This window comes from Mytilus edulis, chromosome 3 (genome assembly GCF_963676685.1).
Source record: "Mytilus edulis chromosome 3, xbMytEdul2.2, whole genome shotgun sequence".
Taxonomy (NCBI): domain Eukaryota; kingdom Metazoa; phylum Mollusca; class Bivalvia; order Mytilida; family Mytilidae; genus Mytilus; species Mytilus edulis.
Window position 1 is genome coordinate 44,349,112 of NC_092346.1, and position 117,194 is coordinate 44,466,305.

Consider the following 117,194-nt stretch of genomic DNA (forward strand, 5'->3'; position numbering starts at 1 on the left):
GGGACATCTCCAATCGACACCACCCTTCCCGAGCCCAGTTTATGGAAGAGTTTGTGTTGCTTCGTCTTTAGATTTTCATGATACTGTTATGTTATTTCTTTCGATTGCCGAGTAGTCTAAGTATTCAAATTACTTTATCACTAGACTATAAACACTGAGGTTGTGAGATATAATCCCACGGGATAGATATGCGTTGTACTCCAATCTTAATGGACTTGTCAGTTTATCCTACCGAAGTTCGGTGGTTTTCTCAATGGCATTGCAGCTACCTCCTCCAGTGAAAATTAACCTCAACAAAATAGCACAATACTGCTGAAAGTGGAGATTACACTAATCTATCAATAAATCAATCGATTAAGGAGTTTGAATAACCTTTCAGTATCTTCCGCCTCTTTTTAATTCCGTCTTTTCCATCTTCTAACAATTCACCGTTTCAGAATCTAATGCATTCTGGGTAATGTTCTTTTAAGTGACACCAAAACGTTGTGATTAGTCTAGAATATTCTAAACGATGGAAATTCTACAAATAGCGTAACGTTATGTTCATTTTAGTGACCGAACAATGAGATAACCTAAAGTCCATAAGATTCTGAAAAGGCTAATTATATTATTAATAAATTATTATAATCGTATTCTTACGTTAATATGGATTCCGATACAATATGATTTTCTGAAATTGAAAAGTTTTTCAAAGAACCGTTTATTGTTATTGTCATGCATGTTGATTTTCAAATGTCTTAATTTTAATTCGTTGAACACATTAAATTTAAAAAAAAACAAAAAAACAAGATACATCAGTCAGTCTTTAAGGATGATACAAATGATTTCACTGTGGGTTGACCATTTACACTACAGAGGAATACTTGGTGTAAGAGATGTATCAAAGAAAAGAACATTGTTTGAACAAAATATAATTGAAAAAAAAACTTTGATGAGGGTGGTTATAAATGACCTTGCCTATCAATGAGGGTCTTGCACGGTCGGTTTTTCTATTGCACTCTCTACAGATTATAAACCTCCCGCTAATGACTTCAAAGAGATCTTTGAATGTTTGAAGTATTTGTTTGGCTGATTTTTCTGTAACACTAGAAAAACTTTAATTTTGTGATCAACCGTATGATGGTTATCAACAATGAACCTATTCTATTACATATTATATAACATTTTAATAAAAGTATTGACACAAATTTGAGGTGTTGTCTTAGACAATATTTTAGCAGAATAAAACAATGGTAAATTGCAATGAATAATGAAGTTTCGAATAAATGTTGAAATGGTTTTCTTTTGTGTCGTTCACAAAAATGAAATAAATATCCTGACTACAAAGGCTAAGATGACATTTAAACTAACGTTGACCAAATCTTTTTGAAAGTAAAATTTATGTAAAATTTAAATATCAAACTTTTTCCAAGAAAAGTTTTGATACAATACATTCAATGTCTATTGTTATGTTTAACAACATCTGTGTGTAGTGTTTAAATAGGAATTATATGCAATGTGACATGTGAGTATGGTATGCATATAAACACAGAGTAAGAGTATCAAGTCTAATTGAAACGAGCAATTGGCAGTTATCCTTATATTAAGATGAGGTGAGGCTAAATTCCGAAAATTTATTAGGGAGCCAGCTGTGTCAATAGATCAGTAGTGAATACTTCTGTTGCATTTAAAATTTATTGTAACAAAACTTTGAATTTTTCAAAACACATACGATTTTCTTCTCCATGAATGGATTCATTTTGTAAAAATCTTTTGGAATGTTTATCTTTAAAGCTCCCCATCTTCGTACTTTATTTGGTATTTAATTTTTTTCTTATTCGAGCGTAACTGATAAGTCTTTTACAGACAATCTGGCGCGCAAAATTATAAGCCTGGTATCGTTGATTAGTTTATAATTCTACTTTTGAAGAAGTGTAATAGAAAGTCTACCACAAGCAACAATTACACTTTGAAATATCATCAGATGAACTTGTCTTTAACGTTCGACTAGACTGACACAACATAAAAAACATCGAAAACAGTCATTATATTGCTCTATGAATACAAGCAAAAAGAAATTAACAATTCGATTTACTGAATTATTTGTTGATAAATTGGGCTAAATCACCAGAAGAAAAACCGTTCATTAATTTGGATAAAGAAAAGCGACATTTCTATCCTTCACATACGTAATTATTTAAAGGTTAATTAACTGGATCATCATCAGAAGAAGAATTAATAGATACGTCAATCAAAACAACTTATTTGTCAGAAAAAAAACCACCTCCATCTATATTTGTGTTTAACAAAATCAATCGCTAGATCAATGATCAATGTGTTCTAGACATTCATCTTCGATCAAAAATGTATCTTGATACCTAGACAATACGCCTTGTAACGTAATTCAATCAGCTGATTTACTAGTGTTTACGTTATTTTTCGTCTAGGTTCAGACTTCTTGTTTTAAGCACTCGTTCATAATCATCTATTATAAAAATGCATTCATTTTTTAATGTTCTTTATATATGAATATCTACCAACAATTAATTACATTTTGGTTGAATAATGTATTTATATATGTAATTCATTATTTTAATCTACTAAATTAAATTCTGTTTCTCTTTATTTTAATGTTAGCAGAGTTATGTAAGTATTATCTCTACGAAAATCTTCACCCGAATATTCGTCGAGACAATAATTTACCCCAACCTTCTGGGTGTGAAAATAAGCACTAATCTGAAATATAGAATAACTAATTTAATGAAGGTTATTATTGGTTATTATGAAACATTAAGGATGTAAGAAGATATGGAATAATAGGCAATGAGTTCCTCATTAACACAAGGTCATTTGGAAAAAGATAAACATCCAAGGTCGTTGTTTACCATCGGCAATTTGAATTGGTTAAAAACGTATGAAGTCCAAAAAGTCTTCAAATGACTAGGATATATGTTATTGCTTACATGTAGACTTTGATGCACATGTTTTATTTGAGACAGGTATTACCATGGATAAAAGGCTTAATGACGTATCTGATACACGACAAAGAAGTATACAGCATGTATTACTCAAGTTATTTCACTTGACTGGGCGGAGTCTAGCCGGTTCGCTCATAATAAACCAGTCCATCTTAACATAAGTGTTTTAGGATAAACTCATCAATAAAGTGTGCAATCATTGTTTTGTAAATTCATTTGATGACACTGATAGGTGATTAGAAATCATTAATAATTATAATGGCAATCATCCTTATCACACACATCTTCAAATAGACTGTCCTTATGCAAATTAAAACATAAACTCCGCCCGATCAGTTGAAATAACATTGGTAATAGAACATAACAAACTACAATAAACTAAATGTAAATGGTACAACTTTATCAAAGCTTCTATTTAGAAACTAAAGCTCGAAAAAGAAAAAAAAAAGAAAATACAACGCTCTAAAAATAGAATCGAGTTCAAAGTTCAAGCTAGATTACGAAATTTTAAGTTCACAAAGACAAATGAAAATTATCTAAAGAAATCACCAAAAAGAAATAAAACATACACAGTACGAATAATTGTAACATCATATTGTCGAAACAATACGACATAACGTTAATACATTTCGATGTCTATATGTGAAAAATGCACATGCGCTTGCACCAATAAATCCTTTTATACTGCAACTAGTTGTGTTTATTTCCTAAATATAGTAATATTACTATATTTTGTATAATGTCAATTTCATTATGGAACACTTTCTCCAGAAACAGAGGTTTATTTAGGGATGCAAATAAATTTGACAATTGTGTTATGTTTAAATGACCTATCAATGTATTAATTTAAGTTGCAGTATACAAACAATATAAGGTCAATGTCATAAAAATATAAACGTTTTTGTACTCGGCGCAAAACTGTGGAAGGGCTCGGTAGAACCTCGCCCTTCCTCAGTTTCTCAGCCTCATACAAAAAAGTTTATATTTTCCTTTCATTGAGCTTATATTGTATATATAGAAGGAGTTAATTCAAACATGATCAAGAACATTGAAAGGAAGAAAAATATCAGCATACAGAATTTTATCATTGTGACTCAGTCATCATTATGAAAAAAAGAAATTTAAATAAAACTGAGTAACTTTTTTAATTGAAGAGTAAAACAATTTTATTATAACATAACTGTTTATCACTCTATAATAACACGGTAATAAATCCATAGAAGAATCCGAAGATTATATTATTAGACGAGAATATGAATTATTTAGACCATTAAGTCTTATCTTTGCACGTTATCGTTGTTAAAGTAATCTTATATCTTTCCAAATTTTCCGGGAAAGTGAGATTCATGCATTGTCTAATGGCTTGGCGAAACATTAGAATGTAGCTTATGCATTAAATTGGCTTTAATTTTATATATTTGTCCTTATTATAAACACAAATTATTTTATTACAAAACAAATTACAATTGACAATCTTGATGAATGTACGCTTTCTTCCAATGTGACTTCATTTTGTAAATTCATTCTAAAACCAAAACAAAATAACGAATCAACAAAAGTATTATCGCATTCTTATAAAACCTAAGTAATGGATTGAACTCTTAAGATTTGATGGAAGTTATTTCCCTTGCGAGGAAGTAATGCTTGTAAGATTCTTGAAGAGCAAATGGATGGGTGCTTTGAACTAGCATAAAGATGCACGGACTTTCTAATTGAAATCAACATTTGAAAAGTATCTCTTTGTAATAAAACATACATGTATTTTATCTGGTATCAATTATTAAAGTTGAATTGTTGGTTTATCATTTGTAAGTTGAACATATACATTAAACCTGCTGAAACAAGAATGATTCAAAAAATAACACTGTAATTTTGTTTTCTTGCTGTTTAAAAGAGGGACGAAAGATACTAGAGGGATAGTTAAACTCATAGATTAAAAATAATTCATCAAAGCCATGGCTAAAAAGAAAAAGACAAACAGACAAATAATAGTCCATAAAACACGGCTAAATGCAAGGGGAATTCACAGGTGTCAAAAATCCAAAACAGCACTGTTACACTGAATATTTCCCAACAAGATTGCTATAGAAAGTTTAGAATTCGGTGTTCGAGATATTTATTTTCTAATTGATACATTTATGATTATGCTATACCAATGCTTGGCTTTAATTAAATGGGAAAAATTAAACTTAAACTTGCTTTGAAATTTCGGTCAGTATATTTGAAATTATCTTCTTGTTAAGAAAATGAAAACTTTTTTTATAAGTTGCATGCGTCAGAATCGATTTTCTGGATGTTCCTTCATCCAGAACGCTCAAAGTAGAATACTTGAAAAAACCAATGGTGTATAAAACCGAAACAATTGAAAAGCTATATGAAAAAGGGACTTAAAACAAAACTCATCGTAGATACTCAGATGAATAGCCAAATAAAGTTCAAAATTTAAGTTCAATGAAAAGCTCCCAAACGATTTTGCCAACCTAAGGTCATATATTCATTTAATACTAGTAAAATTTGAATTGCGCTAAAAAACTTTTATTTTTTTTGAAATATCAAAATATCTGTTAATTTCATCTCTTTAGAAACTAATTGTTGGTCATCCCTTTACTTTTAAATTTTTAGATTTAAGTGTTCCTGTAAACATTCAAATCGAGAAAAAAAGCTGCGGACTGACGAAATTGGATGAGTCTTATTTTAATTAACGCTGTTCATTTAACGAAAAAAAGTTTAATCCTTAATATAACAAAGATGAGAATAACTTATCCCCTAGAGATGCAACTTGTAGTATTGTCTTAAAACATGAACAACTTAGAAATTGCTGGTGCTACGCAATTTCTATTTTCTCAGCATGTGGTATTAATAACACAAATTTTCCAAATTAGTTTACATTGTTAACAAATCGTTTGCATGCATACAGTAATTTCATTATTTCATTTCTAATTGATTTACAATTTTCGTGTTATTAATGGTACAGGTTGCTCGCTGGTGTGTTCCTGTTACATAATATTGTTTGATATAATGCTCTTACAATATATAAACCACAGATGATTACGTAAAAGCATTAATATATAAGGAAAAGTTGTGATTATATTCAGATCAGTTCACTCATGTATGTATTGATGAGCAGTATTAGTAAAAATACCAAATACATTATACTAAAACTGACAGCGTGTAAATATAAAGCTTGCACAGCATTAAACTTGACGACTGTTCGTTGTGGATATATCCTATTTTAATTGAGGTCTGGAGCTGGCATGTCAGTTAACTGCTAGTAGTCTGTTGTTATTTATGTATTATTGTCATTTTATTTATTTTCTTTTGTTACATCTTTTGACATCAGACTCGGACTTCTCTTGAACTGAATTTTAATGTGCGTATTGTTATTCTTTTACTTTTCTACATTGGCTAGAGGTATAGGGGGAGGGTTGAGATCTCATAAACATGTTTAACCCCGCCGCAATTTTGCGCCTGTCCCAAGTCAGGAGCCTCTGGCCTTTGTTAGTCTTGTATGATTTTAAATTTTAGTTTCTTGTGTATAATTCGGAGTTTAGTATGACGTCCATTATCACTGTACTATTATGCATATTTTAGGGGCCAGCTGAAGGACACCTACGGGTGCGGGAATTCTCGCTACATTGAAGACCCATTGGTTGCCTTCGGCTGTTGTTTGCTCTATGGTCGGGTGGTTGTCGCTTTGACATATTCACCATTTCCTTTCTCAATTTTATTTTATACATTAACGATCGCTGTTAATCTCAATATCTAATAACAACAACAACAATTTCATTGATACACCCAAGCACACATTGTGTGCAACAAAAGCAACATGATTATTTACACGTACATAAGTATACTTCAGACTATAGTACATTGGTAAAAAAAAATGGAGTACGTTTTTCGTATTAAGACTCAGTTATCTGTACCAAGTCAGGAAAATGGCCATTGTTATATTATAGTTTGTTGTGTGTGTGTAATATTTTAAAGTTATATTTGATGTGTTTCCCTCAGTTTTAGTTTGTAACCCGGATTGTTTTTTTCTCTTAATCGATTGATGAATTTCGAACAGCGGTATACTACTGTTGCTTTTATTTATCCATTAATCACAATAATGAATTTGGTATTTCGTTCACACTCAGTAAAGTTTAATGATCGAAATACCAGATCTGATATACTTTGTTATGAACGACATTTTTTGCACTATTTACATTAATAGATATATAGTTTTGTAGCTCATACATGAACACTTTTATTTAGCTTAACTGATTAGAAGAATATTTAGTTGTAAGAAATTGGAAATTCGTACTATTTCTCTGCAACAAATGGAGACATATCAGTAAGACTTTGCCTAAAATATCATTTAAATATGTATTCAGATATAATTTCTTATTGAGGTTATATTTTTCAGCAACAAATCATGCATACGTTTGTTTCAGGATGATAAAGTTTCAAATATAATTATACCTTATTTTTAATACCCGATTGACACTTTGACTCAAAAATGTCCCATGACTGGAGGAGAAACAGAAATATTTTGATGAAAAGTCTTTGGTTTACAAGTCTGGCGATCATAGCCAATATCTCTTATTTTCGATAATTAAAAAAAAGCATACCGTTGAAGTCACGAACCTACTGCATTCGAGGCAAGACTATTATAGCCAATATTTCCGCCTTCAAGATGAGCATACTGTCATTAGACCATCCTTCAGGTTTTACAACAGTCAAGAATGAAAATTAGAAACTTTTTAAAATTCTATACAGTAAAAATGACATTCTTTATTCAGTTTGGAATGAGAAAAAAAACCTGAGCGACACCGAGAGGTACTCATCTATAAGCTGTTCAAATTTTTTTTATATTTTCATGTTTTTCACATATTTTACCTCCTACAGATACAAAATGTACTTCGCTGTTTCAACAGATAGTTATCATTCTGACATTTTTCTCTTAGGAATACTCCAAAGCTATTAATTTTTGTCAAAATGTATTAAATAACAAATGATTCTTGTAAATAATTATACACAATATCCCCACAATGTAGTAATGTGAAAGTTTATGTGTCTACAAATCAAACGATAACGTTGACGCAAGCAAAATCTTAATTATGTTTCAGCTAAACTTGCCATAGCGTAATTCCCTTTTCGACAATACATAAGTAAAAGATAATCTTTTTTTCTAACTTATTATATTTTGTTTAACTTCTACGGATTTATGTTGATGTAATTTGACTTAAATCGAAGATACATTAGGAATTTACCATTTTATTTCGCTTTCAGATATATTAAAGATCTTGACACTCGATAGTCTTCTTGAAAATAACAACCAAATGAAGCGAACAAATCATCGCTATATTTGATTATTTTGTTTTTAAATCCAGAACATCAAGAATATTTTGCGTATCTTTCAGTATTGTCAGAGGGTCAAAGAATGATACACCACATATGCCTACTATCCCTTCATTTGAACTCGTTAAACTTTTTATAATGTTAAGGCTATAGTTATCTAAAATAATATAACTGCTGTAGTCAGCTTTTTCCAATTTTTATCTATTATGACTATTTTTACGACAATACTTCATAAGATAGACGATCAGATAAGGAAATCAGCCGAGAAAGGAAGTGTGATCAGTGCTATTATATAGCCACTGGAAATTCAAAATAAAAGTTATGTTTAGCCGGACTCAAGATATGTTTACTTTATTGACATAACCAGTGTAGTGTTACCCTGGACACTTGAGTGCAAAGAGTTAACATATGGTTCAACATGGCGCGATAAACATGTTAAAATTGATATATGTGACCAACAACGTCCAATTATGGCTTTTGCAACTAAATTAAGGACGGTTAAATCCGTAATTGAACTATGTAAAAGAAAGTATACACACTAATATTTGTCAGCTTTTTTGTCTTATGAACATTTGAACGGTTTAGTTTGTTTGCTTAAAAAAAGTATGCTTGTTGACCAATGGTTTACCGCTGTTGCATTCAAAAAACGTTTTAATTTTCGAATCAAAGAGAACAAACATTTTGACTTCATCGTACCTACTCCTTTGTCACAATTGACATTGAGGTGTCGATAGAAATTTCTCTCTTTACCGTTCGTACAAACTGATTTGCGTTTCCTTTGCCAATTTTCAGTGACATGTGTCAAGTTCACTATCGATTCTATGTTATGATCTTTGTTTTTTTTATTATTTTTTTTATTATTTTTTATTAGATATGCGCATGTCAAGTTTAATATCTTCTAGGTAGTCTCGGTCTACTTTTTGTATTGTCTTGTGAACATTATAATATGGGCACTTGGGTACTGCTGTACAATATAGCTCAATATGTTTAGCAACATTCCTATCGAATGATCGTGTTTTATGTCATCGTGTTATATGAGATTATCTGTTGTTTTAGGAATGCATGTTAAGCTTTTAATCGTATTCGCTCACACTCAGAACTTTTTATAATGTGGGTTTCGCTGAGTAAAATAAATGAAAGAAGGACTTTTAATCCTTTAACAAGAAAAGGAAGACCATTTGCGTAATACCTGAGGGTATCTCAACTACTATGGTATCTCAACTACTATACTACTATTATTCCATTTTGTTTTGTTTTAAATAAATGGTTCATGAAGACAACTAATTAATAAAATGTTTAAGTTGAAACGGATCGTGTGTAACAAAATAAATGCACATTAGGCTCAGCAAAATGGGAGAAGATATATATTTTTTTAACATTAATGATTTCAGTTTAAAAACAATTTAAAATGATTCACAATCAAGATCCTCATGAAACTCTGTAGTTCACTGCATCTACATGCATGTTAACAGAAATAATGTTCAAACATTACGTAAAATTGGAATAATTATGATCAAATATTAACACTTGACAGGAAATGTCAATTCTTCATTTCAAGATATGCATTTTACTGTGTAGTTTAGTGTTCAGAATTTAAGATTAATTATTGAATATAAAGATTGAGCGATAAAACAATCAATCGTCACTCCCCGGTATGACGTAATGATTGATTTAACACCGTCACATGGTGATCCCTATCCTATGAATCCGTATGGAGTCAGTTGATTTCCTTTGGGGGGGGGGGGGGTTCATGACGTCACATTTACTTTAAATGCTGACATTTATTTGTATTGCTTTGCTTATTTGTATACATCACGTAGCAGAAAAAGATATAAACAGCCTTTCTTGACAAAGCGAAATTAAGGAAAGCAACTGAAATTTGTACATTTATATCGAGCAAATATTAAAAAAAGAAGAATACTGATAGAGAGATTAATGGGGGCTTTCTTTAATTTATGTCTAATGTTTTTCATAAAATTATGAACGAAAATAATTATCAAAGGTTTTAAAAAAAAATTAAAACAACACGTTGAATAATTTCAGAATAAGAGTCCAAATGGTGAAGTTGAAATCATCACTTTGTAAATTTTACGGACGCCATCACGAGTTGGTTGACCGTTATGGAATATCAGTTTCACAGATGAGATCGGATATGTTCCTTATGTCGTAAATACAATCCCGTTCCCTTTTCGCGAATGTGACCTACCGAATTAGACTATTTATCCCTATTTGTGACATTTTTACCTAGTATTCTTTTTTTTGTTTTGTTTACACAACGTTTTGTCAATAAAATGGAATTATATGCGACTGTCATACAAGTGAGAGGTTAAGCTAGCTTTAAAACCAGGTTCAATCCACCATTTTCTACATAAGAAAATGCCTGTACCAAGTCAGGAATATGACAGTTGTTATCCATTCGTTTGATGTGTTTGGACTTTTAATTTTGCCATTTGATTTTGGACTTTCCTTTTTGAATTTTCCTCGGAGTTCAGTATTTTTGTGTTTTTACTTTTTTCATACGTCCGAGGCGCTTTTCTTGATTTACTTTCATCGCGAATCTCAAAACCGAGAGTATATTAAACTCGAAACTATCTAAAAGAAATATTACAAAAAATTACTAGAAAAATAACCAAATCTATCTATGGTCACCTTTGCCTTATGGAGTTGAAATCATAGTTTCTTTACAATTTCAAAATTTACCAACCAAAGAACTGACTACTTAGCTGTTAATATCATTGTGGACTGATAATCCACCAGCAGAGGTGACGTCCGAATGATATTGGGAAAATAACATATGATCCTCATAGATATAAGTCTGAAGAACAACCCATAACATGTATTTAATAGACATTTTAAAAGAGTGTCTTCTATAGAGGCGCCTTTGAATTACAATAGTAAGTAGGTATGTAATTTGTTTTAATAGAACTATCCAATTACATGCTAAAGAATTGAGAGGCACTTCACTTAAACCTGGAAATAAACATTGTTTACATAATGTCATCATCAAAGAAATGCAAGCTGAATTGTACGTACATACTTTGATCTGAGAATCATCCTTATTAACATTTGACACTTATCTGTTGTTTAAATAACATTATAACAATAACATAGTTGAGAGGCAAAGGCACCGCTATTCTGCTCGAAAAAAGTCAGACACAGAAATAAAAACATCAATGATTGAAAAGAAAGACACGAATGCTTAATAATTGACACATCGTGGTTCTTTACCAAAATTGATGATAAGTAAGACATGCTGAATAAATAAAGTTCATCAAAGATTACAAAAAAGTTTTATTGGACAAATATATATGTCTGAACTGTCTACGATATGCATTTCATGTGTTCTTTACTGAAAGAGATCAAACTTGTCTGAAAGATTGAAAAAATCTATAAAAAGCCTTTGTATCTACTGCTTTTTTATTATGATCAGATGCTTTTCGTTTTGAATTTCAGAACTGTTTTTATGAGTTCTCCTTTGGTATAACTACAAAAACAAGACGTCCAGGAGAGCTGCACAACTCGTAAACATTCTGGTAAATCATTTGATGAAGTTGTTCGCACTGTGTTAAATGAATAATATCGACAATATAAAACAGTAGTATACCGCTGTTCAATATTCAGAATTCAATTAAGCAAAAACAAATTCGGGTTACAAAATAACCGCTGGAAACACATCAACTATTACAGGAAATCAACAGAACAACAGAAACGCTGAAATGTACAAATTTATCTACGAACCCTGCATGCTATTTTTGTTTAACAAAAATGAATTAAGTGATGTCTTTCAATCCTATATATCTAGATATGATGTTCATCATAAGCCTGTTCGCAGTGTTTTTGATGTATTTGCCTTTTCATAAATATAAAACGTCTTTTATTTATCAATTTTCCGTATTTATATCTTTTCTGCTGGTTGGTCGAGTGGTATAGGCGCTGGACACAGTGCAGATGGTGTTGCCACTTCGTCTCTGATGCAGGGGTAGAATCTTGCTGAGAATTAACAAAAAATTTCAAACGCATACATTGTGTCATTTAAATTTGGAAATATTTTGTTTAGAAATCTGTATTTCTCATTTTAACATTTTTTATTTGGTATGGTTTTGGGTTAGAGAATGTACATGTAGTGATGGTTTGTTAAGTCTTTTATATCTTAGAATAAAACGAAAAACAGTTATCAGTCTGAGATAGTTTGCTGTTTATCACCAGTCATGCGTAAGTAACGTTAATAAGAATAATACAGCGAAAGTCATTAGTCAAGTAGAGGAACAGTTTAATATTCTGAAGCACACCAATTCATGCTTTGGTTTGGGAGGTGTTGCTAAATATATCGTTTCCAAGTATGTTTTTATTTTTTAATTTCGGTCATGGTGCTGTCTGTTGTTTTTCTTTGACAATGTAGTTTTTCAAATCTTGTTATTATTTTTTATGCCATAAAAACTGGTTACTTTGGTATTCGGTTATATATTCACAATTATTTATAATATATCATTTTCTGAAGTATAAGAGAAAATATGACATGTGTATATAATTATTACATAAGCAGCAATGAGTCTTTGGAAACGTGAAATTGTATGTTGTGAGTATATTATCAACTTGTAAGTTTTGATGTCCCTTAGGTATATTTCGCTTCTCTTACACTCTTTGCGTAAATAAATGTGAATTTATTGAATATACATTATATTGCACTTTGGTTTATAGCTAAACAAAAGTATAAATTGTGGTTATAAGTTTTTGTGCCTTTGTAAGCAATTTCAATGAGGTTCTCATTGTGATATACAATATTAGTAGAAAGAAAATAGAGAAATTCTCGTATAATTTGTACGATAATGGAAGCAGTTTTTAAATCACAATAGAATGTTGATATGTGTCTAGTAATTCATCACTGCCAACAGCTACGAATTAACTAAACTGTAAACATTGATGAATGCTTGCTGCTAAAATGTAAACTTTTCAAAACTGAAATCAATACAAAATATATCATGTCTGTTGAGGTTTATGTGGGAGCATTCAACCTTAAAAATAAGAAGAAAAGGAAAGAGCGCTCATCAAGTATTGATTCAATGCATTACAACGAATTTTATGTTATTGTTTCCTTTGTTGTTTTCTGCAGGAAAATGAAAACATGTCTTAAACTTTGTGGGAGACTAAATTTTTCAGATTATAGATCTACATGATTTTGATTTTTTATTCGCTTTTGATTACTCACTATAGCATAAAACTACCTATGCTTCTTCGTTACATTTCCCGTATAGAGAATTTAATAGCAAATTCACAACAAAGTAAGAAAACATTCCTTGATTATTCGAAACGATTACGTAGAAGTTTATTTCTTGCATTTTTAATCAGGCAACCTTGTCATTGTGTATTGCATCGTAATCACTGGCCTTCTTTGTCCTATCTGCTATGCTATCTTTTCAAATTCTGTAACAGAAATAATTTGATTATAAGTGTGTCAATGATACATGCGTATTTTGTTTTGTCTACATAAATAAAAGATCTGAGAACACATTTTCTCAATAACACAAAATATTTCAATTCAGATTATCATTGTGAAATATAACTTTTTTTTAGTAAGTAAGACAACAACAACTCAACGATTCAATAAAAGCGGCTTCTTGAAAGGTGTGGTTATCAGTTTGTTATTAACAAGGAACCACTTAAAGGGGCACTACATATTTAAAAAAGAAATAACTATAATTTTTTTGTTAATCACTTATGAAAGTGAAATAGTGAAATAAATAGTGAAATAATAATTCGCGTTTATCAGTTAGTATGGTTCAGTTTTGTCAAAATAAGCTAAAAATATCGATGATGAATTACTCACTTACAAGTGAATAATTCGACCTCAATGAATCCGTATTCATATGACCTTCAATTTAATCGTATAGCTAGAGATATATAACGCATATTTTATGCGTGATCAGTTATTAAAAGGAAAAGCATGTGTAAAATGAAAGTGAAACAAATTAAAGTAAACTTTTGATTGACAGATTCAATCTACAGAATCTCCTTCGTATATTCGTATGCTGTCTATTTAATCTATATTTATGTTTATATCGCTTATATGTCCGTCGGCAAGTCTTCGGATGTCAACTCGATTGTTAATTAGATGGCATTAAGACTAAAATACACAAAAAAACTATGATACATATTATCGAGCCTATGTCTTGTAAATTGTTTATTTGATACTTTTATATAATTTGGATACAAGTATATCATAAATCAAATATGAGAATTTAGGTCAAATCGGTGAACCTGAATTTGACAGAAAATGCGTCTTTAATGAAAAAAATTTGAAAATTGGAATAACTCTATGGCATTTTATATACTATTTATAACTATTTGCATTATAAATGTTTCTGTGCATCTTTCCGAATGGTTTGTAAATTGTATTACAGTTTATATAACCATCAACAGTCTTCAATTAGGTTTGTTGAATGATAAGTTCATAAATGAAATATATGATACGTTTGTACTGTGGTAGATCTTCGTGCAGTTTTACCAAGAATTACAAGTCGCTTTTTTCGAACTTGTTAACTATTACAATATCTCATTAAAATCCAACTCTAATATAAATCCAGAAATACTCATCTCACATTTTTATCGATTTCGTCATGTTCGAAGCTTTCGAACGGGATACGAATATGACGAGTTATGCATGTAAAACTAACGACAGACCTTTTCGACAAACCTTGTGTTACTTTCATTAGATGCCAATTTGTTATACTTTCGTGTTATAAATTGATTTGGACTATTCTTACTTATCTATGATACATGTACCCTTAATATTTGAAAATTGTAAATCATAGACTTCAGATAAAAATCAACACACATATTTAAGTTAAACACCAGCGCGGAATAATAATGTTACAGGTATTGTTTTTAATTGCGTAACGTCCTTTTATGCTTACATAACGAATAAAACTGGGCCAGATTAGAACAGGAAATCTTTTTTTTAAATCCCATGAAAAGTTAATAATGTAAATTGTTTTGATTTTCTTGCATGATATTTTATAGCCTCTTGCCAAATGTGTCGAGCAACATTCTTGTATAAAGTTACTGACATCTGACATACAAATTATGCCGCTTTTTGGATTTTGTATTTACACAATATATATCTAGTGGGTTTCGAATGCATATGACTGAAACACTTGACTATCAGTTCTCATGCTTGCTCACCTTGAATGTTACATCACTCAGATTATAGATCAAATATCATATCAGCCTCGAACAAATAAATGATATAGCTTTGATTATCTGTAAATTGACCTGAAACATACTGTTTTTTTCTTTGGAGTATTATTAAAAAAAATCTTGATTTTGTTAGCCACCTCATTTCATCGATTACAATATTTTCTTAAGGATAACACTAGCTAATCAAGAAAAAATATTATGAAGTATAAATAAATTGCATATGATAAATGAAGTCAAATGTGAATTTAAACCGATATAACTTATCAATCAATTATGATATTTGCATTTTATTTAAATAGAGAGACTTACATGGAGATTGAACTTAATATCAAATCACGAAGCATAATCAACGATTGAACTGTGAACTCGAAAGTCTGTCTTTTTAATCTCGGAAATACTGATCACTTTGTGACGAGACATATTAGCAATCACATTCAAGCAACATTGTAATTATACATTTGTAATGGATTGCCCCAATTGAGATTTCAATCAGTTTGCATTAGCAGTAATACGAACTTTTGTTCCATCATTCAGCCCTAGTGTTATATTCATTTGGTCACACTCTACTAAAGAACCAGAAAAGAACAATAAAGAGGATAATCGAACTCAGAAGTCGAAAAGGAACTGACAATACCATGACATAGAACGAAAAACAATCAAAGACAAAGTCCAAAAAACAAAGCATAGAAAACCCAAAGATTGAGTAACACTAACCAACCGAAAACCTGGGGTCATATTAGGTGCTCTTAAAGGGTAAGCAGATCGTACTAACACAGTTCAAAGAAAGCATTTGAGGTAATATCTGATAGTGTTGTCAATACAAGAAATTAAACAATCAAACTTTAGGGGAACATCCCAAAAACTAAAGATGCATGGATGATATTCATTTTGTTTATTTCTGAATATTTGTATAATCAGAAATAATAGCATATCCTATAATTATGATATTAATCTCAATAAAAGTACTCGTTTATAGAATAAGTACAAGAACCTTATTCATCAAAAGCTAATTGGCCGTTTCAGAATCTAAAGGACTATGGTTAATTTCATTGTTCGTACTCTAAAGTGAAAATAACGTCACTTCATTGGATGAATTTCCATTGTTTATGACTTTTTAACCAATCACGACGTGTTGGTGTACACTTTTGAAAATATTACCCAGAATCCTTTAGATTCTGAAAAGCGAATTAACAGATGCGCTACAGGAAGCAATAAGAAACTGTTATTCGCAATGAGAAAGATATCTTGAGACAGAAACAATACTGCATTGAACTTTGAAAAAATAATCTTCATGAACTAAAACATTAAAAAAAATTATCTAGGTGATATTAGATGCCTTTATAATGAAAAGTCAATGTATATCGAGAGGAGGGGTAAATTGGTTCAAATTGCGAATGGACATGCAAAGGACATGCGGAGAAATTGAAACACACTATCTTTTCATAAAAAAAAATCACAATCGCACGCATCCCAAACAGATTTACCAAGATGTGATGCCTAGAGAAGCATATCCTGCTATGAATGCATTGCTAGTTGAACCTAATCCATGTCATATACAAGAGAGGTGAAAGATAAAAAATAAATGTTCGAAACCAAATTGACAGATCTATACAATCTTTAGTATCATTTAAAGATGACTAAACTGACAATAAAGTCAGAAAGGGAACAACCAGATCAACCGCAGAATGCATTAGGGCAGAGTAAATATGTCTTATGAATAGAAGATCGGCGATATGCATGGTGATAACAGACCATATGGTTAATAACAAGCTTTCAATTTAATTGAAGTATTGAAAAAATAAATGTCTTAGCGGTAAAGTATGACTACGACAGAATCTCTCAGACATGTTTGCTTAATTCCGACGTTTGGAATTAATATTATATAAAAATGTTGCATCGAATGATTAATCTAATTATGTCCTTTGTAAACATAGTGTCAATTTAGCTTCAAAAGCTTCTGTCTTCCTCTTCCTTTTTATTTGTTCTTTTCAAATCCAGCTGGGAAGAATTTGATTACTTTCAGATCAAATGATCAACAAATTGCTATCTCATTGACGGACACCACTTTTCTAATTATAGGATCCTTAATCTGTCTTTGTCACCATTTCATCTCCTGTTACTTGCTACGGAACATTATGAGTAATACACAGTCTAATACCAATTAATCCAATTCTAATGACGAGTCCTCAAGTCAATATGTCAATTTGTTAGAAAGAGAAAGAGATTTTACCGTATAATGCGGAAAAAGTCTATGGGTTAGCTGAACAAATCTGACAAATATTACGACATAAAATATTTTTCCCCTAATTTTGTGTGCTTAGATGTTTGTTAACTTCCTTTTTATAAACAGTTCTTTAATTGCTTGTTTTCGACCTTAATGAACTTAATGAACTTATACCGTACTAAAAAACAAGACATCTTTGATTTACATTTTAATTTCAGATCCAGATGTATGCTTTATTTACTTACCGATAAATGATACAGCACCATGAACTGTGATCCGTGGTGGTTGTGACACAAAAAATAGATCAACACTTTTTGTTAGTATATAGAATAGCTTTAGAATATAATTTGCGCTACCATATTTTGTTATGTTACTGTCTATTGTGTGTATGTTTTCAGACACGAATTGTGTGGAAAATCAAGTTTGTTTTACAATTATATGCTGGTAAAATTTAACCAGTGGTAATAACGTCTCATAAGCAATAACGACCTGAACAATAATTTATAAATTGCATGAGTCCGAAGCGCTTTTCTGGATTGACCTTCATCAGGATAGCTCAAAAACCGAAATAGTTGAAGGGTTATATCACCAAAACGCACATAAAAATAATATCTTGTTTTTTTGATAATTTAATAAAAAAATTAACGAACAATATCTGAAATATTTGACATATATCATGTTAGCATCGCAGTACAGACTACTGATCTGATAAAACCCTCGGGGACAGACAGTCCACTATCAGTGGAACCGACCAAGTGCTGTAAGAAATGAAATTAACTCTTTACAAATGTCATGTTTCCGAAGCTTTTTCTTGATATACTTCCTTGAGAAACGGTCTGAAAATATCATGTCAGTACCAAAGATGTTACGATACTTATACATTTTTTTTTACATTTTACCAAAAGCCTTTACGAAAATTACTTAGGTAATACTGAAGCTAACCTTGGAAGTAATCAAAATTGTAGAGAGTGTCTAATACATCGTCATCAAATTTTTGTTGCCAAATTGAAACGTTTTCTGACATCATTTTCTTTTCCTTCGACTACAGGTTTTGGCTATCTGTTGTATCATTTCTAGCTTTTAAAGCATTATGAGTCAGACAAATAATAAGTACATTTAAAGAATCTTCAAGAGCTAATTATCCAAACGAGAGTGACTATATATATTTACAAAAGTTATAATTCTAGTCTCCGTCATAAGAAATTAAATTGTTATCATATTTACTCCGCTGTAGAATTCATAAAACTAGAAATTTGATAACATCATTATGAGGCGCGTTAAATAATCAAGATACAGTGTATAACAATCAATGCCCATTTAACAAACTAGTTTATGGAAAATCTCTTCAAACATCCCCCATTGAAACAATAGATAGTTGTCATAATTTGTCATATAACGGACGTGAAGCAGGTAATCACGATTGAAAACATTGGGTAGAAACAAATTTCAGTCAGTTTGATATCAACTGTATCATGGAGTACATCAATCTCCGGCGCAGAGTTCATATCCGTTCCATACATGTTTTGCAATACTGCACTGAAGGGAAAACGGTACTGTTTATTTTGCCATAGGCGACAATATTAACATTTTCTAAATTTACCAGTTTTTATAATAAAAACCTGGATAAAACAGTTATGTGTGGTGTTAGTACTTTATTACTGTATTCTAAAAATTGAAGCCAAATAGTATCATGACCAGTTTCCAACGAGCTTGTTTATGTTATCCATGCCCACCGTCATTTTGCACCAAATTTGTAAAATTTTGGAAGCCTTTTCGAATAATTCTCTAGAAAATATTTCAATAGGTTTTAAAATTTATATTGTAAATTTACACACTGCAGTTATTCATAGATAAATGTACTCTTACATCCAGTCACAGCGCTCCTAAGTTGACTTTCTTCACCTGTGTTGGGTACACAAAAGGGGTACACAAAAGGCCAACCTAATGCTGGGAAAATGTAATACTACCGTTTTCCCTTAATATGAGTGAAGTGTTACAAAGTATTGAACGGAACGGATATGTGATCTTTGCGCCGGAGATTGGGAGTACATGTCACTAAAGGGTTAAATCTGGGTTTTTTTGTGTAGCCAAACATATACTTTGTGTATTTATACGTTCCACTAAGTGCTGTGTGGGTTAAACATTTGACTTGATGTATTCAATTTAAAGCCCATTAGTCAGTACTTGGTTGCGTATTTTTGCAAAGTAAAAAGGGGCAAGGCATAATTAAGTTTTATTTTTTAAACTATCGAACATTTTATTATTTTTATAAAATCTGAAATATTGATCACACGGAGTCTTAATAAATATTGCAAGACATACACAAATTAAAAAATTAAAACATTAAGACTTTGTTCAACATGTAGGAAAAACAAACTATTTTTTACGCAACGTAATACTCTAGTTCAGGGAAACAATGCGCATGTGCAAGATCGATCGTATCGACTAATTAGATACGAGATTTGATAAACTGGGGGCATTATCAGTTTATTGATTTATCAGATATTTATAGATTATCGTTGGTCATCTCAACGAGATTGATTTTCTCGCTTGAGCTGGTACAGCGAAAGTGAGAAAAGCAATCGAGTTGAGATGACCAATGATAATCTGTTTATCGCTAATTTACCTATGAGGACGTTGTCAATTTCATGTCAATTTCGTTAGCAACGCCACGTGGCCTCCTTAGTTTCTAGCGATAATTTTTCCATCTCAAGCGAGAAGCATGATATGAAAATTATCACAAAAAAAGATCAAAAGAAAAATGCACAAAATAGCGATAAGCATCGTTATTACTGTAGTCAGATTAATGCATACTTTTTTTTCACATGCTATGGCAAACGAAAATATATACAACATATGACAAACAAAAGGCAGCAGAGAACAGAAGTTACAGAGTATACAATAATATTATGACATTATATGTGATCTAATTTTCCAAGCGGCTGCATTTGAATAAATGCCAGTTTTACTGTCAGAGATTTAGAATAAATTATCTAACTTGTGCCGATTTGGCCAAGAATAGTAGAATAAATTTTAAATTATATACGCACAGATCTATACGTTGGACATGATAAAACAAAATGATATTCGTCCTTCAAAACAGTCATATTGCAACATGTAAACACATTCTATTTTCTCTTTGAGTATTCAGATTACGACCAACTTCAACATTTAATCTAAGTGTGCCGCTACGCAATTTTGTTAATATAGATACATTACAATGAAAATATAAGTATCTTTCAAAACCAAATACTACTTTATATCGTTTATAAATACAAAGTTTGTTACATTCTTCTGACGTATTAAAACAGACTATTTTGACCGTTATGTTAATTAATCTTAATTACAAAAGGAACGGTTTGATATATGTCACCTGACTTTGAGTGTTACCTTCACGCAAAAATGGACAGATTCATGCTGTGATGTTCACTTAGCAGATCGTCTGTATATTCAAGAAAGTACGGGTGCTATTTCATTACCATATCTGAGGAACTGGTCTTAGGTCATAAAAATAAAAGTCAATCAACACCTAGGCCATATGGTATCATAAAGTTTTACCTTAAACTATTAATCTCACCAGGCGACAGTTATAAACAATTAATATACCCTTAATAATCGTAATCATGTTCTGACAGTTAGGTACCATTAACATATATGGTCAAAATGCTAGCCCTGATTGCATGCGTGTATTTACATAATTTTTTTGTGTTTAATTCAAATGCATCGGATATTGACAATTTTTGAAAGGAGGGGGATCTGGGTCGTTCAGCATTTTATTTTGATATATTGTGAAGCATACATAATATTGTATACAGAATATCTAGTTAATTTCAATGAGATTTATTAAGATCTTAAACAGAAAAAAAAATCTTTATATTTTTTTGTTGTATCTTCAGAAAGTAAATTTTCACACATATATATAACTTGGCATTTGATTACATACTTTTAATGAACAGTTCTGTCGTATATTTATTTTTGTGTCAGAAAATTCACGTTAGTAGGTAGAAAAATTATACTAAATGCGATTTTTTTTTGTTATACTACAATTACTATAGAAAAAAGACCCCCCCCCCCCCGACAAAAAGAAAACAATTATTGTCGTCTTGTCGAAAGCAAGGAGGTCTTTAAGATTTATGAGTGAAATAGCTGCCTACTTGGATCTTTTGACATACATCCTTCTTTTTGACAAGTTTCGCGAAAGCAATGCAATACTTAGCGATGCTAGGTTCCGTCGTCTGCATTTACACCGACTAATTCAGCATGTAGGTTCAGTCTGTGGTTAAAGTTTTGTTTTACATCAAAATCATTGTCAAACATAATGGAATTTCGGGAAATTGGGAGCTTCTTTATGTCCAAAATACAGTATCCAGGGCAAAATTTTGCAAATATTTATTTTCATTTTTCCGTATTTTACTACTAGATGGACTTCGTTTTTCCTGAACAGTTAACTTCATGTTTTGTCTGAGGTTAAAGATTTTCGTGCAGTCATCAATAACCGGTTTTTTTAATCGTCCAGTTGCAAGTTAAATGTATATCCATGCAGGTCAAGTATTGATAATGATATATGAATGTTGAAACTATTTTGTTCTACATTGCGCTGGACTTTCACTCGTTTGTTCAAAATGCAACAGTCAGAGTAAAGACATTGTATTTATTTTATAAGTGGGTGCGGCTTTTTTGCTAAGATTTTAATTCCATTTGACGATCAGTAGCTGTTTGATTTTATTGGAACTTATTTTACTAAGGTTTGAACAAGGAACGTATATATACTGTACCAAGGTTTAACGGTCAGATTATTTATACAATATTGAAAACATAACATTTATGAAGCCATGATGTTCATTTTTTTATTAAATACATCGCATAATATCATTCATTACGAATTTGTGTTTTGCCCAGCAACAACTTTTCAAAAAGATCGTCTTACATGACAATCATAAGGTTTAGGTTGTTTATCTATATTCACCCGAAAAAAAGCTAAAGAGAATAAAGTATGTAGTGTCACCATTGTATGATATACTGTTTTGGCAATAAATGCCATTACGCCAGCATGTTTCTGGAAATTATTCTCAATCGACAAAAAATTATATTTCTGCACTCTTCAAAGTTTTTAACAGCTTCCAGGGACTTGAAGGACCTCGTTCCTTCTTTATCAAACATTTCGTTTTGACTATTTGCAAGCAGTAATTTCAAATTTCTTTTCCAATTTTCTCCCGTAATTTTTAAACACCATGTCCCGAAATTTTTCAAAATATTATTTATTTTATTTTATTACACATAAACATAAACAAACAAAAACAGATGACACTCAACGACTTCACAGGTAAACGGGAAAGCGGCAGGCGTCCTAATAAACGCCTATTAAACACCGAATATTGATGTGTACCATATATGACTATGCCCCCAGTTTATCCAAATCTCGCATATTCTCGCATGAATTTTAATTAAACTCTTGACCCACTCAGAATTCTAGGTCGCAAACAAGCTTTTCCTGAACAAGTGTATTGAAAAAATATAAAACTATGATAAAAGAAACAACATGGGAAACAACAAAAAAAATTAATACAAATGGAATTCAACTTGCATATAAAAATCATAAAATGTTGTCATAAAAGTTTTGTTTTCAATCATCAATTGCTATAAATGGTCATGTACACAAATGTATAGGGAATAACCTGGTTTGCAGTTATCAAGGATAGTTATCTCCAAGTGTTGCAAGATAAGATGCGTGTAATAGCTGTATTAATAATCGAACAAAAGTCACTTGGTTCTACTGCTTAATCCAAACTAGAGAGATAATCTCCACACCATGTAAGAATTTATATTATAAATGTGAAAAAGCGATTTATTACGTCATCAGGACATATTCCTTTTTCCAAACATTTGAGATTTGGAATTGGTTTAAATCAAATCTTTGGTATCAACTGTAACATGAAATGTCCTTTAAGTAATACAAATTTAAGGTCAATACGTCAAGTTTCTGATATATTTAGGTCTTGACTACATGAAGATAAAACAAAGTAGAAACTTTTGTCAATTGGTAAGAACTTATTTTTGCTATCTAATGTCTTTTTAATTTGTAATTGTTGTTCCGGCACACATAGTCAAAAAAAATCTAAGAATCAATAATGTTATTGTTTATTTATTAATTAACAGTAAAGATTCGTTCAGAATTCGAGTAAACATGTAAATAAGCCAAATGAACGACATTTCATTAATTATTTTAAATAAATTATTAGTAGGTGAAAGATGAAACCATTGCCACCCATCGTTTGCATTTGCTGTATGGCTCTATTGACTTTTGTGCCCATTGGAACATCAGAAACAACAACAACTGGACACCCTCACAATAATGGTATTATTTTGTGATAAACATCTTTTATCTAAAATTTCACATTGACTTCTCTCATTCATCATTAATTTTTGCTGAGGGTTTTGACTATCACTTGGAATTTTAGGAAGTATATATACGAAATAACGTTCTGTCGAAATGATGACGTTTAATCCAATAACTAGGTAAGGTATTTTGTTATTGTTTCTATACGTAGAATAATTCTAACAATTCTTTGAGAGACCGTTTGCAGGGTTAAGGTTATACTTGCTTTTTAAATTATCGATTTTGGTAATAAATTATTTCGGAATTGGAATATTAAATTCCGATTCCTAATCTAGAATGAGTGTTTTTTTCCTCGTGTTAATGAACTCTATGGCCGCAACATTCTGTAAGGGGTGTTTATGCTAAAACAATAGGCGAAAAAAATATGTTGGATAAAAAGTAAAACAACAAAAAAAACTGAACTCCGAGGAATATTCAAAACGGAAAGTTTCTTATCAAATGGCAAAATCAAATCATGAAACATATCTAACAAATGGACAACAACTGTCATATTCCTGACTTTATGCATGCATTCTCAAATGTAGGAAATGATGAATAAAACCTGGGATTTGTTTTGTTTTGTTTTATGTTGTTATTTAGGTCTAGTTTATATCATTATGTGTTATTGACTCATTTGAAAAAAAATATCTTTACTGTATCTTACTTTAGGCAGAATCTTGAGAAAAATGTTTAAAAGACTGGTTTTTTTTCTTTTCAGATTGTTTGTTACCAACTGTAGTAGGACCTTGTGATGCGTATTTTCCACGTTTTTCTTATGATCACAAGACAAATTTATGCAAACAGTTTGTTTATGGTGGCTGTCGTGGAAATGCCAATAACTTTCTTACAAAGGGGGAGTGTGAAAAAACCTGTGTAACCGCTTAATAGAGATATGAATAAGTTACATTTACGAACACTCGTTATCTTTTGATTACTTCATCTTAATAAAATATAAACAATCTTTACATTTATGTTAAAAATTGAATTCTGTCACTTATACCACAAGAACAGATTCATCTATGGAATTTTTCTTCCCGCAATGCAGAAGTTCGTTTATGATAATAAGATTTTCTCTCGCACGCATAATTATATATTCTGATTATGAATTACATGACATCAACATCAAAACGTTGTGACGACATCATACTTTCCATTATCCACCAACTGACTCAATTATACATGAAGTCACCGTATGGCCTATAAAATGAGTAAACCCAATACTGCATACTCAGATACAAAAGGCCACCAAAAGACAAATGTAAAACAATTCAAACGAGAAATCTAACGGTCTGATTTATGTACAAAATATTGAACGAAAAACAAATATGATATAAAGGAACAAACGACATCCACCGAATTACAGGCTTCTGACTCGGTATAGACACATACATAATGTGTCGGGTTTGAACATGTTATTGGGCGCCAAACCCTCTCCTAACCTTTGACAGAGGAGTAACGATACAACATATGAACAAACTATAAAAATCAGTTGAAAAGGGTTTAATTCATCAGATCGATACAAAGCACAAAACCTAGTAACAACAAAAATGCGCCCATAGTAAAGGGTTGCCCCACTCGCACTATAATTGTATATGTTCAGTGGACCCTGAAATTGGGGTAAAAACTCTAATTTGGCATTACAATTAAAAAATCATGGCATAAGGAACAAATGACTAAGTTTCAAGTTGGTTGGACTTCAACTTCATCAAAAACTTACTTTACAAAAAACTTTAACCTGAAGCCTCTTTCTCTTTATGAATAGTTAGTAAAATAAAAATACTTCCCTTTCGATCAAATGGCAAATAAACAACCGTAAAGAGCACTTTAACCAGTTTAACTGTTTATACTGAAAATGTTTTACGTGTTGGGTTGCCGTTTTATCAACGTATTCCCATGTTTCAAATGATGTATTGTGTATCTTCCACTCCCATTGTCGTCATTCATTTGTTATTTGTGTCGACGATTTTTTTTTCAATTCTATCACTCAAGAAGCTGTTGTTGATCAACTGCCATGCTAGAAAAAGAAATGATAGAATTAGAGAATTGTTTTATATTTTATGTATTTACAAACGAAATCCCATGAAAGAAGAATTATCTTTGAAAATCATATCACTATGTGCATCCGAATTGACTTTGGTCCATATCTTATCACCTACCTTTGAATAGACTATCGCTGAGGTAGAACCAGATCCAAATACATTGGGTCCTCCACTTACTCCCTTGGAGTATCCTTTACACAACCAGTTAGCATTATGAGTAATTTGAAATTCAACCCTAACTCCAGGATAGGTCAGTATAGTTGCAAAGACTGCATAATAACCTGCAACAGGGACAGTAAATATTCCTGTGTCTCCGTTGAATGCATTATGTGTATCAACATCAACCGTTTTGAACAGAATGTATTGATGGTCTCCCACATTTTGTAAAGTATCCGATACTTTTGCAGAAAATGCAACTTCTCCTGAAACAAAATTTTAACAAAGTAAACTGTTTAATTTCACAGTCTCAAAGAATAGAAAAGCCTCATTTATGTTACAGTGAATTTGTATAATCAGTGATCATGCAGAATTCCTTGTTGTTCAGGTATAATGCATAATCAAGACATTAATTAATTATTATATATTATCCCTGAAAATTACTGGAAATTTTAATTACCCGCTAAAAATGTAATAATTATTTCACCCATTCACTGATATTATTTCAGGGTTTATCAACTATACATATATCATGTGTTAAAGCTAAATAAGGTGGGACAATAATTTAACAGATGAGGAATATTGTGCTGGACATTTTGATATTGTGTTTGTAATGATTTTATTATTTGAAATTTGGTTGGTTGTCTAAACATGGGATATGAACCGATAACCCCCGTAAAGGAAATGAAATCCCCAATAAACCATCGCGGGAGTTTGCATTTTTTCATAGGATATTTGCGCTTTTCTTAATGGACATAGAAAGTACACATCTTTTTGCAGATCATTCGAAAAGTAGGAATACGTTTGTCTGCATATTGTTTGAAAATCATTAGAGAAACAGATTCTACCACCAAATCTCGTGTAATTCGATATTTATCCACTCTCGACAGTTAAAATTTTAAATATTTAAAACGCTCGGCGAACCTCGGGTTTTAAATTTTTAAACGTTACTTCTAAAATATGGAAGGCCAGTAAACCTGACAAATGCAAACAAGACACATGTTAAAAAAGCATAATAAAACCAGGCTCAAAATTTTGAACGCCAGGCGATCTTTTTGTCTACAAAAAACTGTTCAATGACGCTCGAATCAAAAATGCATAAACGTCAAATAAAGGACGAAGTAGGAGAGTATTGAGGACCCTAACTATATTTTTTCATAAATACAGGGAAAATAATCAATTTCTGAAAAAGGAAATCCTTGATATTTCGAAAAATTTAAAGTTTGAGTACAGTTAATTTATGCTGATTTTCCCATTTAACCGATAATTTATATCAACTCAGAAATGTTAATTGCTAGGCTGATGAGACACTCGCATTGACCCAGTGCAGTGGTTGTAAATAAATTCATCATAGATGCCAGGATTAAAACAGTTACAGACACAAACAATACGTATGTATTATACTTTTCTACATTGGCTAGAGGTATAGGGGAAGGGTTGAGATCTCATAAACATGTTTAACATCGCCGCATGTTTGCGCCTGTCCCACATGTCCCAAGTCAGGAGCCTCTGGCTTTTGTTAGTCTTGTATTATTTTAATTTTAGTTTCTTGTGTACAATTTGGAAATTAGTATGGCGTTCATTATCACTGAACTAGTATATATTTGTTTAGGGGCCAGTTGAAGGACGACTCCGGGTGCGAGAATTTCTCGCTACATTGAAGACCTGTTGGTGACCTTCTGCTGTTGTTTTTTTCTATGGTCGGGTTGTTGTCTCTTTGGCACATTCCCCATTTCCATTCTCAATTTTATGTTTATGACATTAAAGCAAAACTTTTGGTTGACAAATTTTTATTTATTCTTGCAAAAAAATTAATTTTGAATATCTTACATTTTCTCCCTACCCGTTTTACCCCTATTACTTATTATAATGTGGACCGGTCATTGTTATTGAATATTACGCAATTTGATTGGGTTAAGTTATTATTTGTTTACCTTCAAACTGTTTATGCTTTTCATACATGACTATTGATTAAATCAGAACGTGCATGAATGTGACAGTAACTAAAATTACTTTCAAATTGGACACTGGGTGAGTCCATGTAATGTTTTATCAATGAAAGTATAGGTATGAAAGGTAAGAATCGCCAATTCCCCTATTTTCACAAAATTTTCCAAATACACAGTAGATAGATTATTTTTTAATAGTCAATTGCGGAGAAAAACAGAAGAAGTGTGCAATTAAGACGTTTTATTCCAATCAAAAAGTAATTTTTCGGCATTTCTCTCCGAAACACACTTTACACACGGCTACTCCAGATAAAATTATCATTTATCTTACAAAAAAACAACATTTTTCAGTCTCATAGGAACATGCTAATTACAATTAATCCCAAACTAAGGAAGTCATGAAATAAAGTCATAATATGTCCGATCTACCTATTTTTGGAGGAAAAAGGTCAATACGATCGTATTAAAGTCAATTTCGTCTACCTCACAAAATCTTGTTAGGCACTATAAATACAAGTGTTCCACCAATTCTTTATCTTTTTTGCATTTTTTATTTGATCTTTCTTATTAAATTTATCAATGTATGTACTTATGCCTAGATATGTTGAAACCGTCTGTTCAAGCGCTGTAAAAACATTTATTTTATTGTAGGGGCATAAATACCTTTACAACGCATTTTGTATGCCCCGCCGCTAGGCGATGGGGGTTTAACGTGAAAATTTTGACCATTCTACCGACGGTCCGTCTTTCTGTCACTTATTCTGTTCCACCGTCGCGAAAGAATTTTCACATATTGCAAGATAAGTTGTTGCTACTTAGATTTCTGTGTCATTGATAAATTGCATACAATAATTATACGGTCATAGACTTATTTTTTTGTGTATACATTGTTGGTTTATGTGTTAACAGAAAGGAATGTATGTAAAATCTATCGAAAACTTTGTTAACTATTGCACTGTGCTGACATGAATTATCATTGACATGGTCATATTCATAAAATAACTGTTTACAAAATTTTAAATTTTTGAAATACTAATGCTTTTCTACCTCAACAATAGATAACCTTAGATGTATTTGGCCTTTTCAACTTTTTTAGATTCGAGCGTCACTGATGAGTCTTTTGTAGCGCGCGTCGACGTAAATACAAAATTTAATCCTGGTATCTAAGATAAGTTCATTTGCTACATTCAGTTCATACAATTTGATTGAAGATCGATATGTTGTTGCCTGATATATTTTCCTTTTCGTGATGTAAAATTTAGGGTTTACCTAGGTCAAAGCAGTGTTCTTAATGAAAGGTACCACAAAACGTCGGCTGAAATTTAACATTGTTGTTGTGTCTGGAACCTCTTGAAGGTTTTTTACTCAATCGTATTTTATCGAATACAACAGATCATTAAATTGTTTTCCAGTCTTAGCTATTCGTTCAATGGCCTAGTTATAAGTTGTGTCCAAATAGTTATCAAAGGTACACGGATTATAGCGCATTTCGTCTACATAAGACTCATCAGTGACGTTCATATCAAAATATTTGTAAAGCCAAAAGTACAAAGTTTAAGAGCATTTAAGATCCAATATTCCAAAAAGTTGTGCCAAATACGGGTAAGGTAATTGATGCCTTGGATGAGAAAATCCTTAGTTTTTCCATAATTCAATGTATTGTAGACAGGAAATTTATAAAAATGACCACATTATTGATATTCATGTCAACACCGAAGTGTTGCCTACTGGGCTGGTGATACCCTCGGGGACGAAACGTCCACCAGTAGTGGCATCGACTCAGTGGTGTAAATAGTTATCAAAGGTATCAGGATTATAATTTAGTACGCCAGACGCGTGTTTCGTCTACATAAAACTCATCAGTGACGCTCATATCAAAATATTTATAAAGCCAACAGTACAAAGTTGAAGAGCATTGAGGATCCAAAATTTCAAAAACTTGTGACAAAATCATACAAAGCCTCAAACAAAGTCCATTTAACTATTCTTCGGCCATAAATAGCAATTAACCAAATCCTTATCTTAAATCTGTAAAATAGCTTTAATATTCATAAAAATATTACTAACCTGTTGTCTCCCTTTGAGTATGTCGTTTGTCTTTTGTATGATTTTTATCTTTCAAATTCCTTGACATTAGCATTGGATAATTCATTTTCGCGATTTCGCGATTGTCTTGGCCATACTTTTCTGTCAAGTTATCGTTTATATTTTCATGGATGTTTCTTTCGAATCCGTTCTTTGTGCTTTCGTTATTAAGAAATTGAACATTTTTCTCGATAAAATTAACTGTGCGTTCCAGTTCAATATTTTTATCAGCAAGAGTATCAATAAGATTTTTCAAGTTTTCATTTTCTTTAAGGATCTTCGAATTGATCTTAATTAAAGCATTCACATCGCGATCTAGAAACGCTGTATGTTTGCTTTCTTCCTGCCCTGATACAACGACCACAATGCTAATGACAAGAATTATATAACACATCGCTTCGTCGTCTATATCCAGTAAAAATATAAATGTTGGCGATATTTAGTGCATGTGTTTGATAAGAATGAGAAAATCACCACAAGGCGCAAAGGAGGAAGTGACATATGCACAGAAAGATCATTAAGGCCGCAAAGGGACAGTAAATGGGTCACATTGTTTTGAAATTTTGCTTTCAACTTTTAGTTACATTAGTTCGTACTTAACTCAAGATATTCGTACGATATCGAAGGGCCATTCAAACTCATAAGTCGAAAATGAAATGACAACTCAATGGCTTAAAAAGACAAACAGACAAACAACAACTAGTACATAAAACAACATTGAAAGCCAAAAACTGAGTGCCACGAACCCCAACAAAACTGGGGATGGTCTAAGATGCTCCAGAAGGGTAGACTGATCCTGCTCAATAAAATCATACGCGTATGGTCGGACCGTACGCGTATGGTCGGGGTAATTAAGAGGTACATTTATGCTTACCTCTTTATATAACCCTTCTAATTGTCACGTCATTAAAAAGACACTACCAAAGGTAATTTTTTCATTAAAAATTAGTAATAACAAGATTAACAAAATAAAATAAGCTGTTTCACACAGTTAATTTCATCACTAGTAAAAACTATAGTAAACACATTTTTTTTCATTACTGATATAATATTACGAGTGAATGGCAAAATGTCTACCTGGGAAGATGACTTCCAAAAATATCTTAATGAACTGTTACACAAGAAGTCAACTGTTTTACTATAACCTGACGTAAAGGTCGACAGGATAAATGAATGACGTCACCGGCAAAGACACCTGTTTATTTTTTTTAAGTTGTCTGGTGATATGATGTATATCAGTCATGTTACGATATTGGAGATCTATAGCTTTTTCACCGTAGACACATCGGAAGGACTTACGCATCTATGCAAGAATACAATTAGCGATGAAAACTAACTTTGGCATCAATATTTAATGTTATTTGAATTGTAAATAATACAATTTCATGTAGCAATCATTGTTATTTTATAAAGTTTTCTCATGCATATTATTGAAAAATATACCTATATGGTCCAAATACTCATATGGTCCGGCTCGTTCATAACCAAACGAGTATAAACTCATCGACTTCAGGTTTTTGCTGCCTGTGGTATGATTTCTATCTTTTATAGCATTATAAGTCAGACAAATGATAAGTAAATTTAAAGAATCTTCAAGAGGTAATTATCCAAACGAGATTGATATTGATATGATTACAAAAGATATATAATTTCAGTTTCCGTCAAACGAAACTCTTTAAATGTTTATTTATTTGACTAATGGGATGTTTGTCATATTAACTTCGCTGCAGAACTTTTAAGACTAGATATTTGATAACATCATTATGAACGTTAAATAAACTTAAAATCGGCGTATTATGTAGAATACTCAATACCCATTTATACTGCACTCGTTCTATTTGAGCAGTCAAAATGCGTTGACTATATTTCTATGTCATATACAGTCACTGACCCGATATCACTTTTTCTCATGAATATTTAAATAGAAGATGCTGAAATAATATTAAATTATTCATACGACCTCTTCAACCTGTTCTTGTTTCCAATGCAAACAACGATGCGTGGAACGACTCAACCTTGTTTCGTTCGCAATTATTGGAAAAACATATTTCATTTGTTAATATCTTTTTGTTTGCAACCTATAAATCATTATGTTTTATGCTTATGGTTGATATTTTAGTCCATACTCAAACGATTTCGTTCACCATCGAATGTGGGTTTCAACAGGTAAATGTATATTTCATTGTGTTGTCTATCTCTCCACGAGCATATGAGGCCTTTTTAAAGGGGATTGCCCCCAATCTTTGAATCAAATAAATAACCTAAACGCATAAAATAACAATTGAAAATGTTTTTAGATTGTAGTGTAAAGACTATAATAGTGCATTGACTTGACATATCAACGATATAAGGATGAGGCTTAGAAACGGGGAAATTCGAGGCTGTGCCAATCTATTTCCCCGTTTCGGGCCTCATCCGTCTATGTAAACAGGCTAGTTTGAGAAAAATCTCTTCAAATATCTCCCATTGAAGTAATATACGGTTGTCATAATCTGTCATACAACTGAATTGAAACAGGTAAGTACTATTGAAAAAAATGGGTAAGAAACAAATTCCATTCAGTTCAATTTCGACTGTATATCATAGAGTTCATGTCATTTAAGAGTTAAACTCTGTTGTTGTTGTTTTTTGTGTAGTCAAACATATATTTAAATATTTGGATAAATGTATTTAATTTAAGGTCCATAAGTCAGTACTTTGTAATGTATTTTTGCAATTCGCTCATTTTTTTAATTTTTTTTCTATTAAACTATCGGAAGTTATACTTTTTTGGGGGAAAATATCTACATATTGAACACAATGAGTCTAAATTAATATCAAAAGATATATACAAATAAAAAACACTAATTTTATGCAATGCTATTACAAAATATGATAAAAGAAAGAACATTGAAAACAACAATGAATTAATACAAAGGGAAGTAAGGTTGCGTATAAAAATCAAAGAATGTTTTTATAATAAATTTGTTTTCAATAATCATTAGCTATAAATGAACATGTACACAAAAGTATAAGGTTAACCTGGTTAGCAGTTATCAAGGATATTTACCTCAGTGGGACAAGATAAGATGCGTGTTATAGCTAAATTAATAATTGTTCACAAGTCACTTGGTTCTACTGCTTAAACTAAACTTGTTACATAATCTGTATATCTTATAAGGGTTTGTAAAAACATAGCATAAATTTTAAAATGCTATTTTTATCGTCAAATAACCATTTTCCTTTTTCCAAACCTTCTTGATTTCGACACAGAATCTTTGGTATCAACTGTGACATGAAATGTCCTTTAAATACTAGTAATACAATCTGAAGGTCAATAAGTCAATTTTCTGATATATTTAGGTCTTGACTACATGAAGATAAATTGGAACATTTGTCAATTGGTAAGAATGTATAGTTTGCTTCTCTAAATGTGTATTTGATGTTTTTGGCAAACAAAGTCAAAGAAAATTTAAGTATCAATAATTTTATTGGTTTTTGTTTATCACAGAATAAGTTTTTCATAAAGTTCGAATAAACATGTACATACGCCAAACGAACGACATTTCCTGAAATATGAATCATTTTTAGGTGAAAGATGAAAGCATTTCCAACCATCGTTTGTATTTGCTGTATGGTACTGGTGACTTTTGTGTCAAGCGTAATACCGGAAACCACAACAACTGGACATCATCACAATAATGGTATTTTTTTCCCGATATACCTCTATATTTAGAATTTCTAATGGACTTCTCCCATTCAGAATCAAATCTATGCTGTGGGTTTTGGCGTTCACTTGGATATGTTGGATCTGTAAATGCGGAACTGCGTTTTGTCGGAACGATGAGTTTACGTCAAATAATTAGTTCAAGGATATTATCAGTAAGTAAGTAAGTAAGTAAGTAAATTTTATTTAGAGTCGGCATATATATACATTATAACAGAGAAAACATGAGCTCTGGTGAGCTCTTTAACCGACTATCTCAATAAAAATCATGCAGCATCATGCAAATACTACCAAATAAAACATGCAATATAATGAAAGCAAACTTCTATTTGATTTGTGAGCCTCCAGAGTCAAAGCTCATGTGGCAAGCGCCTCTATGTGCATTGAAGCGGGGGAATCAACAAATCACTTGACGATCATAAAATATAACAAACTAAAAGCATACAAACAATAAATAAATAAAAATAAGCACTAGCATTTAATGGCAGATATATATTTAAAAAATGCATAAAAAGCAGAGCAAAAGGCCATTATAAAAAGAAAGAAAGAAATTTCAGCTTTGAGACAGCACTTGATGGAAACGACATGAACTGCAGAAGCATTTTTGACCCCCACACCAGGAATTTATGTAATTCCTAAACTGGTCAAAAGAAGTCATGAGTCTAGCCTCATTAGGAAGTGAGTTCCATACTTGTGCTGCCTCAAATCTAAAAGATCTTTTACCATAACTGGAGGTTCTAGGTCTAGGTACCTCAGCAGTGTTTACATACCTGAAATTATATGAATTGTTTTTTATTACAACTAAATCTTGAATAAATAAAGGACATTTTTTATTAATTATTTTAAAGGTCTCCAAGGCAATTGAGCGCATTCTACGAGTTTTTAATGATGGAAGGTTCGAAATCTGTAGGAGTGTTTCGTATGAGCTCAGATGGTCTTCATAAATAAATCGAAGCGCTCGTTCTTGTATTTTTTCTATTTTTCTGGTATTTTGTTCCCCACAGAAATGCCAAGTCAAAGGGCAATAACTGAAATTAGACATAATAAAAGAGTAGTAAATTGTAAGCTTACTCAGTTTGTTTAGATGTTTCCCAATTCTTTTCAAAACATTTAATTGCCTTGCAGCCTTTTTACAAATATTTGAAATGTGTAAATTAAAGTTTAATTTAAAATCAATTGTAACTCCAAGAAGTTTCACCTCATCCTCACATGATATAGAAATACCATTCAAGTCAAACACAATCTTTTTATCATGTGTTTTTTTGCCAAGAGAGATAGCTTGAAATTTCTCTGGGTTGGCCTGCATTTTATTGGAAGAAAACCACTGTATTAAATGATTGCTGTCTTCCTCAAGAGCAGAAATTACATCTTGTAAGGAATTTCCAGACTTTGACAAAGTATTGTCATCAGCATAGTTATATAAAGAACAATTTTTTACAAAAAAGAACAAATCGTTAATAAAAATATTAAATAGGATGGGTCCAAGGATAGAGCCTTGTGGTACCCCTTTAAATATGTCAAGCATACCACTTAAATTTTGGTTTACTTTCACACATTGTTTTCTTTTTGTTAAATAACTATATAACATATCAAGTGAGGATTTGGATAGACCATAAGCTTTTAGTTTCAGTAGCAGTAAGTCATGGGGTAGACAGTCAAATGCTTTGGACAAGTCCATAAGGATAGCTGCAAGGTATTTATTTTGATCTAAGGCTAATTTCCAATCTTCAATCACTCTTAATAAAGTTGACTGACATCCAAAACCAGATCTAAAAGCTGCCAAAAATGGACTGAAGATTTTATCAAAGTACTGTACTAATTGTACTTCTATGGCATTTTCAAAAATTTTAGAAATAGCCGGTAATACACTTACCGGTCTATAATTTCCTTTTTCTAAAACACTACTCTTTTTGTGAATAGGTGCAACTTGAGCTTCCTTAAGACGGTCAGAGTTGAATAATTCTTACAACTCGTTTAGGTCTATTTGCAAGATAAATTTTGATAAAGAAATAATGACACCTGGTTTTCACATATTCCGACAGCTTAATTCATACTAAAGAGGTGAATCTGATTGGTTATCCGGCATGTATGAATATGCACGTTTCTTCGGATTTGGAATTTTATAATTCCGATGCCCCACCTAGAAAGAGTGGGTGTTTTTGTCTGTTGCGCGATCACTTTCTTCCTCATGTGACAGTGTATATTTTTTTATCTTATATCTCGGTTGTTCCAATTTGTCTATCTTACCTGTTGTATTTATTCCTAACTTTTCCGGTCACGAATACACATGGAATCACTACCACTGTACGCTAATCAACAATCAGTTCTCAATTTTAGGCTAACAACTCAACCCCTTAACACAAAAACAGTTATTTGGTCTAGTGTTCAATTTATTCTGGTCCTCGGTTATTTACTTCCGCACGTTCTATACCTTTTTACGTATTTATGTATATTTTTTATATTCTTTTGAGGAAAACCAATTTTTATTTTTATTATTATTATAAAAAAATGTGTGTGCTTGCCAAAAATAAAACTATCCTCTTAAAACCAAATGGCGAGTAGATGACCCTAAGTAATGAATAAATCTCATGCCACATAGTAGGATAGAAAATGCACTTGTATGAAAAAAAGTCAAACAGAAAAAAAAAAAAAAGAAAACGACCTGAATTGTGACAAGAATTATAAAAGTCTGTGTTTATTTTTGGATGTATTTCTATTTGTATCCGTCTGATGAGTTGAGCCTTTTTCAACTGATTTCTATTGTTTCTTCTTATGCTATACTATTACACAACTGTCCCAGGTTAGGAAAAGGTTGGTATCTCTCTGATATATCTAACCCCGCCACATTCTATATGAATGTGTCTGTCCCAAATCTGGAACTTTTTATTGGTTGTTGTCGTTTGATGTTGTGTTACATACTTTGTTCATTTTCGTTGTACATTAACTGTGCCGTTCGTTTTCCCGTTTGTGTTGTTTTACATTTATCATTTCGGTTATTTCTTTTTTTTTATAGCTGACTATATGGTATTCGCTTTGTTCATTGTTAAAGGCCATTCGCTGACCTATAGTTGTGAATGTGTGTGTCATTAAGTCTTCCGTGAAGAGTTGTTTCAGTGGCAATCATGCTTACCACATCTTCTTTTTCATATGTTATTTTGTTTGGTTTAATTGTTGTATTATAAGTCTTGATTGTGTTATTAAATGTTTATGACTCATTTACCTATTTTCTTTTTACTGTACGTTCTTTCAGAAAGAACTTAGAGAAACCGGAATAAACGAATGATTGCCTTTTTCAGATTGTTTGTTGCCTACTTATTCGGGACCTTGTGATGCGTATTTTCCACGGTATTCCTACGACCACAAGACAAATTCGTGCACACAGTTTGTTTATGGTGGCTGCCGTGGAAATGGCAATAACTTCCTTTCGATGGCGGAGTGTGAAAAAAATTGTGTAACCACTAGATAGAGATCAGCAGTTAGATAGTGATGATGTTCGTTTTTCTGCTTACTATATCATAAAGAATAAACATACAATTCACTTGTAATCTTTGTCTAAATTTGAACTCTTTATAGTCACTGCTACAAGAAAAGTCTCATCTTAGGAACTTTCCACGGAAAATATTTCAGTTCTACAATGCATAACGTTGCTCTATCATGAGTCTATGTATGAATTCTCTTGCTCATTAAACTTTATTAAATATGTGCACGAATTCTTTTACATCCTCAATAAACCATTGTGACGACGAAAAAAACACATAGTTTACCTATCATTTAAAATATAGTCAACACTTTGGTATTGACATGAATGTCAATAACGTGGTCATTTTTATAAATTTCTTGCTTATAAACTACTTTGATTTTTTTTTTTTTAAAATAAGGATTTTCTTATTTCAGGTATAGATTACTTTAGCCTAATTTGGCACAACTTTTTGGAATTTTGGATCTTCAATGCTCTTTAACTTTGTACTTATTTGTCCTGGTACCTTTGTTTACTATATTAACCAACTGTCGATTTGGAAGAGGACACATTATATATTATAATTATCATATTTTGAACTCCGCTTTCTACTTTTCTACAATAAATAACAAAACAAGAGAAAACATTTTATTTTACTGTATTTACAAAAAATATCCCATGAATGAAGAATAGAGATTAAAAAACCATATCTCAAGAGCCAAAATGGTCATTTCCATTTGCTTTAATCCATATCTTATCACCTATGGCTGAATTGATTATCGCTGACGTTGAACCTGTTCCGTATACTTCGTCATCACCACTTCCATGTCCCTTAGAATATCCATAACCAATAGTTTGTCCATTTTTCACAATGAGAAAATCCAGTCCAGTTCCAGGAAGAGTCGTTATAGTGGCAAAGACTGCGTAATATCCGGGAACAGGGACGGTAAATATTCCATTGTCTCCGTGAAATGCATTGTGTGTGTCAAAATCAACGGTCTTGAAAGGAATATCTTGGTGGTCTCCAATATTTTTAAGCGTATCCTTGACTACACCAAAAAATGCAACTACTCCTGGAACAAAATTTTTAAACTGTAATAATATATTGTGACAGGACATTGGATTTTTCCTGAGAAAGCTCTTTAATTGTTGTGTACCGCACACATCCACTTATCTAAAATGTAGGTGTGCGTGATTTTTCTAAAATTATTAGACTTTCAAGCAAACAAATGCGTTCTTTACTTGTTTCAAGTTTTTTAAGCATTTTTATCCGAGCATCACTGGTGAGTCTTTTGTAGACGAAAAGCGCGTCTGGCATACACAGTTGTAATAATGAATTTATAATTTGAAAATATACAATGGAAGATAACTTGTTATTCTCCAATAATAAACTATTCCAAAACAACACCATTGTACGTAAACACTAGTTTCCAAAGGAAATCTTCCGAGTTCCCCATAAATCATATAATTTGGTGTACTGCTTCTTAATTTCAAAATAATTTAAGCAAAATTGAAGGTGTATTTTCTCAATGCTATCTTTACTTTCAACTTTCCATACCTCTGAATCATATAATGTTACAGGGCTAACCAATGAGTTAAAATGTTTTAGCTGCAAATCGACGGGAATACATATATTTTTTTTTATTTTTCGATATAGAGCACACAAAGACCTCTGTGGCTGATCAGTTGAAAATGGTAAAGGTTTGATAGCAACCTTATTTTACGTTTTAAACATCAGTAAAACATAAAAAATGAACAGGATACTTGGTGGTGTGGTTTATTGTCCGGTCAAATGTGATGGAGTGTTATAAGTGAATTTTTAAGATTAACAATGAAGAGTAACAAACACCCTTCTACAATAATGGTATAACCTTAAATATCGCATATTAGCAGACCAGTATTCAGGTCCAGTGATGACCATGTAAAGGCTTTTAAGTAAACATTTTAAAATGTAAAAAGAAAGGGAAAAAATAGACAGTATAAATAAAGGCAACAGTTGGATGGCCGTTATGGTATAACCGTTTCACCGATGATATCGGATATGTTCCTTATGTCGTTACTACATTGCACTTCCTTTTTCACCATGAATATGACATACAGAATTAGACTATTTACCGGGTTTGGAATAACATGCGTAAGATGACGGGTGCAACATATTGCAGGATCTGTTTACCATTCTGGAGCACTTGATATCACCTCCAGTTTTCAGTGGGGTTCGTGCTGCTTAGTCTTTATTTTTATATTTTGTGTTTTTTGAACTATTATTTGTCTGTTTATCTTTTTATTTGTTAGCCATGGCGTTGTCGGTTTATTTTCTATCTATGAGTTTGACTGTCTTTTTGGTATATATTGCCCCTCTTATAGTATACCGCTGTTCAAAAGTCTCGATTGAGAGAACATAAATCCGTTAAAAACTAAAACCGAGGAAAACACATCAACTATAAGACGAATGATAAAGGCATAGCAGGAACACAAAAGTGCAACAAAACAAATGCCAACATACATAGAAACGAGCTATTGGATAACTACTGCCACATTTTTGACTTGGTACAGGACATGTTAAGAAAAAATAGTTGCTAGCTTGACCTCTCGCTTATATGACAATGTTAAAAATATCACTAAAAGGACAACACAAACATACGCAATACCACTCATCCAAGAGAAACACACATAATATAATAGTCGACACAACATGCAAACCGCTGAACATATTAAGACACTTTGTATCATTTAGACTGTTTCTAAACAAAGGTAAATCGGTATCCGTTTAAAAGTGAAATGATTCCGTAGATTTGTTAAGCTGTTTAAGTATTTTCTCTCAACTAGTATATATTTATGCTTACGGACCAGCTAACATTCTCTGACATTAGCATTGGATGATTTAATTGCGCGGGTAAGGAAAAGCCTTGTTTATTTGTTTTTGTAAAAGTTTTGTACAAATTTGCATGGATGCTACTTTGACATTCTTGTTTATTTTGCTGGTTGATATATAGAAATAGGAATATTTCTCTCAATTACATATAATCTGCGTTCTAGATTTTGAATTGAATGTTTCAAATTTTTATTTTATTTTAGGATTTTTGAATTGAAGTTAAAAATTTTCTTATTTTCAAGAGATAGCTTGTGGAGCTGTTCAATCAAAGTACTCACATCGTGATCGAAAAACACCGAATTTTACTTTCTTTCTGTCCTGACACTATGACCACAATGCTAATGACAAAGAATGAATGATACATCATTTTGCAGTCTAAATCCAATAGCAATAAATATGTTGGCAATATTTAGTATGTAAAGAAAAGAATGGATAAGAATGAGAAAACCACCATACGACACATAAGAGAAAGTAACATAAAAACAGACATATCATAAAGATCATAAAGGAATTACGTATAAGCTCCACCTTTTTGCTTTATTTTGAATTGTCTGACTTGGTGCATGAGGCGTGCCAATTTAACTTATAAACATATGCATATCTACAAGTATTATATCTGTCGATATATGTTGACTTACATCTAAAAATTGACAATGATGGTCGGTTGAAAAATTAACTTTACGACAATTGTGATGATGATTTCAGCTTCCCAATTGTGAATTTTCTATTTCTATGTAGCAACATTCCAACAGTGCTCACAAGGTAGCTATTATACCAAGAGTTCCAAATGGTGAAGTTAAAATCATCCCTTCGTAAATTTTACGGACCCCATCACGAGTTGGTTGACCGTTATGTAATAATCTTTTCACAGATGATATCGGATATGTTTCTTACGTCGTAATAACTACCCCCTTCCCTTTTCATGAATGTGACCTACCGAATTAAACTTTTTCCCGGGTTTTTAATAACATGAGCAACACGACGGGTGCCACATGTGGAGCACGATGTGCTACCTTCTGGAGCACCTGAGATCAACCCTAGGTTTTGGTGTGGTTCGTGTTGCTTTGTCTTTAGTTTTCTATGTTGTTTCTTGAGTACTTTTATTTATTTGTTTGTCTTTTTTCATTTTAAGCCATGTCGTCAGTTTTGATTCGAATTATGAGTTTGACTGTTCATCTGATATCTTTCGCTCCTCTTTTATTAACGCTTCGATTCCGTTTATGTGAATGGAATGCGTCACCATTTGTTCTAATACTACTATATAAAGAAATTATCTTAAAGAATGAATGCTTACAATTTTGAGCATGTCAACGGAAATAAATACGAGTAAAATAATGTTTGGGGTATATGCCAACGGTACAGCAACACGTCGCAACAAGATCGAAAAAAATTACTAGTATTTTTTTCTTTGCCGATCTGTCTCCATGATTTTAACACATCCACATTTATCACCAGCCCAGTAGTCAGCACTTTTTGTGCTGACATAAAAAGTGCTGACAGGAATTATCATTGATATGGTTATATTGGTTATATAAACTGTTTACAAAATTTAGAATTTTTGAAATACTAAGGCATTTCTACCTCAGGCATAGAATACCTAAGCTGGATTTGGCAAAACTTTTAGGAATTTTGGTCCTCTATGCTCTTCAACTTCGTACTCTATTTGGCCTTCTTAACTTTTTTGGATTCGAGCGTCACTGATGAGTCTTTTGTAGACGAAACGCGCGTCTGGCGTATATACAAAATTTAGTCCTGGTATCTATGATGAGTTTATTTCTAACTATGAAACAAAGGTTATTTGATACTTTACTTCAAAACAAGCGCGTTGAACCAATGAGAAAATATCATTCCATGAAATTTCTGCATACCAATAATTAATTCTTTAAAACATTTTCCATTTTGATTAGATGAATAACTTTTCGCGTATTTCACCATTACGTAGTGACATATGTACCATGTTCGCGTAAGGGATATGTTTATTCTAAAATGGCACCTGCGTGGTATCATTTTATCTTTTCTACGATTCGTGAACTATTAGCATCCTTTATAAATGAATGTATAATATATTGGCAAGCAAGTTTCCTTTAAGATTAGACGATCTACTTTTTGTCAAAAAAATAAATGGTTGATGGGTTGTAGATCGGATATGGGTACATACCATTTATCGCCCAAGAGTGAATTTTCATCATTCTGATGACCAGAATTTACATTTCTCAATTGGTTTGGCATGGACTTTTTCATAAAAAAAAATACATACAGCAGAAAAATGAATATCATTAATTGGTCAGACAATTTTTTTCAATTTCACCACAATATAGATAATTTTAAATAAAGGTAATCTATCGTTGCGACAACTCCTAATGTGAAGATATGAAAATACAAATTGGTACCATTCATGGTATTACTTACACTGGATCGATATTTCTGCTGGGCCCGGTTGTTCAAAAGGCTGGATAAACTTATCCACTGGATAAGCTTGTCCATTTGATAAATGTTTATCCAGTGGATTGCTATCCAGAGGTTAAATTGTGTTGTTCAAAAACTGGTTAAGGATTGTCCAGCTATCCACTGGACAAAATGCTATCAGGAGGACAACTCCCATAACCAGAGAACTCTTAATGATATTATTCAACCTCTGTTTCAGAAAGTACATCACGATTCGCGAAAAGTCAGAAAATGGCATTTTCCATACATATACCTTTTTTTCTGAATACTAAACTATGAGCGTACCTACAGCCCACGATGATATATACCAGAAGTTCATTGAATATATATGTTGATGCAGTTCAAATATCTAAGTGTGACATAGGTACGCTCATAGTCAAACATTTTAAAAACAGTAAACAAAAATTCATCCTACTCAGATCTACTCGTAGTTTTCATTGAATCATCGAAACTTTAAACGAACTGCAGACTGGAGAGGATTTCCGGTATTCACTGGGATCCGACGACAGACTTATATGATGCTAGATAATGGCTAGTTTCTTAAGGACTAGAATTAAACATATTTGAGACAGGAAAATATATAGATATAAGAAGATGTGGTGTGAGTTCCAATGAGACAACTCTCCATCCAAATAACAATTTATAAAAGTAAACCATTATAGGTCAATGTACGGCTTTCAACACAGATCATTGGCTCACACCGAACAATAAGCTATAAAGGGCCCTAAATTAATAGTTTAAAGCCATTCAAACGGGAAAACCAACGGTATAATTTGTATCTCGTAATTACGAGATAGTTTCCTGTAATTACGCGATACTTATCTTGTAATTACGCGATACTTATCTCGTAATAACGAGATAACAAACTGCTGATCTCGTAATGACGCGGTAGTTTTCTCGTGATTACGCGATAATTATCTTGTAAATTTTAGTAATTTGAACAGTTATCCCACGAGTACTGGGTAGAAATACTACTATTTTAGATGAAAATTGCAGTTATACAAATTTAAGAACTATTTTAAATTAAGAAATATATCTCTCTTATGCATAGCTCTGATTCCTTATCCAAATTGACAATAAATTTTTGGTAAGTCTACCTTTCAGCATTTTCATTAGATTTTGAACATCCAAATATGTTGGCCTCAAGCATTACTTAAGCGACATATAGGAGCCGTTTTTGTTATACACATGCCTTAGTAATTTATATTTACCATAAGGTTTACATTTTTCTGGTAATGATTTTATTTAATTTTGTATTGCTTTTTATATTTCTCTTAAAAGGTATAAACTAACTGAAAAAAACCAATGAACAAGACTTTTTCCGATTAAATCAGTTCATATTACTGAAATTTACAAGTGCTGTCGTCAAACATCGCATTTTATTATTTGAGTGTTGATGCATATATCCTTTATATTAATCCTGATGAAATCAAACCGAACAAATGTTAATCATAATCATCTCTACCAGTTTTAATCATGTTTCTTTAATGTCATTGAATGATGACACTAATGTATTGCCATATGGTAGTCAAACGCGTGATAAAATTATTGCTCTTATATGTAGTCGGAAATTAAGGGGCTTTTCTCAAAAGACAACACGCTTTCTTCATATTTTCTACGTTTGAACTGGCAGATTCATCGAAAGATTTCTCGATCAACTGTTTAGGTAAACTTTTCAACTAATAAGTCTTGAATGAAAAAAAATCATTTTACCCAAGCACGCAAGAAAGACAAATTTTGTGTTATAAAGATCTACGTAAATAGATATAAGAAGTAAAAGCAGTATTAAGACGGTATGTATGTCAGGTTATTTTATATTCCAAATGGAAGAAATATTCTGAAATAGTATTTCCAATAGAACAAACAGTATTGGTTCCTAACAAAATAAAGAGAATCGAATACGTATTCCAATAGAAACAGATCTTATGACATTGCCTTTAACAAATATTCAATGGAACTGCTGTTAGACGGAAATTTTACCAAAGTTACCAAAATTCAAGGCAAATTCAAAAAGTCCATAAAACTGACAAATAAAAGAAACAAGTGAAAAATAACTGCCATATTCCTGACTAGGTACAGGCTCTATGAATTCTAAATTATCTTCACTTATCTAATACTGTAGTTTTAAAAGGTTTCATTGTATTCGAATGTTTTAATGAATGTTCTTTTTGTATATACCTGTTCATGTGTAAATATATATGCATAACTGATTGGTTTTAAATTAATACTGACCAACCATTTAATATCTTTCATCACAAAATATTTTTTCTCTCTGCTTTTCAGATTGATGACATAATGCTCAGGGATTTGTAAAAAAACATATTCAACTACTCTACTTGAATTTCATCATGTACTACTGCAATGAAACCGGATATCTGCTTCTGTCTTTTTACATGTAGCATACATCTTTAATGAGATGTAGCAGTTTATAACATGCAGTAAAATGGTTTAGATATTAGCTAAATATGGATTTATACTCTGACATTATTTACAGAAGTCTAGACACATTTGATCAGTTAATTGTGTTCAATATTTAGCAAATCTGCTTTGAGGATAAATATTTAGTATAAGGCCAAACACTTATTTAAATCAAATAAAATATATACAACTAGGTGAGAGGAAAAATCATAAATCTGCATGACATTTTGAAAGACATACATATGATTTTAATGGGATTTCCCAACTTAAAGGGGCACTAGCTGTCAAATTCATGTTCACCGATTTTAATCAAATTACCATATTTGATTTATAACAATGTAAAACATTTATCCAAACTGTTATAAGTCTAAAAAAACAATAAACAGGGAACTGGCAGGAAAAAACGTAGCTTCGTTTAGAGTGTATTTTAGTATTGACACCATCTAATAAAATATCGAGTTGACCCTAAAGTCATCCGATGACCATATAAGCGATGCAAACATAAATATAGATATAAATCGATTAAGTAAACTCGTGCTGTTGGATTTTCATAGGTCTATATAATTTTATATTATAGGTAAAAAATAAATGTTTATTATCGTTTTTACCATATAAGAAAGTTTTTTTTTGTGGATCGAATCAGTTAATCAAATGATTTACCTTTGTTTCATTTTCAATGTTGACACTCTTTTCCTTTAACAACTTTACACATACAATTCACGTGTTATCCATCTGAAGCTAAGGGGTTAAATTGAGTTCACATGAATACGGATTCAATGAGGTCGAATCATTCACTTGCAAGTGATTAATTCATACAAAAAAATATTTTTAGCTTATTTTGACAAATTTGAACTATACTGTCTGCTAAAATCGAATTATTATTTCACTATTTGCAATTTAAATAAATGATTGAGCCAAAAAAATAATATATTAGATTTTTCATTATCTCGTAGCTAGTGCCCCTTTAAAGTCGAAAATAAACTGACAATACCATAGCAAAAAAAGAAAAAATACCAAAGACAATTATGGAAAACTAAAGATCGAGTTACACGAACCTCTACCGATCACCGGTGGTGATTTCATGTGACCCGGAAGAAAGGAAGATCCGACTCCATGTGTAACATATGAATTTATAATTATAGCGGGTATAATTTGTATCTGTGATAAAGAAGTAAAACATCGGAGGAACTTAAAACGTGTCAACACATGGAATGGCATAAAACAGGTAGAGTCATACATAGGACCCATTGACGTATAGTGTTAATGAGAAATGTACGACAGAAATGCGTTTGTCTAATAATTTGTCACGTAGATATCTCCCAATTGACTGTAAAAAAAAACGTGCTTAAGAGAGTCATTAAAATTTTGTTTGACTTTGCAATAATTTTAAATACACAGCTTGGATATGGTCTTGTTATTATATTTATGTAGACAGTATTATCAAAATTTACGCTACCTTATTTTGATGCGCTGCTTTTGATTAATAAGGGACGAAAGTTATTCAACCGACCTTATAAATTCATCAAAAAGATACAAATAAAGGTCATCACCAGAATGTGATAGAATCGCATTCGCTCCAAAATGAGCGAAACTGTATTTGTCGTCAGCAGAAGCTTTGCCTGCTTTGCAGCAGTCAATCAAATTGGCATAACATAAACAGGAAATTAAACATTTGGTAAATTTACAGATTAGACGACTTTTCAGTTATTCAAAGATTTTTAAGACCGCTAAAACGTGTCGCTAGTGATGGTAGACACAGAGACATTATATTTGTAAAATAAAATGCTAACCTAAAGCAGGAATTGGCATACGTAATTTGTCAACAGGAAGGAATAATAAACACAATGCCAATGGGCTATGCGATACAAACTTAAAATGGTTGAAATATTCATGATGTTCTACCCGAGGATTATATTATTCTAACTGTATCTGACCAATATTTGGTCCTCGATGTTCTTCTCCTCAGTACTTCATTTTGGCTTTTAACAATTCGTTTAATTCTAGTGACACTGATGACTTTTTTGTCCGGCGTGCAAATTAAAAGTCTAGAATCTTTGATGAGGTTTTTTTCAAACGTCCGAAGCGATTTTCTGGATTTACCTTCATCATGAACCTTAAGACTAATAATAATAAATCATGGAAGATAATTACATAATCACGTCAGGAGCTTAGACCTTAGTTTCTAAATAATGTTTAACTCATCAACGGGAATGGTGAAAATAATATCAGTACCGAACCACTGACTACTGAGCTGATTATACATTTAGATAACTTTCGTCGTATAAATGAAATTGCGTAGGAAAGAGTAAATCGCAACAATACTGAACTCCGAAGAAAATTCATAAACAGAAAGTTCCTAATAAAATGGCAACATCACAAGCTCAAACACATCAAACGAATGGAAAACAACTGTCATATTCCTGACTTTGTAGAGGCATTTCCTAATGAATGAAATGGTGGATTAAACATGGTTTTATAGCTGGCAGAATCTCTCACTTGTATGACAGTTGCTTGAAATTCTATTATATTTACAACGTTGTGTGAAAAAAAACCCCAGACATAGTAGGTAAAAATATCAAATGTTCAGCCGTCAACATTGTGTTATCATCTTAATCACTATAAAGACAACAAATAATCAATCCTTTTCTATTTTATACAAAATCAATAAAGGGTCATTAATTTCAGGACCTTAATTTCTTCTAATAAATGGTGTTACAGAGAAAGTTTAGTCAGACAAATATATTACAACTTGAAATAGACTTTTAATTAAATATACCATGTTCGGTGGTCGTAAGGTAATGGATTAATGACAGGTTTATTAAATAGTTTACTTGTATATAACTTAGGTTAATTGAATGTCTGCCTTTCAAACATATTACAGTAAGTAATAACGATGTGTATTTGATGAATTCAATAGCTTAAGCTTGATATATAGTATATAATTACAGTAGTAATTGTATTATGCACCGCAATTCGTTTTACAGTTCTCAGCGCACTGTCCCGTTTTTGTAGTGGAAGGGAATGGATGGAAGATACTGCTGAGTATACATCAATAAGAAGACTTAGTTTCAAAAATATGGTTATAAGATACTTAAGGGCATACGATACAGTTTTGATCCCGTATTTACAGTTTGATAAAAATTTCCATATAGACTATTTTTTATCTGATTAAATGAAATATATAATAAAAAATATACCTTCATTTGCTACTTTTTGAGAAAATTGAGGTTCAAATTTCAGATATTTCCTCAAATTACGGATTTGTGGACGTATTTTTCCTTTCGATAGAAATACATAACTTTTTTTGATTTAAAAGATAAACACGATCTGTTTGTTTTTAAATTATTTGTAATTTATGTGTTATATAAATATTGTATAAATTTGTACATTTTCTTTTTACAAATAACTCAAATTTATCAAATGTTCATGAATGTAGGGAAAAAAAGTATTTTTTTGCTGTATATTAATCAAATTAGAAGAAATTGCACTCTTTACGTTTTCATGAAAATTGGTACACATAATCTTCTTACGTAATCCAACCAAATGTCATTTTAAAGAAGAGGGGTCCATGAACTCTATTTCAAGTTAACTGCATCTTTTCCCGATAAGTCACCGTTTGACGTCGCGAAAATAACCTCCCCTGTAACTGTATCGTATGCCCTTAATTGCATAAGATAACTATATGAACAGTCGAATGCAGAGCAGAACAATAACCTGTATTTTTACTGCACTCGTTTTAGGCATTGATGTGCATAAAATTCCACATAGGATAGATTATAATATTAATTATCTATGTAGAGTATTGATTTATTTGTTGACAAAAATTATGTATCTAACTGACTGTATCTACAAGTCGATCAAAATTCACCGCATTGTATGCGTTTTTACTCTTAAGACACTATATACGAGAAATTATCTATTACAGTTTCCAGTGAGATAGCAAACTGTCACATAGATATGTTTTATTTGTCAGTATGAAAGTTGTCAAAGTGATTAGGTCCAATCAATGGTGTAATTATACAATTCATATGTAAATCAGTTTTTTATATGATATGGGTAATTTTAGCTTTATTTATAACATTGCCACAAAAGTGGGAGGTTTAGCTAACCATGGAACCATGTTCAAACTACAAAGTCAGTAATATGACAGTTTTGATCACAATGTCCATTTGTATGTATATTTGCGTTTGTTTTTGTTGTAATTCAATGTTTCTGTTGTTCCGTTGCTTTTATCTTATATTTGATGTGTTTTCTTCGATTTTAGTTTTATGACCCGGAATTGTTTTTGCTTCAACGAACTATGACTATTGAACAGTGGTATACTGCTGATGACTTTATTTAATAATAATCAATTGCAGTATAACATAAAGAGATGTTATTGAGTAATGGAATATTGAATCATTTTAGGACGTAGAAAAAAACTAACACTACAGCAAAACCAAAATCCTCATTGAATAATTGGCGATGAATTGTTGACTCTGAACAAGCGTTTTTCTATGAGGTTTCAATCATACAACAATGTATACAGAATAATCTTTTAGAAATTAGTTTGGAACGATTGATCTTAACTACGACCCTTAATCTTATTTGCAAAGATTGTTACCATTTTGTCTCCCAAATGACTCTAATATTTCAACGACTACCAACTAATTTGAAAATTTAACAATGCAAATATCAAAGCACAAAAGTAAACAAATATAAATGATAAGGATTTGTATTTCAATAGAACAAATTAATCCTAAAGCTAAGAACAAAAACTTTAAACACAGAAACGATAAGTAAATTCCTTCAGTAGCATCAGAACGCATTTGAATCAACCAATGACGTTTCTGATTCCGTACCACAAGTTTGATCCATACAGAATATTTGTAACATTATTCAACCAATGCTTTCTTTCAAATAAAACTGCTAGTTGTAAAATAATTTGTGCTAAAAGGTATAGAACGGGTTGATAAATGAGATCTCAGATAATCCCACATACAAAAACTAATTCTTTGACAAGGATGAAATTTTGGCGAAAAGTCAAACATGGGTTCAATGAATATTACATTGAACAGCAAATCAAAGGACTGACTTTGTTTGTATTGAATACCTAAGCTGCACAATAGTCCGTACAAACAAACGGTACATTGTCGGTTTAGCTACATGTTCGACGAAAGACTTTCCAATTAGATTAACTAAAATATCTTTACTGGAGTGAAAGAGGGTCTTCAGAATTACTGTGAAACTGTTTAATCGCGAAGTGGTATTAACCAAATATAGATTGAAAAAAACTCTAAAGAACTTCGGGATAATTTTGAATCTGGAACTTTCTCTGAAATTAGTTCTATCAAAACGTTTGATTTTTCAACTCTGCATTTCACTGTTTCCCTATTGAAATTGACAATTCACCAAAATGAAATAATCCACAATGCTTTGCAACATACAAATGGTAGTATACGCTATAAAATATATTACTTTGGAATATTATCCGGCATATTTTGTTAAAATGAACAAAATGGTAAAACATTCTACATTGAAGAACAAGTGATCAGTATGCTTGAGTTTCTAATTGATAACATATTTGTTGAATTTGGAGGTAGACTTTTTTAACAAATTGTCGGTATTTCTATGGGAATGACCTGTGCGCCTCTTCTTGTCGACCTCTTTTAATATTCATATGAGTCGGAATTCCTTCAAACACCTGAACTAACTAGTTTCAGAACTATAAATTGAAGAAACAACAAATACAGCTTACTCTGGTTCATTTTTAGACTTATATCTCGAATTTGACATAAGTGGCAATCATAGTACCAGACACATTTCAATTTTGAAATTATGAATTGCCCCAACCATAGCAGCAATATACCAACTTCACCTGCAGATGGGATATACGTTTCCCAACTAATTCAGTATAAAAGAGCTTGAAGTTTCTACTCAGACTTTGTGAAAGAGGGGTGAAGGATACCAGAGGGACAGTCAAGCTCATAAATCGAAAATAAATTACCAACGCCAACGCTAAAGAAAAAGACAAACAGACAAATAATAGTACACAAGACACAACATAGAAAACTAAAAACTAAGCTTCACGAACTTCACCAAAAACTGGTGGTGGATCTTTGCAAAAGTCAACAGTGTCTGATCAGAAAGTTGATGAACCAGTGTTGTCAAAGAACATTTCGTCCTTTTTCTAAAACAAAAGATCGTCGGGAAATACCTTGCTGATAAATATTTCGTATAAACTTCACAAATCACGATGGTCTTGAAGTATAGATTCTAGGTGCTGACGTTATTTGTCATCTAAAATACGTGTTATAGTGTTCATTCATTTGCCTTGTAAATTGTTACTCTTTCTGTTTAGTCTATTTTTGGTTGAATCCATTTAACAAGGCTCAGCACTTATACAGCCTGTTGTTGTGTTGTTGTGTATTGGTAAATTATTGTAGTCTTGTCATTTGTTTTTGCGATTATGCTTTGTCTATAAGCCTTTTTGCATTTCTTTGTTGACATATTTGATCGTTTTATAGTTATTGATATTATAACTAAATGTAGACTGCCTTTACCTTAATTTTGACATTTTTACCTATTATGTTTTTGTATTTTGTTCACACATTGTTGTCAATATAATAGGATTTTATGCACAGGGTTGAAGAAGTGATAGGTTTAGCTATCTATGCAACCAGGCTTAATCCAACCTTTTCTACATAAGAAAATTCCTGTATCAAATCAGGACGATTACAGTTGTTTTCCATTTGTTTGATATCTTTGACTGTTTGTCCATGTCATTTTACTAAGAGACTTTCCGATTCGACTTTTCCTTGGAGCTCAATATTTTTTATACTTACCTTTTTTTCACTTTATATTCGTTCAAATATGTTTGAACTTCTGATTTTGCCATTTGATTAGGGACCTTCCATTTTGAATTTTTCTCAGAGTTCATTATGGTTGGTATTTTACTTTTTTCTTATTTTGAATGTAAATAACTCGTCAAAAATTCTATGAATATAGTTTGTTTCGCCAGACGTGCGTTTCGTTTACATGAGGCATATCAGTGTCGCTCGAATCAATATTTGAAAACAAATACAAAGTTGAAGACCGTTAATAACCGCAAATTCCAAAATGCTGTGTCAAATACGGCTGAAGCAATCTATTCGTGGTGGGAGAAAGCCTGAGTATTTTAAATATTTCAACATTTAACATTAAATTTACAGAAAATGACCACAACCATGGTAAACGAAGGACAACTCTAATGCAATTTACAAGAGCGCAATTTTTTTTTTACATTTTACAGGATGGTACTCAGAATAGAAGCTTTTATACCTTCTGATTAGATGATATATGATTGAAATTACTTTTCATCGAAAGCTTTATCAATTAGGTTTTTAAAATACAGAGTCAATTTCATATTTTACCGAGTATAGAAAATATATTCAATTTAAGCTCGTCGGAACCAAGACAAATTTTCATTTATCATTAATCGAAAAAAAAAGGTCAACTTTTGCCTCTTGACCATATACATTTTTTGACTGTAATGACACGCTGACATGTCTACAAACAGGAACTGATACCCAATGTTTTCTAGTTTGTGTGAAGACTCCGGGAAAGATAAGATGGAATACCACTGATGCTCTATTGAAAATGCATTATGAATAAATGAACTCCTGTAGCACTGGAGCACTGGAGAACTCGCAATGAATGGATATAAGATGCAGGTGATGTATATACTTTATGAATACATAGAAAGTGTTATTAACTACCTACTGTAAAATTGAGAAATGAAATGGGGAATGCGTCAAAGCGACAACAACCCGACCATAGAACAGACAACAGCCGAAGGCCACCAATGGGTCTTCAATATAGCGAGAAACCCCCTCACCCGGAGGCGTCCTTCAGCTGGCCCCTTAAAAAATATGTATAGTAGTTCAGTGATAATGGACGTGTATACGTTATATATGTTTATGACTTTGTATTGACAATACGATAATGTACATATAGAACTTTGTATACGATAATTTATACATAGGTTTGTGTATACGATATGTATACATAAGTTTAATTCTGAACTATTAAAAGTCATATGAAACCTCAAATAAAAAAAAATGATGCATATGTTTTTTATGACTAAATGGATGGTTTTCATTATAAAATTTATGTACATATACTTTTTTAAGAAAATTCTTTAATTTGTCCACATTTAGAAGAAGTTTATTTCTTTTAATTGCTTGCTTCCAGGAAGCAATTCTCCGACATACATTCCGTATGCAAGTAATCTAAGCGTGACACCTCTCGTAAAATCCGGTGATCGCAATACGCATGGATCTGTCTTTAAATAAATTATTATCTGATTATACATGTTATACACGTGCTCAATATCCATGCATCTTTGTTGATTGTTTACTATAAGGTGACAATCGATAAACTACGGCTTCAAAACACAGCAATTAATGAGCAGCCATATTTGTTAGATCATAACAGACTGACTCTCAAAAACAAATGACGATTATACTATATTTTGGCGTAAGAAATGAAAAAATCGTGCACAGAAGACTTAAGTTTATGATATATACATGCATTGGTTAAAAAATTGGATAAACTTTATTTTTCACCGGTCACTCGTTTCATTTGACTTTAACCCGAAATTGTCAATGATATTGTCAAAATACAAAATAGCCAGATATCAGTGTACATACTTCCCATGGTTTTTGCACACAAACTAATTTGGAATGCACTATAAAAAAAATTGAAACGTTTTCTTCAGTAGAAAATGCATATCATGATGTCGTTCATGTGGTTTTTTTTTATACTTGTAAATTGTTTTACAGAGGTTTTAATTGGTTTTGTATGCAGGTCTCATACTTGTAAAGATAATAATCAAACTCCCCTTCAGTTCCAGCTCCGATCCGCATACGGGTCCTCATACGATTCTACCCTAATCACATTGTTCGAGTAAAGGAAAATAGTTCCAGAACGGAAACGATCACTGTACGGAGTTTGGATATAATGTTACACATTTTATTAAAATTAGCAACTAACATGAAAATGACCGGATTAGTCCTGGTTTAAAAAATGGAAGCATTTTTTTCCTGAAATTTTCATCATCATATTTCACAGGCTTTATTGCCCGAAACTCAGTTGGCAGTTTGTCATCTTTTGTCATTAATACCGGAATGACCCTACCACGTTTGTTTTCATCTTCTAAAGACATGACGAGGCAGGTGTTGGCTATGTATTGAAATATTTTTGACTCGTGGTAGTATTGAGATAGTAGAACAAAAATATAATGTCTTGTGAAATACGGGTTCACATCAAGCAGCATTTCCCCTGGTTTTGATACTTCATCTTGAAGTTCTATTTTCACCTCAGGTATTGTATTATTAAATTTTTTCAAAAAGGATCCAGCTTTGTGAGAGTCTTCTGGAAACTCAGAGTGGAGGACAACAGCAGTTCCGTAGCAAATTTCATGATCTTTAAATAAAAATAAAATATTAACTAATACAATAGAAAATAATATATGTATGTCAAATTGCTGATGATTTACTAACACTCTCATACGTATATTAGAAAGAGAGTTCTTAAAATTATCGTTACTTGATCTGGAGTTTAAGTTATGTATATTGATAGCATAAAGTGATTTAATTAGTAGCTTGAAACAGTAGTATACGATTGGGGTCTTTACTTTTTTTCGTACCTCAAATGTGTAATGATTAGTCATCACAATGCACTGACTTATTCGACCAACGAAAATATCAAACGTAATTTTTTCTATTATTTTTTTTTTAATTTCTTTTAACACGAAGGTTATAAGTAATTAAATAAAAATAGAATTTAAACTAGTTTTTTCTGAATAAAGTTTTAAATGGGCAAAGATATATTTCATCTGGTAAACTCATACCAGATTTGTCGTCTGTTAACTCCTTATTCAGCTCTTTGACGTCTAACCTCCAGTCTACACCCAGCTCGCTTAAGCTATCTTTTATTTTTGTTCTCTTTTTCCTTTTCCTAAATTCATGTTAAAGAAGTTACTTTATATTAATCATAATAAGATATAATGCAAAACTGTATACTAGTATATGATTTTATAGCATTAATTATTTAAATATGCAAATTTTGAAATGATGTAGAGAAACTTTACCATTGAGAAAGCGTTAATTATCAAAGATTTTTTTTTAAAGCGTAAATGTAGTTTTATCAAGCAGATTAACTGTATTTGTGTTTAAATCAATCAAAGTTCTAACGTTCATTTTATTAAATAAATAAATGCCTTTTCGAAATTTATAGATGATGAAAAAACTTCATTACAGTGAAAAAGATCAATGATACAATAGATAAATGTAACTTGACTAAATGCACCATACCTGTTTCTCAACAATGAACAAACGAAGTCAAACAGTGTCCCTTCTTTGGATGGCAACCCTGATAATCTTCTAGCCATCAAGGTTACTTCTTTGATTACTTCACATGATTTTCGTTTAGAGTATCGTCTGTGTAGGTACTGTTTCTTTGAGTTTTTCGGAACAGCAACAGCAATATTCCAGCTTGAAAATGATTCCTTGGAAGGAAGAGAATATTCTGCATGCCGTTCTGTTTTAGAATATCTTTTTCTTTGTTTTTGGCGAAATGTTTTCTTTTGTTCTGATGCTGGTTTTTGTAAATCTACTTTATGGGTTTTAAACATATATTTCGGGTTATCCTGTCCTTCAGGTGTATGTGGTATTGCTAGTGAGTCTTGTATATGATCTTTGATCGAATTTTGAATCAGGTGTTCTTGGTCTTTGTTTATCGTTGATGACTGACTCTGTGTCTGACTTTGACAGGCCCCAATCTCGTCGACTGAAAGCTTCTTAACTGTGTCGACCAACGGACTTCGGCTACGCGAGACGCTTTTATTTCCAGTTCCAACGCAAGAGGAACATGCCTGATCCAATTTACATTTTTCGTTTCCACTTCTGAGATGAACAACCAACTGATCAGGTTTATCGAGACTTCTTCTATTGCAAAACCCAGTTTTCGTGGTCGCAAAAAGTGCTGAATGATCGAATGTTCCTATTTCACTTGGACATTTCCTGATACCTTGATCATTGCACACCTCTGATTGCTCAAGGTGAAGTTTAGATCTAAAATTATAATCGTTGGATTTGTTATTTCGTACAAATGGATGTATGAAAACTATTTTGTAATTTTATGCAGAATATATAGTCGAAATGACGGTGATGCATAGTGAAAGCTAAACAATTGTTTGTATGCTTTATGAAATCTCTTCAGCAATAGGTCTTGTCAAAAAGAAATAACAGTACTACTACAGTTTTTTAAACGTCCTTGTGTGACAATTAGCATCGTTTTAAAACCATTAAAAGATAAATATACAATACAATTAGGCTTTCAATATCGTATAACATTATGTAAATGTTTTTGTGAACTGAGTGTTTTCTTCAACTCCATAATGTTTATACTTGTTTGATTAAGAATAATTTCCCTTGGTTTTAGGATGAGGCAGCTCTTAACATTTTCCTATGTTTCTTAATCTGATACGCGTATTGTACTTTCAACAATGAGCGAGTGCCATTACTTGTGATCTAAAAAAAGTATGTTCTTTGTTGTTAATTCTGGAAAACAAAATCTCACCTAAAAGGAAGAGGATGTTTAAAAGTCTTTAGTCTCTCACAACATTCTTTTTCATCAGTTTTTCTCGCTACCTCTGTTTTGTCTAAAACAGGATCCCTTCTAGTCTATAAAAAATAAAAACCAGTAATAGAATAAGGAATTGGAAATCACCTGTTGTTTTGTTGATAATTCTACCTTTGATTGTGTATAGTTTCATGGACTTCAATCTTTTTGAATTTACTTTTCATGTGTATATACTCAGTTTTTTTTCATACTTATACACTTTGAACACTTTATATTCGGAAAATAATAGGTATTTTAATGAAAAGATTGTGTCGCTGGGAGTTTTTCTCAATGTTGTTGAAAGAGTAAAAAAATATATAAAGGAACACTTTATATTTTTATTAATCTTTTAAAGACTTGCAATGGTCATTTTCATCTTATTGCAATGCGGACTGGTGTTCTATGCACTTTTATAAGATTTCATTGGTTTGATGAAGAAATTTACCTTTATCCTTTAGGGAAGGCTGTTTGCGCTCGTGTACATTTGTCAATTTTATCCTCATTATTTAAAACAAGAAATAATTTGACGTTATTATAAGTCATTCTCTCTGTATTCATATGTATAAAGTTTTTGTAATATGGCCACTGAAAATCGAAACGTTTCTAGTTGTTTTATTTAATTATTTCAATTGTTACCAATATAACAACTGTACCACTGAATTAACCGTGAGAGAAAAAAATAGTACTTACTTTATCAGTGTGTTCTTCCACTACGTATTTAAGTGACTTAGAATTAGTACATGGTTTGTTACCTGAAATAAAATAAATCGTTAAATAAATAGTCATTATACAAGGTGAAGTATTTGTGTCTCAGCAAACTAAAATGGGAGTAAACTTAAATAATTTAAGAGTGTTTGGATTCACTTTTGCTTAAAACTTCTTTTATATAATTTGTGGGATTTGTTTATTTTGTTTATCTTCTTGGAATTTTAAATCTTTATTTTATTTGCATTTTTAAAGCAGTTTCTCGAAAAGAATAGAAGTTGAAACTATAACAAGTCATTTGGGAAAATATGTGAAGCACTTTAAAACTTGGTTAACTCAGCTTCATTCTGTTGTTTTCTGACCAAACGCAAAAGCCTGTAATTCAGTTGTTGATAGTTTGTTTCATTTTGCATGTGTAAAATGCTCATTTGTTTTACACCTTTTTGACCGTCGCGTCATATGTCAATTTTATATCTGTTCTTATGTTCTCTGTTGTAAGGTTGGGGTTGAGCGTCACTGATAAGTCTTTTGTAGTCGAAACGCGCGTCTGGCGTAAATATAAACTTCCAATCCTGGTATCTATGATGAGTTTATTGATGGTGTTGCAAAACTGAAAATATATTAAAAAACATTATATTTACATTTCCCTTAAAATATATGCAAATTTATGAAACATACGAAAAAAACCATTAAAACGAACTGTCATAAATATATATAATCCTTCGTAGCAAATGATAGCATGCCCAGAAGGTACATCTTAGGTAAACGTAACATTTTTTTTGTATTAAGCATAAAGTTACATTTACCTCTTAGAAGCCTAACTGGACACTCTGTCAAGATATTACGAAAGAATAATGGAATTTAAAAATATTTACCTCGGGCATTTAAAAACCACTTTGTTTGCTCTGGAGGTTCCAATCTGTTCTTCGCCTGTAAATATACATGTTTAAATAGTTCAAGTTTAGGACAAGAAGTTTCATGGAAAGAAAAAATGATACTAGTATACTCTAGAATATATATGATTATCATCTAACGTTCTCAAAATGCAAGTTGATACGACATTCCCGGGATAGCGTTTCCTATTATCTTCCCTTGAGACATGGTCACAGCTTGATAGAGGGTTGAAGCTCTTAAACTAAGTGTTCCGAGTGTTAAGGTTGAAAAAATCTCTTAAAAAATCAACGAACGCCATCACGAGTTGATTGACCGTTTAGTGTCACAGGTGATGACGAATATAATTCAATCGTCATAACCACTATCCCCTCCATCCTTTTCCCAGAAAGTGCTCTTCCAAATAAGACTTACCGACGTCTTTGTACTTATAAGAACAACATGAGGCGTGCCACATGTGGATCAGGATTTCATTACCTTTCTCTTTCTGTAGCGCTTGATATCAACCTCGTGTTTTCGTTGGGACATACTTTGGTTTTCTATGTTGTGTTTTGTATAGCTTTATTTGTTGTTTGCTCTTTGTTCTATTGTTCTCTTTTAATTTGCCATGGTTTTGTCAAAAAAAATTTCGACTGTTCTAGTTTGGATGTCATTTTGGCATTTTTGCTTCTTTTTTATATTTTTTTTTTTGTAATCAAAGATTTTTTACAAATTTAATAGCATACATTTATTATTTTCTAATATCAAAGATTTTATTGTTTCAGTTTGTTGTGATCAATGACACTTACTGGAAATTTGAATTCCGTCAATGAATGTTTAACTGTTTCAATTTGCAAGTCAATCCTATCTGTAAAACAAAGTAATCTATTAGATAACTCAGATTTTGGGCATCATTCGGCTGAAACAAAGTATTCTAATGAACAGACACGTAAAAACAAAAACTATACGACTTTTGACAAAAAGATTTAATAATTTAACATAAGAAAAAAAGTTGCCATAGATACTTCATTCATTGTTAACAAACAAACCAAAGCTCGTCATGTAATGTTGCCATTTTGGCGGTATATTTAACATTGCCATGAAGCGCAAGGTTTGGCTAGCCACAAAACCAGGTTCAACCCAGTGTGTTTATTTAAATGTCTTGTACCAACTTAGGAATATGGCAGTTGTTATATAATAGTTCGTTTTGGTGTATGTTGTATTTTCGGTTTTGTTTGGTTGCACTTCAGTGTTCTTTTGTTTCCTTGTTTTCCTGTTATAGTTGATGTTTTTCTCTCAATCGATTGGTGACTTTTGAACAACGATATACTACTGCTGTCTTTGTTTACATTGACTTTTGCTATTGAATAATAGTACTTTCATTGGCGATCATACCAAATATTTTGATATTGTTACTTTCAGTAAAGAACTCTATGAGGCTTGTGGAAGTTATACAATGCTCTACTTTTGAGTTATCGTGTATATACACCAAAAAATGTCTTGTTTAAAGAATATTACCTTCTTTGGAACGTGTGTTAACTTCGTATATAATTTGGAATTTCTGCTCCAAAAACTTCGGTTTCTTTAGGTATTCCTCCAAAGCATTTGCTATGTTACAGCACTGGTCAAAATAGATCTCAAACTGTGATTCTGTTATATTTGTATTTGTTAAATGACATAACTCGTTTCTAATTCTCATCAGCGTTGTTATAAGTATTTCAACATTGTTTTTCTCGTGAATATGTCGAAGAAGTACCGCTATGGTTGTTATGTCGAAAGGTCTGTATCCCGTTCTTGAAGCATTGCATATGAGTTCTTCTTCTCTTTGTGTAAATCGTTTCTTTAACTTGTTTTTAACTGCATTATAGTAGTCTTCTATTTTAGAATTGGCAATAGAATGATGTAAAAGTTCCCTGAGCAGCTCAGTCAAATCATCAAATATAATTTTGTTCAAAATAGATAAATACTTATTACACTCCAGTAGTATATAGTCCTCTGAAGACGTTATAGGAAACGGCATTTTCACATTTTCAGGATTCCTTAAGAAATCCACCAAATTCTAGAAAATATAACTACCTGAAATAAACGATGGCAAATTTTATAAACTGTGCCCAATGTAGATGGTGTTAGGTCAAACAAATTTAGCTGGAATAATAAAACAATTGTAATTAACATGCATGATGTTTTTTTTTCACTTCTTTTTGCAACAATACTTTGTCCTTAACTTGTCTGCACTGCATTTAAAACGCTTGTCTAAAAATGTCATCAAAAACAATACGGTAAAACATTTGAAAAACAAGGAGCAGAAAAAGAAAACAGTTAAAATCTCTTGGGTTAAATTGCCGAAGTTTATAACTGTTTCAACGTTTAAAGATGCTTTAAAGTTTCTTATCATGCATACATTGCGTGCCTTGAATAATTGGTACATCGTTGTTTTGCCTACCAATTGTTTTGACTTTAGTGCCACTCACTTATGAATAAGAAACGCGCCTCTGACAAACAAACATATTATTCCTGGTATCTAGGATAACATTTGTTTTCAATACTGGATCTTCCTGTCGGTAATATGCTATTAGACTAGCGTTTGTTTTCGTCAGCTTTTATATGGACTTCCCGCTTTTTCAATTAACAAGTTAAGATTTCAGTAGTGTTGTAAGAATATTTTTTTTCAATACCATTTCTGGTTAAACTTTCAGCTTTGAATGTATCACTACCGCAGTATTAAAGCAAAAATCTCCAGGGTTTGTTCATTTCTGTTAACTTACTGCTCACCGAATACTTAATTTATTCAAAAAGATACGGGTTTTTTTTCTACCCCAGGAATAGATTGACTACCTAGCCAGATTTGTCGCATTCGTTTTGCGATTTCTTGTTTTTGAAGATCTTCAGTTTCGTATTGATTTTGATTTCAAACACTTTGAAACGATTTGCGTCCCAAATGAGTCTGAATTGGATGAAAATCGCAGCTAGTGTTTAAAAGGTGTAAACCACGAATCTTTCAACTTTTTTTAAATGCTCTAGAAAAAAAGAGCGAATTGATTTCGAATTGTATTTTTTTAAATTGCAGGGCACAAGCTTAAGTATTTGTCTGAAACACCCAAAATTAAATTGTCTTTCTTATCAATCATATATCAATATAGAAAAGTGACAAGAATTGCATGCAGGCGAAAAAAATCACAATTCTAGTAGTTGTCAAAACTGTATAATAATAACATAGAAAAATAATCTATTTTAGATCATGTATATAAATATAGAAGTTTAAAAATAACCATTTCATGGAAATCATGTTATGATTAATGTAAAATATATCTTTTATATTTATTTGCTTCTCCTGTTAAATTTTTCACCAATTAATATCTCAAGTTATAAAATTGTCACATTTTATAAAAAATATCCCTATCAAAATAGTATTCTTGACATTCGAGATTTGCTATGATTACCGACAAATAAACATGACAAAGGTGACGACATCGACTAATATATAACCTCTAAATCCCTTTCCTGTGATAAATTGCCAATAAAAATGAAACTTGTACCTAATGATACTGAAATTAACATTTTTAATACACATGAAAAAACAACTTACCGACACATCTAAGATGCCTCTATTTAATTTAATTTGATAATTCCAAACATTTTGACAATGGTCCAAGAAAAGATCACGCCATAATAACATGTATAAACTTTAGGTGGGCGAAAATACCCAAAGTTATTTTAAGCTAAAGAGGCGCGAATTTCAAATTATTTGAATAATTGATAACAAATATTATAGTTTTAAAAACATGTTATAGAATGGCATACAGACATATATACATCACATGATGTGTAGTTAATTTATTAGCCAAATGTTTACGTTACTTTTAGATTCATAAAAAAGAACAGTGGCAAATATTCACATTCTTTGTATTAACCATCTTCTTTTTAGAATGTTTACTCCTTTTGCTGAATTACATCTGAGGAAAAGTTTCACGAAAGAAGAAAGAGCGACTACAACATTTCTGAACTTGAATGTATCTCCTATATTCAAATCCGACTTTTTGTTTCCTAAAATTCATTTTTAAACGTGTATCTGGCGTACAAAATTTTAATCCTGGTATCCCTGAGGAGTTTATTTGCTCAGTTAAATGTTGTATTACTTTTTTCTTGTCTATATGTCACTAGATATGTCAATGATGGAGGTAATTTAAGGGTAACTAAATAAGTCACTAACTTCAATAAAGTACTTACAACAATGATTATTATTATTAACTACATTTGTGAAGACCTTGCTAAAAGAGTGTGTTACTTTAAAGATGCATTAACTTGATAATAGTTATTACTATGAAACAATATAGATCTAGTACTTTATATTGGAACGTAGTTACAACGACTATTGCTACACTGCATATGTTTGGTCATATTTCAAACTATTTAGGTTAAACAAGTACATTTTAAATCATTAGACTGACATAAACGAACAAACAAAAATACCTCATGGAGAAAAAATCAAATGTAATGAAGATGCCACTATTTTGTTTTATCAAATCCACTTAACCGCAAAGGAAAGTAAAAAAAACGGGGATAATTCGGTGATGTCCAGGTATAAAAAGTGTCTACGACAAGGAGGAAATATATCAGTAGTTATTTGTGACACTGATTATCCACACAGCCAAATCATGATATAAAAATCTCTCTTGGAAAAAAATGTCTTTTGAATATATGCCACTTATTTTCTTTTTCACTAATCTGCTAATTCACAGAGGAAAGTAAGAAATCAGGGGATAAGTCGGTGATGTCCAGGTATGAAATGTGACATATCAGTGGCTATTTGTGATAATCCATACAGCCAAATCATAATGGTGCAATTTCAACTGTACCTTTTTTATCCTCTCTTGATAGGAGAAAAATGCGCTGGAACATGGTTCCAACTGGGGGATAAGTATATATGTTAATCACCAAAGTTACCCTGATTCGTTAAATACATAAGACATTTTTAAATAATTCCAAAATACCCCCACCGGCTTCTAAGCAGATTGCTTTATATTACACTAACCATTCATCTTCATGTAAATGGTTTAAAATTTCCGCTTTTCGAGAAACTTCATATTGTAATGATTTCGACTTAAAACCCTTTTAAATGATTTGAGTGCCACGGATGAGTCTAAATTGGACGAAACGCGCATTTGGTACACAATAATTGTGAATATGGTATCTTTGAAAACGTATTTCTATTCTTAAGAAAAATAGAGATAACCAGTTTTGAATTTTAACTCCTTAATATTCGGAGCAGAAACTTGCTTTGGTGTCAAAACCAAAAATAACCCTGCCTTTAAACAACAAAGAGGTCATTGGAAATCGTATATCAATATAGAAACCAGATGCTCCGCAGGACGCAGTTTGATACGACCGCAGAGGTCAAACCCTTAACAGTTGGGGCAAGTATGGACACAACATTCAAGCTTGATACAGCTCTGAATTTAGATTGTGATTAAATAGTTGACACAGAATGGATGTGTTCTAGGAACTTAACAAATTTAAATTGGACATTTACCTATTATGGTTATGGTCCAATATCCAAAATCTAAAGACATGCTTAGATTCAGCATATCAATGAACCCCAGGAATTTAATTTTTGATGAAATCAAATAAAGTTCAATTTCGGACCGTTTAGAACTCAATGTGTACCAATTTGATAAATGGGCCCAAATATCAAAATTCTAAATGCATGGTTAGATTCAGCATAAAAAAAGAACCCCATATATTCATTTTTTGTTGAAATCAAACAAAGATAAATTTTCAACCCTGATTTGAACCAACTTGAAAACTGGGCCTATCATCAAAAATCTAAGTACATCTTTAGATTCAGCAAATCAAAGAACCCCAAGAATTCAATTTTTGTAAAAAATCAAATTAAGTTTAATTTACCCTTTGGATATTAATTCCTAAACTGTTGGGACCAAAACTCCAAAAATCAATCCCAACCGTCCTGCTGTGGTCATAAACCCTCAAATATTTCTATTTACTTATACTAAAGTTATTGTGCGAAAACCAAGTAAAAGCTTATTTGGGATTTTTGGACCCTAATTCCTGAGCTGTTGGGACCAAAACCCCGAAAATCAATTCCAACCTTCCTTAAAACCATGTGTTAAAATTTTATTAATTTCTATTTATTTATACTAAAGTTATTATCCGAAAATCTTAGGACGACGCTGACGACGCAGATGACATGATACCAATATGTTACCAATATACAACCAAAATATTTTTAATTTTCGCGGTCGTTTAAAAGTGACAAAAAATAGAATGCATGCCTAATCATCGCAATTCTACTAGTTGTCAATGATAAAATTACCCACAAGAGAGAGACATTTTGTTTATGTTGTCTAAATATGTATATTGAAAAGTTTAAAAATAACCATTTCGTTGAAATCATATGACTTCATCATGATTCATGTAAACTTGTGACCTTTTATATGTACTTCCCCGGTATGCATCTATTTTACATCATTAATTCTCACAAATTATAATTGCCACACATGATTACAATTGCAGTGTTAATTAAAACAATATTTTTGCATTCTGATATTTACTATGATAATACTGACCTCACAAGGGTGACGAAATCAACTAATATATGACCTCTTAATCGCCTTCCTATGATATCTTGCCAATAAATATGAAACATATATCTGTATGTTATTGAAATTAACTACTAAGACCAAATAAAACTTACCGACACATCTATGATCTCCAAATAATTCAAATGGCTTGGCAATGATTCCAGGAAAAGATCATGCCATTATAAAGGTCAACGGAATTTCCTAAAGTTATTTAAAGTTCTTTTAAAGGCGCGAATTTCAAATCACTTTAATGATTGATAGTTTCAATTAGATATTACAGAATGCCATACTGAAATATACACATCATATGTGTAGTTAATTCGTTGACCAATCTTTTATGTTACTTTTAAATTCATTAAAAGATCTTAAAAAAGAACTTCGTCTGATATTTACATTCTATGCTTAATATAAATCATCTGTTTAGTATTGTTACTGTTTTACTGAAATACCCTTAAAAGAAAGAGCAAAAATAACTATTCTGCACATGCATGTTTTTCTTATATTTAAATCCGAGAACTCATTTTAAAACGTGTGTCTAGCGTACAAGATTTTAATCCTGGTATCCATTGGGTTTTAATTTATCAGTTGGATGTTGTATCATATTTTTTCACTGATCATGCCTATATATCAATCCATGGGGTATTTTTAACATTTAATAATTGACTTTCTTTCAATAAAGTTACAACAATAATTATCTTTAAGAAGACCTTGCTAAACTAAAGTGTGTTACTTTATAAATTTATTTACCAATCATTGGCCTTTGTCAAGCAAGATGCATAAACACCATAGTTCAATTATTATCATCATGAAATATATAATTTTATTTGTTTGGGGTGTAGTTACAAGGACCATTGCAGTTGTTTGGCGAAGTTTTAACAATGTATTTTGGTTAAAATGGGTATATTTTAAATCATTAGACTGGCATTAAAGGATATATAAAATCCCTCTTGGAAAAAAAAGTCTTATGTCTATATACCGGTACTACTTTTTTTTACACCACAAAGGAAAGTAAGAAAACCGGGAATAAGTCGGTGATGTTCACTTATAAAATGTGTTTTACGACTAGTGGTTATTTGTGACACTAATTATCTTCACAGCCAAATCATGATTGAGCAATTTCAACTGTACCTTTTTATATCTCCTCTTATGATCTCTTACATAAATCTTGATAGGAGAAAAGCGCACTGGAACATGGTTCCAACAGGGGGATAATGAGGAAATATGGCATTGGACATAAATAGAGCTGAGAGTGCCAGCAGCCGATGATATCTCTTATAAACGGTCCTTTAATATCAATATTTTACAAAAAGATTCTACTTTTGTTGTAAATTCAAGAAAAACAAACACAAATGATGAAATGTATTTTCAAACGTCAGTCTGTGTGTTATGTTAAAAATGTAGACTAGTAAGTGTTTGAAATGCCCTTCCATTGTTAGTTCGGCATAATAAAACAATTGTGGCCCCTTAGAATCGATGAATATCCAAAATTGTCAACCCTCAAAAGTCATTTCACTCAGGGCTGCGCCCCCAATGAAATAACCTTCTCGTGTTGACAATTTTGAATATTCACCTCTTCAACGGGCCATAATTGTATAATGTTAATCTCCCAAGTTACCCTGTTTCGTTATATACATACGACATCTTTATTTTAATTCGCTAATAACCATCGCAGACAATTAAGTACTATGCACCTTAACACTGGCTAAGCTTCTTCAACGGTCGTTTTTCAAGCATAGATTTCACCAATACAGTATTCTGATTCCTTCCTATTGTGATAAAAAATACTTTAGGTGGTTTACCGATGTTCTGTAAATCCGATAAATTATGGTATTAAGGTGGTACCCAACGCTTTCCTTAAAATTAATTTGGTTTGTTTAATTTTCATAATATTATGACTAAGTATTTACTTTGACCCTTAAACAAAAATATAAAAATTTCAAAAATTTTGAACCAACCGTTTTGTCAGAAAAATTACACTGGTTATATAGCAGTTTGACAAACACCAATTTTGATCATTGAGAAGCTTAATATTCCCTTTACAACACAACATAATTAAAACGTTTAGCTGACTTTACAGAGTTATCTCCCTGTAGAGTTAGGTACCACCTTTAAAGAACAAAATTTAGTGAAAACAACGGCAATCGCATAAATTACAAGGTTATAATAGGCAACATCAGTTTACCAATGTTCAAATACTAGTATCATAAATCCATTAAGAAGATACAGGTCAAGGTAAACGGAAAACGGAAGTAATCGCATGAACTTCAACAATGAGCGAGACATTGTGCGTCGACGTGGTTATTAAGTGTCTCCTATTATTGGTACATCGATGTCAGAATCGGAATTAGGATGTACTCGGAAAATTAACAGGTCAGACATTTATTTCTTGTATCTAAAGAAACAAGACCACAAAAACATGTTGCAAATATAAACTCATCACAGATCTCAGTATTGGCGCGCGTTGCAAGTGATTCGTACACAGACACATATCATTGGTCAACCAATTTTGCCTAATGACGGTGAAACTTGTACTAATCAATATATGTATATAATATCCAGACATTTTATAAATATATATCTGGAAGTTGACAATTGATCTATGTGAAGGTTCTATATGTATTTTGCTGCATGTAAGTGAAGAAATGTTGTCCTATGTGTATACTCACGACCTCTTTAAATATCAATTCGCTAATATCCTCTTTGATGCCCAGCATTTTATTAACATAAATGTGTATTTGTTGTTGGAATCAGTTTCACACCTTCTGTATTGACATGAATTATCATTGAAGTGGTCGTAATTATAATTTAATTGTTTACAAATCTTATATTTTTTTTATTTAAGTACTAAGGATTTCCTACCCAAGAAATAGATTACCTTAGCTAAATTTTGCAAAACATTTCGGAAAATTTTGTCCTCAATAATCTCCACCTTGGTACTATATTTGTTTTTTTCTTTTTTTTTTTTTAACTCGAGCATCACTGTCCAAAAGTAAAATAACAAATATACCAATCGCTGATGAAAATTCTTAAAATACAAAAGTTCCTAAGCAAATGGCAGAATCAAAAGTTCAAACGCATCAAACGAATGAATAACAACTTTCAAATCGCAAGTCCGACATACAAAATTCTAAGCAGAGTATTATGATGAGTTTATCTTCACAAGTACGATTTTTCGTGACCTTAAACAATTGAAGTATGTTTACTTCGATTTCAACTGTCGTCATAGAAGCCTTTGTTTTATGGGTCAATCTTACTCGTCACTTTTTCGATTTAACCTGGTTAATGGTAACCTTACTATTATACATGCTAAATTCAAAGATCGATTCCGTAGCGAAGTTGTTGCCAACATCTGTAACATTTCCAATCTTTATAAAGTTACTAGGAATCAAAAGGTACCAGGCTGATAATTTTATACGCCAGACGCGCGTTTTGTCTACAGAAGACTCATCAGCGACGCTCAGATCTAAAAAAAATAGAAAGCCAAAGCAAGTTCAAGGTTGAAGAGCATTGAGGACTAAAAATTCCAAAAAGTTGTGCCAAATACAGCTAAGGTAATCTATGCCTGGGATGAGAAAATCCTTAGTATTTCGAATAATTTATATTTTTTCAAACAGTAAATTTATAAAAATGACCATATAAGTGATATTGGCGTCAACACCGAAGTGCTGACTACTGGGCTGATGATACCCTCGGGGACGAAACGTCTACCAGCAGTTGCATCGAGCCAGTGGTGTAAAAAGTTATCAAAAGGTACCAGGCTTATAATTTTATACGCCAGACGCGCGTTTCGTCTACATAAAACTCATCAGTGACGCTCAGATCTAATAAATTAGAAAGCCAAAATAAGTACAAAGTTGAAGTGCAGTGAGGACCAAAAATTCCAAAAAGTTTTGCAAAATACAGCTAAGGTAATCTATGCCTGGGATAAGAAAATCCTTAGTATTTTGAATAATTGATATTTTTTCAAACAGTAAATTTATGAAAATGAACATATAATTGATATTAATGTCAAAACCGAAGTGCTGACTACTGGGCCGGTGATACCCTCGGGGACGAAACTTCCACCAGCATTGGCATCTACTAAATTGACATTAATAGATACATGTGGTCCATGACCGAGTTAAAAACTTAGACACTGGTACTGCCATAAAGTTCATTATAGCTACTTGTAAAGTGATAATTTTCGTTGTTCTTTATAAAACATTGCTAGAGTAGCATTTGGGTTCAGAATATATCTCTGTTAGAAGTATCACCATAATGGGAAAAAACACAGGCACAGAAAAATCAGCGTTACAAACTAAAACTGAGGTTAAAAAACATCAGCTATAAGAGGAAAACAACGAAACAACAGAAACACTGAAGTACAACAAAAAAACAGAACGACAATGCAACACACACCTGTCAGAAACGAACTATAAGATAACAACTGCCATTTTCCTGACTTGATACAGGACAAAACCTCCCGCTTTTATGACATTGTTTGATTGATTGATTGTTGGTGGCTTAAAGTCCAGTGGCAAATATGTCATGCATATTCAGGACGATATGACATTGTTAAATATAACACTAAAATGATAACATTACACGACAGGACTACAGTAAAAATATATGCAAGAACATTACGGACAGAGAAATACACAAGTAAACATTACAATAGTTCATTTCAACATGCTAATTACTATCAAAGGTACCATGCAGGCCTACAATCGAATACACCATACGCGTGCTTCGTCTACATAAGACCCACCGGCGACGCCTAGATCAAAATAGTGAAGAAAGCCAAAAAAGTACAAAGTTGAAGAGCACCGATGACCCAAAATTCTAAAAAGTGCCAAACACGGATAATTTTATCTATACCTGGAACAAGAAAATCCGTAGTATTTAAAATAATTCGTACCCTTGCAAACAGTAAATTTATAAAAAATTACTATACTATTGATGTTCATGTCAACACCGAAGTGGAGACCATGCAACCACATAATAAAAACGAACTCGTAAAAAAACTAAGACAGCACATAAAACAGCGCAAAATAAAACCTGCATTGTCACACGATGATAAAGTGGCGTCACAGGTAATTTAAAAAATGTTTGATATTGTTCAAAATCAGGTTTGTATTTTTTATTAATATAGAGACGCATAAAGGATCGTAAAATCGATTGGCGAATAGTGTTACTACTCTAGACTGGAAGATTGACTATAGAAACTCTGAAACCATCGCGTTTTTCATTGGTACTAAAAAAAAATTCATTAATTCATTTAAAAATTACAAGTAAAATATTTGGACATAAAGCCAACCATCTAGTTTCAGTAAAGTGACCTTTGGTTTCATGTTCACAAGCTTAAATGAGATTTATTTGCTCCCTGAATAAAGAGATAGTATTAACGAAAGAACATCGTCAGGATATCTGAAAGGAAAATTAGGAAGTTTAGAGGGTGTTTTTTTTTTAACTGTATAGGCTTTTAAAAGACTGCTTTAGTTGAGTACAAGAACAAGTCAGATATGCAGTTAGTATTTTTCGAAATACTTGGGTTACCTTAGCTGTATTTGGGAGAAAAAAACTTCGTAAATTTTATGCTCTTTAACTCGGTATTGTTTTGGCTTAAAGACCATTTATTCGAGTGCCACTGATAAGTCTTTTGTAGACGAAACGCTCGTTTGGCTTACAGTATTATTTGCCTAGTATCTGCAATGCGTTAATTTAGTAGCATTATAATTATACCGAATTGTCAACTTGTCTGTGGAAACAAAAAAAAATCGTTGCCTCCTCGGTATTACGTCTTTAAAATAGAGAAAACGTTAATGCTTTATCCCTTCAGATATATATGTTATGGTTAATATGTTTATTTGCTCCTCCTTTTTATTTAATCGAACATATTGTATTTTCTTAACTTAAGAAACATCTCCAATATTTGATGTAAATGTGCATCTTATATCAAATTCTTTGAATATTTTCGTTGAGAAAACAGCAATCAATCAATCATATTGTTTTGCTTTAACTGACAGAGCAAAACATGAAACATGTTTTCCTTCCTGAAATTTTACATCCACAAACAACAACTTTTCCTAAACTAGTGAGGTTTTGGAATAATTTTCAAAAAAAGTAAAATTACAAAAATACTGAACTCCAAAAAGGAAAGACCATTATCGAATGACAAAATCAATAGCTCAAACACATAAAACGAATCATGTTCTTGAATTGGTAAAGGCATTTTCTTATGCAGAAAATGGTGGATTCAACCTAGTTTATAAGCTAGCTAAACCTTTTACTAGTATGACAGTAGCATCAATGCTTTGTGTCATTTTCAGCATTTTTTGTGATTTTTTTTTTCAAATGTTTCTACATATTTTAACATTCTAGCCTTCAAAGTTCAGGAGTGAATATTCCTGATGAAATTAAATTCAGTAAAGTTCCTAGCTATGACAAAAGAAAATTATAGTGTTATTTTCAATACCTAAAAGTGTCTTTCTTGTGATAGACAATTCATGATTTTGTGTTCTGTATAATTTTATAAGAAAGTTGTTTATTGTATAATAGATACCAAAACGCATTACAAGAAAAAAAGCATATTCATTTCAACCAAATGAAGATAATTTCTATTGAAGAAGTTTCTATGTCATTAGTAATTCTAAATCATATGAATACAACGGTCATATGTTCCAATATTTTCAATACACTGTCAATAAGATGAGGTTGATGATGAACAATGAGACAACTATCCACCAGACTATGGCATTTTTTTATGTGTTGATAACTATCTTCTACTTTATCTTCATATAGGTATCTATATCTACTCACTGTTTACCATTCTAGGTCAAATGAATGCAATAGATAACATCCATGTTGTCTTCTGTACAAATATGTAATATAATTCTATGTCTCATAAATAAGATTAGTATGCATATCATCTGATTTCTATGTGTTTTAGAGAGAGCACCACTTAAAAATGAAGTTAATGCTTATATAAAATTGCATATTTACTAATTGTATATAAAAATATACATAATCATATTTTTTTTTAAATCTGTCCAATATAATTAGAATTCTATATGTAAGGGGGATAACCACAACTTTTAATATCAAAATGATTGTAAACCAATCATATTAAAATATTACCATCAAATATATCCAAAGGATAGATCAAAAGAAGATAATAATTTGTTCAATGACCATGGTGTCTTACTCTATCCCTGAATATAGTGTCTACAATAGAAGGGGGAAGTATTTGTTTGCAAAATTTCGGAAACAAACTTCTGAGCAAATTCTTAATAATTAAAAAAAAAGACAGATTTATAATACATGTACTACATATATTCCCCATTTCTCATAGTCTTCACATTTTTTATGTCTGGGACTGTTGTAGCTGAATAAATATATAGCTATAAGGTACAGGTTTTCTCATTGTTAAAGGCTGTAAAATGACCATTAATTGATTATCCACTTATGTGAACTCTAGAGGACAGTGGTCTCAATGGCAGTCATACTAAATCACCTTAATCTTAAAAAGCCATACATTATTTACTATCTCTGCAGATGCTATCTGCTTACTGATTCTTAAAACAAATCTATGGGCTATTAAATAAAAACTTAAGTACAGTCCAGACTTTTACTTCATAACAGGAGCAAAAAATGCATTTATATAATATAAATAAGTAATGTACAAATGTAAAATCGTCTTTTTAACATTTAGTATGCTGTAAAAGTAGGCATCAACTATGAAATGACATGATTTAAAAGTTTATAGCTGACACTTTCTGTTCACAACACTATTCAGTTATTTATCTGCTGTTTCTTGGCAGTTTATAAGTTTATAATTTATTTGTTATTTAATCATCTTCTTCCTCTTCTTCTTCTGCCTCTTCCATTTCTTCGGGTTCAACAGCCTCTTGTTGTGCTTTACGGATCTGTCTTTCTTCTTCAACTGATGGATCTTCGATTTCGGTGATTTCAGCACCACTTGGGAATTCTTCTTTAATTGGTGTGGTTTCTGGTGGACTGTAATTGTCTCTAGAGTATTTGTGTCCAGTGCCGATGTATACATTTTCAAATTTCCTGTAGACAGAAACAGATTGAAATTTATAAAACTGTACAAATAATTTATGGATATTTATTTCATCTTATTACTTAGTAATTAATATTATATTTTTAAAATGTGATAAAATTGGAAGTTTAACATTTCATTCTTTTTTTCTTTCATTCAAGTCACCAGCAGAAAATAGTTTTTATTAATTCTACATAAAATTCTTTGTAAAATTAAAAAGAAATGACAACTTGAAACTAAAAATTCACAAGATAATTAGATTTAAAATCTAGTGATACAAAAATCCTTCTTCAGTATAGGTCAAAATAAAACATTTAACCATGTTCCAAATACTTTCAATAAAACATTTACGGCTACAAAATCAGACTTACTTATCTGCGGCAAATGCATATGCTCCTGGCCATAGATTTGATCGCATTACAGCACAGGCATACTGTGGAATGAGATTGTAAGAAAGTTTTGGTGTCCATGGTGGCATATCTCCAACTTCAGCATCCTCAGACAGAGGAGTGAGCAGTTCTGGACCTCTTTCTGGTTCTGGTTCATCTGGTTCCTCTCTTTCCTCTTCCTCCTCCTCATCCTCAAACTCATCCTGGTCTGGTTTAGCAGGTGGGAACCAGACACATCGACCCTGAAAGTCAAATAACAATCAATTATACAATTTGTTCAAAAACATAATAATGTAGGTCTAGAGTAAAGGTTAGGAAGTTTTTAACCCAACAACATTTAAAAAATTCAAAATCTAGAGGTAGGCATTCAGTTTTATTAATGTAAAAGTTGCCATAACATATAGCAAGCTATACATTTACCACCTCGTGACAAGGTGCCAATCAATTTTTCTGAGACTACTTCAGATCTAATATGAGCAAATGATCCAAATGACAAATTTTTTTAAAGTAACAGCAATCGTTAATAAAGTTCCCATATTTCAGCCACAAAAGACAGAGTAACATTTCACTAAAAAAAATGGCAATTGTAAACCATGAAAGTGGTCAACTTTAGCAAAAAAACTACTACACAAGTTTTGCATCATTAATTTGTTGCCATTTTCCATAATCTTACAATAATGTGTCTTTTTATTATCTACCCTTTAATAATGTTTACTTTAATCACATCTTTAATTGTGTGAATTGTTTACCTGTGGTAAGATGTGCTGTACATGGTGGACCCAGTGTGATAAAGACTGATCTACCAGATCTCTCATTGGATGGGCTTCATATTCAGGGTTAATGATGAAATTCTCCCGGCCTGTAAAACAGAATATAAAAAATATATTGACAATTTAGATCTTTAATTAATTGTGTTACAGACGTTACTAATAACTGGCAAACAATGAAATATTCACTGCAGAAGAGAAAACAACAAGATGGGCTTCAGTTTACTGTACCATGTATTGCTGCTGAAAACAGTAAATTTCTACTGAATCCCTGCAGTATAAATATAAAGTTTCAATGTATAATTTGATGAATGCCAGACAACTGTAATATTCTGTGTTTTTTTCTTTTCAATGTTAGATATAAAGTCTATCAAGATAATTCAGAAAATTATTAAATGATATTATATCATATGTACATGTAAACAATATGATTTTTACTGAGTGCATTAGATATGAATATCTGTTTATTTGATTATAGTCTCAATTATGGTATACAGTTACTTTCACCAAAAAGATTCCAGGCTTCATGTTAGCAAAATATCATAACTACGGTATTTCGGCCCATGGTGTAATTAAACCATGTAATACAAAATGGTTACTTACTGCCTCCTTCTTCTTCTTCCTCCTCCTCTTCATCAAAAATGTAGAATGACAGAGGTGAAATGTGTGTTCCAGCACTGATACGTGCAATCATAGCTCTCAGGTAGTTACATTCATTTCCTGGGAATGGGGGATAACTCACAATCTACAAGAGTAAACAGACATTAATACAAGCAATCAGCCCATGTCACTGTCTTAGAATAAGATTAATTTTTATCAGACTAAAATACAATAAAAACAACATGTTTTCTTAATTAAGATTTAACCGATTAACATACTTTTTTGCCTTTTTATTAATCTGTGTAAACAATCCCTGTAAGACCCTGTTCATGTATGTACAATACGAATGTGCATGATTTACTGCATATATTCTACTTAAATTTTAACTTACTGGAGCATCTAGTCGTCCTGTAAAGTATTTTTTAATATTTCTGGCAATGTGAATCTGTGCAGGTGTTACTGGTGGGAGTTTAATCCATGGCTTACCAGCTAAAATAGAAAAGATTGATTTGTAATGCATTTTCAATGTATATTCTATATTCAATATTGTTTAATATAAAGCTATTGATAAAATGGAAAATCTAATTTATAATTATTACAGTACTTTTCAAACTTAACACTTATTAAATTGTTCTACTTCATTTTGCCAATATGGATATTTACATTTTTCTTAAAATTAAAATAATCTTAACGAACTGAAAAAGCTATTGCTATTTTCAAATGTATAGTAGCTTAATATTATTAGGTCAGGGAGAATAAGGAGCAGAAAATAAATAACTTACGGTCATTGCACACAAAATATGTCTTTTTATTTGCACCAGATCTGTTTTCTTCTTTTGGTACTTCTGCTGGTGGTTTCCAGTCTGGTTTTGGGGTATCATCTTCCTGTTGTTCCTCTGTGAAAAAAAGATTTAATTTACCAGTGTACGAATTCAAAATACTTATAGTATAACTAATCGCTGTATTTGAATATCAAAAATAAGACAACGCGTGACCGAACGACGCATGGATTAAACGAGTGCGCAGCACGAGTTTAATCCATAGCGGCGTTCGGTCACAAGTTGTCTTATTTTTGATATTCAAATACGGCGATTAGTTATTCTTTTTATTACATTGGCAAATGGCTTTTTTTTTATGAAATTAATGTAGAAAATGTAAGGAACTATATCTTTTTCCTACGCATTGACAATTTGTTTTGATCCGACGTTATCGACGTCTTGACAACGCCTATTGTTGTATGACGTCAGAGGGTGAAATAACCACGTTTATTTCACATGTGAAATTATCGGTTTTTATTTAACTGGGAAATCAATGTAATTCATTGCAACCAATGTAATAATACATTATATCCATGTTTACACACATTTTATAAATTACATGCATGTATAAAAAAAATGTACATCACATTATCACTACATGTACATTTGTAATGTAAGCCTTTCGATTGGATTTCATCAGAAAAAACTTTGAAAAATAAATTGTATCTAAAATTTGTTTTCCTATAATCAATAATAAAACTTTTTATTTCCAAATTTATTTATGGCCAAAAATCAATTATCATACATATCTTAGGTAAATGTACTTAATATTACAGTCATGTTTTCTCTCTAAGTGAAATAAGTAAAAGCCAAGATGTCATCTATCTCGTAATTAAAAGTTCTAAACGTTTAAAAAAAGGTTCTTTGTAAGCATTCAGATAGTGGATATGTAAATAATTAATACATAACATACCTTCTTCCCCATCTTCATCTCCTTCTTTTTCTGTTTCTTCCTCGGCATGAGCTTCTTCCTACAAAATTGAAAGAACTAATTGATAACTTTTATGATATTCTTCAGTTTTAAACAATCATTGGTTTATAAATCCTTACTAGAAAGTGAAGGTCTAAATCAGAAATTTCTTTCACAAAACTATTCACTTGTAGTTAAGTGTACTTCTGGTTTTCAAGTTATCCAAACTAAATGTTTTTAACTGTTGCAGTATTGAAATTGGTAGCATTTGTTAGAGGCTAGTTAAAGCAGACCATATCTAAAGTAAGAATCCTTGGTTTTTTTTCTTTTTTCTTTTCTTGTTTTACAAATTTATACAAAAGTTGATAGACCAGTTTCATACCAAGCAGTGAAGCACTTCTGGCATTCAATGCATTGGGTATATAATTAACTAACCTCTTCTTCCTCTTCATCTCCCTCGTCATTTCCTTCTCTATATTCTACCTCTGCTACATAAAAGTTCTGTTCTGTTCCAAATATTTTACCCCAGAAATGCACATGTTGTAATGGATAACGATCTACAAGGTCTTTTAATGCTAACCAAATACGCACAAGTTCTTCACGACCTAATCCAATGCCAGCTTGTTCAAAATAGAAAAAGTGATCCATCAAATTTGGTAGTGGTGTTTCAACCTCCTCATCTTGATCCTGGTCTGCATCTTCTCCTTCTCCTTTCTAAAAATCAGAAACACAAAATTAGTCTCAACTTTCATTTTTTTTTGATAGGTAACAAATAAAAATTATTCTCATTATTTGAATGCTAAAAAGACAGCTTGATAATAACTTGATTATAAAAACATCTATATATATGAAATGTGGCTGAACACATTTTTTTCTATCCTGTTTTATCAAAAATATTAAAAACAAATCAATAAAAATGAAAAGTAAAATTTAAATGAAAATATCCTCCTGTGTTTTCAAATATTAAAGTACTGTGAATCAAATGAATACCAAGTTTGGTTTGATACCTACCGAAAATAGTTTATGATGAATTTCAGCAAGAGCAACTTCTGTTGACTTGTCTACTTTGTCTTGAACTGTGTCAACTTTGGAATTAAACTTTGACCTTTTGACATCCCTACTGATGTCTTCAATAATGTCGGATGCATTTTCTGGTCTTTCATCAAGTACTTTTGCCAAGACACAACTCAAATGATCATATCTGAAAATAATAATATTTATTACAGACAGCTGTTATTTAATATAACTATATACCAAACATAGACTACTAAAACATTTATGAATGTGGTATTCGAAAAGTATATAGAAATAAGAACATGTAAAACGAGGTCACGCAAATCTTACTAAAGTATCCTAACGTGAATACAAATTTATGTGGGATATGATGCAAAATGAAAAGCCTTCATACATCTTAAATTGTATGGTATAAACAATTCAAGAAAAGTAGTCTACATAAAAAAAATATTAATCACAGTCCAAAAATCGTTCGTAATTCACTAATTGCGTCCGGTGAGGCTAACATGTACATGTATAATGTTTTGTGTAAAAACTTTCCACAAATGGTGTTATACAAAAGGTTCATAATACACAATTTGTAGCTATCTACATGTACATGTATCTCATAAAATATAATAACACATTTAAAAAAATCTTTTGTTTTCTCTTGATGTAAACATGTGCAAAAATGTACAAAATGTATAATACCATTAATTTGGTTGAAATTAAATGTAAATTTCAGGGGGATAAATATAACTTGTGTTTGTATCTTTAGAAAATAAGTATGCTTCACAACAAATACATCAACAAAAATAAATAAACCTGTGACACTCAAATGGTAAGAAGTTGATGAGAATTCCCCAAGTAATAATTGATCACAATATGCATGATATGTTTTACAAGAAATTTAATTTAAAAGATATTATTTACATGATTTACAAACAGCTAAAACATAAGAAAATGATTCAAGTCTAGTAAAAAGGTCTATAAATTCATCTCGTATTCAAAATAAAGCAAATATACACAGATAAACTTACAAATTTGTTCCCGTGTCTGTGCTTGAAGTGAGAAGATATGATTTTGCACTAATAAATTGTTGGTCCTTCGGGTTCATGTTTAGTTCCGTGTTTGCTGGTGTTGTAGTCATCTTGGAATAATGGGAGGCTTATCCTCCTTTTACAAAATGACGGTAATTTAGACCAAAAATGGTGTTGTTACGTCTCTACTTGTTGCCAAACTACCACACTACATCGACAGTGAAGTCGTCAAGGTAAATACACAAATTTGCGTAAAATTTATTAAACGTCACTTCCGGCCCAATTTCAATGACATATTACACACTACCCGGGCACTTGCAGATTTGTCAACAAACTAGGAATTGGAATTTACGAGTTCTTCCATATTTCAACTACTCAAAAACTGTCCACAATTTCAAAAATCAATACATATAATATTCATAAATGAATTGGCACAGTAAAGTGTGCCAAACATATCTTTTTAAAGTTTAATGGGGCGTTTCCATTGTGCAAAAAGTGAAATGTACTGATGAAGTTGACATTTCCTTTTTTTTTTAAGTATACACATATATACTGTTAAATGGTATTTTAATTTAATTGAGAAATTAAACGAGTTTACAGTTTCCAACCGGGAACAATGAAGGACCCTTAATATTGATATGACTAATCAAAAAAGCATGTGCATATTAGTAGTAAATACAAAATAATGAAATAGTATGCTGTCAAAGAAAAAAGAATCATCATCAGGTATCAACGATGGTATTGCAGGGAAATATGTCAAAAGAGACACACCTCCTATGCTCAGAAGTAAGTTACACAGTGTTTCTGCTAGGATTTGTAAATAGAGGGGGTATATAATAAAAACAACACTTAAGTGATGTTTGTGTATTCACCCATTAAAAGGGTCATTTACTAGAAACTTGATCTGTTCCCCTTGGTTAAGGATCACACTGGCATGGGTCTTTATGCTAAGCTTTGATTTTAATTTTATTTTATAGCCTTGTTACATAATGTTCATTATTTGAATAGATTTAAATATTTATGTTCATTATTTTCCTTTGATTTGCACTATGGTGTACATACATACAAAGGTATTCAATATGTGAAAGAGCTAAAAATCCATTTCCATATTAAAAAAAGTGGTCAAAACAAACTAGAGGTAAAAGAAGCATATATATAGCTGCAAAACAAATGCCCTCTTACTTTACTTTTAATATTAAAAAAAATACTTTTCATTACTAATTCGCTTATTAATGAAATCAAGGAAACTTTACTACACATGTAGTAATCACAATTCTTTATTACAATCAACAATCATTTAAAGTAATTCTAAATAAAAATTAAAGTATCAATGAAGTGTATTAATGCTTCAAAAATAGCCATCAATTTTTAAATATTTTCTATCATTGTCTATCTGTTTTTAAGAAATATATATTTTCTTCAACACTAACTATATTAATAAATGGATAAAGTCTTGATCTATTAAATTATAATAATTAGAATATATATATTTTTTTAAATAAAAGTAGGGCAAAACAGACTCTGTGGGTGAATGAAACCAGGGCATGGACCTGATACATCAGCACCCATTTACTACACCACCTGCACATGTTAATTTTATTATGGCCTATGAATCTACCAGCTAATACACAATAATTACTTTACAATACTAATGATGAAAAGTTCCACAATCATATGTTTCTTGAAAATTTATAACAGTGTATATCAATGTTTAGCATTTGCAGAGTAGCAAATGAATTTCCATAGGCTGAGATTATTGAAATTAAATGTTAAATATGTTTATTATGGTAATTTAATCAAATCCTGTAGTTAGCAGGTACATTTAGCTTGTCTTAATTAAATCAGGTATCTTTAATTATGTGTTAAATATTAATCATCTAGTGAATGGTTGATGATTAGGGAGAAATAGTTTATTTTCAATTTCATTGTAAGAAAATTGGATTTTTTTAAATTGTTTAAACCAGACACCTTCTTGTTAAACTACTGAAAAAAGTGAATTTGGATATTTATACAAGTTTTGAAGGGGAAAATTAATTAAATCATTGGCATATCATTTTTTTCTTCTCATATGTATATTCACCATATTTGGATTTTTTATTGCAAAAATGCTAGTGTAGATTTTTATAATTATAGCTTAATTGAAATTATTATATGTAGGACTACATCACTATTCCAAATCACAAAATGACAAAACAATTTGAAACTTATAGTATTGACTGTACATTGTATATAACCCTCTTTAATAAAACAAATATCATATATGTATGCAGATTTTGCATGTTATACCTAGGCCTCTATTTGAATTTTTTGAAAATTGAGTAGAGTTTTAAACATCAAATAGATATTGTTCATCTGTTAACACTGATTTTATATCTGCTTTGGAAAAAATTGATAGATCAGGATGACATGCATTACATTTATGTGCATTTGGGGATTAAATTTTTTACTTTTGCACAAAGCTTTTGATAAAAAAAAATCCCACATTCATTTTACAGGTTACATGTCAATAAGTTCCTTTTTTTTAATTTACAAAATGCACTTAAAAAAAAAAATCCAAAATAATATGTTAACAAATTTTTTTTAACTTTGCAGATTATCACACACCTGTACGTCAAACTGTCAGACGAAGTGTAAAAACTCCAGCGTTTTACGCACCACAACAAGCAGCGACAAATTTAATATCCTACAGACCTCCAAGTGTACATCCACCACCGACAAACCATGATCTCCGTAACTTTCCACAAACACAACGTCCATCTAGATTACCTAGTCAAACATTTGGTCATCTGTCAACAGGTATACAAAACCTAAACATATCGGAGAGGAATGCTCAAACAGGATCAAATAGTTCGTTAGAGACTGGATCAGAAAGTGGTCAGTCTTCATCATCTGGATACCAATCAGGAAACACTGGTGTCAGGAAGTTGTCTGGAAATGTTCCAAATTTGGGGACGGTCGGAGAAGGTAACTTTAAAATTATAACGCAAATTGAAAATCCTACAAACAGTTGACTTCTATATTTTTAAGAATTCAGGTCTTTTGTAGAATCTTAGTGGGTTGTTTCATTTTATATTTTTAATCAACCCTGTTAAATTAACTATCCAACTTAGCATATACATGTGTTCAAATGTAAAATGTTTTGGATCTTATTGGTGTAAATGTTTTGTAAATTTCCAAATATTAAAACAAAACAGATATTTTTAAATTATTTTCCTAAATTACAATTCATAATCATTGAAAAATCATATTTAGAAATGCGAGAAAAACAGACATACTCATGATTTAGAAAATCAATAATTTTTCCAGGGGAGATAATTTATCTGAAAATGACTACAAAGCAACCCATTCTTATATAAAAATAAGGAGATGTACAGTAGAATGATTGTCAATGAGACAACTATCCACCAGAGCTCAAATGATGTTAATATAAGCAAGTATCGGTCACCATAATGCCTTCAACAATGCAAAAAATATATGGTATACTAGTCCTCTATAAAAGACTCTGTCTGACATTAAAAATTTTAAACAAATCAAACGAGAAAATTTACAGCCTAACAAAACAATTTATGAATAACATGAACCAACAACAACCACTGAGCTACATGATCCTGACTTGGGATAAGCACATAAATACTGTAATTGTGTTAAACATGATTGTAAGTGCTCAACCCTCCCCTAACCTGGGAGATTGGTGTAACTGCACAACATAAGAACAAACTGTTAAATGAGTTGGAAAGGGCTTGATGCAACAGATTGGTATGAAGCACACAAAAAAATCTAAAACATGTATCTCAATTATGTTGTGGTTATAATGTTCATCTTAGATGAAGGTTATATATGTATAAGAATGATTCTGAACTGTATAAACAATCATCTTTTTTTCTTATTTTCTAAAATATATCAGATTTTGATGACAACTCAAATTATTATCATGGAAATTTCAACACAGAGGCTTACAGCCAGTATGATGAGAACTATCAGATACAACAGCATCACCAGGAGATCAGAAATCTGTATGCTCAGAAAAATATGTCAACTCAACAGAATTTATACACATCTGCACAGAGGGATAATCCAATTACAGTAACATCAGGTTTGTCCTTCATTGCTGTTCCTTACAGAATGAATTGAAATAGAAAAGTTTTTGTGAAGTGTCATAAATTTATTCAATGAATGGGTGATGATATGGGACATAACTTCCGCTTCAGGTTAAAGTTTTTGGTCAAGGTAGTTTTTGAAGAAGTTGAAGTCCAGTCAACTTGAAACTTAGTACACATGTTCCCCATGATTATATCTTTCTAATTTTACTACCAAATTATAGTTTTGACCCCAATTTCATGGTCAACTGAATATAGAAAACGATAGTGCGAAGTTCAGGTTAAAGTTTTTGGGCAAGGTAGTTTTTGATGAAGTTAAAGTTACATCAACTTGAAACTTAGTACACATGTTCCCTATGATATGATCTTTCTAATTTTAATTCCAAATTAAAGTTTTGACCCCAATTTCACGGTCCACTGAACATAGAAAATGATAGTGCGAGTGGGGCATTCGTGTACTATGGACACATTCTTGTTATTTTTCATTTGTACATACAAATACATAATATTCAGTCTTTCATTGTTTTGACGTTACAACCAACTGAATTTGACACTTATTGTTGATTATAAAATTAAAGTGATTAAAGTGCATATACATTTGTACTTGACAAAATGATCTTGATTGTTAAAAAATAATTGGTTCATGTATATTTTGGGGGAAAGTTAAATTAACGAATAATATTTGAATACCTAATATAAAAATATAAAGGAGACGAGGTATGATTGATAATGAGTCTATTATACATTAACGACCAAAGACAAAAATATGAACAATTTAAAATACTGGTAACCATACAACTTTCAACAATGAGCCAAACTGATATCAATTATTTTATAAAAAAAAATTGGGCATACATCAACCAACAACATTCACTGGATTACAGAATCTAGGTTTCAGACAGACACATAAAGAATATTGCAAGGATAAAAATGTATGGGAGTGCTCACCCCTTGGCTTTACATAGGACAGGGGCGTAACAACACAATATAAAAACTGTTAAAAATCAGTTAGGAAAGGCTTGATGCATCCAATCAGTTCTAAACACAAAAACAAAAAACAAATAAAGAAAAGACAAAAAAAGGCAATCACAGTTACTGAAAGCTAATTCAAAGGCCAATTTCAGCTTAAAGATGAAAAAAAAGTTGCCAGAGAGAGTACCATTTATGTAATTGGAATATCTAAATATTTTTTGAAAGAGGTCAAAATAATATGGAAAAGATGTAGGTTCACATCAATGAGATAGTAACCCAACAATACAATACAACAAGAAAAGATGTCTATAATAATGCAATGTATCATGTATTAAGTTGGAAGTATTATAAGGATCAACATATTGTGTTACCAGATAATTGATAATGATTTATATCTAAATAGCTTCAGGTGGATTTTGTGGACAAGACATGCTATTACCTCATGGATGGTCAATTGACTGGACTGTCCGAGGACGCAAATATTACATTGACCACAACACTCACACCACACACTGGAGTCATCCATTAGAGAAAGAGAGTCTCCCTACTGGTTGGGAGAGGATTGAATCAAAAGAATTTGGAGTGTATTATGTCAAGTAAATATTGATTTTTAAAACATTTCTATTGCACTAGTAAAAAAGAATATTAATAGGCTAATGGTGCATGGCTTCACATATGAATATCAACCTGCTAACCAATTTAAGATGAACTATTTTTATTTGTTGTTTTTATTGGTTTTTTTTAAATTGTACATTTTTAACTAGACATCATGGGTTATTAATATGGTGATGTACGGCAGTCGGGTAGGCAGCCATTTCCTGTGACTAAATGAAGGTCAAGTTAGATTTTCACGACTTCTGCTTTTATCTTTGTTGACTTGTAGATCTTTAAGTAGAGAAAAGTGATACTTATAGCATTGTCCATGCAACAACTTGAAAATGCCTTCATGAAATCTTACCAAATTTAGATATGTTGTTTTCTGTGACTAAATGAAGGTCAAGTTTGATTTTCCCTATTTTAACTTTTATCATTTTTCAGGTGTAGACCTTAAAGAAGCGAAAAATGATACTTAGATTAGTTTTGGCAATTCCATTTTGAACCCAACACATTATTCCATTCTTATTTTTACTTGATCCTGTTTGCGGATTTGGATTTTCAAATATCATTTTTATGACGAAAATTCAGTTTGAAAAATCTTTTTATTTGTTTCCTTTTAGTCATATAAAGAAAACAGCCCAGTATCCTCATCCATGTGCACAAAGTATACCAAACATGCATAGTTTCCAACCACCATTACCAGGTGCATTAGAGTATAGACCATCTATAGCTAGACAGCCCAACGTTCTTGTCCCAGCGAATCCATATCTTAATTCAGGTAAGTATTATTTCAAGAGTTTGAACCATGTTTGCAGTTGATGCCAAAGTCTTTTTAGTTTAATATTTCCAGACATTATTCATGCCATGGGGTCAGATTAAAAATAACTGCAAATATGAAATATTGAAGTGTAACAAAAGCTATTCATGCAGTAAAATCTAGGATTATTTAAAAAAAAAAACTTAAGTTGTGAAATAAAAAGTAACATCACACTGTTCTTTGAAATATCTTTAAAACAACTGTTCATTGAGTTTGAATTGACCAGTTGCCAGAAAAGGGTTAACAGTTGTAGTTCAGGTTTAATCTTAAAAATATGTTGATGCCTAAACAAAGTTTAAACAGATAAATTGCAACATAATGACCTTTAATAAGGTCACTGAACTTCGTTCTAAGCATATTCAAATTTCTCATTACAGCAGATTTTTTATTTCTCAGAAAATATTGATATACATGTATAAGAAAAAAGTAAAAACACAAAAATACTGAACTCTGAGGAAAATTCAAAAGGGAAATCCCAAATCAAATGGCAAATTCAAAAGTTCAAACACATCAAATGAATGGATAACATTTTGACATCTCTTACACTTACTGTGAATTGTTCAGAGTTGGGTTTTTTTAATGTCATTATTAGATATAAGAAGATGTGGTATGAGTGCCAATGAAACAATTCCTCATCCAAGTCACAATTTGTAAAAGTAAACCTTTATAGGTCAAAGTATGGTCTTCAACACTGAGCCTTGGCTCACACTGAACAACCAGCTGTTAAGGGCCCAACAATGACTAGTGTAAAACCATTCAAACCGGGAAACCAACAGTCAAATCTATATAAAAAACGAGAAACGAGAAACAATTATGAACCACATCAACAAACGACAACTACTGAACATTAGATTCCTGACTTGGGATAGGTTCAAACAATTGCCGCAGGTTTAAACGTTTTCATATGTACCTACCTTCACCCTCACCTTAAACAATAGTGAAACATCACAACATAGAAAGACACACTACATTTATGCATAAGATTTTTGAGGGTAAAGCTATAACAGTATTGTTTCTCAGGGTTTGTTTTTATATAGCATTTGGTTTATGATTGTAATTTTGTTGCAGCCATTCCCCAATGGTTACATGTTTACTCTAGAGGTGCTCCTGAACATGATCATAAATTAAAGGTAAGCCACTGTAGAAATGAGGGTTTGGATGGGGTTTACAGAATTGAGAATGATGGGCAAAAAAAAGAAAATATGTTTGACTAATGAATAAAAAATATATTGATGTACAAAAATGACCTAAATAAAGAATTAAGAAATTAAGATCCTACTAAATTATGTTGTAACTGTATTTAGGGATATCAAGATATTATTTAGGAAAATTAGGTCCTTTGTTAAATATATTGAATGTTATTTTCTTTTATTATACTTCAAGTTTAAATGCCAGATTTTGATGGGCTTATACAAGGGAGATAATTTGCTCTCAAGGGAGATAATTTGCTCTAACCAATAGCTCAGTGGGAGACAATATGGGTTGATTTCTCTTCACTAATAGTATGTGATCAAATGGTTCAGCTGATTTTTTAACAGTTAACTCCCTTATGTGTTCTATACATTTATTTCAAAGGACAAGTCCACCTCCAAACTATTTCTGTGCAATAACTGTTGCAACCAAATTCAAATTTTGATATGTTGTTTTTCACAACAAACTTGGGTATAAGTTTGATTTTGGAAATTTTTGCTGTCCTTGATAGATAGATTGATCAATTCAAAATGATACTTTGGTTCATTTTCTTGTGGTTGCCTGAGAACAATTCAACTGATCCTGCTCACATCTGAATACTTTGGATTCATTTATTTTTGTGGGTAACAATTTATTATGAAATGAGAAAAAAAAATCATTTTCCTGGATATTTGATTTTGTGGTTTTGACAAAGTCTGCATATATTTCCATTTGTAATTCATGGAACTTTTGAATTTATGCTTCCCTTGTATCTATAAAAATTGAAATCCAATGAAAAAACAATTAATCCACAGTATCTTGTATTGTAACCATTGGGTTGACAATATTCAATTTTCCCATTGAGCAGATATCATTATTTAATGAACTAAAAATATTAGTTAGTGTCTTTTCCATTAAATAAATTGAGAACAGTTCAACCATTTTTTTTCTGATAACAAAATGTTGGTCCAGGTTGATTTTGATCATTTCCACTTTTGATACTGAGGAGTTATGGCCCTTGATAACTGATAGACTGAAACTAATATATGCGAGAAAGACCCTGTTTGCTCATATGTTTAAAGTTTCTTGTCTTTTTTTTCATCATAGCCTCAGTAAAGTTAAAGTATCATTATTCTTATAACTTATTAAGATGACCTAAAGTAAAATTTAAAAAAAAACAAAAACAAGCATTTTTAATGTTGATTTTATTCTTTTGTATTTTTCAGTGGGATTTATTCCGTTTAAATGAACTAGAACATTTTGATGCCTTGTTAGTACGATTGAATAGACAAGATATAGAAGACATTGTCCTGAAATATGAGCATTTTAGATCGGCTTTAGTGATAGAAATGGAGAGACGCAGACAGGAAAAAGAAATTGAAATGCTAAAACAATCAGTTGAAAATCCACAACTCCCTGTATCAACAACTGGGAATAAAATGTTACCTTTCTCTATAATGAACAATCCAATGGGACAAAATTTACCAATAAATCCAATGGGGAACGATCAGTTTCTGTCTCAAAAACCTGAATCTAAACAAATGATGTACATGCAAAGTCATGTCAATGAACAACCTAAGCCTTCTGTGATATCAAATGATCATCCTCGTGTTGGACAACCACAGTTGATATACAGTCAGCCTACAGCAATGTATGGTCCCAACAGGATGATGGTCAACAGAGATCTAGAACAAGAACACTTAGAACTTCAACGAGAGATGCAACTACAGTCACAACAACAACAAAGAATTCAACAACTTCAACAACAGTATCAACAGCTTTTACAACAATATCATGCCCAGCATAATCAACCTTTGAGTTCACCTACCACCGCTAATGTCTCTGTTTATTCACCTTCAATTCAATATAGACAACCCATGCAACAAGTTCAGCTCAGACAACCTGTATCCCAGCCACAGTTACAGTCACATATGCAAATGCATAGGCCGCCACCTTCCCTTTCTCCTGCAATGCAGGATCAAACAGTTTATGGACAGCTGCAGCCTCAATCTATGCAAATTATGAGGTACCAGCAACCCCCTGTTCACATCCAACAAGCCCAACCTGTGCCTTTCATACAACAGCCTATTCTTTCTCACCATGGTCAATCAACAACATCTCAGCAACAGGTGAATTTAACACAGCATATTACACAATCAGCACCTCAGTCTCAAGGAAACCCTAGTCAACTTATCAACCAATCAGCTCCTCAGTTGCAAAATTCTTCACAACATATCAACCAATCTACACAGCACTCTCAACAAAACATGCATATGATACAGAATCAGCAGTCAGGAGTCGCAGCAGCTCAGGGTCAACAGACAAATGCACAACAAACATCCAGAGCATTAACTCAAAATATTGAAACAAAAGTTTAATGTTAGCACTGGTTCAATTCAAAGGCATTTATGGACTACCCCGGTAATTTAATTTTTCAATCAAATAAAATTAATATTGCAATTCTGTTGAGCATTTGATTGTAAACAAAAATGAATTTTGTAACTTTTATAATATTGTATGTCAGCACATATGAAAAAAGATTAGCTGAAAATTGTACTTGATTACTCAAACCGGAATCTTAAAAAAAGCTGTTTTTATTTGGTTACCACATATTTATTTATTTTTTTGCTTAACATTTGTTTATGAAATCTGTCTGCTGTTGATCTCTATTTAATTGATATTTTGTACTTGAAACTATTATTTGTTTTGTTGCTTTTTGTTATCTGTCTCATTATTTAATATGATAGATTTATTCAAATCCTATTAAACTACATATCCTGTGTCCAAGCTTTGTTTAAAAGGATCTAAAAACACTCAGTTCTCCTCTCAGCCTAAAAGACATTTAAGGATTCTCTTGTTTTGTTAAAAATTTGAAGGCTTAAAATTTCATTGAAAAATTGGCCAATGTTATAATTACCAGAACAGAAAGGGAAATGGACTGTTTTCAGAATTTTGTAAGCAAAGCTTGAACTCTGGATCAATGTTTTAATCAGATTGTAACTATTCCATATGTTATTATGTACTGTTACTGGTACTTAAATGTTTAAAGAATTATGGTTACTTATTTTCTTAATCATGCTTACTGAAATTTTTCTTCATGTCAACTTTAGATATATTTATTCCATATGCTTCAAAAAATCTATTTTACTATAAGGTACAAAGCTGGGACGGAAGTTGTCTAAAGAAATATAACGTCTTGAAAGACTAAGTTGTCAAAGCAAAAAAAATAAATCGCCTTACAGAACGTCATAATTATTTGGACTAGGATGGAACAAATTCTTCAGCATAGCAAGGCAAACAGTTTTGTATTTCTGAATGGTACAAATTAATATTCAATTACAGAAAAGTCTGTATTAAAAGGTCCTTTATTTTTATATACCGTTACTAGTAAATGAAATGGATTGATATGCATTTGCTGCTTTATAAATATATGGTCTTCATATACATGTAATTCTCAAAATTCTTGGTGCTTTTTTCTTGTAAACCTGTTTATTTCACTATTGCAGTCCATTTTTGACATGAAACATACTTGTGTGTGAAACATTATAGCTATCTGAAGAACAAAAAACAGTCAGTATATACTGTGAATGCATGATTATTCATGGGTTACCAAATTTTTCATGGACTTCCTTGGTAAAGGTTAACCAAATATTTTAAGTTTTAACGAAGTACAATTCAGATGTTTCCATTATATCAGGATTAGTTTTGCAAAAAAAACATTTTTCAGTTTGATAGCATTATATGAATGATGCATAAAGCACAGAAAAGCCTACACCAATGCAACAAATATATGGTATACTGTGGATTCATTTATTTTCGTGGATAGAGAAAAAAAGGCATTTCGTGGTATACATAAATTCGTGGATCGCTGATTACAACAACAAAAAATTAGATACGTAATTCGTGGATTTCTTTTGGATTTATGTTCGCTGTGACTCACGAAACCCACGAAAATTGGTATACCACGAATAAAAATGAATCCACAGTATTCTGTTCATTTCAAATTCCAAGGGTTCAGTACAGTAGTTTATTAATGCTTAATTTTGTTTGCCACAGTACACATAATGGACTAAGTTTTAAATCTTGTGTACATCCATTATGTAGCTTGCTTACAGTTTGATGCTATCTGAGTGGAAAACTTGATTACTTTTTAATCTGTTTTATGCATTATGGAGATGTGATAAAAAGACTAGAAATAACAATTCAAAATAGACTTTCATGTGTATTTTTTAAGGCATATGTATAACAATGTATTGATAAAATTGTACAAATTGTGTAAATATTAGATAAATGTATTTATCATTACAGCAATAAATTTTCCATTCCCTACCAGATGTATTTTATTTTTCAACTAAGATGTTCCTGTTGTTTGAGATCAACAATTATTGATTCATTCATTTGGATGTCCTCAATGGAATTTATGCCTCAATTCATGCTGGTGTTCCTTTAATCACCTCTAAATGTTCACTTAAAGCCATCCAATATCAAGAATTTCCAATTATATTTAAAAAAAAATCATTGATAAGAGGAATCAGACTTTATACAATGTTCAAGTTTCTTAATTCGCAGTTTCATAATCTAAAGAACTATGGGTATTTTCTATGTTTGCATTTCAAATAAAAAGAGGTTAAATTCCACTGTTCAGGACCTTGTACTGCTTCATGACCAGTCAATCACAATGATTTGTCCTGTATAATGTTTAAAATATTACCCAGAATGCATTAGATTTTGAAACAGCAAATTATAACACTGAAAAAGGTTGACATGTATTAGATGTTTATACATTATTTAAAACTGGTAATTAAGAATCTGATCATTTTCAAAACCTGCTACAAAAATATGTCTTTATCAACATCAACACGAGTATAAATCTGGTACTTATAGTATATAAATGGAAAAAAAATACACCTTACAAAAAATTAATGTGGCAAGTGTCTTGCGTATTAGTTGTTGTTACACAAATATATTGATTATGATTGAAACTGTTAAGTGGAAAATGCAAGATGAAATCACAAATACTTGTAATTCTTGATGTACACAAACATGTTTAATTAAATACAACTTTCCCTGTCTGTGCCAAAAATAGAATTAAACAGAAATATGTACCTAAGCATCCCTCTTCACCCCCTAAAAATATTAGTAGAATTGATAATGGAACATTTGCATGGCTCAATGAGTAGAAGTGTCATTGTTATACATATGATAGAGAAAGGGTTAGATCGTTTCCATTTGCTGACCATTGTCATTGTCTTTTAACAGCTCCTAATCTACAAAAACTTACAGTTGTTCATGCTTTTTATTTCTATCTAATCATTCAAAATCATTAAAAAAAAAAAAATTTAATGCAAATTTTATGACATATATTTAGATATTTTGGCAGTGTGGATTTCTTGTCCAACAAAAGTTTTGCATTGATTTATTCCTAACTAAAAAACAACACTCAAAATCTGAATTATGAAGTTATACAGATTTTCATGAAGTACAACAGTTGAAGTTAAGTTAATAAAAAATAATATATATCACAATTTTAATAGTTACATATAGTTTATTTTTAATTAAGGTTACGGTATGTCCATAACAACATTTGTACAATATTTTTTTGACAATTCATTTGAGCTGATATCAATGACTCTTAAAAAATTCTTTATCTAGTAAGACTTTTTTGTCGTTTCCTAAAATAATTCATTGGCATTATATTTATTCAGTCTGATTGAAATATTTTTAAGACAACAAGACACATATCATAAATGCCATCTGGTTCACATAATAATTATCATTTTCCCAATATGTTTAATTACACATTAAATACTCTTGAGTTGACTAAAAATGTCATGTGTGTAGCTGATCATGGCTGAATAATAATATAAAAAGTGTTTGGTCAATATCATACTAGTACATTCATCAAACTAAAAAGTAGGGTCACAACAGAGGTATTAGATTTTAAGTTAACAATAATATAGGTCAACAATTTTTAGTGAATCACTGAACTATGGAAATTAGGTTAACACCCAACAAACTTTCAACAGTGCTTAAAGAACATCATGCATGGTTGACCTTTTTGTTGAATATATATGCTGGAGACATGGACAGTAAGACATTTATGAAAAAAGAATGGATTGTTCAGCTTTTCTATCTTCTAAAATATAACTTTGTACAACTAGTTAATGCCAATGCTATTACAACAAACATGTTTTTCATCTTCATCATCAATTATTAAAAAATCATAGATTAATTTTATAGATAAGAAAAATTTTGGAACTAGAAAAAAGAACATTTGGGCAGTGTCAGAAAAACCATAAGCAGAATTATGAAAACGATTTTTTTTCTTCTTTTTTTTACTTTGCTAAAAAAATAAGTTGTTTTTGGTATTTTTTTTCCAAATTTTGAATTTAAATTCATTGCAAATGAAAAATCCACAAAACATTATCTTATAGATTGGAAAAAATTAAGAAAATAAGAAAGCTGAAAAAATTATCAGTAAAACATCATTGCTTATACTCAAGTCTGCACAGCATTCAAACAACAAAGGGTTGCTATTGGTATAGGAATATTGTCTAATTATATCTAGCACATTTTAATCTTTGGTTCTATGGGTTAGCTTCAAAACAATTTACAACACTGATAACAAAATCTGTGATAAAATTTGTTTAAACAAAGTGAAAACTTGTATAAAATAAAGATATTCAAAACAATTGTAAACAGACTAAAAACTTGTCAATGAGGCCATTCATATTGTTTTATTAGCACCTTGTGCTGATATGACTGCAACAAATATACCATAAAATTATTGATATGTATTAAAATATTTTTACAGTACAAAATGTCATGGACAAATTCAAACTTTATAAAAAAAAAAAAAATATCAAACAAGAAACCAAAAACATTTAAAAAAAAATCCAGGGAAAAAAATTAAATGCCAGCATTAAAAGCAATAAATTCTTTTTGTTTGAATTAGTTTGTTTTTTTATAAAAAATTTACATGCATATAAAGTGTATGGGAACTAATTATTACATTTTATTCTTGTGATTTTTTTACAGCACAAAACATTCGTCATTCACTCACATTTTCACACATTTGTACACACTTGAGCTACGTTTTCTTTTTATGTCTAGATTTATTTTCATCCCCACTGCTTTGAAAAGTACTCCCACCACCTGCCATTTTTGATACATCTATTCTGTCTTTTAAATGTTCCTGTAATACAAATATTAACATAAGAAGATGTGGTATGATTGTCAAATGAAACATCTATCCATCAGATAGAATATAAGTGCTCATACTTTATTACTGATTTTCAATAATGTTCGACAATGTAATGTTCGACAATGCAGAAAAAAAATACTAATTATCTTTTGGTATGGTTTGTGATGTAGAAAATTAATGAAGGTTCATAAGTGTTTCTGTTGCTAGTTTTTTCATGCCCAATTTATTGGCATTATGTTTTCCGGTCTCTGCGTCCATCTGTTTGTTAGTTTGTCCGTCTTTCTCGTTTCAGGCTAAAGTTTTTGGTCGAGGTAGTTTTTTGATGTAGTTGAAGTCCAATCAACTTGAAACTTAGTAAATATGTTCCCTATGATATGATCTTTCTAATTTCAATGCCAAATTAGAGATTTTATCCCATTTTCACGATCCACTGAACATAGAAAATGATAGTGCAGATGGGGCATCCATGTACTTTGGACACATTCTTGTTTTTTATGGATTGGACCAATAGTTTTCCTGTTTGAATTGTTTTACACTAGTCATTTTAGGGCCCTTAATGGCTTGCTTTGTTTAGTGTGGACCAAGGCGCTGTGTTGAAGTCTGTACTTTGACCTAAAATTGTTCACTTTTTGGACAGGGAGTTGTCTCATTACACTTATACCACAGCTTCTTATTTCTATATATACAGTCTTAGATATTCCTACAAATTTCTTTTGTGAAAATTACATGCTTTTGCCAAAGCATGAATTGCAACATTGTTTGGAAAATGGCATTACAAATATGCATGAAGTCAGGACTGAATATACTGAGTAAAAACTGTTAAGCAACATACATTTTAATTAATAAAAGTAAAAAAAAATCGTTTTTTATTTTTTTTAACTCAGTATATATTTTGTATAACACGAGCATGGAAGGACTTAATGTATCTTACCTTTATTCTCAGTAATTTATCTTGAAACTTCATTTGTTCTACTGGAGGGTCATAGTATTTTCTACAACCTTCAGCCATATTATTGATTGCCATGACGATCAAACCAAGATCTGCATGCTGTAAAAAATATATGAACAAAATGGAATTAGTCACTTGCAATTTTGTTCTTGTTTATGATACAAAACAATTGCAGCAATAAATGTAATAGATGTACAAATTTCCTGTAGGTTTGTAATAAAACTTTGACAAATCCTCTATATGCATTATCCACAAAAATAATTTTGTGGAACGAAACCTGTGTTTAAAACCCATTACACAATAAGTTCGTTTCCTGTATTTGTCATCATTCAGTAAGATACTTTTTCTCATAGAAAAATGAAAAATGGACTTGTCCAAATGTAGAAGACGTCAAGTTAAAGTACTAATCTCTATATATATGCAAATCATTTGTTGGATTTCTTGTTTCATAGATGATAAAAAAATATATCGTCCAATTGGATATAAAAAAAAATGGGAATGCATGGCAACTGATGAACCCGATATGTTTGTTTTTCCAGTGGACAAGTCTGATGTGTTGTTTTGTGACCAATTTCATATGACGTGTTTGCAATGTTTTCTTTATTAGTTTTCGTGCTTGAAGATCATTATTCATCTTTTATATAAGCTTTGGATTTCAAATATTTTGGCCACGAGCATCATTGAAGAGACATGTATTGTCGAAATGCGCATCTGGTGCAGGAAAATTGGTACCGTTAATGTTATCACTAAGTTTCCTGAAATTGATATAGGGCTATGCGGATCTGGTTTTTTTTTCTTTCTTGTTTGTGAAATGACAATTTAATTTCTTTTTTGTCCATGGACACAACCCCCCTTTTTTGAAATTATGAGACGATGTCAATTGTCATTTGATGTTTATGACAGCTGAGCAAAAAAATTTAGCTAGAATTTAAGAAATAATTACAAAAATAGCATGCCAAGCATATTGATAGAAAAGGTGAAATATGTTTTTTTGCATATTTTTCTGTCATTAAAGAACGTTTTTTCTTCTTTTTTATCCTGACTGACTGACCCCGACTTTTTTATGGGAAAAATCCCTATACCAACAAATTAAAAAACCCTGGCCTTCATGTTTAAACAAATCAATATCAAAAAAAGGTTTGAACTGAATCAAATTAAGACATTTATGTTAAATAAAAAATGCACTTTTAATAGTGGAAATCAAACCTTTTCTCTTTGATCTCCTTTATTTAACATGATCTCTTGTTCATCATGTTTATTTTGATTCTGTGTTTTGTCATGCTTTTGCTGTAGTTGTGATAATATTCTGTTGTTAGACATCTTCACTTTGTCATGTTCTGATTTTTCTTTCTCAAACTCTTGCCGTAATGTGTCCAACTGAAACAAAATTATTATAAAGTTAAAACTATTCTCATTTCAATCTACACAAATGTTTAATGTCCAAAAATAATTTACCATAATTTATCATAGAATATACAGACCTTTGTTGACAAGATTTTTTCCTCAAGTCAAATGACATTGAAATTTAAAAAAAATTACATTTCTTAAAAATTATGAAAAACTTAGTTGAAATAAGAGCACATAATTTTTTATCTCATGAGTAAAACAATATTGCCAATACTGACTTTACTCAATACTTTCTTTCTCCCATTAGTGAGCACTCTTTTTTAACACTGAGCAGGAGGTTAAACTGATTCTAATTGCTTGCAGAACAAAGAGTAAACATAAAATAGACATGTGAAACTATACATCCCAATCACCCATATTGATCGACTCTGTGTTATTAAGGAAGCTGGCTTGTCATGTTTTGGATTTTTTGACAGATTTTTGGAATCCTCTGGTTTTATCCATTTAAATGCCTGGAAAAAATTTGCCCGGTGACCCCCATTTTTCTTTTTATAAATCTTTTACATGTATAATGATAAGCAATCTGTAAAAGTCTTATAAAATTTTAATTACTTTTTAACAGTTTTTGAGAACTTCAACATGTCAATGATAAAGCTATGAAAAGTCAAGAGAGAATATTTTCCCGCCAAAATTTCAATGGCATATATCTCGAAAACAAGCACGGCGACCTATATATTTGTTTTGCTCTTTGGATTTCTTTTATAACCCCCTATCTATATAAACTAGTGTTTTGAAAAGTTAATTACTTTGAAACTGAGAAGCGAACTCCCTTAATCAACAAAGCATCTTATATGTATATATTGCATCAGCATTATGCATGTAATATTTTCCACAGGACATCTAACACCTATGCATAGGCATTAAAACCTGCATGGAATGGGCCAATTATTGATCTAATTACTAACCTCATCACCCATATTGACTAGGTTATCTATAAGATCTTTGTTAGATTCACTCAAGGTTTTATGCCTCATCATTAATCCTTTCACCTTGTCCTCGGCTGCTATATAATCTACAAAATGACACAATAACATAAAGTGAGAGTTATCCTCAACAATTAAAATAATCTGAAAATTAATTTATAATACACAATGATGATTACGTTCAATTGCTTATTTTAAGTTATGATATACTTACAAGGTTAAATAAACTAATCATAGATACCAGGACTAAATTTTGTATATACGCCAGACGCGCGTTTCATCTACAATATACTTACAAGGTTAAAGAGATTCTGACAGACCTGAACACAGTCCAAGACTCTCAAAATACCACTTTTACTTTGCCAGTATATAAAGTCAGTTACTGTATTTACAATTTTTATCCAGCACATACAGTTTCACTAAGCAAAAAGAATGGTTGCAATATGATATACATGTACCTTTAATTGTATCACCACATGCCGGTACAATATTTGTACATATATAAAGATAAAGAATAAAATATGAAAAATTAAAGATGCAATAAAGAAAGAGATTTGAAGATAAAATATTAAATTGGCATAGATTCTAAAAAGTTCACAGTTAAATGAAAACATGTACTAAGTTTCAAATAGATGTGACCACAACATCATGGTAAACTACCTTGACCCCCCAAAAAATTTCTGATACATGTACTTGATGAATAACTAGACCAGAAAACATAATGACACCATCACTATCATATGCAGGGCAAACAAAATTTCAATCCCATTATCTGTACCCTTGAGTTACAGTTACTAATTGAATGCACACTTTTGTTGTTTTTATTCACTAATTACAATCTTGCAGTAGTTTCTAATACAAATTTCATAAAATGTCCTTATTTGACACACTGGACAGGGGGTCACATTTTTCTTTTTTCAGACTTAAATTTCTTAGGAACTGATCTTCTCTTCTTGATCCATAGTAAAATCATACACCAAAAACTATATACACAAAATAAATATCAAATCTACTAATAAAAGACCTTTGTTTATTAGTTTTGTAATAAGACCTGTTACATCTACATGGATTTTTTAAATGTTTTTGTTCCTACTAAATACGAGGCTCCCACAGGGTACCCCCCTCAGGTCCCAAGGTCGCTTTAAAATTCGTCGAGGTTGTTTTTAAGGGAAATGTACAGGTCGCAGGTCGTTTTTCCCAACACAGAGGACAGAAGTCGGTCCCAGGTCGTTTTTTCCAAATTTTACAGGTCGCAGGTCGTTTTTAGAAGGCCCTCAGGTCGGAAGTCGCCTCTAAAAAGCCCAGAGGTTGCACGTTTTGACCCTGCGGGAGCCTCAAATACCAGATGAATAAGCTAGAGGAAGGAAGAATTAAAAGCATAGCTTTATTTCATTAATATATATACATAATGGCATAATAAAAATTATAATCTATGTAAATGTATTCACTAAAATGTAAATTATTTTTACAAAAGTAAACCTATACCAAGGTGTAAATAAATACCTCTAAAATGTGACCTGGATTGTGCTATAATCAAATATCAATTCTTTATGATGACTTACAGTAATTATCATTTAATATTTGATGAGTTATATAACTTAAAATAAATGTAAACTGATAATGTTCTGACCAAATGGCCTTTACATAAAAAAGGACATATCAATTATATAAAAAAGTCTAGGATAATTTCAAAAGCTGAAGTCAAAATATGATGGCAATGTGAGGAAAACACATCCTTACTATGATTGTAATTTTTTGTGATCTTCTTTAATTTTGTAAATAATTTAGGGCTATGGTATGTTAAACTGTAATTCCTTCAAAATTTCAATGCAAACCTTTTCTTTTAATAAACTGCATTTAGCTCTGCTTTATAGCGTATCCAGAAAGATTCTTTTGAAGATAGTTATTTGATTGAACAATAAAAATATAACATTTAAATTTAAATTTAATAGGATATTTCAAATTAGCATGTACAAAAATAAATCTGCATTCAGAAGTAAATATGGAAATATATTGGAACTGCATACAATTGCTAATTATTTTCCAGAGAAAACATATGATACATAAATGAATTGTAATTTACTTGGCTTGATTGTATTACTTGTATTACCAAAATTATGTGAAAATCATATAAGTATAATTCTTTGCCATCATTGTATTCCTTATCAAATTCAGAACTCTCTTTTATGAACTGTTTTCTTTCTAAAAAAAAAATATAATTTTCAATTTTTTGCTCAGAGTAACAACATGTATCTCCTTCAACAATTTTATTAGCATTTTAAATTCTAATAGTTTATGCTTAGTAATTGCTTACCATCAGGCATGGCCTCTGTAACACTGATCATATAATCTGAATACTTTTTAAATCTTTCTACTTTTTCACTGAGGTATCTTTGTCTGAAATATATATATCAATTTTATAAAATTTATAATATTTAAATTTCACAAATAGTAATTTTGCTCTACAAGAGGGAAAACATAGCCCTATATGATATTGTTGATGGTGATAATTGATGGCTGATTAAAATACATATATTCAGGATGAGAAGTTGAGATCTTGTTTTTTATAGTACATATAATATGAATATGAATCCTGTTTCATAACATTCTGCAGGTTTTCATTCTTCTAAACATCAAGTCCTTAGTGGAGTCTCGAGTGGAGTAGCAACAAATACTACTTTTCAAGTTTTGATTTTACCCTGGTGTTATTCAAACCCAGAACCTCCTTCAATTTAGGCTACCATGCTGCCACAAGACTACCTATAGGTTTTCTTTTTCCAAATATTGAAGAGTTGGGACACTTTATTCATATAAATACCAAATTAAAATGTATAGTTGATTGATTACTGGTTGTGTAATGTTCAGAAGTAAATGACTTATCCATAATCCAAGTATTTAGTGTAGGAACAAACTAGTACATTCTTTTTAAAACGATTGATATTGTGTTTAAACTGAATTATCTCCCTTGTAAATACAAGTTGTCCTTTCAGTAAATAATGTTAATCAATAAAATTGTAAAATTCAGCAATTCATGTTAATTAATTAACTTCGAGCAGCAGAATTCTGTCAACATTAATCGTCAGACAGTCTTTAACTTAACCCTTCTGTTTTAATTTTGTGTCCCATTATAAATTTAAAAAGTATGGTTATACTATTAGCTTGAAAGCATCATAAAAAAATTAGAAACCAGATGTACTATCAATGATATTTAACCTTTGTTTGTACTCCTCCAATTCAATTTTAAATTGTTCAAGTTCTTGTGTTTTCTGTTCTTTTGAAATGACTTCTGTTTGATATTTCTGAATGGCTCTCTTCCTCTTAGCATCATACTCTTTGATATATTTATCACAGTCAGCAATCTGATGTTTAATCTGTAATGCACAACATGATAGTGCTATAGTTAGACCTGGACAGTAATAAATAGTCTAAATTTAATCAATCCAATTGATTTTTTTTAATTATCATTAATAGAATAGAAAAAGGAGTGAGTACTTGAAATGTGTTGTTATTATCCCCTAAATTTAATGGTCCATCATTTTCAAAAGCTAAATCTAACAGTTCATCACCTTCAAAAGTAACAACTTAAAATGTTATCTGGAAAACTTTTCTGGGAGTCACCATATATGTTGCTCTGAGAAGGAACTATTTTTTATGACATCTCATTATTTTTTAGATTTGAACAACTGGCTCATCCAAAAAAAGATACTTCACTGTAAGATTTTTTTCCATCATGATTTATTATTGATTTTTACATGCTTAATGCCCAATGGCAATAATATAGAAGTTTATGTTTAAACTGTAAACATTAATTTTTAATTTCGCAATCATCTAAATCTTGAATTGAAAACAATGCCTATAATCATACCTCCTGCCTTCTCTTTTGTATGCGTATTCTCCTTTGTGCACATTCTTCCATACGTTGCCTGAAGAGTCTCCTGGCTTCTTCTAAGTCGGCATCGACTTTAGCCACCTCTACCTCTTTCTTTAATAACAAAGTTTTCTGCAGAGTTCTGACCCCTGTTTCCAGAAGTCTGTCTCCAGACTCACTGACAACTGGGAAAGCTGTGACCTCATCTTCAAATTCTCTGTGAAAAAGAGTAAGGTTTTTTTTCTGAGAAATTTCAGTTAGAAATCATTGTAATTATTATCTGTATAACTAAATGATCTTTTTTTGTATATTGACTGGTTAGATACATATGTATACTGTTCCCAGGAACACCTACCAATTGTTGTCATCCAATCATAAGTATGTATAATTATGAAACATATATCAAGGTAATGTTATTATTAAAGGTTGAATTGTTTTGAAAATGGCCTATGGACATGATGGAAAATAAATTCTAGGGAAATTGGTGGTACAGTACATTCCGGTTATTTGCATAGCCTATTTGTCAGACGAAATTATGCAATAAAGCGGAGTATGCTTATATCCGAAATGCCAAATTACGGAGTCAAAGAACATCGATAGTGCAGATCAACAAAGAAGGAAGATGAACGTCCATAGTCCACTTACAACATATTGAATGCTTATTTATTCTAATAAAAGTTATTTGTCTAGTGTCATACATTTTATTTCATTGTGTATTCTTTCAATAAAGATTATAAACACATTTTGTTAAGTTTATTTATGTACCGATTTTTCCTTTACCTGAGATACGAAAATAAAATTGTTCTAAAAATAGATTTGTTTCTATGACCCAGATGTACAAATTACATTGTTACACCTTGTTTAAAATAAACTGTTTAACAATACTACACAGTTAATAATCATTGTAAACAATAATTGTGCAATGAACTGCCTTTGATATTCAGTATTTACCGATTACACAGTGATGTGACACTGTTACTTTAACACCGCTAGTTTCGTTTATGCAAAGCAGTTCACAGGTGATGGGGCCATGCACGGGTTATTTGCTGGACACGAGTGTTGAAAGTGAGAAATATATAATAATCAGAAGTTAATTTTCTTTTAAAAAATATTAAAAAAAAAAGATTAATGTATAAAATTCTTCAACCATATATAAAAGCCCTGTAATATTTAACATAAATGTAGATCACCCAAGCTGAATTACGAGATTACACATTGGATAATGATCGATAATTAGCAGGCGGTAATGTTTTAAAAATTCACCCAAAATGGAATCTATGAACAATGTTTGAAATCCAATCAATAATTAACACCTTTTGAGATAGAAGATCATAGAATGGTTGTGTTTTTACAACAATCAGCTGATTGACATTTTTATGACCTCGAGGCTTAAATTAGAATATGGGAAACTTTACCTGTGTACACATCGAGGACTTTTTTATAATCATATGAACACGAAAGATACTGTTTTAAAACTTTATTTGAATAACACACAAGTAAATGTGAAATAATAATGAAAATTATGATGCATTCAAGTAAAATATACTTACCAAATTGCCGTTTCCGGTCAAAAATCACGTCAGTTTTAACACAGCATATCTAGCTGGCGATTATTTTCTATGCAATAAACCGAAATGCTACTTGTAAGGCTATGCATATAACCGGACAATTTAACATTAGGTGAATGGGAAATGGTTTCGTGCAGGAGAAAAGTATGCAATTAACCGAATTATGCTATTAAGCGGTATGCAATTAAGTGGAATCGACTGTAATATAATTAAAATAATTATTTCTTTTCAGTGATGCTTGAAACATATGAATAAGAAAATATAAAACATTGAGTAGCAATAATCATATAAGTTACACCACAGGCGCTTGAGTATATGATACAGATAAAAAAAAAAAAAATTGTTATTGATTAAAATATTCAATTTTCTACATGTATACTATCTATCACTACTGTGCATATCTCACCTAAGATGGAGTGATTTTACCAACTCTGAGAAAAAACAATTTTACTATCCACATTAACTTAACCAACTCTGCAGTTAATGGTAAAATCACTCGAAACTAGGTGAGATATGCGCAGTAGTGATAGATATGTAGTATAATTAGATATAGAAAATTGAATATCTTAATCAACAACAAAAAAAATTAAAAACGAGATGTGTCAAAGCGACACAAATGGCCCCATCTCAAAAAGTTGAAAAATTTGCAATTTCAATAACACATGTGGACACAAACATGAGGGTAGTCTCACATATCAAAAATCAGCTCAAAATCTGGATGCTTATAGGAAAAAAAGTCTGTATATCTGTGATTTTCAACAATCTTCAGAGTTGTAAAGCCTTAATTTTGGCAAAAATTAGCTGAGCAGAACGAAACTTAAACTTGATCTGTTACTCATCATGAGTTACTCACATACCAAAAATCAGCCCAATATCTGAAGGCGTTTAGAAAAAAAGTCTGTATAACTGTGATTTTCAACAATTTATCTAAGTCCAAAGCCTGTAATTTCGGCAAAAATTAGCTGAGCAAAACAAAACTTAAACTTGATCTGTAACTCATCATGGTAACTCGCCTACAAAAAATCAGCCCAATATCTGAAGGCGTTTAGAAAAAAATCTGTATAATGGTTTGTTGCGGAATGACAGAATGACGGATTTTCGGACAAGGGTAAAACTATATGGCACCGACAACTTCGCTGTTGGGCCATAAAAATATCTGTATCATATACCCAAGCACCTGTGCATTGTGATTAATACTAAGTTAATGTCCAATGGCAATTATTTCACACATTTTCAGCAGGTTGATCTGTGCATTTTGAGTTTAAGCTCTTAATTCATATCTTTTTTGTATTCCATCAATGGAATGTATTAGGTATATTACAGTATAGGCGATGAACTCACACCAAGTCGGTTGCCTATTGAGCATGCAACAAAATTAACAGATCATTTGTAAACTAATTCCTTATCATAAATGTTTGAATTAGTGTCCCCTCTCGGGATTTCCGATGATCAGTATTTTATTACATTCTTGTTTGCTAAGCCAGCGATCTGTCTTGAAAAGAAACATTATTGCTGTCTGTCAGGGGTTTTAGGGTAATATTTCATGAATTATTTACCTTTCGTGCAACTGAGTCACGAAAACATTTTGTTTACGGTTATCTAAATCAAGCTTATAATCATCTCTTGTAGCTGCCATCGTGGGAAATCAACGATATATATTATTAATCGAACAGTAACATGATTGCGTGTTCAGAAATACAACAGGTGTTCGATGTTATATGGCGGCAGCCATGTCTAAACAGTTTTATGCAAATGAGGGAACCTTGGAGATCGTCACGTGATAAAAGTTGATTTACGCGGGAGTTTATAATTTTAATTTTGAGCTTTTTCAAGATCTTTCAATACCGTTAGGGAGCTACCATTTGATTTTTATAGGGGGGGGGGGGGGGTATGTGCAAGCAGAGACATATAATAAATGGTCTTAAACTGAAAGTCGTCCAAGTTGTAAAGAGAATTTTTGGTGGGTCTACATAATAAATTAGACTAGGTAAAGTATATTGATTGTTGTTTTCTTAACAGAATAGAAAATTAATGGACGAAATAAAAAATAACAAAGAAAAGGGAGTGCTTAAATATATAAAAAAAAGACTCAATAAGAAAATGAGCAAAATAAACAAAGACTGCAAAGACAACTCGAAATGGCCTAACCAAAGATTCAAATTGCATGTACTATATAAACCCTTGTCATAACTTGTGACTGTCGTACAATTAAAGGATGTATAAACACCCAAAGAGCTCATCCTCTCCAATCCAGACTCTCATACAAGGTTTATAATTAACTATGACAAACGTTCTTTTTGTCTCTATTAGATTCGAGTCATCGACAAGCGCTGGAATTTACAGTTTCATGACAAAATCAATAAAAAAACGAAAGACATATTGAAAACCAAAATTTACAATTAATTAATGCAAATCTGAGGAATTCTAGGCTCGGATCAAAACAACTTCAGTTTTACGAAATATTTGAACAGTTTATGAACTATAAATTTACATATCAAACGTGTTAGAGTAAAACAACTTTATGTTTCGTATTAGTATGAAATTCAAAACAGTGTAGCTGTGGCCATTGATTGACCCATCAAAATCATCCATTGACTGGGACAATTTACGTGAACGTTTGTCTGTAACAACCACTGTTCATGACGTACCTACGATAGACATTTAAACTGTGGGGTCAACAAAGGTTTCTTAACGCCTTTAATTATAAAATAATTCGAAAAATTAATCAGGAATAACCTTTGTGTTTTGATTTATATAATTGATATAAATCAAAATATCGTGTTATTTCTGATTAATTTTTCGAATTACTTTATTTAGGTGTTGAGAACCTTTGGTGACCCCATAGTTTAAGTGTCTTTAAAAAGTACATAGTGAGCATTGGTCGTTACATACAAACGTTCACCTAAATTGCCCCAGTCAATGAATGATTTTAATGTGTCAATCAATGGCCACAGCTACACTGTTTTGAATTTCATACTATTTGAAAATTTTACATATCAAACGAGTTTTATGTTTGAAATTGAAGGTCTTGGAATATTTCAAGAGATCTTCAATGAGTAATGGATATCCTGAATTCGAATTATGGAGATCCTGAAATATTTCAGCAGCTCCTTTAAAAGAACAACAGTTTTGACTTAATTTGCGTCTCGTACTATCGTACGTTGCGCCAAACAAACTATCTGCATGCGCAAAATGTCTACCTGCCATATTCTTCTAGATTATAAGTTTATTTTTCTTATTGTATGCTAAGCCATAGTTCACTGCTCCTTTTCAGACATGCCACACAGAGGGCTTTATTAGAACACTGAACTTTTTACACTCCGTCTCGAACAAAGGATCACTTATCAAAATGTCACGTAAACGAACATTAACTTAACACATCGTTTGCATGTGCATCGGTCTGGACATAAAATGCAATGATCGTGAACAGCTGTTATGAAAACTAAAGCTAAATCTAGAGAGCTTTTATTTGAACTTTCAATCTTTCCCTTTTCAAGCCAGTGCTGTTTAGTACAATTTAAGTACATACTTTTAGCTTACACGTACAGTATGTACTAAACAGAACAATTCTGACCTCGTTTACAGACAAATTTTCTAAACGTGCGAATATCTTTTCAAATATTTCTGACCTATTTCATAGTATACTTGTCTTTTATCTTATATTGTTGATGTCCGAATTTCATTCAATATCAATTTAAGATAAGTTATGTTTGCCCTTGAAACTCAAGATCTAGAAACTTTGGAATCTATAAACAAAAGATTATATGTTATCTTTGAACTATAAAAGGGATTCCTTTGCACAATTCGTTCCACTTTTTAGTTTATAGTTATAGGAAAATGAAGGTAAGATTTTATGCAGCAATATACACACTCTTTCCTGTTTTTAAATTGAGAAAATTCATAAACTGAGAAATCTTTAACAGAACTATAAAAAAAAAACAAAAAAAAAACCTTTATTTATTTTGTGCGTTCGAATGTCTTTTCTAGATTAACCGTTATCCGGAAGGCTCAAATTCAAACATTTGAAAACCAAGGTTGGAGCTATTTATATGACTAAAGGAGACTCTAAAAAAAATTAACAAAATTCATCTAAGCTGAACTTTGCCTACCTTTTAGGCTTAGCTTCTCTTAAAATAATTATCAATGGAAAATCTTTGAAAAGTGTGTTATAAAGCAAGTCAGTTCTGAAGCACTGACTTATGAGCTTAAGATACACTCGAGGACTAAAAGTCATGTTTAACCTTCTACAATGCAAGACCATTTAAAATGTAAATGGTTATATTATATGCATTTCTCAAAAAAGTCTAAACTTAACCGATTGCAGATTTTAAAAAAATCCAATAAAATGTTGACAGAATATTTTTGCGACTCAAAAGGTAAAAAACTTTTTCAGGTATTCTGTGTAGGGGTAGCATTGATGCTGGTTTGCCAGTCAACAGCAATGTCGCTGTTGAGGGATAGACCAAATCAGAAAGTTGTACACAGCTTCCTTCAGAAAGTAGAATACATAAATCCACACAACAAAGTTGGTGCTGATCTGTGTCCTACTTGTGTATCATTTACAGGACAGGCTATTAACACACTTCTCAATTTGATTCTGCGTAAGTAAAGTTTGAAATTATGTCCCACTTTGTATAGTGAAGTTATCGTATAGTGTTTTTTCGTATGAGCCTTCTAAAGATTTGCATGTATAATATAAATGTTTAAGTAAAATACCTAGAAGTTTGAGCTGTGTCCTGTACACGTAATACATCAAATGTACAATTAATAAGTTTATTTGTGTAACTTAACTGCAAAAGACACCAAAAGATGGATGATAGACGCACTAAGTTTATATATGTATGTATGACATGTATGAGTATATTACAATATTAGACAGACCGGTGACACATCAGAGATACAGCTTCACAACAGAGACAGTGCAAATACTCCCCCCCCCCCAAAAAAAAAATATAAAAAAATGATACCTTCGGACGAGTATGTGAATACTAGTATATTCAAACCTGTTTCAGTTAAATGTATTTTTCAAGTTTTTCGGTTTTGATTACCACAAATAACTTACAGGTGTTTTAAGCCTACATTGAGAATAATTAAGGTAAAGATGTATATATCTTAAGATTGGTCTATATATTCAAAATATCATGCTTACAGAGGGTGGAGTTGTCGGTACATGTGGAGCATTGTGCAGTGCTCTGGCACAGAAAACAGGAAGTCAGGCTCTCGGTGAAGTATGTGATCTCATATGCGATATTGCTGGCATTGAAGAATTCATCAAACTTATCGAAAAGTGAGTTTTCTTTTTTTATATATAGAATTAGAAATATGTAAAGCTTAGTTGAACTTACATATTGTTCATGGAGGTTTATGGTCTGTGCGTGACACACATTCTAGTAGTATTGAATACCGGGTATAATCATTGACAGTTTCAATACCGAACTCCAAGCGATTTAAACTTACAGCAATACACTTTTTAGTAGTGGTGAATAATCATGACACGTTCATCAATGTACTACAAGGGAGTTTAATGTTACAGAACCGAAATGATTTGTGACCAACGGACGGACGGACAAGCTGATTACTGTAGCCCTATTTACCGACTGGGGCCTACTGAATCCTAATTAAAAAACGCGACGAGCGTCGCCGTGTGTGTTTAGGAAGGGTAAGTAATAACTAATCGTCTTTGAGGGTTTTTATTATTCTAATTGTAGTTTGTAGCATGGAAAGTAAAAAAGTGTATTTGTCCGAAAATATTGTCAGAAAGTGAGGAACTATCATAACATCCGAGATACTAATGTAGAGTCATCTGCATGTTTTTTAATCAACTAATTCCCATTAATTTTGCAGGGCCGACTTAGATCCAATTTATTTCTGTGAAGAGATGAATCTCTGTCCCGTTAAAGATGATGGTGATGCAAAAATAACTCAACTTTCAGTCACTCCTAAATCTGGACCTCAAGGTAATGTTATAAATATATCATATGTTTTGACATTTGTTTATAGTACAAAAGTGTAAACATTTTATCAAAATACTGGAGTAATGACTCTTCTTATTTATTTCATGTATTTAAACAGACTTGTCTGGATTACCTTCCCTTATTGGTGTATCTCTTAATGCAAATGGTCACATTTGCCAGTTTTGTCATCATGCCCTATTTTCTGAAATTTACTGAATAGCACAAATTGTTCTCTTGAAATACATTCACAGGTAAAAAAATATGTAGAAAGAAGTGATTTATTGTTGTCTATTTGCTATGGATATACAATGTATATGAAAGAAGGGAGAGAAGGTTCGCTAGTCATGCAAGATTGTAACAGTTTGGTTAAATTACTTATAGAATTGGCAATCGGCTAACAATTTGTAACATATATTTTTGACATTTTTACTCTTTGAGTATGTTTGTTTTGTTCATGCATCGTTGACAATGTAATGGAATTTGATGCGACTGTCATACAAGTGAGAGGTTTAGCTAGCTATAAAACCAGGTTCAATCCACCATTTTCTACATTAGAAAATGCCTGTACCAAGTCAGGAATATGACAGTTGTTATCCATTCGTTTGATGTGTTTGGACTTTTGATTTTGCCTTTTGATTTTTGATTTTCCTTTTTGAATTTTCCTCGGAGTTCAGTATTTTTGTGTTTTTACTTTTTATATATATTAAGATCAATTTTGTTACATCTTGTGATCAATTTTATTTGGCAATCGCCAATGGCAGTCAGCAGGGTTAAAGAACATCAGTTGTTTGACCTGTTAGTCAAATGCGTCTTGTTTAAATATACTTTTTCACTTTTTTGGTCTTTTGGAAAATGTTGTTTGTGCTGTATTTAGACCCTTCTACAACGAAATTTGTTTTACATGCACACGTATAAAAATTGCGGTTTTTATCCAACGCAATCATAGGTTTGAACGTAGTTTTCAATTTAGACTCGTTTATATATGTATATTGTAATATTACAGGACAGTTTTCCATTGACTTCACATATGTCTCAGTGAACGGCACTGGCACCGGCGAAATTGTTTTAGAAGTAGAAACAGTAGATCACATTCCAGTGGGTAAGTCATGTAAGATCATGTAAATACGGAATTATTTGAATTACATGTCATTGAAAATGTTGTTGTAATAAAAAAAAATGTCTGTGCTCGCTGGTCAATCTAATTGATCCAAATATAAAAAAATTACTTATTCCATTATGGTGAACCCAAGATTATTTTTTCATTCAGTCAATGAAACGCAGGAACTTACTAATTTAAATGCTCCAGTGAGTGAGTGTCCGAATCAGTATTTATATATTAAAGTACGGTTGAAAGAGCTAAAAGTCTCTGGTACATGTAATTTCAGACTTAAGAATTTTGTACAAACGAGAATAATAAACAAAATGTCAGATGAATATGAGTTACAATGTATAAACCAACATGTTTTCTTCAGAGGGTTCCTTTTTGCATGAACTGGCGGACGCCGGATCGTATCCTCAGTCAGTAAAACTAAAAGCTCAACCAGATCCTAACTGTGACCCCACTCAAGGACCATGCGAAGAATGGATGCCTGGAAATTATACCGTTAAAATTGGTAACTTTTTATATAACATTATAATATAAAAAAAATGATGTATGGTTGCCAATGAGACAACTCTCCACAAGAGACCAAATGACATAGGAAACTAAAACAACTAAGGCCTGTTTCCAATGTCCAAACAGAGAATCAAATTGCATATCAAAGCAAAGTGTTCTAAGTCCTGGATATGAAATGTCAATAGAATCGAAAAGACAAATTACAAATAATTATAAAACACAAATAATTAAACTCTAGAATATCAAAATTTGGAATTTTACATGAAATTCCTAAATAATAAAATGCTGCTTTTTCGCTGGTCACAACATATTGCCCACACAAAAAACCGTACTTAGTGTATTAAATATTTTATTTAGAAACAGATAAATAAATGCGTACATAAATACAAAAACCATACTGACTTGATTTAAAATGTAAGATAGCAACACAGAAGAGTACAATTCTAAATAAACAAAAACAACGAGAAATACGGAAACTATAAATGAGATTTCTGTATTCGGACAGTTGCATTGACATATTGCAATATTAAACTTCTTGTATGATATGTATTCTTATATCAACAGCTATCTGCAATGGTGAATGTGGCAGCAAACATCCACACAGTGTCATTTACGATGAAGCAACAACAACTTTTGAAATCACAGAGAGCAATACAACAAATTAAGGCCACAATTTTTTGTGATATTTTCATGTTTTGTCAAGATGGAAACTGTCTCATTCTATTGCTGTAATCATATTTGTAATATCATTGAGTTCTATATAAAATTAAAAAAAGGATCAACCTTGTATTGCAGTTTGAATATTTTGAAGGAGGGTTTAATCTATGTTCAGATTTCCGATAGATTTGTTTGTCTTCAGTGAAAGTAACACATAAATCAAACGCGGAGTAAAATTATATTTGCTCACTTTCAACCTGTAGCTCTTTACACAAAAAATCGTATGTGTAAAATGTATCGTTAGTCTAAAATATTCCTTAACAATTCAATTACATGTTTTTATCGTAAGATCTTCTGGGGAAGTAGTATTGCTTTGTCGAAGGATATTTTACCATGATCAATGTAGCGAGTGCGACATCTGAATCATGAACAGCAAGACATAGTTTTCTGTTGGTTTTTTTTTTAGTTTGTGTTTTACGTTTGTTAATTCGTTACAATATAGGAACCTAAGTGATATTGATGTAGCGCTAAAGGGTATTGTTATCATCTATTACAGGCTCTTTCATGATTCGGAAATTTCAACGTTCTCGATTTCTTTTCACCTGAAACTGAAACTCTCTACAAAAAACATAGCAAGAATTATCAAATATATTGGACAGTACAATAAACCACATTAATCACAAACAAGCATGTCATTTCAAACTGTGTAGATGATTTGGAGTAAGATTCGTATTTTGTATTTTAATATGAGGCAACTCTCCATCCAAGTCACAATGCATAAACAGTTAACCCGCATAGGTCAAAGTACGGACTTCAACTTTCACACCGAAAAGCAAACTATAAAGGGTCAAAAAAGGACAAGTGTAGAACAATTCAAACAGGAAAACTTTATATTCACTAGTAACTCATTATGTCATGACTTTGTTACCCCGGTGAATTTTTTTTTACAAAATTATTTCATTGAATCAAAAATTTGGTTATGAAGTTTGGCTATATACCTGCAGAATTCTTATTAAATATGTCTATATGATAAAGGTGAATTGGTCTAATTCAAAAGTTTTGATATCCTCTTGATTAATCATAAATGTTCTACAATCAAAAAGGAAGATGTGGTATGATTGCCAAAGAGACAACTCTACACAAGAGACCAAAATGACTCAGAAATTAACATCTATAGGTCACCGTACGGATTTTAGCAATGAGCAAAGCACCATACCGCATAGTCAACTATAAAAAGCCCCGAAATGACAATGTAAAACACTTCAAACGAGAAAACTAACGGCCTTATTTATGTACAAAAAATGAACGAAAAACAAATATGTAACGCATTAACAAACGACAACCACTGAATTACAGGCTCCTGACATGGGACAGGCACATACTTAATAACACTTCATTTTCACTAAACTTTAGTTATACTTACAATGGTTGTTAATTGGATCCTGGTTGTGTCAGTATGTAAGGACCGTGTCAGTATGTAAGGACCATGTCAGTATGTAAGAACCGTGTCAGTATGTATAAGGACTGTTCCAGTATGTATAAGGACCATCGTACTTTTAAAGTAATCAATGTATTTATTATTGAGATAGATTTTCTTATGAAGATATTAGAAGATGTGGTATGAGTGTCAATGAGACAACTCTCCATCCAAGTCACAATCTGTAAACGAAAACCATGATAGGTCAAAGTACGGTCTTCAACACGGACCATTTGCTCACACCCAACAGCAAGGTATAAAGATCTATAAAGGGAACCGAAAGTGACAAGTGTAAAACCATTCAAACGAGAAAACCAACGGTCTAATCTGTATTTTAAAAAAACGAGAAATGAGAAACACGTATGAAACACATCAACAAACGACAACCACTAAACACCAAGTTCCTGATTTAGGACAGGCGCAAACAAATGCCGCGAGTTTAAACGTTTTAAAAGGTACAAATCTTCACCCTTACCTGAAACAATAGTTTAACATCACAACACAGAAATTTTTTAATTCTGAATTATTTGCCGCTACTCATATAAAGTCTTCTTTAGTAAATAAACATGCTACTTGTTAACTTCTATGTCATTTAGTCCCTGTATGGTGTAGAGCTTTCTTATTAGCAATCATACCACATTTTCGTATCGTTTAGATGAACTTACTGGGACTGTAATGACATGATTAAAACTATTAATATATCTCCATCGCAGTTATTTTTAACGTTCCGGCAAAACAGTTTGCCGGCTTGATGCAAGGTTTCCGATATATTGGCACTATAGTTGCGACCACATCAAAGCATATTTATGTATGATCATTAATCACACTTTAAGGCCAAACTCAATCCCTCTTAACTCCGCTTAATAGATCAACTTAATTACACTATAATTACTTTGACTTTTGTTTTGATAATCAAGAGGGTTAATAATTATATAGGCGAAGGACATTTTTGGATACAAAGATACATTTTAGCATATATATACAAATCGTCTAAACATCAACCCAACAAATGTTAGATATGTAAATATATATCATGTACTGTAGTATGACGCTAGATTAAAACTCACGAGGAAAGGTAATAAACACACAGACACCGAAAGCTTTAATTTTGTGAAGCCCAGGTGGTCGTGTGGTCTAGTTGGATGGCTTCAGAACAGGCGATTTGGTGTCACGATATCTCAGTAGCATGGGTTCGAATCCCGGCGATGGAAGAACAAAAATTTTTCGAAAGCAAATTTACAGAGCTAACATTGTTGGGTTGGTGTTGAGACGAGTTGTATATATATAGATAGATATAAGCACGTCTGAGCCAGTGACAATTCTAGAACAGATTTACACGATATCTCAGTAGCATGGGTTCGAATCCCGGTGAGGGAAGAACAAACAATTTGCGAAAGCTAACAATCTAACATTGTTGGGTTGATGTTAAGACGAGTTGTATATATATACACCGTATATTTGTGGCATAACATCGTGGCCACAAGTTAATTTTTTTTCTGTTTAGTATTAAATTTATATTAAGATCCATTTTGTTACATCTTGTGATCAATTTTATTTTGCAATCGCCAATGGCAGTCAGCAGGGTTAAAGAACATCAGTTGTTCGACCTGTTAGTCAAATACGTTTTGTTTAAATATACTTTTTCACTTTTTTTGGTCTTTTGGAAAATGTTGTTTGTGCTGTTTTTAGACCCTTCTACAATGCAATTTGTTTTACATGCACACGTATAAAAATTGTGGTTTTTATCCAACACAATCATAGGTTTGAACGTAGTTTTCAATTTAGACTCGTTTATATTTTTTTCGTTTGGGCTTGTATGATTTTTTCCCCTCTGGTTTATATGATCCGTTCATCCTATATTGACTCTTAAAATTCAAGAGTCTATCTAAAAATGAGGGTACTTTTTATATGGCCTTCCAAATACCGTTTCGATCCCTAACATCACTGAAGAGACATTTATTGTCGAAATACGGATCTGGTGTACTAAAAAAATATTGACACCGTATGTTTGTGGCATAACATCGTGGCCACAAGTTAATTTTTTTTTCTGTTTAGTATTAAATTTATATTAAGATCCATTTTGTTACATCTTGTGATCAATTTTATTTGGCAATCGCCAATGGCAGTCAGCAGAGTTAAAGAACATCAGTTGTTCGACCTGTTAGTCAAATGCGTTTTGTTTAAATATACTTTTTCACTTTTTTTGGGTCTTTTGGAAACTCTTGTTTGTGCTGTTTTAAACCATTCTACAACGAAATTTGTTTTACATGCACACGTATAAAAATTGCGGTTTTTATCCAACGCAATCATAGGTTTGAACGTAGTTTTCAATTTAGACTCGTTTAAATATATATAAATAGTTATTTTCGATATATATATATATATATATATATATAACAAGTCAAAAAGGGTACAACATCACCATTAAATGAACAAATATTATTATTTCGGATAACTGATATCCTTCTTCAATAAAAGCACGATGTCAAATGAATCATGTAAAAATATTCAAACTGAGAAACTTTTTCTAAATCTCGAAATTTATCCAATTTAAGCGAACACCACAGACGTTGATACAATTTTAAAATTTCCAAACACGGCGCAAAGATTACAAAGATATGCCAAATGAAAATAGTTATTTTCGATGTGAACTGGCACAATTTTAAATTTCCAAAGGTTGTGACAGTTAAGATGTTATAACTGCATTGAGGGCTGTACTTCAGCTGGCCTCTAAACAAATATATACTAGTTCAGTGATAATGAACGCCATACTAAACTCCAAATTAAACACAAGAAACTAAAAGTTAAAATAATACAAGACTAATAAAGGCCAGAGGCTCCTGACTTGGGACAGGCGCAAAAATGCGGCGGGGTTAAACATGTTTGTGAGATCTCAACCCTCCCCTATACATCTAGCCAATGCAGAAAAGTAAACGCATAACAATACGCACATTAAAATTCAGTTAAAGAGAAGTCCGAGTTTCAAGTTTGTTTATGTGATCGGGCACGCTTAGTGTAGGTATATGAACTGGCCCTTTACCAATAAGTTCTCTCAAGTTAAAACCCTTCAGTCAGTTTAACGACTCGTAAAACAATCTAGAATATCTACTTAATCCTACTAGAGTCTTATTAAATTTCAACCAAAGATGAAGAACTGGATCTTCCATCACTGTATTGGATACCTATACTACATAAGTGTCCTTACAAACAACGGTATATTGCTGGGTCTTCCAAGTGCTCCACGAAACCTCTTTCTAAATTATTAACATCTATTTTATCAGCAATCAAAGACGAGCTTCAAAGTTATTGTGAATCTGCCTATTCTAGAGGTGGCGTGAATCAGATGTGGATACTTAAAAATTCCAAAGATCTTTTAGAGTACATACAATCTAACTCTATTTCATCGCGTAACAGTATTAAAACATTTGACTTTTCTACTCTTTACACAAGTATTCCACATTCCAAACTAAAAGACAAATTGAAAGAGTTGGTATTGCTTTGCTTCATAAAAAAGAATGGCCAACGTAGATACAAGTATATATCTTGTCTTATGGAGGGATAAATTCTACTTTGTAAAGAATCATTCTGATTCAAACAAAAAATTCTCTGAAACCGATATTATCAAGATGCTTGATTTCTTGGTTGACAACATATTTGTTACGTTCAGAGGACGTGTTTTTCAACAGACTGTCGGCATTCCAATGGGAACAAACTGTGCCCCTCTACTTGCCGACTTGTTTCTTTATTAGCATGAGGCAGACTTCATGCAGGTACTTCTAAGGAAGAAAGACAAGAAGTTAGCAATATCCTTTTTAACTCTACTTTCCGCTATATAGATGATGTTCTTTCACTAAATAATTCAATTCACAGCTTTCCAATTATGAACTTTCAATTTCTAAGTAGCAACATTCCAGCAGCACCTGCATACGGGGTATATATCTCCCAATTGATACGATATTCCCGTGCTAGCATTTCCTATCATTATTTTCTTGATAGAGGGTTGCTGCTCACAAGGAAGCTATTAAATCAAGAGTTTCAAATGGTGAAGTTGAAATCATCCCTTCGTAAATTTTACGGACGCCATCACGATTTGGTTGACCGTTATGAAATAACCGTTTCACAAATGATATCGGATATGTTCCTTGCGTCGTAACTGCAATCCCCTTCCCTTTCATGAATGTGACCTACCGAATTAGACTGGGCGCACTACGTTTGCGCGCATTTGGGGATTAAAATATTTTACGTTTGCGCACAGCTTTTGATTACATTTGCGCGCATTCATTTTACAGGTAATCTCAGGTAAAAAAAATTAATTCATATATATTAAATTATAAATGACTATACTTTATTGGTATTTTCATAATAGATATGACTATCAATTATTAATTTTGAAAATAGTTTGTTAATTCAAATTATATATTGGTCATATTGAATTCTAAAATCAATTTAAAACCCCGTTATATCTTAAGTTCAAGTTATGATAAATGGGCTATGTCACAGATTTCTTAAACTTTTGTCTACACCTTTGACTTGTTGAATTGTATCTGAAAATCGAAAAAAATATGCGGCTTTATTTCCTTTTTTTCTTGCCTAAGTAGAGACTTAGACAAACGGAAGGGGTACTGATAATTGTAAATAATTGAACAAATTGATAAATAAATAAGTATTATGACCTGTATTTTCCCTAAAATATTATTGATTGGATTCTTTCAAAATAGGTGCCTTAGGAGACTTAGACTAACGGAAGTGGTACTGATACTTGTAAATAAATGAACAAATTAATAAATAATAAAGTATTATGACATGTATTTTACCTGAGTTTACCTGTCAAAAAAAATGCGCGCAAATGTAAGCAAAAGCTGCGCGCAAATGTAATGGTAATGCGCGCAAACGTAATGCACCGATCAGACTACTTACCGGATTTGTTATATCACATAAACAACACGACCCCGGGGTGCCACATGTGGAGCAGGATCTGCTTACCCTTCCGGAGCACCTGATATCACCCCTAGTTTTTGGTGGGGTTCGTGCTGTTTATTTTTTAGTTTTCTATGTTGTGTCATGTGTACTATTGTGTGTCTGTTTGTCTTTTTCATTGTTAGCCTTGGCGTTGTCAGTTTATTTTAGATTTATGAGTTTGACTGTCCCTTTGGTATCTTTCGTCCCTCTTTTATTAATAATTAATTGTTTCTTGACTTCAGTTTTTTTAAACTTAAGAAATGACCGAGACTAAATATCTCTGGAAATCAGTGAATGAGAATAAAAGTAGAAGAGGTTTTCCAAGGGTTTTCAGTCCTTAGTTTAATTTTAATTACTTTAAATCGGA

The 117,194-nt window shown here is 31.6% G+C and overlaps 7 protein-coding genes across 10 annotated transcripts; 3 read left to right on the forward strand and 4 right to left on the reverse strand.

The window, feature by feature from the left end:
- Positions 1-23,432: 23,432 nt before the first annotated feature.
- LOC139515273 (BPTI/Kunitz domain-containing protein-like) lies at positions 23,433-37,571 on the forward strand. Its single transcript, XM_071304838.1, has 5 exons — positions 23,433-23,526; positions 23,958-24,070; positions 24,810-24,973; positions 33,895-34,003; positions 37,323-37,571. The coding sequence occupies exons 2-5, from the start codon at positions 23,965-23,967 to the stop codon at positions 37,490-37,492; spliced, it is 549 nt and encodes a 182-aa protein (XP_071160939.1). The 5' UTR covers positions 23,433-23,526; positions 23,958-23,964; the 3' UTR covers positions 37,493-37,571.
- A 623-nt stretch (positions 37,572-38,194) lies between these two features.
- LOC139515274 (uncharacterized) lies at positions 38,195-38,602 on the reverse strand. The gene has a single exon (XM_071304839.1). The coding sequence runs from the start codon at positions 38,600-38,602 to the stop codon at positions 38,195-38,197; it is 408 nt and encodes a 135-aa protein (XP_071160940.1).
- A 15,133-nt stretch (positions 38,603-53,735) lies between these two features.
- On the reverse strand, positions 53,736-65,233 carry LOC139516597 (uncharacterized). Of its 3 annotated transcripts, none has more exons than XM_071306790.1 (9): positions 65,149-65,233; positions 59,955-60,512; positions 59,246-59,304; positions 58,442-58,496; positions 57,552-57,613; positions 56,820-56,923; positions 55,553-56,311; positions 55,090-55,196; positions 53,736-54,662 (listed from the first exon to the last, which is right to left on the reverse strand). In XM_071306790.1, the coding sequence occupies exons 2-9, from the start codon at positions 60,454-60,456 to the stop codon at positions 54,226-54,228; spliced, it is 2,085 nt and encodes a 694-aa protein (XP_071162891.1). In that variant the 5' UTR covers positions 60,457-60,512; positions 65,149-65,233; the 3' UTR covers positions 53,736-54,225. The 3 variants fall into 3 exon arrangements, with proteins under 3 accessions (XP_071162891.1, XP_071162893.1, XP_071162892.1); XM_071306792.1 differs by lacking the exon at positions 65,149-65,233 and adding an exon at positions 64,882-65,025; XM_071306791.1 differs by lacking the exon at positions 65,149-65,233 and adding an exon at positions 62,023-62,107.
- Positions 65,234-72,627: 7,394 nt separating this feature from the next.
- LOC139516600 (radial spoke head protein 4 homolog A-like) lies at positions 72,628-78,842 on the reverse strand. Its single transcript, XM_071306794.1, has 10 exons — positions 78,594-78,842; positions 77,572-77,761; positions 76,996-77,274; positions 76,564-76,621; positions 75,615-75,728; positions 75,224-75,321; positions 74,836-74,977; positions 74,215-74,324; positions 73,448-73,707; positions 72,628-73,087 (listed from the first exon to the last, which is right to left on the reverse strand). The coding sequence occupies exons 1-10, from the start codon at positions 78,701-78,703 to the stop codon at positions 72,862-72,864; spliced, it is 1,587 nt and encodes a 528-aa protein (XP_071162895.1). The 5' UTR covers positions 78,704-78,842; the 3' UTR covers positions 72,628-72,861.
- Positions 78,843-78,863: 21 nt separating this feature from the next.
- LOC139516599 (protein salvador homolog 1-like) lies at positions 78,864-89,477 on the forward strand. The gene is made up of 7 exons (XM_071306793.1): positions 78,864-79,379; positions 81,186-81,557; positions 82,498-82,686; positions 84,066-84,258; positions 84,880-85,037; positions 86,145-86,206; positions 87,473-89,477. The coding sequence occupies exons 1-7, from the start codon at positions 79,289-79,291 to the stop codon at positions 88,622-88,624; spliced, it is 2,217 nt and encodes a 738-aa protein (XP_071162894.1). The 5' UTR covers positions 78,864-79,288; the 3' UTR covers positions 88,625-89,477.
- Positions 89,478-90,455: 978 nt separating this feature from the next.
- Positions 90,456-103,919, reverse strand: LOC139516601 (coiled-coil domain-containing protein 42 homolog). Of its 2 annotated transcripts, XM_071306795.1 has the most exons (9): positions 103,722-103,913; positions 100,595-100,814; positions 99,943-100,100; positions 99,044-99,126; positions 98,233-98,256; positions 96,712-96,818; positions 95,606-95,776; positions 94,382-94,498; positions 90,456-93,441 (listed from the first exon to the last, which is right to left on the reverse strand). In XM_071306795.1, the coding sequence occupies exons 1-9, from the start codon at positions 103,799-103,801 to the stop codon at positions 93,337-93,339; spliced, it is 1,065 nt and encodes a 354-aa protein (XP_071162896.1). In that variant the 5' UTR covers positions 103,802-103,913; the 3' UTR covers positions 90,456-93,336. The 2 variants fall into 2 exon arrangements, with proteins under 2 accessions (XP_071162896.1, XP_071162898.1); XM_071306797.1 differs by lacking the exon at positions 98,233-98,256 and having other exon boundaries at positions 103,722-103,919.
- Positions 103,920-105,984: 2,065 nt separating this feature from the next.
- On the forward strand, positions 105,985-110,521 carry LOC139516602 (countin-1-like). Its single transcript, XM_071306798.1, has 7 exons — positions 105,985-106,008; positions 106,559-106,766; positions 107,317-107,452; positions 108,010-108,122; positions 109,123-109,218; positions 109,592-109,732; positions 110,299-110,521. Exons 1-7 carry the CDS (start codon positions 106,003-106,005, stop codon positions 110,397-110,399), a joined length of 801 nt encoding a protein of 266 aa, XP_071162899.1. The 5' UTR covers positions 105,985-106,002; the 3' UTR covers positions 110,400-110,521.
- Positions 110,522-117,194: the final 6,673 nt, after the last annotated feature.

Bases quoted from the DNA above. Each gene is read 5' to 3' on its own strand.
- LOC139516599 (XM_071306793.1), top strand. From the start codon at position 79,289: ATGCTGTCAAAGAAAAAAGAATCATCATCAGGTATCAACGATGGTATT. The intron at 81,558-82,497 runs GTAACTTTAAAA...AAAATATATCAG, and splicing joins TTTGGGGACGGTCGGAGAAG to ATTTTGATGACAACTCAAAT. The intron at 85,038-86,144 runs GTAAGTATTATT...ATTTTGTTGCAG, and splicing joins GAATCCATATCTTAATTCAG to CCATTCCCCAATGGTTACAT.
- LOC139516597 (XM_071306790.1), bottom strand. From the start codon at position 60,456: ATGCCGTTTCCTATAACGTCTTCAGAGGACTATATACTACTGGAGTGT. The intron at 58,497-59,245 runs GTAAGTGTCATT...GTATATTTACAG, and splicing joins TGACGGAATTCAAATTTCCA to GCGAAGAACAGATTGGAACC. The intron at 55,197-55,552 runs GTATGGTGCATT...ACATGAATTTAG, and splicing joins TGTTCATTGTTGAGAAACAG to GAAAAGGAAAAAGAGAACAA.
- LOC139515273 (XM_071304838.1), top strand. From the start codon at position 23,965: ATGAAACCATTGCCACCCATCGTTTGCATTTGCTGTATGGCTCTATTG. The intron at 24,071-24,809 runs GTATTATTTTGT...TTTTCTTTTCAG, and splicing joins TGGACACCCTCACAATAATG to ATTGTTTGTTACCAACTGTA. The intron at 34,004-37,322 runs GTATTTTTTTCC...TGCCTTTTTCAG, and splicing joins TGGACATCATCACAATAATG to ATTGTTTGTTGCCTACTTAT.
- LOC139516601 (XM_071306795.1), bottom strand. From the start codon at position 103,801: ATGGCAGCTACAAGAGATGATTATAAGCTTGATTTAGATAACCGTAAA. The intron at 100,815-103,721 runs GTAAATAATTCA...TCTTTTTCACAG, and splicing joins GTGACTCAGTTGCACGAAAG to AGAATTTGAAGATGAGGTCA. The intron at 96,819-98,232 runs GTATTTATTTAC...GTCATTTTGTAG, and splicing joins ATCCAGGTCACATTTTAGAG to ATTATATAGCAGCCGAGGAC.
- LOC139515274 (XM_071304839.1), bottom strand. From the start codon at position 38,602: ATGTCCTGTCACAATATATTATTACAGTTTAAAAATTTTGTTCCAGGA.
- LOC139516600 (XM_071306794.1), bottom strand. From the start codon at position 78,703: ATGACTACAACACCAGCAAACACGGAACTAAACATGAACCCGAAGGAC. The intron at 74,978-75,223 runs GTAAGTTAAAAT...TTACTCTTGTAG, and splicing joins CAGGACGACTAGATGCTCCA to ATTGTGAGTTATCCCCCATT. The intron at 73,088-73,447 runs GTAAGTCTGATT...TTCTGTCTACAG, and splicing joins TATGCATTTGCCGCAGATAA to GAAATTTGAAAATGTATACA.
- LOC139516602 (XM_071306798.1), top strand. The intron at 107,453-108,009 runs GTGAGTTTTCTT...TTAATTTTGCAG, and splicing joins TTCATCAAACTTATCGAAAA to GGCCGACTTAGATCCAATTT. The intron at 108,123-109,122 runs GTAATGTTATAA...GTAATATTACAG, and splicing joins TCCTAAATCTGGACCTCAAG to GACAGTTTTCCATTGACTTC.